The sequence below is a fragment of the Nilaparvata lugens genome, chromosome 1, assembly GCF_014356525.2.
Source record: "Nilaparvata lugens isolate BPH chromosome 1, ASM1435652v1, whole genome shotgun sequence".
Taxonomy (NCBI): Eukaryota; Metazoa; Arthropoda; class Insecta; order Hemiptera; family Delphacidae; genus Nilaparvata; species Nilaparvata lugens.
In genome coordinates, this window is record NC_052504.1 from 89,778,597 (window position 1) to 89,922,775 (window position 144,179).

At 34.2% G+C, this 144,179-nt stretch overlaps 3 protein-coding genes and 1 long non-coding RNA gene across 13 annotated transcripts; all 4 read left to right on the forward strand.

The window, feature by feature from the left end:
• The first annotated feature begins 10,431 nt into the window (after positions 1-10,431).
• LOC111056270 (protein gooseberry-like) lies at positions 10,432-63,474 on the forward strand. Of its 4 annotated transcripts, XM_039419561.1 has the most exons (10): positions 10,432-10,553; positions 18,960-19,263; positions 24,280-24,333; positions 35,286-35,392; positions 48,387-48,583; positions 50,799-50,967; positions 52,788-52,969; positions 59,095-59,260; positions 60,060-60,125; positions 62,559-63,474. In XM_039419561.1, the coding sequence occupies exons 1-10, from the start codon at positions 10,496-10,498 to the stop codon at positions 62,819-62,821; spliced, it is 1,566 nt and encodes a 521-aa protein (XP_039275495.1). In that variant the 5' UTR covers positions 10,432-10,495; the 3' UTR covers positions 62,822-63,474. The 4 variants fall into 4 exon arrangements, with proteins under 4 accessions (XP_039275495.1, XP_039275497.1, XP_039275496.1 ...); XM_039419563.1 differs by lacking the exon at positions 60,060-60,125; XM_039419562.1 differs by lacking the exon at positions 24,280-24,333.
• Positions 63,475-70,479: 7,005 nt separating this feature from the next.
• On the forward strand, positions 70,480-107,701 carry LOC111056271 (protein boule-like). Of its 7 annotated transcripts, none has more exons than XM_022343612.2 (9): positions 70,480-70,882; positions 74,953-75,071; positions 79,934-80,266; positions 81,719-81,778; positions 84,069-84,237; positions 85,592-85,698; positions 96,422-96,712; positions 98,385-98,996; positions 104,643-107,701. In XM_022343612.2, exons 2-9 carry the CDS (start codon positions 75,030-75,032, stop codon positions 104,793-104,795), a joined length of 1,767 nt encoding a protein of 588 aa, XP_022199304.2. In that variant the 5' UTR covers positions 70,480-70,882; positions 74,953-75,029; the 3' UTR covers positions 104,796-107,701. The 7 variants fall into 7 exon arrangements, with proteins under 7 accessions (XP_022199304.2, XP_022199308.2, XP_039275499.1 ...); XM_022343616.2 differs by having other exon boundaries at positions 98,808-98,996; XM_039419566.1 differs by lacking the exon at positions 70,480-70,882 and adding an exon at positions 70,944-71,095 and having other exon boundaries at positions 98,808-98,996.
• Positions 107,702-114,555: 6,854 nt separating this feature from the next.
• Positions 114,556-135,917, forward strand: LOC111060813 (alpha-2-macroglobulin receptor-associated protein). Its single transcript, XM_039445351.1, has 7 exons — positions 114,556-114,850; positions 120,707-120,805; positions 121,817-121,993; positions 124,460-124,567; positions 126,274-126,376; positions 127,108-127,175; positions 134,029-135,917. The coding sequence occupies exons 1-7, from the start codon at positions 114,658-114,660 to the stop codon at positions 134,292-134,294; spliced, it is 1,014 nt and encodes a 337-aa protein (XP_039301285.1). The 5' UTR covers positions 114,556-114,657; the 3' UTR covers positions 134,295-135,917.
• Positions 127,002-128,739, forward strand: LOC120349440. The gene is made up of 2 exons (XR_005570353.1): positions 127,002-127,175; positions 128,446-128,739. It is a non-coding gene; the product is annotated as an uncharacterized LOC120349440 (long non-coding RNA).
• Positions 135,918-144,179: the final 8,262 nt, after the last annotated feature.

A 144,179-nucleotide genomic window follows, 5' to 3' on the forward strand; every position in this document is an offset into this window, starting at 1 on the left:
GCGTAGCTGTGATCGGCTGTAGTAGAATTCACTCTAAACTGTCACCAATCCCTAAGAATAACACTAATATGCCTCTCATTTGAACAATGCTGACAACTTGAAAACAGTATTCATCACAGCAAGGTGTTGACTGTTCAACAAGCAGATTTCATAGAGCGAATTCGACTAACACGCATCACAAAATGACATGAAATCGGGATTAAGACGGGTTGCGGCGTTAAACAGACCATCATCATCAATTCTATCGCAAATAGCGCTCACAAAATTGTGATCGCGGCTTTTTACAAACGACAATGATCGCCGAACTGCGAACAGTAACTCTGGTTCAGAACTTCAGACCAATGAAGATACCGACGGACGATTCCACAGTTAGTGAGCCGACTGGTCAACGTGCGTGCCTAAACTCAAAGTAAAAACAACACAAATCATGGATTAAGTGTTCAAGCTACAGTTGGAATGCTTTGTATGCTTAGTTTGCAGTTATACTTTTAAATCGTCTTGAAAGTTTTATGCTTTATCCTCTAAAATAAGACTGATAAAACACCGGAGAAAAAGTGTGATCGATAAACCAATAGGCATTTTTTCTCTTTTGGCTGCAATCTTGAATCGCATTTGATCGAAATTGTTCGTGTCGGATCCTTATATTGTAAGGACCTTATGTTCCAAATTTCAAGTCATTCCGTTAATTGGGAGATGAGATATCGTGTGCACAGACGCACATACACTCATACACACACACACACACACACACACACACACACACACACACACACACACACACACACACACACACACACAAATACAGACCAATACCCAAAAACCACTTTTTTGGACTCAGGGGACCTTGAAACGTATAGAAATTTAGAAATTGGGGTACCTTAATTTTCTTCGGAAAGCAATACTTTCCTTACCTATGGTAATAGGGCAAGGAAAGTAAAAATCAGACTATAGAATTAATTATCATAAATCAGCTGACGAGTGATTACACACATGTGTGGAGAGTCTATTGCAGTATTTCCATAAGGTCTATAGTTTCAATCTGGTACTTGTGAATAAGAATACTGCGTGAGGTCTACTGTTCACAGAACTAGTATATGATAATTACAAGACTACACTGTCTAGATTACTACAGTACAACCTATTTCGGACTATGTGTAACCTTATCTAAATTTGGGAGGGGAATAGCACAAGGTTACCTTATCTTTCCTCTCCCTATCATTTCGATAATGTACTTATAGTATAAATGAATGAATGCATGCATGAATGAATTCCTTAGGTGCGTACAGATATACGCGCAGCGAACATGATCAATTCACTTTTAATCAGCTGACTATATATGTATTTTTACAGAAACGGTAAGATACAGATATAAAAAGCTTGGTATCAGTTGATTAAAAGTGCAATTCTCATGTTCGCAGCGCGTAAATCTGTACGCACCTATAGAGTTACATGGAACATCTGATAAGTAAATAGGGAATTCGGCCAAGTTTAACTAATGTCGTAGATCGTTGATCTGATTAGAGTTTGCGTTGACTGTTGACAGAAGACTCGTGCGTAGCTGTGATCGGCTGTAGTAGAATTCACTCTAAACTGTCACCAATCCCTAAGAATAACACTAATATGCCTCTCATTTGAACAATGCTGACAACTTGAAAACAGTATTCATCACAGCAAGGTGTTGACTGTTCAACAAGCAGATTTCATAGAGCGAATTCGACTAACACGCATCACAAAATGACATGAAATCGGGATTAAGACGGGTTGCGGCGTTAAACAGACCATCATCATCAATTCTATCGCAAATAGCGCTCACAAAATTGTGATCGCGGCTTTTTACAAACGACAATGATCGCCGAACTGCGAACAGTAACTCTGGTTCAGAACTTCAGACCAATGAAGATACCGACGGACGATTCCACAGTTAGTGAGCCGACTGGTCAACGTGCGTGCCTAAACTCAAAGTAAAAACAACACAAATCATGGATTAAGTGTTCAAGCTACAGTTGGAATGCTTTGTATGCTTAGTTTGCAGTTATACTTTTAAATCGTCTTGAAAGTTTTATGCTTTATCCTCTAAAATAAGACTGATAAAACACCGGAGAAAAAGTGTGATCGATAAACCAATAGGCATTTTTTCTCTTTTGGCTGCAAAGCTACTTCAACTCTCGAAATTAATTGAAGTTATAATATTTTCTTGAAGTGGTAGATAAGACACAATCTTATTCTGATAAATAAGGCTGATAAAATAAGGCTGATAAAATAAGGCTGATAAAACACCGGAGAAAAAGTGTGATCGATAAACCAATAGGCATTTTTTTCTCTTTTGGCTGCAAAGCTACTTCAACTCTCGAAATTAATTGAAGTTATAATATTTTCTTGAAGTGGTAGATAAGACACAATCTTATTCTGATAAATAAGGCTGATAAAATAAGGCTGATAAAACACCGGAGAAAAAGTGTGATCGATAGACCAATAGGCATTTTTTTCTCTTTTGGCTGCAAAGCTACTTCAACTCTCGAAATTTCTGTTTAAATTGTATCTGAGGCCTGATAATGAGAATCAAAAATCAAACTTTGCATAGATGGGGCGGAGCTCCTGAAATTTTTACAGATATGGGACTTGTGGCAGTTGATAGAGCTTATTGATGACTATTTCAGGTAGAACTTTAATCAAAATAGTTTGAGCTGCTTTCGAGGAAATCGCGAAAAACCCTGTTTTTGACAACATTTTCACCATTTTAGCCGCCATCTTGAATCGCATTTGATCGAAATTGTTCGTGTCGGATCCTTATATTGTAAGGACCTTATGTTCGAAATTTCAAGTCATTCCGTTAATTGGGAGATGAGATATCGTGTGCACAGACGCACATACACTCATACACACACACACACACACACACACACACACACACACACACACACACACACACACACACACACACACACCAAATACAGACCAATACCCAAAAACCACTTTTTTGGACTCAGGGGACCTTGAAACGTATAGAAATTTAGAAATTGGGGTACCTTAATTTTCTTCGGAAAGCAATACTTTCCTTACCTATGGTAATAGGGCAAGGAAAGTAAAAATCAGACTATAGAATAATTATCATAAATCAGCTGACGAGTGATTACACACATGTGTGGAGAGTCTATTGCAGTATTTCCATAAGGGTCTATAGTTTCAATCTGGTACTTGTGAATAAGATACTGCGTGAGGTCTACTGTTCACAGAACTAGTATATGATAATTACAAGACTACACTGTCTAGATTACTACAGTACAACCTATTCGGACTATGTGTAACCTTATCTAAATTTGGGAGGGGAATAGCACAAGGTTACCTTATCTTTCCTCTCCCTATCATTTCGATAATGTACTTATAGTATAAATGAATGAATGCATGCATGAATGAATTCTTAAGGTGCGTACAGATATACGCGCAGCGAACATGATCAATTCACTTTTAATCAGCTGACTATATATGTATTTTTACAGAAACGGTAAGATACAGATATAAAAAGCTTGGTATCAGTTGATTAAAAGTGCAATTCTCATGTTCGCAGCGCGTAAATCTGTACGCACCTATAGAGTTACATGGAACATCTGATAAGAAAATAGGGAATACGGCCAAGTTTAACTAATATCGTAGATCGTTGATCTGATTAGAGTTTGCGTTGACTGTTGACAGAAGACTCGTGCGTAGCTGTGATCGGCTGTAGTAGAATTCACTCTAAACTGTCACCAATCCCTAAGAATAACACTAATATGCCTCTCATTTGAACAATGCTGACAACTTGAAAACAGTATTCATCACAGCAAGGTGTTGACTGTTCAACAAGCAGATTTCATAGAGCGAATTCGACTAACACGCATCACAAAATGACATGAAATCGGGATTAAGACGGGTTGCGGCGTTAAACAGACCATCATCATCAATTCTATCGCAAATAGCGCTCACAAAATTGTGATCGCGGCTTTTTACAAACGACAATGATCGCCGAACTGCGAACAGTAACTCTGGTTCAGACCGCAGTGAAGATACCGACGGACGATTCTACTGTTAGTGAGCCGACTGGTCAACGTGCGTAGCTAAACTCAATGGAAAAACAACACAAATCATGGATTAAGTGATCAAGCTACAGTTGGAATGCATTGTTTGCTTAGTTTGCAGTTATACTTTTTCTAAATCGTCTTGAAAGTTTAATGCTTTATCCTCTAAAATAAGGCTGATAAAACACCGGAGAAAAAGTGTGATCGATAAACCAATAGGCATTTTTTTCTCTTTTGGCTGCAAAGCTACTTCAACTCTCGACATTAATTGAAGTTATAATAATTATTTTCTTGAAGTGGTAGATAAGATACAATCTTATTCTGATATTATATTGATCCATAATATCTATGATAGTGGAAAATATTCTAACATACACATTCCCCTTTTGTTCTCATGAAACAAAATTGACTCAAATCAAGATAATAGAGTCAGTATCAAGAAGATAATTATCGTCAAGAAGATAACGTCAGTATCTTAGTTATCACTTTTTAGATTTCTCAGACTCACATTATAAAAACAGAGACAAACAAGACATTATTAAACAGAACAGTGTTGATGATGTCGATAATAATCATATATGTTAAGTCAATAAAATCAATATAAAAACTTTTAGTACCCTTTTATCAAAACATTTTAATAACTTTAAAACATTTTAAGGACTAGTTTTGACCATAGCCCATATTAGTGAAGTGATTTTATGTTATGTAGTTAATAAATGTTATGTAAAATATCATTTATATGTTATGAAAAATTCTATTTATTTTTCAATACATCTATCTGAATCTTTCTTCGCCCTCTCTTCGACAATACCTCAACTTCAAGACATTCATTACTTGAATTTGAAAGAGCATTCAATTCTTATAACAAATCCGAAATCCTAACCATACTTCAAAATATACCAAATCCAAACCACTTTATTGTTCTCTTCAATACTCTTCTCTTTTGTAACACCATAACTTCGATATAATCATAAACTTATATTAGGACTTCTTACTGAGCTTTCCTGAATGTAAACTATAATATTCGAATACAACCATTTTAAATAGGAGGGTGCTACACTCTGAGCCTATTCACAACTAGAGTTTGTAAAGACACTACTGTGAATTATAACTGGCTACTCTGAAAACTTTCAGTGAACTATTGTTCTAGTTTAGCTTTCAAATTCAAAGATCTCTAGCCGCCCCTGTTATGTGAACAGCTATCACTATTGTCTCACTCTGGACAAGCATCGTACTAAATATTCGTTGAAAGGAAAGTAGCCAATTGAAACGGACTGAGCTTTCTTTGGACTGAACAACAATATAGCGGAGGGCACCCTACACTTTTATTTTCTGGAACAACGAACAGCAATCTTGGTGCAGACGCACGTTTTGTTTTTGGAACGGATCCATGGAAAGAATACAGCGGAGGATCGATCTTTTGCACTACAGTTCCCTCCGAACAATTGCTGTCCAACGAAAGAAGCGTGATATTATTGTCTTTGGAAAACGTTTATTATGACGCTGGGCCCATAAACAGACAGAACAGGTCCTTAGTTTTGTGTTTGTATAGACAAAGTGACAGGTGAAGAATGATGGTGCCTCTAACAGGGACTTTTCAAACGTCAGGGGTTGTAAATCTTTGGACATGCTGAGCCTTGTCGGCGCATTGCTGGGGATGACAGGTCAGTCCAGGGGCCAAGGGGCTTGGTAGTCAAGATCCGTCCCTCAGTAGCCATAAAACTATACCTATAGCTGCCTAACTACTATATCCAAACTTCTAAATGTTTTTCTGTACAACTATATAACGTAGTTCTGAACGTTTATCTGTAGTTCTGAATTTCAACTATACCTGTAGATCCAATTTTCAGCTGTACAAGTACATCTGTAGTTCCAATGTTAAGTTGTACAAATATATCTGTAGTTCCATACGTTAAGCTGAACATCTAAATCTTTAGTTCCATATACTGTATATAGCCCTATATCAGTAGCCCACACTCACCCCTGTTTTTCATCCTTTCACCAGTTCTCTTCAGCGTTACCAACTTCCAAATCCACTGGACAATTTAGCAGTTTGTTGCCCTATCGAATTGCCTGCATTCACCGTTTCAACACGGTATCTCTCAATTTGAAACGTATGTGATTTGGACTTCTTCTGCATTCCCCAAATAATGGACCCCTGCTACCAAATTCCCAAAAAGGTCTCACCACCCAAGTCAACAAAATTTACATCAATTTCTTATGGTGAGATCAGTTTTCCCATGTGAACCCCAACCAAATAAACAAGCTCGTAACGGATTGATTACTATCACAAAACAGAGATTTAGCACTCAAGCTGATGAATGTATTTTCTTGAGTCAACTTCCTCGATGTTTCCATGGATGAAATTCGTTTCTGAAAGGATTCATGCTGGTACATTTTCTTTGTATCACAACAATGGAATCAATTTTTTTGGTTTGAAACGTTGAGTGTAGGTTAAGAAGATTACTAGGAATCATCAGATTTGTTAAATAAAGAACTACTTGACCTGTAGTCGAAAATCGAACATGTTGTTGATTGATAATTATATTGATCCTATGATTTGATTAGAATGTATAATCATTGGGAATTGATACAACTAGAGACGTGAAACAAGATCAAGAAATTTTGTTTTGAAAGGACTTGAGAATTACGTCCAAGATAGGTGGCTCCACTGCGTTTTCCTTGCGCGTTCCCCAGTGTTTTCTCACATTTTTCAAGAATTAATTGAGAGAAATGTTAGGATTTGATACAGAAGTTCAGTTGGGATCTAGAAATGTTGTCAAAATTACACCAGAGATATATGCCATTCTCAGAGAGGAAATAAGAAGAAAATGTTCAAATGTAGTACTGTACAGCTTTTCAGCCACGTTCTAGAAATGTTGTATTAGAAGGGCTTCAAAATTTCTCTTCCATTTCTCACTCTTATGAGAAATGATTGTTATAAAAGTTTGATATTTGGTACAGTGGTTCAACTAAAGTGTAGTGAATTGGAAATGACGCCATTGATACTCCCTAAATCGGCGTTTTACAGCTTTTTAGAGAACAAATAAACATCAAATCAGATCTGTTGGATCAGAGGATCCCTTTTCTACAGATGTTCAGTGCATTCTTCCATGTTTCAGAAGTAGATTGAAACTTGGATGGGTGAAATGAATGTTTTGAAAGTTATTTTTCGCCACACTGCACAGAAAGCAGCTGTTTTCCAGTCCCCACGTAGATCTGAAAGCCCTTGTTTGCAGACGACTCTCGTCTGACGTCAGAACAGGTTTCTTTCCGGCCCAGGCCAAAAAAAGTACCCTTTCCAGCCACTAACATGGAACTAAGAAAGGTGATCAAAAAACAGCTGATCAAAAAACTCTTCATTATTTGTGATCATTATTCAAGAATCAAAACATTCATATTAATATCATCTTATTGTCATTTGAAAGAATAAAAAAGTATAAACTCAACCTCCCACATAATTGAACATCATCTTTTATGTTATTTAGACAAATCAGAATAAAAAATAAAAATACTTGGACAATTTCCTGATATTCAGATTACCTCAGATTTGCTAGAGCTATCACCTTCCACTTCTGCTTTCGGAAGTGCTTAGTAAACAACTATTCTCATATAAATATTGTTTATTTTTGTGTGTGGCGAAAAATAGCGTTCGCACCACGGGCAAAAATGTTTTTCAGGCTCTCAATATTTTCTAGTCCTCGGCCTACGGCCTCGGACTTGAAAACCGATTTCGAGCCGGAAAAATCTCATCTTCTGCTCTAGGTGCGAAATATACTATACAAAGAACAAGACTAAAAAGACTGAATACAAGGCATAATTATCATATCTCAATTACTAAACGGGTGAACCACTTTAGGAAAAACGATATTCATATTCAGAATGAACAGACATTTTTCCAACCCTAAACCTTGAAGTTTATATCAAAATTCTCGAGAACTTAAACCTTGAAGTTTATATCAATATTCTCGAGAACTTATGGCTAGGATTCGTTCATATTCGGTAGAGAGGCTGAGGTTTGAAAATTAGTTATAGAAGGAGCTTCAAAAGTTTGCCAGCAATATGACCAAAATCCTTGTTTTCCAGCGTTTTACTGAATGTTCTCAGTCAACTGGTGATTTTAAATCTAACCTGAAAGACTGTATTTGATTATATTTTACGGAGGGAAGCAAGCTCAAATAAATGATGCAGGAGAGCGAAGCGAGTCTGCTATCCTCATCTCTGGATGATTCAGCCGGGGTCCAGGTGGTGAAGCCCCCTGTCTAGACGAATAAGGCGGGTGAAGCGAGCCTGCCTTATAGTGTAGATATATCTATGTATACTTTTGAAATATGGGCATGAATAATACCAAACTTCAGTCTCGAAATACATAAGTTAATCAATTACATGAGTTAAAATAAGAATATTCAATAGAAGCAGAGAGATATCCTGCTGGTTTTCCAAATTGAAGTTATAAATGAAATGTAAACTTGCGCTATTGCATTATAGACGTTTATTAGACACAATAGTGGAAAAAGTCTCACTAATAGGCCTGCTATCAAACGCCCAAGACACACTCTCTATGTAGGAAAAAGTAACTCAGCTACTAACGTTACGTATGACAGACGTATAGATAAAAAATAATAAGACTATCAGAAGAATACCTTCACACAACTAAAGTTCACACAAAAGAGGATGAGAGAAAGGTATGAATTATCTGCGACGTCTTACGGTAGTACGGTAGTAACTTGCTAGACCTATATACATTTTCATATTATGTTATTAAGAAACGGAGTGCAGAAGTGTTATTAATAGTACGGTAGTAACTTGATAGACCTATATACATTTTCATATTATGTTATTAAGAAACGGAGTGCAGAAGTGTTATTAATAGTACGGTAGTAACTTGATAGACCTATATACATTTTCATATTCAGAAGATCAGAATATCAGACTTAATACACTTGAGATGGACCTGTAATTTGAATTGCTAATTTCAAGATAGAGGTTTACTGTATTGAAACACAAAATTGAACATTTTCAATCTGTTCTCTATTTTTACGCTCAGCCAAGTTCCAGTCAATGGATTGTTTGAACTCATCTTTACTCTTATACTGTCAAAAGATAAGAAATAACCTCCGGTAGAAACAAGTAGCTTCAGCCAAGGGATTGTTTTATCCCATCTCTACTTTTATACTGCTACAAGATAGTAAATAATCTTCGGAAGGAACAAGTAACTTCAAAGATGCATACTTATTTTGAGACATCGAAAACTTGAATTAAAAATTGAAGGATATCAGTGTATCCATATTGTTACTTATTATGTTAATTTCTCTCTATCTATTTTGAGAATAATAGAGTACTCCTATACATTACTCTTATCTCCACTTTTTACTGTCATAAGATAAGAGAGTCGGGATATACGAGTACTTTCAGATCTGAACACAAGTGGAGAGTGTGACGTCATAGGGACCATATGATTGTCGGGCAGCCGCTTGATTGGCGGGGAGGGGACGGTTCCAAGAACCAGCCCCATTTGGTGGCTGTGTCGACCAATGGCGTGCGCGGGGGGCGTGGCCGCGGACTCGGTAGCGTGGCTCCAGCGGAGTGGAGAGTGACTTGAGCTCAGTTCAGTTTTGAAAGTCCGCGAGTGAAGTAGTGTGCATGGCGCCCCTGTGCTTGTTTTAGAAGATGACAGTGACCAACTTCGGCATGATGCGCCCTTGCTTCACAGGATATCCATTTCAAGGTTAGTTAAACTGATTGTTAAAGTTCAAATCAGTTATCATCCCTTAGAATGAGAAGTTTGTAAACCCTTCCATCTGTGATGTCTCCAATGTTAATTTGGAGCTCAAAGTATGGCACCACCAACTGTCAAACGTTCCCTACTTGTCTGTGGAATCTGATTTATGTGGAATACTTCGACATAATTCCACCAAAAAAGTACACTCTGACTGAAGAATAGTTTGTTTTTAACCTTTTATAAACTATAATTCGACAATAAAAGTATGACATCACATAGGTCTACTGGCAGAAATCATTCCACATTTCTCTGGAAAACTTGGTCATTTTTACGAAATATATCTTTGATTCCTATGAGAGTGAGCACTAACTTATAGAGCAGTCTGGTACAACAGCTATCAGTCTGGGAACGACATCCACTTACGGTTCTGCCAAGTTGTATGAGTCTGAAGCCTTTCATTTTGAATACCTATATCAATTTTGGCAGTAAACAGTCGGCAAAGACTGCCAAGATCAGGAAGCACCCTTAGGAAGCATTCCATACTTCATAAAAAAACATTCACTTGCAATTCTCGGCCGCGGTGACATTTATGTTTTATCGTGCTGGATTCGAATTATGTAATTCTTAGCTGTCGGGAGTAGACAGTGACTTGAGCTCAGTTCAGTTTTGAAAGTCCGCGAGTGAAGTAGTGTGCATGGCGCCCCTGTGCTTGTTTTAGAAGATGACAGTGACCAACTTCGGCATGATGCGCCCTTGCTTCACAGGATATCCATTTCAAGGTTAGTTAAACTGATTGTTAAAGTTCAAATCAGTTATCATCCCTTAGAATGAGAAGTTTGTAAACCCTTCCATCTGTGATGTCTCCAATGTTAATTTGGAGCTCAAAGTATGGCACCACCAACTGTCAAACGTTCCCTACTTGTCTGTGGAATCTGATTTATGTGGAATACTTCGACATAATTCCACCAAAAAAGTACACTCTGACTGAAGAATAGTTTGTTTTTAACCTTTTATAAACTATAATTTCGACAATAAAAGTATGACATCACATAGGTCTACTGGCAGAAATCATTCCACATTTCTCTGGAAAACTTGGTAATTTTTACGAAATATATCTTTGATTCCTATGAGAGTGAGCACTAACTTATAGAGCAGTCTGGTACAACAGCTATCAGTCTGGGAACGACATCCACTTACGGTTCTGCCAAGTTGTATGAGTCTGAAGCCTTTCATTTTGAATACCTATATCAATTTTGGCAGTAAACAGTCGGCAAAGACTGCCAAGAACAGGAAGCACCCTTAGGAAGCATTCCATACTTCTAAAAAAACATTCACTTGCAATTGTCGGCTGCGGCCCCATTAGGTAGTCACATTTATGTTTTATCGTGCTGGATTCGAATTATGTAATTTTGGGCTGTCGGGAGTAGACAGTGACTGAAGAGATCAGAATCTGAATTGTCAAACAGCCTATATAATAAGTTGATAAGTTTCATCGTAAATCGGCGTATTTATATCAATATAAAACATTTTGTTGTTTAACCACAGTTCCATCTATATAGATCTTTATTCACAAAATTTCTAGTTTCTGGAATACAATTCTTCATGTATCATTTTTCTTCTACATTATTTGTTGGAACAAAACTGTCAAATAATACATCATAAACAGTCAAATACTGGGATTTCTTGAATCTCTTGAGAATCTGTAGATTCCATTCGTAAACTTCCAAAGGAAATTACTCTACAGCTTCAAATCCCCGTCTTTATGACGTTACATTGATCAATAAGTGTTCATCACTAGCTACAGTAAAGGATTATGATTAAACGATATACATCAAACGATAAACATGAAGATACAGTATGTCAGAGGAATTCGTCAAATTTCAGTCAGTCCTACATTTGTTATTTAAAGCATGGCATCATTTCGGGAAGTGAGCTTACAATAATTAGAAAGTGGAATGTCTGTGGAAAACAGAAAATTAACTTCGGATTTTCATTACTTTCTTTATCTTCGCCTTCTTCTATCTCCCTATGGAATGAACTGAGAAGCAAATCTGCTTATCTTGATGAAGAGAAACCTCACCAAAACATTTGTTATAGTATTTGCACATATTCTTATCTCGATTAAATTGATCACATACTCATATCATACTCACTTATAGCTTTCCAGGTCCTTATGAGCTTCTAATCCTCATCTCAAAGTTTCTAGTATCTAATCTTCTATCTCCGTTCATATTAACTGCTATCAAAGTTTTTTAATCACCGAAAAGTTATTCAATAATATTGAAATGGGAATGAGAATGATTATTTTATCGAGTAGAGTTATTATTACCATTAGAAAGCGGAGTCATCAGAGTACTTGATGATTGAAATCATACTCATTTCAAATATTGAAGAACATTAATTAGTCTTTCAGTAGATATCAACGAATCTAATGCAAAAATATCAAATTAATTGAATGTATAAGAGGAAAAAGAATCTACTAGGATCCTAAATGAAATTTGAATTCGGGTGATGAGATGAAGTAGTTGTTATTGATGATACATCAAAAGATGTGATTATTTACAATAAAATGTTTCAATAGCTTTCCGTGACATTCATTAGTACCGGGCGGGTTGCCGATCCTACCCCTGCAATTGTCGCGTAACTCGAAATATGCCAACGCTGCAATCATGAGGTTCAGTCAACCCAAACCTTAATAGTGAGCTTGATGCCACTCGTAACTCGTATCTATGTGATTCCTTATTTAGTATTCATCTAGATTATATTCTGTTTTTATACTCCTATTCATATAAAATTCTAGATAATATTTTAAATTGTGAAGAGACATCAATAAATAGTATGAAGAGCAAGTATGTTTAGATTTGTTGACACTATTATTTATATTCTTCAAATATTTTTATTGTTTCTTCTCATCAATTTCATTTCAGTTTTGCGTATTGTTGAGTGCCTTCCTGTCATTAACAAATTTTTTAAACCTGCAACATTCTGTTTTTTTCAAATTATGTCAATCAATGTTAGCCTCCTATCATTTTTAAGCTAATTGTTTGGGCCACTACACGTTGCGTTCTCACTAAACTCACTAGTTTATTTGAATGCTTGTTGAAGTTTTCTCATGAGTTTATTTCATTAGCTCTAATATCCCATTAGTATAATAAATTAGTGATGAAGGACTAGTTAATTTGAAAAACAGATCAATAGATGCCATATTTGAAACAAGAAGAAAAAGCTAGTGTTCTTAGTTTTTTGATTCGGAAACAGTGGTGTAACGTACACCCCCGCGGCGCGGGGAGGGCCGGGTCCCTAGGGGGCCCGGGCTAGGGCCCGGATAATAAATGTAGGCTAATGTAGGTTTTCTAAAAAAAAATTACCCGGTCTAGGGGGCCCAAGTTAGGGCCCCTTAATGATAATTATATATTGCATACTTTACTTTAAAAAGAAAAATTAGATAATCATGGAAGTAACTTATGATAAAAAAGCAGAATTATTTATTTTATTGTTGAAAATGACTGGTTTTATTCATTGTGTGAGAAGAAAAAATATGCAATAGAACAATGTTATCAGTCTGGTTATAAATTAATATCAAGAGAATACAAGAAGAAAATAATGAATGAGACAAGAAAGGAAAACACATTTATGAGTATTTACTGCTGTATGATGACAATAGATTAACCCTAGAGTGACACACTGGGGTGTTTCACACCCCAGGGATTTTTTTTCTGTTCTGCAGTTGACAATATCAAACAGATGGGAATTTATGCCCAGTCTAAATTAGGTTTGTAGTATTGTCAACTACTCTCCACCACTTCCAGTCAGTAATAGCATTCTACAAGGTCATCAGCTCATCTTTTTCTTCGTTTGGGGTGTTAGACACCAAATAATTTACGTTTAATTTATGTCTTTTACGTAGGACTTTTATCAAACACTTTTATTACAAAGATTTACTTGTATTGTCACTAAGAATTTGGTATGGGATGATGGATCGGATTGGATAAATGCTATGGTTCTCTACAACTTGAGATTCAAAACAATAAAATGAAGAGACGTGAGTTTTTGATGAAGTTGTCATTGGAAATGATCAAGCCATCCGTTCAAACCGGATTAGGAGCTCCAACACTTAGGCGGAACATAGTTCTAAATTAGTATAAATATTGATAAGCAGTGCTTTACTTTTGATTTCTGTATGCACTTGGAACAAAAATGATTAATAAATGATGAAGTATGGTCTAATTACTTCTTTTTTTCATATTTTTCGAAGAAAAATTCAGAATTAAATTGGGGTGTTCAACACCCCAGTGTGTCTACTGTGTTAGCATAAAGTAAGTGTGTCTCTGTAGGGTTAATCAATATGATATTTATCAAATGTATATTATTGGAATTTTCAAGAAAAAGATGTAATCCGTTTTAAATGAGCAACTATTTTTTCTCACTCTCTAGTCCCCTACTCAAGACATCATTCAAACTAAAGATTTCAAACAGATTGATTAATTTCATTCTAAAATCGAATTGGAATATCATTTGTGGTTTGAAACAATAATTGTTCCACTACTCACATTCTTAAAACGATTTAAAGTAATAGTTTTACAGTAACAAGTTTTCTCAAACATTCCATTTATATCCATAAAATTTCATGTCTTTGATTCTTACTTCGTATTTCATATTATCTTCATATCAATTGATTGACAAAATCGAATAGAAATACGAATATGGATCTGGAATAAGCAAAAATTCAAACGTCTCACATTTGAACATTCGAACCTCTAAACAATTTCAATTCTATCAAAGACCTTTTTTTAAAGATGCATAGACTCACATGCAGCGTTAGTGTCGTACTTGGAATTGAAATCCGCCATTGAGGGGGCAACCCATAAGATTATTACATACTAATGCCACCAATGCTTTTGTGATCTATAGTATTACAAATAAATAATATATAATATCTCGCTAAAATACCCCAATGGCGGCCTTCAATTTCAAGTAAGAGCTATCATTGGGAAGGCATAGGCATTGTGGGTCTATATCTCTTTAAGGTCTTTGAATTCTATTTTCAATCTTATGGAGGAGCTCCTTCCAGTTGTCCTTCCCAAGTTATAGAATAGACCTCGTTTGGGATGCACTGCATTGATAGCTCTATTCATCTTTTTCCTATCATTCCCCACTCAAATGATTTGTGGGAGTGTGACCTGTGCCTCCTTGAAAGCTTTTCAGTGCCTCCCAATATTATGTCATCAAGCCTAAGAGCACTCCGCCTATCTCAGATCACATTCCCGGTCTCTAGAAAAATGGTTGATGTGATAGCAGAGTCTAGGCTGCTACAAAAGCCGAGCCGAAGTTAGGAGGTATATTATTCTTTTCGACGATTTGAAGATAATCTTCGTGTGCTGGCTGTCAACAGGATGTTCAACATCTTAATTTATTTCAAGTTACTCCAACATTTGTGTAAAAATTGTAGGATTTCACTGGTGAACAATATTCAACCTTTATTTATTTACTTGACATTATTTCAATTCATGATTAGTTTTTCCACCTCTCCTCCTACTTCTTCTTATACATAGATTAGGCTTATATCAAACGAGCATCGAAAATAATGAATTATTTGCGGAACTTCTCAATGCCCATTTTTCTCAATGAACAACTTAGCCTATTAATGAAATTGAGAGATACTATCAAAATAATTTCTTGTCCATTACATTATTGAAATTACTTTTGTCCATTTTATTCATGAAGTTGAGAAATACTATCAAAACAATAATAAATTATTATCTCGATGAACCTTCTTTACAAATCTTTATTTCAATCCAATGCTGAATGAGCAGAAAATAATCAGTTGATTTAATGCGTTTTGATGCAAATACTCTACAATAGAAATATAAATAAAAATTGAAATCTAAGTACCTTTTCTTAAATTGTTTATTCACAATATGTTTCGGCTATATACTGCTATTCAATGCTATGACCTAGAATGCTGGAATGCTAGAATGCTAGGTCCATCCAATCCTGGACCTAAAATTGCTATGAATGGCAATATACAGCCAAAAAATGTTGTGACTAAATAATTTTAAAAAGGGTACTTGGTTTTCTATTTTTATTTATTTTCAAGCCCTAACGGAAAAAAGACACTCTACAATAGATTTGCGGAAATTTAGTTCAAGTTGTTGCGTGATGTTTCGTATGAATAATGTTTTGTTTACTCAATATTTCAAAAGCATTGAGGAGGTAATAAGACTCCTACCAATTTTTCCTTCAGCAACAACTGAATTTGATTGAATTGATTGTGCTCTGATTAGAGAACTATTCTCGAAGTGAACGGTGGAACTTTTTAGGTAGATATGAAGAGAATGTATAAGATAAATTAACAAGGGATGTGAGTATGTGACAGTCATTCATTTTACTTCAGTGGGCCCTTCCAAAGAATATAGTATGTAACATTCAAATTGTATAGTCTGGACCCTTCTCCTAGATGGAGATTCAAACAAAAAACACATTTTATGGTTATAAATCTGTTTATCATTTCATTTTGAAGGGATCATTGTTTAATAATGGAGAGCTTCAGGTTGTAGAATATTTCATGTTTCAGCTTCAGGTTGTAGAATATTTCATGTTAAATCGTAGCTTTTTAGAATATCAGCCGGCAAAAAGGTTGTAACCCACACTTTTTGGCAAAGTGATGTTTCCATGCAAAAAAGGTTGTAAAAGTAGTCGGTTTTACTTCTACAATATCTTATATTATTGGCTAACCTGATTATCAACAGCAGATTTCGGTTCTCAAATTAAACCTCCAAACTTGATCGTGCATAAAGGTTGTAACGTTTTTTGCTGTCCTTGAAAAATTCACATTCTGTGGAATACAACCTTTTTGCCGACGGCTGTTATTTCAGTAATTCGTACAGATACCAGAGATCGCTCTACTGTAAGGTGATAACTTTCAAGTCCACTTTACTGCATAGAGTTCTTCCGAAAAATTCTAAGCAAATTATTTTTTTATCTATATGTATCTATTTTGTGAGGTATTCTCATTATTACGCCGATGAACTTGAATGGGATAAGCAATTAACACAGATGATTGGGGAAAGAAGGAACTCGGAAATGTGACTTCCAGGTTGCAACGCTTATTAAGGGATATCTTTGCTGTTTATTTAATAGCCTTCTTTTTGCTTGTAATCACTCAAAAACGTTTTCTGAAAATCACAATAGTCACGTCTATGTACACGAACAATGTTTCGCCTTGCATTTCGACTTGCACAAGTTTCAATGAAAGTGTAGTTAAAAAAGAAGGTTAAACTGAAATCACCCTAATTTTGTTGCATGGTTATCAACGAACAATATCGGACACCTCATTCCAGAAAAAACTGCAAGGACTGTACTTCTTGCACATCAGATTTTCATTTTTCATGAGAGAAAAAATTCTGGCAAAGGCAAATTTATTCTAGTGTTATCTAGCTTACGAAAATTTTGAACAAGAATGCTCTATTCTTATTTTAATGATTCGTCTGACACAGACAAATACATTAAGAGATCAAAAGTATTAATTTGGATTAGTTGAGAGAATTTAGAAGATTGTTCCGATAATTTGCTTGGAATTTAAGATAATTAAAATTGAGAATTCATGCTGAAGAATTTGTTTCTATCGAAAACTATGTACTACAATCTAGTCTTGAAACTAATGGGAAAAATTTTGGACCAAAACTAGCGAGCTTTAATAAAGCCACGTTCACTCCAAAGTTATCAACAAAATGTTGTTCACAAATAGTTTTCTTCAAGACAGTTATCAATTTTTTCTGTTGAAAACTAATTCAATGTTCCTGTGCTTTCTATGAAATTGGCAACAAATTGCCGAAATTTGTTGAAATCTCAGTCGACAACTCTGGTGTAAACGTGGCGAGAGATTATCCCTATCTTGACTCTCTTATCTGAATTCTAGAATAAGTAGCCTACACTATTGCTTTAGGTTGTAGTACAGAGATTCCACTCATTTTCTCCACTGCTCTGGCTTTTTGCTGGACAAGCATCATTTGATCAAGCCCTACACCAACTGAAACGACTTCTTACTTTTGAACCTACTCACCAAACCTTCGTTTTCATGCAGATGGATCGCCTTGTTCGCGTGTTGGAGTCGTGTCTCGTTATCCTCTATAATATGACTCTAAATTGATTGTGAAGATCCACCAAGAAGCATTATAAATTTATAATGATCCACCAAAAAACATTCACAATGTTTCCCACCATCGAGTTCCACAATAATTCTCCAAGGTGCATTCACAATGTCCTTAGCACCTTGTTTTGAAAACAACTTTGATGTTACTTTCTTTGGTACAACCACAAAGTTTTATACCACAAGTTCATACTGGCTTTATTATCTGTTGTATAGGAGTTTCTACATTCGTTTGAGAATCGAAGGGTTGAGTTTCTTACAATCAGCCAATGAAGATTCCTGTTTCTGATATCCAGAAAATTCACCTGAAAAAAGTGATTCAATATAGGATGCGACTTACTAAAAACTTGACAATTGAATCATTGATGATGTCTCTTTTCAAATAATCGGTAAATTGGTCTTATTTCAATAACACTAGCCCTAAATAAACTTTTCTCTGCGATTTTCGTGTGTGAATTGCATACCAGAAGAAATTCCAACTAACAATACATTTCAAACATTAATAACAAATTGCTGCTCAATAAATAAATAAATACTAAATGAATAAATAAATAGATTTTATTGTCGTAGACCAATATAGGTAATTGACAAAGTCATGGTAATACATTACGAAATAATAAAGTCAAAGCAATATTTTAAAGTCACAAAGTAGAATTACATCAAGTAGAATCGAAAAACTCCGTCAAACAATAGAAAGGTCTCAAGACCAGCCACTCAAAAAGTAATTTAAAAAAAAAACAATATTTTCACAACATTTGATATCCAATGGCAACTTATTGTACATTCTCAAGCCTATGCTGTCATAGTGTTTCATGCTTATGACAAAGACGTTGATATGGAATATCAATGTGGTCTTTTTTCTTGGTGTCATAAGCATGAATATTCAACGTATTAAGCAAATGTATTCAACGAACAATACTTTTGTCATCAACAACCAGATACATTCAAATAGTTCGATTGTACTCTATGATAATGATAATTGATTGTTCAATCATTGTACTCTATGATAATAATGATTGATTGTTCGATTTTACAGGCCAGGGCCGCGTGAACCAACTAGGCGGCGTGTTCATAAACGGACGCCCGCTGCCCAACCACATCCGGCTGAAGATCGTTGAGATGGCGGCGGCCGGCGTGCGACCGTGTGTCATATCACGTCAGCTGCGTGTGTCGCATGGATGCGTGTCCAAGATCCTCAACCGCTACCAGGAGACGGGCAGCATCCGACCCGGCATCATCGGCGGCAGCAAGCCTCGTGTGGCCACACCCGAGGTCGAGAAACGCATCGAAGAGTACAAGGACGAGAACCCCAGCATCTTCTCCTGGGAGATCAGGGACAAGTGAGTACCGCTACCGCTTAGAATATGGGTTTTCCTGTGTTGGTTTCACTAGAGTAGCCTAGATCAAGTAATAAACAAAATAACAAATTTTCCAAATTAGGAGGAACTTGTACAAGAAATCGAGAATACAACCCATTCAAACCATTTTTGATTGATAATAATCATAATAAAGTTATAGAAATTGGAATATGTCGTTCCCTTGAGCACTCCATTGTGATTCGAGCGGCATAATTTTGAACCTGTAGTTGGATGGTCGAAATATTCGCCGTCGACGTCATGTGAATTGCAGTAATGTGAACAAGGAATAATTGTGTGTCTTTTATTTCAACCAAAGCTGCCAATAAGTAGTTTGATTTCAGTAGGATAAGTGATGATCTAGATACCAGAACTAAGTTCTGGATGTGTAGAAAATGAGTAAAATAAGGGGGCGTCTATTGTTGTTATCAGTAGAGTGCGTGATATAATTATCATTGTGTGTATCTCAGATACACAAATGATAAATCCAGTTATCAACATCTAGTAATCTATGATCTAGTAATCATAATGGGGGGGCTATGATCTAGTGATCAAATAAGGGGGCTTCTATTGTTGTTTTCAGTAGAGTGCGTGATATAATTATCATTGTGTGTATCTCAGATACACAAATGATAAATCTAGTTATCAACATCTAGTAATCTACGATCTAGTAATCACGAGTAATCAACCAGAGCCGCCAAAAGTAGTATGATTTCAGGAAGATTAGCGGTTGACCCGCAAATGCATTAATATATACAGAGTGGGTGAAAAGTCCGAGAATTACTTAATATCTCATACACAAAGGTAATTTGACGGTGGGTGTGATTTGGGATCCTACTCAATTTGAAAATATTACTTTACTATGACTTTAAAAATCTTGTCCGCCATATTGAATGCAACTTTATTTTTTCAAATAGGAAGGTGGTCATGCGATACATGATTTCGATACGAAAATTTAAGAAGAAATAAATGGTGAAAGCCGCATATCGATATCTCAAACCGTTCAGAAGATATTCATATTATTAATCAATACCACTCAGGTATTTCATTTCAGATTTGCATGGTATTGATTAATAATGTTAATATCTCCGAAACGGTTTGAGATATCGATATGCGGTTTGCGCCATTCTTTTTTTCTTGAAATTCCGTATCGAAATCATGTATCGCATGACCACCTTCCTATTTAAAAAAATTAAGTTGCATTCAATATGGCGGATCCAATATGGCGGACCAGATTTTTAAAGTCATAAGAAAGTAGTATTTTCAAATTGAGAAGGATCCCCAATCACACCCACCGTCAAATTACCTTTGTGTATGAGATATTAAGCCGTTCTTGGATTTTTCACCCACTCTGTATACAATATACTAAGTATCATCCCCAATTTCTATCAATACACCAACGTTATAGCGACTAAATCTCACTTAGATATCAACCTCTAGATTATTATAACCAACCTTCACCACTTTAATCAGTAGCAAATAACAACAGTTTCCTCCTTATACATATTCTGAGCACAGTGCTCATATGCTTCTGTTCTTTGACAACTGTTGTAAATTTGATCCTGAGATTTATCTCTTTTCTCTATAGGGCTACTTGTGATATAAATAGAAATAAAAAATATCAGTACACTTTTCGAATTATTTTATCACATGTTTCAACTGATGCCATTTTCAAGTGACTTGAAAATGGCATCAATGTTGAAACATGTTGTGATAAAATCATTCATAGGGTACTGAGATTTTTATTTTTATTTCTATTGATCCTGAGACTATGGCAACAATATTACTGTGAAGATAGACACTTTCCCAGTGTTTGTTTCAGTTTAGTGAGTGATGACTGTGTGTGTTCCATTTTTGCATGATTCAATATTCAATATTTTGTTAAAAAAATCAAAGGAGTTTTTGACGCCCAGTGCAGGATTTTGCGACACTCAGAAATAAGTTTGTGGCTAATTTTTTTCGCGTTGGGATCGTGATTTTGGGGTTTATCTAGTTGAGCGCCTCTAAGACCCCCTACGGCTGTGGTGCAGTACAAGGGTTCCTGTCAATTAGGTCAGTTGATTAATGGAGATGGAAACTTTAAAATTCGAAAATACGAGAATTCTAAAACATACGAAAATAGAACTTTTCTTAAAAATTCGTATATCAATTCTTCACATCCGGCAAATTAAAAATACGGGAGGATAAGGATTCTCTATTCTTCATTTATTCTAACAATAAGTACATGATTGAAATGAGAGGAAAATGAAAAATTAGTTGACTAAATAGTGTTAAATAGAATAGAATAGGATAATGATTGAGAGAATTCTAAAACATACAAAAATAGAACTTTTCTTAAAAATTCTTTAAAATTCGTATATAAATTCTTCATATCCGACAAATTTAAAATACGGGAGGATAAGGATTCTCTATTCTTCGTTTATTCTAACAATAGTTAACAATTAGTTTATGTTCTAACAATTAGTTTTTGGATGAATAAAATCTTTTTCATTTTTTAAATTTCTAAAGCAGTCATGTCTTGGCTAACAATGTAGAAAGAGAACGGCAAAGTACGCACAGGTAAAGGGATTTTGAGAAATGAGGGGAGGAGTATTTGGGATCTGAAAAATATCATTAAAAATCTAGTTAACATTTTTCTTAAGGTTAATGTCACATCTTTTCTTTCACTATACTATTTTGTGAATGGGAGAGAGAGACCTCTCAAATACAAGGCGGAATATTTGAGACCAATAAAATATTATTCAAACGCAAAAACCTCATTTCGAGAATAGAAGTAATATTTCAGTCACAAACAAGAAACCAGGTTGAAGTCAATCCCATCACACATCATTCATCATTTATCAAACATCATTCTGCCTATGCTATCTTCTGATTGCTTGAAAATTCCGAATTCAAAACTAAATTGACCAAAGGATATTGGTCCTGTCAATTGGTTGATGTTGAAGCCTGCTATAATGAAATCTCATACCTCACCCAGTATAATACATAATTTTGTTATTTAGTCTAATGATCTTATACGACAAAAAAAGTGTAACCTTGCTATTTCCAATAATATGTGTTTTTCCAAGTTCTCTTGTGAAATGAGTGATACCCAACTCACTTTTCCACATACTAATGCATTGATATTAGAATTTTATGCTACTGGATGCGTTCTGGGAGCAACGAACACTAGTAAAAAAAGTAAATTCGTATGGCTTTTGTTGGTGGGGAGTCCCTTGCGGGAAGGTCTGAATATATAATTTAAGCCGTCAATGGGCCTTACAACTGTCATACTTCAACCGGGACCGACAGTTTAACGTGCCCATCCGATAACACGGGAGTGATCTGGTTGAAAAACTTTTGGTATTGAGAGGGTTTGAGCCCAGGATCTCTATGCTGCTACGCAGGCACTCTATCCACTAGACCACGGATCACTCCAACGAACACTATTACAGTTCGAAGAAAAGGTCGTCGATAACTTTGATTTCTCGTTTTTAGATTTTACCTGAAGTCGGTTTTTCGTAGTTCCAGTGAGTTGTGAGAGAAAGAGAATCATACAGACATTAAGTTGCGTTCTTTCTAGAACTAGAAAATACGGAAAAGATTGCTCGTTTTCAAATATTCTCCCACTCCACCAATCAACGTTTACAAAGTCAAAAAGCTGAAGGTTTTTGAGCTGACAATAGAGATACTTTCCAAGCCAAATGTGTTCAAGGGCAAATGTCCGTTATCTGTTGAATAGCACAAGTCAGCCTACCGTATTGAAAACTCCAACAAAAACTAAGAGGATGTCGGTAGTATTGAAAAACGCGTTTCATGTTGGGGAAACAATATTTCCTTTGTTTTCCGTCGATACTTTGGGTCTATTCAATGTCTTGTCCCTTTATTGATTTATAGTTTCGTTTGGCATAGACCCATCTTCTCCATGAATAGAAAGGGAAGGAATGTGCAGTCAGTACTCTTGACAGGTAGAGAGAGAGGTATAGAAGTTAGAAGTAGAGAAGTTCGAACTAGTGAAGAAGGGAAGTCAGTCGATTCATTTTGGTGACGATTCCATGTATTTTCGATTTGGAAATCGTTTTTGAACAATCTAATCATGTTACCTGTACGTCAACCTTATAATGACTCTTTTACAACAATGTGAGATGTATGCAACAATTTCTAGTATACTACAGTATTTTTAAAACCACCTCACATCACAAAACCACTTCCCTCTCAATGCATTGGCACACACCAATAGGTAATAGAAGCTCTGATAGGCAGAGGAAAGAAAGGATGGTTGCAGAACATGCTTGAATAACCAGATACATGGTGATGCTGATGACGATAATCAATATTATAAACATGACACTCAATTTTCTGTATCATGATATTATCAAAACTCAATAGGAGCAAATTTGTATGATCAAAACTTGTGAGGAAAGTTTCTACAGCTCTCTATCGAGAAGTTCTGAATGAGAATGAGTTGAAGGAGAATATCATGAAGTTAGTGAAATTCATCAACTCAATCAAGTTTAAACAACAGTTTTATAAAAAAATTGTTCACTGACCAATTGGCTATGTGCAGTGCAAAGCGCCGTTTGCTTTGGAAATCCACTCGTAAAACAATGTGAGTTCAGCCAAAATCTAATTATATTTATTATTTTCAAAATTTTAGACAACAATTCATGATTGTTACTGAAAATCTCAGTTTCAAATTTACGTTTATTCCCTTTTATCTTCATGAAATCCGATATTTCTAATAACTATGGATAACTTAATTTTGTATTTGGGCTGTTCATAGATGACTATCAATGCAATCAATGCATGCTAAGATTTGCTAAGCAACTTTTTGCTAAGATTCTCAATATTTGTAATGTGTTGTCTACTATAGTGATATGTTTGTGGTATTCTTCTTCTATGCATATGACATCATAATAGATAATACACTCTAGTAGATTCTGCCTGTTACTTGTATTTTCTCTTGTAACAGTCCATTTTCCTGATCAATTCATGGATCACCGCTATTTCTCTTTTTTCTAGAAGCGGTTTCTCCGAAATGGATCAGGAAAATGGACTGTCCCTGCCCAACGAGAGGTGAGTTGCTTCATTGATTCAAATATCACAATTATTATCGAAAATATTATATACATATTCTGTCTTCTCTTGATATCTAACAGACTCGTACTATAATAACATTTTATATTATGTTTTTATCATCCATGGGGTACATATTTATAGTATTCTATTTGATTTTGTGTTAAAATTCGAACACTATCAATTTTTCCCACATCAATCTTGTGGTCCAGAGTGATCGATTCGGTCATCAGATCAGTGATCAAAGATAATTGATCAGATAAACTTCTTGTAGCTGAAAATCTTGATGCAGATAGAAATAAAATTATTTAACTTAAAGCTTTGAATTGAATTAGATTAAATTAAAACTTATTTAATAAGAAAGCCTTGCTGCCTACACGCCTTAATGATCGTTGTTTGAAATGGTTGTTTCACTTGTATAATTTGAGATTTATAATTTCAGAATTACCGAATCAAAACCAATATTGTAATTGCCGTTTTAAAACAGTTTGTATTTCATTATTTCTGACCTATTCACATCGATAAATCGTAAATAAGAGAATTAAAACCGACCATCCACTATCCAACTATTAGTCCAACTAGTTGGACTAATATTATTACACCACTCACGCTTCGATTCACGCTTCCATTCACGCTCCGACTTGATCTCCAACTTCATTCTAATCAATGAAAAACAAAGGCCAGTTGGATGTCAGACCTAGTTGATATAGCTCGTTCCAACATTCCAACAACCCAATTCACGGTCTGATGTCGGATCCAACATTGAATGTTGGACCTCAATTTGGACAATAAATCGGATAGTGAATGGCCTGCCAATTACTCCTGCAACCTACTAGGAGTAGAAATGGAGTTTGATCTGATGATATATACTTTGAATTACGATATTTCGTTTCGCATTTTGATTTTATGGAAGCCAATTATTCGATACTACTTGATCCACTCCAAGATTTGCTTCATCTTTCGTTAATTCATTCATGAAATCCCTGAAATTCTGGTAGCATTCATGAAGCCTTCTATTTTGACACTATTTCACTGCTTCTACATAGATCGTTCTCAGAACACTAGTATCCACTAACCTCTATCCACTGCACTTGTCTCTACTTAGCTAAGATAACACGTATCGAGAAGCACTCGTAGAACAGAAGCGAATCGCATTGGCCCTCCTAACGCCAGTTATAATAATGATAGTATAGGATTCCTCATAAGGAGGAGGGAATCCAAGGATGAATGAAAGAATGAATCATACCCACACTCGGCGGTCCGCGTGGCGGCTTCTTCAAAGAGATCAAGATTCGGATGATAGCGGAGGAGGAGGAGTGAGGAGGAGTGAGGAGGAGTGTGAGTTAACATTGTGAATTAAAAAGACTTCTTCCGCTGGTCGTAGTAAACTTTCTACCTACTGTTCTGCGCCCGGCTGGATCCATAACAGCAATAATAACGCCAAATACAAAGGTGTATAGGAGGAACAATTTTAATGGTCAGTTCGTTCTTATTACCTAATAATACTGGGGGTTGGCTCGGTAGCCATAAAAATTAATCAAACGCGTTAGCTATAGCAACCGGACTGTCCTAACCAACAATTACCGGCTGGGGGGAATGAAATCTCTAATTGGATTTAAATTAAATGTTTTGAAGGCAGAATACTTTATCGGCGTGTATTAGCATACATGATAGTCCCGCTTGGTGGCTCCCGCTTCTGGAAGAATTAAATAAATAATGAACTTTGCAAAACGAGCACTTCTAATGAGAAACCAGCATTAGAATTCAACAAGTGCACTGTTGCTATGCACGATCTGTTTCTGTTTTGTTGTACGTAGCGCTAACGAAGTCTCTCAAGTCGGATTCTCTAATGAAAGCGGTAGCAGTTATCAAATTGAATATACTCTATTTCTAAAAATAGCATCAATACTATTTACTGTACGAGAAAATTGAATTAGTGAGAAGTCAGAATTGTTAATTTCATATTTGTATAATTGGTATTCTATCAATCAATTACTTCCGTCAATGAAATTCAATGGGGAAAACTAAACTAGTTATCAGTAGAAATGAGTTTGATGGTTATAATTGATGTGATCAATATTATCTAATTAATTTGGTTGAGAATCGAATTCAAACCACAATCATTCACTCCAATCTCCAAGAATAGAATAAGTAATGGAAATTCATTCAATACGAACTGAAAATAGACCAGAGTAGATGAGTATCGAATTATCTTTACTTTTTCAGTTAGAAAAGTAGAATAGGAAGTCATCTATATTGATCCGGTTTCGAAAATATTATTTTTACTATTTATATATTTACTTCATCTTTCATTTATTCATTCATGATAACCCTGAAATTCTGGTAGCATTCATGAAGCCTTCTATTTTGACACTATTTCACTGCTTCTACATAGATCGTTCTCAGAACAATAGTATCCACTAACAGAGCTCTATCTACTGCACTTGTCTCTACTTAGCTAAGATAACACGTATCGAGAAGCACTCGTAGAACAGAAGCGAATCGCATTGGCCCTCCTAACGCCAGTTATAATAATGATAGTATAGGATTCCTCATAAGGAGGAGGGAATCCAAGGATGAATGAAAGAATGAATCATACCCACACTCGGCGGTCCGCGTGGCGGCTTCTTCAAAGAGATCAAGATTCGGATGATAGCGGAGGAGGAGGAGTGAGGAGGAGAGTGAGTTAACATTGTGAATTAAAAAGACTTCTTCCGCTGGTCGTAGTAAACTTTCTACCTACTGTTCTGCGCCTGGCTGGATCCATAACAGCAATAATAACGCCAAATACAAAGGTGTATAGGAGGAACAATTTTAATGGTCAGTTCGTTCTTATTACCTAATAATACTGGGGGTTGGCTCGGTAGCCATAAAAATTAATCAAACGCGTTAGCTATAGCAACCGGACTGTCCTAACCAACAATTACCGGCTGGGGGGAATGAAATCTCTAATTGGATTTAAATTAAATGTTTTGAAGGCAGAATACTTTATCGGCGTGTATTAGCATACATGATAGTCCCGCTTGGTGGCTCCCGCTCCTGGGAGAATTAAATAAATAATGAACTTTGCAAATCGAGCACTTCTAATGAGAAACCAGCATTAGAATTCAACAAGTGCACTGTTGCTATGCACGAACTGTTTCTGTTTTGTACGTGGCGCTGACGAAATCTCTCAAGTCGGATTCTCTAATGAAAGCGGTAGCAGTAATCAAATTGAATATACTCTGTTTTTAAAAATAGCATCAATACTATTTACTGTACGAGAAAATTGAATTAGTGAGAAGTCAGAATCGTTAATTTCATATGTGTATAATTGCTATTCTATCAATCAATTACTTCCGTCAATGTAATTGAATAGGAGAAACTAAACTAGTTATCAGTAGAAATGAGTTTGATGGTTATAATTGATGTGATTAATATTATCTAATTAATTTGGTTGAAAATCGAATTCACACCACAATCATTCACTCCAATCTCCAAGAATAGAATAAGTAATGGAAATTCATTCAATACGAACTGAAAAAAGACCAGAGTAGATGAGTATCGAATTATCTTTACTTCTCCAGGTAGAAACGTAGTATAGGAAGTCATAATTATATTGATCCTGTTTCGAAAATAGTATTGTCAAAATCAATACAATATAATCAATCACAACCACTATAATACAAAATCAATTTTTTTTTCATTATTATCTTATATTTTATATACAAAAGCGAAATGGCACTCACTTACTCACTGACTCACTCACTCGCAGAACTAAAACTCTACCGGACCAAAAACGTTCAAATTTGGTAGGTATGCTCAGTTGGCCCTTTAGAAGCCACTAAGAACGGATTTGGAAAAATTTCCAAAGATACGCCCAAAATCTGCGTTTTTCCAACATTTTCTCGAGAACAAATGAACAGAAAATGTTCAAATTCAGTACAGAAGCTCAGCTGGGGTGTAATAATGTTGTGTTAGAAGGAATTTGCAATAATGTCAAAGATACGCGCAAAATTAGCGTTTTTCCAGCGTTTTTTTCTCAGATTTATCGTGAACAAATGAACATGAATTGTTCAAATCTGGTACAGAAGATAAGATAGGGTGTAATAATGTTGTTTCAGAAGGAATTTGAAATAACGCCAAAGATACGCCCACAATTAGCAGTTTTTTGCGTTGTAATTCTCATAATATCCTAACGAAGTTTTCCACCCTGCACTAAATAATTGAAATTAATCGGTGATTGAATGAATCGAGCCAGGAAGTACTTTGACTTTCTGATGGAATGAAGCATGCTCGAATGAAAAATGCAGGCGAGCGAAGCGAGTTCGCTGATCTCATTTTTGGACGATCCAGTCGGGGGTCCAGGGGGAGGAGCCCCCTGGCTAGATGGATATGGCGAGCGAAGCGAGCCTGACGTCTAGTTTGTAATATAATTTTCAATACTCTACACATAGAGTTTGTTATAGTGCTACTCCAAGTCTCCAACAGACGAACTGGGAACAAAATCGCCATACCATCACAGACAATAGGCTAACGTCAATTATTAGAACAATCAACACCGCTATCAAATCTGTGCAACTTATCCACAGAATATCATAGGATGAGCAACTTACCAGTACATTCCAACAATACTCACAAACAATTTAAAATCCTGCAAGCAATTCTCTATCAAATTGATCTGCATAAGTTTTCAATTTAGATAAGGTTAGGAAGAAGTCTTGAGGCCTGAGCTCCCAGTGCAGTGGGCAAGATGACCTGTCGGTTCCAGCCGATGGGCTCCCAAAATGATTTACAGCTGACCGACAGCCCAAAAGGGCACTTGACCCTGAACTTGTCCCGGGCACTTGTCACTGAAACCATCAACTAGGCGCTTTCTCTTCTCTTCAGACATTCATTCAGCTCCTCTACAAAGATATTTCTATTATTCTACACATGAATGCCTAAAACTTTCTTTGTCGAAATGTCTATTATCATAGACAAAACAATCTACTTTGTTTAATGAATTGTATTTACTTCATGGTATTAACTTCAGCCAACTTTTATTTGTTGTCAGTTCATATTCAATTCCAAAATGGTTCTGTTGTCCTATACACATAAATGTATACAATTTAGTTGTAATGTGTATTATCTTCAGCCAAGAGCCAACATTTATAAATGTGTTGTCACTTCATTACGTTTCAAATACTGTATTTCTATTATCCTACAAATAAATGCGAAGAACTTTGTCGTCATGTGTGATATCTTCAGTCAATTGTTAAATATTATTATTATTATTATTTAATCATTTAAAATGACACAACTTACAGAAAAAGACCACAGGCTTATAAGCCCAAAACGGTTCCAATTCTAATTTATACAACAGTCCAAATATGTAGCTAGGTTATGTGTCACTTAACATTCATTAATTACACACTCAATTCACAATTCAAAACACACAACAATCATTTGAAATTGAATCAAATCAATCACAATTAATTAGAAAATTCCAAACTTTGAAAAAACTATACAATAATTTTGAGACCGAGAAGACAAAATATTGTCAGTTTGTATTCACTTTTTACCTTCTTCGCTGTTGTCTTTGTAGCAGTCTCCCCTTTTACAAAATCTAGGTGAAAGAGGAGTAGAGAACTGCTACCATTGAAACTATCCCCCCTGTTTTATCTGTCTCTACTTTTCGTGTCGGATTCCTCTATCAATTATCAATTCAGATGAATTGTATTTGGGTTCAATCAAGAAGCTTACTTTGCTCTTTTGTAATTACATGTTAGGAGATGCAAGTTAAGAGATGTAGATTTAAAGGTGCGTACAGACTTGTCAATTATGGCACTCCGTTTTTGATCAGCTAAATATATATGTATTTGTAATGAAACAGTAGGATACAGATTAAATAGGCCTAAACATCACCCAATGAAAATTGAACTGCGCGTGTTCGTGGCGTATAAGTCTGTACGCACCTCTCGAGAAGTTAACCAAGTTGAGAGATGTAGAGAAAATGCCCAAGTGGAGGCACAGAGTTTGAGGATTTGCAATTTTGACGATGAACACCTTAATAATAATTAGTCCTCTTCTACAGAAACAAGAATCTGATACCCATCTTCAAGGTATGTATCCAGGTGCAACAACCCTCTTGAGATAATGTGAGGAATGATAATGCAATGAGGATGAGATGAGTATGAGCAGAGATTAAATTATATTGCTCTTCAGAGATTAATGTATTCTTTTCTCTATGGTATGAAGAATGAGATTGTCTCCAGAAGAGGTGGGCTGTAATACATGTGATTCTTATACTAGTAGCTCTTTGAACAATAGACCTCGCGCTCAGTAAGTTACATTGACCTGTTGTTATGTTTTCTCAAAAATTAATAAATAATTCATCAATTTAAAATGTCTAGAAAAAATCCTAAATAAACATAGAGCTTTCTGTCCTATAGTACCGGAATGTGAGTGTGAGCGCTGTTATCAGGTCTGGCTGCAACTGTCTACAACGTTGATGGAAAGATACATTTTCAAGATGTTCGATGTTTTTGAATGGGTAGTATTATAGTCAACTTTCTAATAACGTTGATGGAAAGATACATTTTCAAGATGTTCGATGTTTTTGAACGGGTAGTATTATAGTCCACTGAACAGCTGATTTATGATGAATAATTCTATAGTCAGATTTTCACTCTAATATTGGCGTATGAAGGAGGCTCCTTTTTCCTTTTATATTATCCTTGAAATGCAAAATTTCCAAAAACTTTGTATATAAGTCGACGCGCAATTAAAAAAGGAACATACCTGTCAAATTTCATCAAAATCTATTATCGCGTTTCGCCGTAAATGCGCAACATATGAACATTAAAAGAAATGCCAAACCGTCGACTTGAATCTTAGACCTCACTTCGCTCGGTCAACAATTTAGAAGCTCTTCAATTTCCCAGTTTCAGTAGTATCAGAGAAATCTTCTATTGGATTGTTTTACTCTATGGAAGTATGTTTCTGGCTGTTCGATTCTCAATTCACATTATGTCACAGCACGCCCGGCCGATTCCCATACACAAAATTTTCCCCACATCAATTTTTTGCACAACACGATCCTTTCTCTATAGCCACTACCGCCGCACAAACGGCGCGGTGTAGGAAGTTTCAATATTTATAAATAGACGACGTTGTGCTGCGGTTGGGACAAATAACAGCGTTTGACAAAAACGGCCGAGAAATAAAGTGATTGACTGATGTAGGGGGTGGGGGGTTATGGAAGAAGTGGGAAGGGGGCGGCAACCGTGACCAATCGGCGCTGACAGCCACCGCCTCAGGCAAGAGTGAGAGAGTATGATGGGAATTATGAGAGGAGAGAGTGAGAGAGAGTTGGGAATAAAAGGAAGAGTGTCGCCCACTAGAGCAGTCGCTTGGAGCGGTGTTTCCTTCCCGCCTCTGATCTATTAGTCAGCCACCGAGTTACTCTCTCGCGGCAATAGCAGCCACAAAAAGGCGACTGTTGTGGCCAACTTTATGGATGAATTAGCCTGAGACAATTCTACTTCTCCTTCTCCTCATCTCGAGTCGGCTTCTCCTCAAGTGGTGACTGAAAAGTTTGAGAAATGAGACCGCTCTCGACTCTCAATTGCAATCTGTCGGCTTGTTGGGTAAAGGCGTTGGCGACGTTACTGTCTAAAATATTAGATGGTTTCATGGTATTGTTCTTCAATATTCAAAACTTGTTGACAATGAAGTGCTTTGGATGAGACGTTTTTCATTGTCTTTGAGTACATAGTTTGAAAAATTAGACGGCTGCCATACTATTGGAGGTATTGGAGATACTATTGCAGGTTGACTTCTTCATTCTAAGTAGTTGAGACAATGCTTTGACCCCAAAAGGCTGCTGCGATCTCAAGCTTTTCCCAGTGACCGAACCATCTATGAAAGTTTCAATAATGACTGAAATTGTCTGAAATATTGAACGCTAGGTGTCTACATAGATATATTACGACATTTATATTATATCTATCATATATATAAAGTTCAATAATGATTGAAATTGTCTGAAATATTGGACGCTAGAGTCTACATAGATAATATTGTGGTTATATTCAATCGCAGATTTCTTTCAATTTTGATGTCAACGAAGTACTTCGAAGGAGAAGTGAAAACCTTCCGGTTTTGCCATTCATGATTCATGTCAAATTGTTGATTGAGGAAGAAGAATTGGGGGACAGTTCAGACTTATTTATTTATTTATTCATTTATTTATTCACAATGCAAATGAAACTAATGTAATAACATTGGAAGATAAAATAATAAGGTAGTCCTTGTGCTATTTTTCTTCCAAATTTATAGGTAACAAAGTCCAAGATAAGGTTAGAATTCCACGTGTACAATTTTTATAAAATTTGAAGTGTTTCCAAGTTTGTTTCATGAGAGAAGAAGATTTTGGTGTCATTCTATGGCTATACAGAAATCAATGATAGGATTGTTCCTGAAAGCTCGTGGAAGCTTGAAGAATAGAGGAGATTAAACGAAAGTCGAAATTGTTGTTGAGATTTGGAGGAGTTATCTATTTATTAATCTAAGGATATACAAACTATTGATAACTCTAATGAAATAGCTTGATTGAATAAATTCAACTCGTGACGCTTTTTCTGTGGGGAAAAAGGCTTTCTTTTTAGAAAGATAAATATAATATTATGTCTCTCGAGGTGGGATAACCATTGGAAAATGGATTCCAAGAACGGGACAAATGAAGATTATGAACGGAGACAGAATGAGATTCTTTATCTCAAATGTGATTCTGTCTTTGAATGGCATTGTGCATTATTTCAAAAGGGAATTTAAGTTATTACTCAACTTCAATGCATTTCATTCCTAATTATCCTCATGAATTGAGCTACTCCTTATTTTTCAACGCCAGTTGTAGTGGTTTTTCAAATGCACTTTGCAATACACATCTAAATCTGCTCAAATTTCAATAATTGATGTATTCCATCATGTAAAACAACTTCGGCAAATACTAATATCAGTAGTATTTTGAGTTTTCAACATGAAACCATCCTGGCAAGCGATCACTCTCAAAATAGTAGTACTTTTAAAGTTGCAAACGTACTTGTCTCAATATGTTCAAATTTCAATAATTTATTGATGTATTCCATCATGCAAACAACATCGGCAAATACTAATATCAGTAGTATTTTGAGTTCTTCAACAAGAAACCATCCTGGCAAGCGATCACTCTCAAAATAGTAGTACTTTTAAAGTTGCAAACGTAGTAAAGTTGCAAAACGAAAATAATCTAGCCGAGTTCTACATGCTCTGTACTCACTCATTGTCTCTGATGTCGGTGCAGTGTGACAGAGAGAGCGATCGAGGCCGGATGGTAGCAGCTGTTTTTGTTCCTCGACCAGCAGGAATTTATTTTACGAGAGAGAGCCGATCCGCCAGACCCGTTCTGGTCCATTAAGTCTCCCCCTCCCCCCACCATCCATGGGGATCACCAGTGGCCAAAGAAGAAGTGTCATGGTAAATGAAAATCATTTTCTTGAGTGTGCCTCCTTCACCACCAGAGCTCAACACCTGAGTGGAAAAGGTTTTGTTTCTCTCTTTCTTTTTCATTCTGCTGCCTCCTTTGATGTGAAATGGACTCGCATGAGACCGATTTGCGCTGCACATGAAAAAATGATCTACTGTCTTCCGACGACCCTGAGATCGCAGACAACCGTCAATTTCCTTTCTTACTCCCTCTCATTGCTACCACCAATAGGCCTACCTTCTAATCTCCATAAAACATTAAATCAGACTCTGTCGTATCTCTTCGTCTGCATCTCTGGCACAATTAGTTGATTGCTAATATCATGTAGCAAATAATTATCTTTCTGTTAGGCCTATTACTCAGTGAACTCATACAATAATCCATAAATCTTCTTTCAGCTACTACCTTCTCTCATAAACAATATTTACACACAAACATTACCTATTAATGAGTACTTCTTAAGCAATAATGAACATTTGGTATAATTATTATTATCAATGCTGAACACATGAACACATTATTACACACTGCATGAACATGATATCAATAATAGAGTAGGCCTAATCGTGTTCTTCGCTCATTGAATGAGTGTAAAATTGCGTACCCTTGTTCTTTGCTTATTGAATGAGAGGAAATGTGCGTATTAATAACCTCTTTAATGTTCTGTGAATCTTAATCATTCTAAATAAAATCCTCCTAATTCTTGTTAGTTGTTCAACTATTCTTTTATCATTAAATGAATAAAGTTTTGATATACGATATCATTCATGCAATATTATTCTTTAATCATTTTAATAATTTCTATTCTGTAATCATTTAATGAGAAATGGTTTGATGTATGGTATCGTTCATGCTATTATTCCTCAATTTTCGCATTGAAAATGTTTTGATATGGTATTGCAAATGACATAAAGTAGCTCGAGATAACATAATTGAGAGCATTGAGCAATGTGTCTGGAAAGTAACTTATTCTGAATTTTCCTCGTTAGAGAGGTTATTGCTTTCCTGGTGGGATAAACCATTGAGAAAGTAAATTAATATTAATTTTATTACTTATTTTGTCTGTGGATAAACCGACATCAGCTGCATTTGAACTGCTATGTGAGTTAGAATAGAAACTATTTTGGTCTGTCTCAAAGTTATATGATTGTAGCCTGAACTATAAAATAAATAAATATAAAATCTTTGATAAGCGACACAACTGAAAATATAACTTTTTTATCTATGTTTTGATATCGTCTCAATCGAAGCCTAATTATTCAACGTTATTTTTTGAATCTCACCTGCGATTCCTCATGATTATTTTCAACATATATTTCTGGATGATGTAACTCCCTTAATTGTTGAATTTTCCTGATTGTTTTCTGTGGATTTGACACCTGGTGAGATCAGACTTTATTGAATTGAACAATATTCAAAACTGTCCATATTCCTTGATTTCTAATCATTTTTTGTATGATTACAGATTGATCAAAGAGGGCCTCTGTGATAGAGGTAGTGCTCCTTCTGTAAGTGCGATCTCACGGCTACTAAGAGGCGAGGAACCAAGTCAGGACAAGAAAATCAGTGATGGTGAGTTAATTAAGAATAATCAATTATTATTCACAATCATTAAATAGTCAATTTATTAATAATCATATTTATTTTCATGAAACCTAATAACGATAAATTAATGTTCTGTACTTCCCGCAGCCTGAAAAATGCATGGAACAAAAGAAAAGTCCTCACAAGAGAGCCACATAAATACCTAATTATTACAAAACTGAGTTTGTTGATAAGCACAAATCAAATCTGATAATCAGTGATGGATTAAGAGCCTTTGGTTAATATGACTAAGAACAGTAATACTATATACTGTAGTATCCTTTTGAAAAGTTTTAATGTAAAATAAATTAAAAAACAACCTGATTCGGATGCTTTCTCCATTTTCAAGTGTGCATGGAGTGAGCATCCGAAACTGGTTGTTTTTCAATTTGTTATTTTATATTGAAAAAGTTTTAAAAAAGAGTACTATGGTTCTATTTTGCAAATAAAAAATAAAGTAGCCACGAATATATACGTTTTTAGACTAAGAAGAGATTCCATGTAAATTGATGAATAAGTTGCATACTGTGATGAATGAAATTGAGAATTGATTTTGAAAGTAAGACTAGACTTTACTACAGCTCTGTGGTGATTCTCAATTTTTTTTAAGTTTGTTAATGAGATCTTCACCGTCTGCACATTTAAATAGTAGCGGAAGGGAGTATTTTTGTTGACAAGCGTTTGAAATCGGTAAAAAGATGAAAGAAAACTTGAACGAGTTTGAGTGACAAGGGCTAAGCAAACATCAGGATGCTGCCGACTACCAAACTACCTTCATTTTGTGCAATGAATGACATTAAACACTTGGACTTGCCGTTGCTCCAGTTTTCGAGTATCTGGATAGAGGATACTATAGACTGACAAGTACAGGTAGTAAAAGTTTGAAGCGTGGGTTTCAAGAATGAAACGTTTGAGTATGAATGGTAAAAATCTGCTTTCTGAAAATATTTCTGTACTGTAAATTGTGTGAAGTGAAGAACTACAAGACTATATAAAACTATAGAGCTAGAACTTCAAAGTCACCCGTTAAGTAACCTTATAAGTAACCTTATCTAAATTTATTCGGGATAGGAATATCATAAAGTCACCTTATTGTATTTCTCCCTATCATTTTGATGATAGTACTTAATGTAAGAATAGAGAATAGTAATAATATTGATATCATATATGAAGCTAACAATAGCTTATACTCTTGATAACAGCCTATAAAGATAATCTTCTGTACTTCCAAAGTGTATTCTTGGCTGATCATATTCTATTTCTCGATTGATTCTCTACCAAGGTACTTTAGAGCTACTGAGGTTGAAATTTTTTTTCAAATGAAGATATCAACAACTTATTGAAAACTTCATCAGTAACTATATGGGAAACACTATCGATCCATTTTAAAAAGTTTTTGCGGCCAGTTGCAAAAAAGTCCAATCTTTTTTAACCGCCGTAAAATTGAGCACGTCATCTAATAAAAGTAATGCTTTTAGAACCAATGATTGAATCTGTAATGCAATGACGTCATCTCACGGTGGTTGAATTGATCTGAGTTGTATGAATCAACCAAAGGTTACCAAAACATAATTCATCCAGTATTTTTGAGAATTTGTAAGGGCACGATAATCTCATTCATCAATAATAACAGAATTAATTATGTTAGAGAAAATAGTACTTTTCAATAGTTTAGTTCAATTTTCGTCATATAACACTACAGAATCAAGCAAAGCTTGGTAGTGTATGACACGTCAAAAGTATTGAGTACAAGTACTCAAAAAAGTAATTATAAAAGAGAAAAAAGAAGAAAATCAGAACATACAAAGGAGTTTAAAATATGCTTGCAGAAAAATGATTACACGCGCCAACAGTTGAAGCTTTCCTCTAAACTGTACGGAGATGCATCGATCAATTCAGCTTTTATTGCATTCTTGAACCTTTTTGAGTTTTCAATACATTTTATTTCAGTAGGAAGAGCGTTATAAGCTAAATCCGCTATAATGTGGCACTTTCTCTAAGCTTGCTGTTCTGTGTTACTGAATACTGAAGATGAACTACCGTATCTGGTTTCTAGTATTGTAACTATGATGGATATGACTCTCTCTCAATATCTTCTGGTTTTTCTTTGCCATAGTTGCATTTCGAGGAAGTACAATGCAGGAACTGTTAGAATTTTGAGTTTTCTGAAAGATTTTTTACAAGATTCATAAGGCTTCAAGTTGTCGACAATTCTGAGGGCTTTTTTTTTTTGCTTTTTAAAGACAGAATTAAGATTATTTTTTCCACTCCCCCAAAACATTATGCTGTATTGAATTATCGACATTACTTGACATCGACGTTATCGACATCTTCAATGATTGAAGATGATATAGGGCCTATATCAAATATTTCACAGTGTAAGCCTATTCCTCACAAATCACTTCTTAAGCTACAGTTTAAGCAAAATCAAGCTACAGTTTTGAAATCTCATAAAAATTCAAAACAAATTGAATTCATATCAAAATGGTAACACCCTCATCTTTCTGTGTAACAAACGACAAAAATTTCCCACGCGTTCGGTGAAATCTAGGTATTGCCAACTGGTCAACAGACACTTTCAGCGATCGGTAATAGGTCGACTGTACGCCTCATTGACAGCAACATCTCAAAAGAAGGAGTCCGAGGTTGACCATAGGTATGGGTGGGGGTAGGGGTCGTTACAGCGGCATCTTTGTGAAAGCGAGAAGTGAGATGAGATTGTTGCGACCTCTGCGTCACTCACATTGGGTGGCCAGACAAGTGACCCTCATCTTTCTAAATTGACCTCTTGCTGACGGTGTCTAGGGAATTTCACCTTCATTGCGCTCTTTCGTTCGCACCTGTGAAATATGGGGATCAGCAGAGATCCAGCAACAAAGTGATAATAACAAAGTATAAGTAATAGGCCTATTCTTTTCCTCCACCTACTGTCTAAAGTACTTACTTTACTCCCTGAAACATAATACTAAAGTGTAACTTTTTCACTCTCGGTAGTAAAAAACAGGAAAACATCCTAGGGAGGAAAAGTGACTCCATTTGAATAACATGGGAAGCATCTCTATTTTAAAAACTTACATTGTAATAGGTAAGAAGGTCTAAGCTCAGAGTAGTCAGTCATTGAGCCAACTAAATTCAATACCTCAACCAGATTTGATCAACATATGAAATATATGTTTGTATGCTAAAATTATTACAAACTTCATATCACTATACTAAAAAAATGTATAAATATTGTTTTATATACCATGCTATTCAAAATACCAGCCAACCAATATTCCTTATTAACTAATCAAATTTGGAACGGGAACTTCATCATAGCTGTAGTTGTGGCGTCCATTGTTGTCACAACTTTTGCCGACAGAAAGCACTGTCGGTGGAGAACTGTGATTACAAGCCAGCTGTTTCTGTTTACTTTTTAGATTATGTTGTAACACATTGTTTGGTCACGTACGTTTTTAAAAAATAATTTTATTTGCAGTTTTTATAAGAATGTAGGTGGAGAAAAACAGGGAAATGTTGCCCTCGGCTTCGCCTCGGGCTTCAAACTTTTCCCTCAGGGAGAAAAACCAGCACTTTCCACTCTAGATATACAAATAACTATCCGTTTGCCTTCAGTTTTCAATTATGAGGATGGAAAGATATCAATCAGAAATTGGTCGTTGAGTCATTTGACCGCATGAAATGTTCATGGTTGGTGAACCGTCTTCAAAAACTTCTTGAAGTAGAGGATTTATTGAGAGGTTACATCGGTATTTATTGCAATTTTGTTCAAGAACAAGCCAGAAGAACGAACTTATGTTTTGCGTGGAACAATCAATAGAAATAGGTTTTATTACATGAGTTCAATTTTCTTCAAGTAGGCTACTGTTTCTTTACTGCAGATTGATTCTCTACGGAACCTGTTTTCTACTCTACTGGGGTAATCCTAACCAAAATTTCATTCTCTAATGACAAATTCTTGATTGTCTCGGAAATCATAAATTCAAATGATGAGAGTAGCCGAGAGACAGATGGGCCAACTTGGGGGGAGAAATTATCAATAGTTTTATGAGTTTGGTAACCATTTGTATTCAAAACTACAGAATCATAAATTTGGAATTTGAGCGACTAATCCAAGATTTGACTTTTCTAGACACTTTGAAGAGTTTTCAATTTTCTCTTGGGGAAAAAGACTAGAACCCATCAAAAAGGAGAATCTGGGAAAAAGGTAGAAACCGTTGAATATACCCCATCCCATCCGAATACCGCGAAAACGCCATCGAAATGTTCTCGCAATACGATTGGTCGTCTGACTTAGCTCAACTTTCTCCCTGTCACGCCTCTAGCCAATCACAAGCGAGCAGTACAAAGTTAATTCGTTCAATAGTTCTCAGTTTCACCGATAGATAGCATTTGCTAGGTGATCTATGATTTCGGATTTCAATAAAACTTCTTTTTCTGTTCATTGTTTGGATTGCATTTGAGCTGAATCTCATTATCCAATGAAACTCCATCCTTAATATGAGTTTCTTGGTTCCAAATTTTCATTTCTAGAAAGTTAGACACAGGCAAATTACATTAATGTTTGAGAGAAATGTTTTACACAATGTTTGAGAACATTGCAACACAGTTGCTGCCAGTTTGAGAAACAGTAAGACAATTGGCGGATTAGCTCATGACCATGGAGCTCATCACTCATAATCATCCGTCTCATTACCTTCGCACAAGCCTAGAGATGTGAACATCATCCTCAGCGAAAAAAATTATATGAAGCTGTTTATCCATATTTCTTGAGTGTTTGGTAGCTTGATCCTTTCAGCTTCTTAATGTGTCAAAATTTTAGGAACAAAACTTGAGTATTTAGTGAACTTAATGACGTACGTGTTGCACTCGTGCTGTATTGAACAAAAAGAGGAGTACTGTATTCAAAACCTGGAAATTCATAATCAACTCACATTTAGAATTGAGCATGAAGCGTAGTTATTGTGTGTAATTTGAAACATTTGACGCAAAAATTCTTGAACTAATTAGATTTAGATATTCAGATTGTAGACTAGTAGTGTTTAGATATTGTAGTAAAATGCCTTTCTCAAAGACTTCCCGATTGACCAAATTCTATGCTAAGTGATTTTTAAGTAGTCTCTAAACTTGACAGACTGACACATAGGAGAGTTGGAGAGTCGAAGTCTTTTTTTCTAAACGCACATGTGACAAAAGCTGCCAACTATTTTTTAAACGGCTTCATGGACAATTTCCAAAATTGTGTCTTGTCGCTCACTAAATAAACTCTGTCACCTGAACGCAAGTGACATCTCTTCATTCTTGACACCTAGACAGACATATTTCAAGATGACCAGACTATGAGCAGGAAGCTAACCTGGGTACAGTAACCCAATTGAAACTATTCGGACAAAGCATTTTATTCGAATTTAATATTTCTTAATTAATAAAGAAATAATTTCACAGTACCCTTTATTAAAACTTTTTATATTAACACTCATATCAAACACAGCAACTAGTTTCGGCTTTCAAGCCATTTTCTTATATGATATTGCTACTTATTGAAATCTATCTATCCTAAATGATTCCTGAACTCCTCAAAACATTCACTAAAATACGAAATAGAAGAGTTTTTTAGCAGCTAAAGGTATCCCAACGAATAGTTGACAAGAAATTTTGCAACAGCCTCAAGAGCTGAAATGCAAAGTGTCAATGTTCCTATCAACATTTGACTGTAAGGGAAATCGATTTCTAAGCATATAAGTCGAGGCTTCCCATTTTTCTCTAGTTTGTTGTCGATGATCTCAACAACTTTATTCTTCTTTAGACTGCTTCTTCATGTTATTGCATCAAATCGTATCGCTGTAATTATCCGAAACCTGTTAATTTTGTTGAAGCGTTCTCTTCAACAGAATGTGGATAAAAAATGTTCGAGTGCTTTCATAATTTTTCAATCATCCATGATATATTTAAAATATGAGTAACAGTTGATCGATTTTTAAATTATTATCAAATGAGAATCCCAATTAAATGTTGTAAATCACCCCGAAGACTTCTGTTACTGCAAATATTGACAACAGGGTAAACAGCTAGATGGTAATTCGATGAGCGCTACTATACAAAAATTATTTGTCAGCCCGGGAAACGAAATCAAACTTATTCAATTTATTTCCATCTGTAGATTGATTTTTTGTTCAACAGTTGCGTCAAGCTGCATCTACTTCATATTCAGTTCAGTTTGCATCCAACTCTACAAATAAAACCTACATACCGTATATAACTGAATACATCTTTTAACCAATGACCTAGAACTTGAGGTGTTTCATCACAAACTATGAAACTTGATCACTATTACAGCTTGACTGTTATAGCGTGCGGTGATTGATCTCCTTCATAGGAGCTTCCAGATCACCAGGGGAGTCGTTAATTGAAGAAGAGTTAATTGATTTACGTTCTTAATCTGAGAACACACACCGGATGTAAAATCGGTGTTCTGAAAAGAAATGAAATAGACCTAGACGGCCAGCTGGCTAGGAGGAACCTCAAGTTATCCCCTTACTGAAAAAACTGAAAGATTTTTCTAGTATATAAACTTATTGTTTCAACAAATAATTGTGATATTGTTTATGATAATATCGGTCATTAATCGATCTTTTAAGAATATCAGTATACTGTATTGGAAAGTGAATCAAAATTAAAAACTTGTAATCCTATTAGGTTGAAAAGTAAATTTTATGAGGGAAGAGACTGTACTGGAGTAGACTCGAATGTCGAACGGTCCATCCTATTCCACCTTTACTAATTACCAACTAATTACATGTTTCACACAACGCCACCCAGACAGTAGTTTTTACCAACACACACACATACTAATACACTCACACACACAAACCCCAAAAACCGATCATCAAAGATAGAATGTCTGCCACCTTTCCTGCTCTCCTCCCTCCCTTCTTCTAGTATGCATTTCCTGTAAATCGGTTTCAATTTGCTCTTTCTCAATGTAATACAATGCATTCTCAACATTGTTGATGGCTCAATATGTACAATATTATTTTCTTCAATATTTGTAATTATTAATACTAATGCGGAACTGAAAATAATTATTTATTTCTTAAGTTTAATTTAATTTTATTATGTCAATTTTTGTAAATGTTACCATAGGCAAGAGCCTAGTAACAGTTGTCAATGAATATCTTATCTTATTTTATCTTATCTCATTCTAAATTTTAATGTGGATAAGAAAACCCCAGTTACTGAAAATCTCTCACACTCTGTGTTAGTGTACTGAACTTACGCGTATTCAGCTTGAAAATGTGGCCTGTGTGGTCACGAAACACTGGTCCTGTACCAAATAAAACTGTAGAATTAGACTATATAAGTATGTTTTTATTTCATTACTCGTACTGGCTCTATGTTAAAAAACAATAAATCTTTGAATTCTCTTATTTTTTTGAATCGTTTTAATCTAGCAATAAATTGTTTTCTTGATGTTTCCATGATGATTTTAGAAGTTGGAGTGATATCTCTTCTTCATCCCAATTATTGTCGGAATACAGATGGAAATTACTGAGATATTGCAATATTATTATTGCAGTTTGGTGTAAGGGTAAGCATTCCTTACCGGCAATTAGGAGGTACTGGGTTCGACTCCCGAGCTGACAAATAATTTTTGAATAGTAGTGCTCATCAAATTTCCATCTAGCTGTTTATCCTGTTGTCAATATTTGCAGTAGCAGAAGTCTTCGGGGTGAATTAAATTAGGATTTTCGTTTAATAATAATAATTATTATTGTCAGAATATTTATTTCTGAGACGAAAAAGATCGGGAGTCCAAACTCCGGCCAATAATTACTCGTAATTCACCAATCAAACCTGACTTTTGAAAATTCAGTTCTAGATGAAATCACTCTGTGTTTCACATGAATATGAATAACAATAACCCTATTTTTGGTTAATATTCTCAAAATACGAGATCGAGTATTCAATTTCAAGACTGAATTTATTATAAGAATGGAGGAATAGTTTTTGTTTGAACCTGTAGTCTCACTCACTATGTTGATACTCCCAAAGTATCTTGTGATGCTTTCAGGAATAAAAACTTCATGAAATTAATTATAATTGAAACTAATTAAAATAATTCAAACTGATCTTATGCTTCAGACTTGAAAGTTCTGCTAGAGGATATTTGGAGTTGAACGAGTTATTCTCTTCCATAACTTTAATCGATTTATAGGCTAGAAGGCTACTACCGTACAATGTGATCAATCTCAATTGCAATTAAATTAACTCATATTCTTGCAGTCTTGTGTACTTTTTAAAGGTGAATTTCCTGGTTTTTATTGTGAAATTAATAGTTTTAATATTTGAGAACACACGGAATGACTGTGAATAACTCCCCGTAAGTTGAAAAAATATTTTTATCCTATTTCAATCAATTAATGAGCTTAAAAACTGGAAACATAATATTATTGAACATGCAAGAGATAGAGGCTCACAGGGAAACGTCATTCCGGGAGGAGAACATTATTGGACTTAATGAGTAATAAAAATTGATTAGAAATGAACAGGGTTGCTGGTAAATGACTCTCTGTACAAGGAAATCATGGAAACATTTTTTCTCTTATTGTATGCATAAGAATAATTCAGAAGCGAAGTCAGTTAAGGGTTTTATAGGTCTTAAAAATCCTATCCTTCTATATATTAATAGCAGTAGCTTGCAGTCTCTTTACTGTGTTGATTTGATATTATCGGTATTTGTATTGCCAGTGAGCTGTTAGAGAAATCTAATCCAACCTATAAACCTTACTAAATCCATTACTTTGTGCAAGTAAAAATCCAATATCAGCTTGATTGAAATTAGAACATTTGCAAACACTTTTTCTTTCATGAAAAAATTCCAGTTGAATGAGCATTATATTAAATTGAAATAGAAAACAGTTATATTATAATAGTGATATAAATGGAAATATTCTTCTTCAAAGATTTATAATATCAATCATTATTAAACGAAAATCCAAATTAAATGCTGTAATTCACCCCGAAGACTTCTGTTTCTGCAAATATTGACAACAGGGTAAACAGCTAGATGGAAATTCGATGAGCCCTACTATTCAAAAAAAATTATAGTAGCGCTCATCGAATTTCCATCTAGCTGTTCACCCTGTTGTCAAAATTTGAAGAAGCAGAAGTCTTCGGGGTGAATTAAAGCATTCAATTTGGATTTTTGGTTAATAATAATTAATCATTCATTAGCATTTGAATAATTGCAATATCTCAGTAATTTCCGTATGTGGATTTATAATATTATTCGTAGCCCATTTGGTTTGAAGAATGCATTTTAAAATATTTCAACATAATAATTACTCGATCGTATACTATATACGTTATCCCCGAATAATTTTAAATCTAGACAGAGTTTTTCAATTCACAATTAACCAAAAAGGAATTGACAATACTTCATCACATAAAGCAATGACAAGCATCCATAAAGCTACATCTATGACATATTCCAATGAGCGACGTCTATTACAATATTGGGTATTTCAAGGTTCAACATTTTATTCAACAAAGAACCTATTTCATTTCAATCACGAAGGAGGTTTCTATAAAATTCAACCATTAAAATTATGATAATTGACCTTCATCTTATACTAAGACTGCATTCAAAAACTCAGTGAAACTTCACCCAAATCTCATCCAAAGTGAGATAGATAAATAAATAGATTCTATTATATCCCAAAATATATTTACATATGAAAGACAGTTTAAAAATGAGTCTCAATACAGTCGCGTGGATTATTGAATCATCAAGGGTTGGATACCAAAGACACCAATATTCAGAAAAACTTTTCAGTGAATTTTCACACACAAGTAAAACATCAACCCCGAGTAGGCGGTTTCGTAAAAAATCGCCAAAATTTGTTCCCCTGTGAAGTGTGCGGTAAAGAACAGTTGGTAGGTGTCAGATAGTGGCAAAGGGATGCTGAAGAGAAGCCGACTTGTGACTTCTGACCCCTGACAGATCGTAAAGCAGCCGACGCGCTTTGAAACGCCGCTCGTCGGCGGTCATAGGGTCCGAAAGCCCCGCCGTTCCACCCCCTGGACCTCCTCTAGGAGCTAACCAAGGATAGTATATACACTATAACCTATATACTATTCTTGGGAGCTCACCAGCTATCAATCTTTCGACTGCAACCTTTGCGGCAGCGGGTCTTATGACATGGTGCAAATCATTCCCGCCCCTTTTTAAAAGCGGTCGCCACCCTCACAAACATCAGTGAGCTAAACATGTTTCTTTGGGCTTGAAGACTTCTAGACATAATATTTATTTGTTGTGTAGTCTGTTTTGTATTTTAATTGGAATAAAAAGTAATTGGTATCCTTTAGCTACGAATCTACCCTTTTTTGAAAGTGGATACAACCATAGAAAACATCAGTAACGAGAACATGTTTCATTGAGCTAAAGAACTTCTAAAAATATTCATTTGTTTTTGGATGACGGTTGACATAGTCTACAATAAATACTATTCAAGTCTATTGTTAATTTCTAAATTTAAACCTGTTACCTCTAAAAAACATCAGTAAGGAAAACATGTTTCATTGAGCTAAAGAACTTCTAAAAATATTCATTTGTTTTTGGTAAACGGTTGACATAGCCTAAAATAAAAACTATCCAAGTCTATTGTTAATTTTTAAATTTAAACCTGTTACCTCTAAATCAATTTCACTGAAAACATCAGTAGAGGAAACATGTTTCATTGAACTTCTAAAAATATTAATTTGTTTCTGGAAGACGTTGACATACAGGTACAATAAAAACATACAGGTACAAATCTATTGTCAATTATCAAATTTCTGTTACCTCTAAATCCACTTCGACAGCAATTTTCTATACAAAATCTAAACTCGTGATGATTCTCAATATATTTAGCATTGTTGGTGTAGGCCTACATGCACATACCGCCGCTTCTATGAGCGTAGTACAATAAGCGATGTTGTACGAAAAACTAATTGGAATAGCCTGAAATCCTAATTTGATCAATATCATCTACTTTCAACCCATGCTCTATGAATATAACTTTGACAGGAACCTCTTGTTTAAGAAATACTTTAAGTCTGTCAATTTTATTGTGAATGTACTGATGGAAAATACTAAAATTTAATTTTTTTTGAGTACTCATTTGCTACTCTGTGTCTAGCATTGCATATTTTAGGTGAGGGTGGAGAACCCATCCAAAAAAATGTATTTTTATGCGCCTAGAGAGTCTTCACTTGAACTAATACCCCTTGATCTTGATCCTATCAACCCTTGCAATTCCTGGCAAGTCGGTGAGAACTGAGAAGCCCCGAAACTCCACGATGGAGTCATCCTCTATAACTGCCTCAGAACGCACCGCAAGACTGTCCTGAACGGTTAAATTTCTGTCTCATGGAAACCAAAGGACGCTGTTTCTTACGCCGGCCGGCTATTCTTGTCAGAGGATGCAAGAAGATTCTTGTCAATCGGAATGCAAACCGATAACAGTTATTCTGTCTCGATAAACAAAGCACAGCAGATGATAATTGTCAGTAACAGACAATCAAAATAATGTGTTAACCTGGAAGCTAGCACAGTGTTTAAAAATTATGAACTATTACGCAAAATACTCACAGTTCACACACTTTATTGGTAAGGACTCATGAAGTAGTATGTTTAGTTACTCGGTAAAAGTTGAATTTAACACCTGTAGAAAATAAATAACTGGTAATTTTAACAGATACGACTGAGTCACTGTCAATGTTGTAGAACCGTTCCATAATGAAATACAAACACACATTTATGTTGTCACATTCTACACAGTTTTATTTGGTACAGGACAATGGTTTCGTGACCACACACGTCAAATGTAATAAAACTGTGAAGAATTTGACAACATATATGTGTGTTTTTATTTCAATGTCAACAGAGCTAACTTACTTCAATATTAAGTGTAGTTCAATTATTCTAGTCAAGGTGGTCAAGTAATGAATCAATATCGGGGGACCAAGCTTCGCTTTATTTTTATTTATTGATAGACAGAACACAATTCTCTAAAATGATCGTGTTTATATTTCAGCTGGTTATACGTCATCTTATGAATTTCGGGGATGCGATATTTTGATTTTTCACATAGGTACTCACTTTTTTAACTATTCACAGCTGTTTCAGCCAAGGATGAATTATTCTTTTAATTTCGTTCAGCGAGTTCTCTCAAGGATGAGACCTAGTGCAATCGAATCTTTATATCATAAACCTAACACGTTCCAAATTTCGTGAAAATCGTTAAAGCCGTTTTTCGAGATCCGTTAAACATAAATAACCAGATATAAAAATAGCCAGATATAAGAATAGCCAGATATAAAAATAACCAGTTATACAAATACAAAAACTTTTCGCTTAATATAATAGGATATCAGCTTTGAAATAGCTGATAATAAAACTTAAAAGATTGATTAAATTCTTATGAAATAAGCTGATATAAGTCATTAATTTTATACTTCTACAACCCCATACTTCATATTTTGTCTATCTTCTGATGAATATAATATAGGTCGTTTAATTCATTTTAGATAAGGCTTAAAGAGTCAGGTGGTTGGGTCATGTGGAAAGAATGATTGCGGGCAGAATCCCTAAAATTGTGATATGAGAAAAACTTCATAATAGGAGACACAGAGAGAGACCCAGGAAAAGATGGCTGGATGAGGTGCTGAGTGATGTTAGGAGTTTGGGAGTGAGGGGATGGAGAGGCATAGTATACGATAGAGATGCGTGGAGGTTGATAGTTGCGGAGGCCAAGGCTCATCATGGGCTGTAGCGCAATACAAGAAGTATTCATTTTGGATTGAATGAAAAGAGTATTCTCGAATGTTAAATGTTTGCCTACACAATATTAATACCTCTATCAGAGGAGTATTGAAATGTATCTTCAAAACCGCTAAACCAGTTGATTCATATCTAAATTTTGTGCTGATTTTTTCCCAGGCAAAACCAGCGAAGGTTCAGACTGCGAGTCAGAGCCAGGAATTCCTCTGAAGAGGAAACAAAGACGAAGTCGAACGACTTTCACGGCGCAACAGCTCGACGAATTGGAGCGGGCCTTCGAGAGGACTCAGTACCCGGACATCTATACTCGCGAGGAGCTTGCGCAAAGGACTAAGCTCACCGAGGCTCGGATTCAGGTAGAATATCATTCAAAAGACTTCATTTTGGTCGAAAAAATTGGTCCTAAAAATTGATATTTGGAGTGCACTAATAGGAAAATTGAATTTTTCATACAGTTACATTTAGGACGGCAGAATGCATTCATTTATTTATCACATTGTGTACAAATACTTAACATGAGGAAAGGCACAACAGGCTCATGCCCAAAACTGTCCCATATACTATACTGTCCAAATAAAAATGTTGGTTATGTCACTTTCACTTTTGAAAATACAATAATTTACACTCTTTAATACTCAGATAAACCGAGCAAATTTTGAATTAAATAGATCGATAATTATATTTTTACGCACAGATATGAGTTTTCTTAATTTATTTTTGATTCAAAAGTACATAATTAAGACAATTTTTAAAAAACCTAGGTTATATTCATGTGAATCCCTCTTTTTTGAATTTAATGTAATGACAATAAGGCAACTTTATTTCAAAAGACTTCTTGAACATATTGTTAAAAACAAAGATACATTTATCAGAACTGACAAACTGTTTTATAACTTAAGACCTGACACATCTTTGAATATATTATCCACGATTCAAATTTGAGCTTTCTAAGAAGACAGATCATGTATATGAGCACTTGATTTATAAATATTTTACCATTTGATTTTAAATTAAAAGTCCGAGATAGAATGATTGATACTTGGATTAAGGAGAGGTTCTTTTTTTTCACTCCGAGCGGAATGGTGGTAGTGTCAATTTGATTTGTCTTTTTTTCTCATTTAATTTTGTTTTTCATTCGTTTTTAAGCGATCTATGTATTTACTCGTTTATTCTTTTTAGTTGATCTACTTTTTCAAGTTTTTGTTTTTATTTATTTATATAAATACTCCCACCAGCGGGCAAGATGTTTTTTCTTTTGCTGGTGGCGCCTAAAAAATTCTACTTTATCTTAGGTTTTCATGATTAGTCAAGTTCTATTCTATGTTATTTCTTAGTTTAAGATATTATGTTTTTGTTAGACTTGTCTATTTCAAATTTTTGTAATGTATGAATCTTTTTGACAAATAAATTTCAAGTTTCAAGTTTCAAGTTTAGCAAGCTAAGCTCACCTTATGTGGTACTCTCAATTCCTGATCTTAGAGTTAACCAAGCAAGGAAAATTAATTAAACGAAAATTACTGTCCAATCCGTACCTATTTGACACATTTTCAGTATCCTATAACACCATTTTTTTTTTTAATTCCTACATTCCAGTCCTCCATTTCAATAGCTGAGATACCACTAGATATTGAAGTGGACATCTATTTTGTTCCTGACTATATACTGAGCTTCATGGATTATCATGGACATGCTTCAAACCTTGAACTTAATGTATACTGTATAAACGCCTGATTGAGAATGAAACTGCAGTAACTATGGAAGACTTTTTTCATGATCCATGATCACTGTAAATAGGACATGTTTGGAATTTGCATAAATCTGTTGTTGAATCATTAACAAACATAGTGTCTTAGCTTTTAGTGTTCCAATGACACCCAATTTTCCTTTTTATTGTATTACAACATTGTATTTCATTTTTACAGCAGAATTATTGTATATTATATAATCTGACATCATGTAGACCTAATGCTATTATCCATCAATTGAAATTTCCACTATATGAGTTAAATTTAAGCAATTACATTTTTATCAATTATAATAGCATATAGGCCCTATATGACAGTATTATAAATTTTTGTTTAGTGTATAGTTTCACATGAAAACATGCATGTAAACCAAATGGGTTAACAAATAATATTGGAATAATAAATGTTGAACATTCTATTCAAATTCATCTATCATCATTTTGTCTACCTGTAAACTGTCTATAAATCTTATTGAGATTTAGAATCAGAAATTTGACTCATTCACTATCATTACTAACATACAAGCTGATATGATTATCATTATCAGCAAAAAATCTATCCAAATTGAAAAGAGCTGAACCTGAGCCCCAGTCTATTGAAATAACACCTCTAAATGGATTAGAAATCATTGTAATACCCTATCTGGAATTGATCTCATTTTTCATTCAATCAAATTGATTAGAGACACCTGTAAGTGTATTAGAAATCATTGAAATACTTCAACTGGACTTTATTGGATTTTCCATTCGAACAATTTGAATATTGAGACACCTCTGAACGGATTAGAAATCATTTAAATAACTGAAACTTCTTTGTTTTTTTAAAGGTTTGGTTCAGTAACCGTAGAGCCAGACTGAGGAAGCAGCTACAATCAAGCCCAAGCAGCAGCTATGGCTCAGTGGGTTTGTCTATGAGCTACCAGTCCAGTTCAGGAGCTACTCCCTACATGCTGCCTCAGCCCATTCCAGAACCTTCATTCCCTGCAACTCCACAAGGTAACAGTACTACAATAATATTTGACACATCAATGGAATAGATTGAAAAATATTCAACCATTTACATATTATGTTGTCATATTGCAGGTATTTATAATAGTACTACAAGCATATTTGACACATGAATGGAATTGATTGAATATTCAGACATTGACATGTTATGTTGTATAATAATTATAATTAATATTATAATTATAATTAATCATATTTCTGGTATTGTAATACTACAAACATTTGACACATGAATGGAATAGATTGAATATTCAATCATTTACATAAATTATGTTGTCATATTGTAGCATTTCAGTTATTTATAGTATTTCCATCCATCATCTTCAATAAATGAATTAGTATGACATTCAGTTTGCTTGAAGGAAGTCATAAATTGTACTAAAATGGACCTTTGGAAAAGCTTCATTGCACATTAATTTGAAATACTATTACATCAATTAGTAAGGTACCGATTGTACAGCAAACGCAGATATGGGGAGTAATGATAAGATTTTGAAAAATCATAATATCAATATCATCATAGGTCCCACCAGGCCTGAATATATAACTTGAGCCGTCAATGGTCCTCACGACTGTTCATACTTCATCATACTGTATTTACTTATTGATATTTTATCGATAGAGTGCAATGTGAAAATCATAGGTATTATTGTTTGATGATAAATACTATAATAAGACGTCTGTGAGATGTGTGTGTTGTGTTATTTTTGAAATGAGGAATAATTGAAATATGAAAGGTACATTCATAAATATGCTAATGCAATGCTAACACAAACTTCTATTTATTGCAACTTCATTTTATTGCAAACTTCTAGTGGAGAAACACTCAATTCAACAATAAATATCAATAATTTGAAAAAAATTATGTACTTCTGTGTCCATATGAACTTCAATTTCTATAATCCTTTATGTGAATGAATAATAAGTTACATACCGTACCTAGGATAAACTAGCCCACGTTGGGACACAAAAATTCAAACAGCTATAACTTGCACAAAAATAAAAAAAAACATTATTCAAATTCACGTGGGATTGTCCCAACGTGGGCTAGTTCACCCTACTACATCTCTTCTATTTCAATAATAATTCAAATTTAAAATTTAATGATTTTGATAAGAGTAGTACTTAATCATTACTTTTCAGTTTTCAAATTATTAAAATTCCACATTCTTGGGGCACACAGGAAAATCCAGTAATAACCAAAAGCCCGTCCTCAAATTCTTTTCTTCAGTAGAACTACTACATCTCTTCTATTTCAAAAATAATTCAAATTAAAAAATGTAATGATTTTGATAAGAATAGTACCTAATCATTACTTTTTAGTTTTTAAATTAATAAAATTCCACAATCTTGGGGCACACAGGAAAATCCAGTGATAACCAAAAGCCCATCCTCATTCTTTTCTTAAGTAAAATTTGAATATCAAATTTCCAATAAATCATACTGGATTTTAGATAATTCAGCAGCACTTCACATTCTTCTTCAGTTTTTAAAAATGAATATTGGATTGTCATTTTGTACTGAGAATTTTGAACAAATCAGCAGCACTTGAAGTTTTTGCCCCAACTTTTAAAATTAAAATAATGAACTCTTATTGAATTATAGCTAATTTAGGACAATTTAGCAGCACATTTATCACTCATGAAATATGATGATAATTTATGATAATTATTATGATGATAATAATTAATTTTCAACTCTATTATCAATCACTGTTTGATAACTTACTCTTCCTAGATCACAATAAGCCAATCATAAGAATGCAGCACCTATACAGTTTGATATGAATAATGTTTGTGTGATTTCAGAGCACCCAGGCTCGCTGTACTCGCCGCATCACCAGCAGATGTCGTCGGCTTCGATGGTGACTGAGCCACATGACAGCCGGGGTGGTCACACAGGTCACGGCAGCCCTGGTGCATTCAGCTATGCCAGTGTGTCCACGCCCAGTCACTACACGACACCCACGTCGCTGCTCGCCACTTCTCAGGTAAGATCCGAGGGAGATTACTATAGACACTAAACAAGTAAATTTGTAGTCCTATATCAATCAATGTAACAACTAATATCTATGACAACTTGTATTACCTAATGTAAAAGTAAATTTGTATGGCTTTTGTTGGTGGGGAGTCCCTTGCGGAAAGTTCCACCTCGCCTGAATATATCATTCAAGCCGCCAATGGGCCTTACGACTGTCATCATAGGCACCTCTAATACAAGGCCCCGGCCTACGATATTGCAACGTCGCAGCGTAGGCCTAGAATCTAATGAATGATTGGTGAAAAAGATCAGCTGGTATTTTTAAAATCATGCATTAGATTCTAGCCCGTCGCAGTGTAGGCCTAGAATCTAATACATGATTGGTGAAAAAGATCAGCTGGTATTTTTTTAAAATATTTTTCACCAATCATGTATTAAATTCTAGGCCTACACTGCGACGTTGCCGGGGCCTTGTAATAAAGGTGGCTATGCTGTCATACATCAGCCGGGACCGACAATTAATGCCGCATCTACATGTTGGTACAGTCGCTGGCCCAGTAAGCTACTGGCCCAGCCTGGTAGCCCAACGTAGGCAAATGAAGGCCAGTGAAGGCCAGCGTTGGCAAACCACCCATCCACACACTGGCACTGGTCGACATTGGCCTTCATTGGGACAACATGTAGATGCGGCATTAGATTAGGTACTATCTACTATGTACTACTATAGGCTACCTATCTACTATCTACTACCTACTACTATCTACTATCTACTACCATAGAGAAACAATAGCATAAGTAGATATCCCATGGTATAGGGCGTTTATGTCGCAACTTTTTCTGTTATCTCAAGCTGATAGTCCACGTAGTTCTTTCCTGTGAAGCTTTATGACGCTGGTAGTCTCACATATTGTGCCGTTCATACACTCTTACTCGGTCAAAACAGTAATAATCGACAGTAATCGGCTTGAGATAACAGTAAAAGTTGCGACATAAACGCCCTATACCATGGGATATCTACTCACGCTATTGTTTCTCTATGCTACTACCTACTATCTAGTAATGTTGAGATCCGATTGGTTTAGGTGTGGTTATTGGAACCGTACTACATGTTACTTTCAGACAATGCTCACTGTCATCACAAAAATTATACAGTACTCAAACAAGAACACTTTCATTGCAATGTTACAAAAATTCGAAGAAACAAAAACTTCTGAAACAAATGAGTTTACAGAAATGTAACTCACCCTGCTTAATAATTTTCATGAATTGTTTCAACAATTCTTACAAACAACAAGTTAATTTTTTTAAACAATATCACCAGAATGTTATTTAATAATTATATTGAAAAATTCAGTTTGCTGAGAATCAACAATATTTTTTATGGTGAAAGGTACTGAGTAGGTATGCTACAAAAAGACAAGGAAAATAGTAGCGGAAATGGTGCGTAGGTACTGAGAAAATAAACTAGGTGACAAACATTGCATGTGATTTTTTGATTTTTTTTTTATAAACAATTGATAGACATTATTTGAAAAAAAAACATTCGTAATACGAAAACACAACAACTTGACAAACAATTCCATTTTATAAATGACTTCATTTTTGCTGGAGTCTTTTCAAATTCAATCTTCATTAATTTACACAAAGGATGTGCAAAAAGAAGAATACAGTAGAAAATGAGAAAATTAATTACTTGGCTCCATTTATTGCAATCATGTGTTGAGATAGGTAGGTAGGTACCTAGGTATATGGCAGTTCCTTTGACATGATTAGAAATATCGTTTTGTCAAAGTCTTCAAATCACACTCAGCAAACTTGCATTTTACCAAAATTTGGATTCCGGTTGCCCCAAAGTTCAAGATTCAGATTTTTAGTAATTCTGATCATAATAAATATTTTACTTTTTTCAAATTTTGAGAAAAATTTAAGTACGGCACCGTAGTGATGAAGCTTCTTTGAAGTTCTAGTCTTGTCTTTTAGTGGTAGTTTGGATGAAACTTTGAAACTCGATCACATTCTCTTTTATCCTAGTTTGTTGAATGCTGGCTTTCAAGAATTGAAAAATAGTATGAATAATATGTTGAAGTTTTGATAAAGAGTGTTTACTAACAAATACCAATTTATGTGATTTCATATAATCATCAAACTTATATCCACTCCCTTTTAGAAGGTTTTCAAAATCACTTTTTCTCTGTATTAAAATATTTTGAAGTGGGAATAGCAACTCAAAAAGTCCTCGATAAATTATTATATAATCATCAAAGTTATATCCAGTCCCGTTTAGAACGTTTTCAAAATCACTTTTTCTCTGTATTAAAATACTTTAAAGTGGGAATAACAACTCAAAAAATCCTCGATTACTGTGGCAGTATTGCACATAAATTTAGTGAGGAGCAGTGGCATGGATGCGATTGGTCATGGCTTCAGCTGCATCGTCTACTTCCCCTTCCGGGCCATCAACAATTTCGATACGCCTTTTCAGAATCCAAACGGAAGAGAAAAAAATCACATTTGGTTGCCAGAGACTGATTTTTTTGTATTCCCACATTAGCATGGAACACACACCTAGTGCCACATACTCTTGTATGCAGATATCTTAATTGATTTAGTCAATATTCATGATGAAAATCAATTACAGGAATATATTTATCTCGTTGTTCGTCAACAATTTTTATACCTCATCATTAGTACTATTACATACTGTATTATTGTTGAATGAAATATATATTCTATTAGTATTAGTACTATTACATACCGTAGTACTGTATTATTGTTGAATAAAATAGATATTCTATTAGTATTAGTAGGCCTACTATTACATACACTGTATTATTGTTGAATAGAATAGATATTCTATTCTATTATATTCTATTCTAGCGTTCTATAGAGCTTTTGATAATGAGTGATTGGCTCCATTCTTGATAAAATCACAAAAAACTTTGAAATTATGTAGATGGAAGTAAGAGTACGTGGCTCAATGAATCACCACCACCACCACCTATGTCGTGTATCATGTTCATGTATCCTATTTTTTATAATGTATTATGTTGTGTATATTTGACTCTTGTAATGTATCTGAAGACCTCAGATATGGCTGCAATAAAGTTTCTATTCTATTATGTTGGCATAATATATAATATGTATTTTTTGGCCATATGAATAAATCATCAATTCATCACATTGGTAGCGTGTGAGGGAGTTTATTATGCTATATAGTACTATTATAACTACTATACCTCAGTACTTATTAGCCTTTGGTACTAGTAGCCATTATAAAAAACTAAGAAATGTGTACCTAGTTCTACTCTTATTATCATGAAAAAACCTAACAATATAAAAATTCATGGATGGGACGTGAGTGGCTCAGACAGCATTCATCATCTACAGTCACGCTCTCACAAGTTGATCCCTGGACTGATTTACCACTTCCACAACATCGAAAAACTAACGTGTTTAGCAATAACATTTGAGCAGCCAGTTGACATGTATCCAGCTATTTGACTCAACCAGCCTAAAAGCCGTAATTTTTACTTTCCTTGCCCTACTACCATAGGTAAGGAAAGTATTGCTTTCCAAAAAAAATTAAGGTACCCCAATTTCAAGTTTTCTATACGTTTCAAGGTCCCCTGAGTCCAAAAACATGATTTTTGGGTATTGGTCTGTGTGTGTGTGTGTATGTGTGTGTGTGTGTGTATGTGTGTGTGTGTGTATGTCTGTGAACACGATAACTCCATTCCTAATTAACCGATCGACTTGAAATTTTAAACTTAAGGTCCCTATACCATGAGGACCCGACAATAAGAAATTCAATAAAATTCAATTCAAGATGGCGGAAAAAATGGCGGATAATTACTAAAAAACCATGTTTTTCACGTTTTTCTCAAAAATGGCTCTAACGATTTTCTTCAAATTTATATCATGGATAGCTATTTTAAGCATATTTATAAGCCCTATCAACTAGCATAAGTCTCATTTCTGGGAAAATTTCAGGAGCTCCGTAATATTCTTGAGAAAAATGGCGGAAAATGACTAAAAAACCATGAATAATATATTGAAGTTTTGATAAAGAGTGTTTACTAACAAATACCAATTTATGTGATTTCATATAATCATCAAACTTATATCCACTCCCGTTTAGAAGGTTTTCAAAATCACTTTTTCTCTGTATTAAAATACTTTAAAGTGGGAATAACAACTAAAAAATCCTCGATTACTGTGGCAGTATTGCACATAAATTTAGTGAGGAGCAGTGGCATGGATGCGATTGGTCATGGCTTCAGCTGCACTGTCTACTTCCCCTTCCGGGCCATCAACAATTTCGATACGCCTTTTCAGAATCCAAACGGAAGAGAAAAAAATCACATTTGGTTGCCAGAGACTGATTTTTTTGTATTCCCACATTAGCATGGAACACACACCTAGTGCCACATACTCTTGTATGCAGATATCTCAATTCATCGGTTTAGCCATTATTCATGATGAAAATCAATTACAGGAATATATTTATCTCGTTGTTCGTCAACAATTTTTATACCTCATCATTAGTACTATTACATACTGTATTATTGTTGAATGAAATATATATTCTATTAGTATTAGTACTATTTCATACTGTATTATTGTTGAATAAAATAGATATTCTATTAGTATTAGTACTATTACATACTGTATTATTGTTGGATAGAATAGATATTCTATTTTAGCGTTCTATAGAGCTTTTGATAATGTGTGATTGGCTCCATTCTTGATAAAATCACAAAAAAACTTTGAAATTATGTAGATGGAAGTAAGAGTACGTGGCTCAATGAATCACCACCACCACCTATGTCGTGTATCATGTTCATGTATCCTATCTTGTATAATGTATTATGTTGTATATATTTGACTCTTGTAATGTATCTGAAGACCTCAGATATGGCTGCAATAAAGTTTCTATTCTATTCTGTTGGCATATATAATATATATTTTTTGGCTATATGAATAAATAATCAATTCATCACATTTGTAGCGTGTGAGGGAGTTTATTATGCTATATACCGTAGTACTATTATAACTACTATACCTCAGTACTTATCAGCCTTTGGTACTAGTAGCCTTTATAAAAAACTAAGAAATGTGTAGTTCTACTCGTATTATCATGAAAAAACATAACAATATAAAAATTCATGGATGGGACGTGAGTGGCTCAGACAGCCTTCATCATCTACAGTCACGCTCTCACAAATTGATCCCTGGACTGATTTACCACTTCCACAACATCGAAAAACTAACGTGTTTAGGAATAAAATTTGAACAGCCAGTTGACATGTATCCAGCTATTTGACTCAATCAGCCTAAAAGCCGTAATTTTAGAATGTCATTGGAGAAATGTCAGCACGCCTGTCTCCTGTATTCTTAATTATTAAGAATAATTCTTAATTATTACAATAGAGTTATTTGAATACAATTATTACAATACAGTTAATAATATTTAATAATTCTTAATTTATTATTAAAATATTATTAGAATACAGGAGTCAGGCATGCACAGTTAGGTTACTTCAACTCCACCCGCCCCCACACCGAAAAACTAGAGATCAACTTATTATACCACATCTGTAGGCAGCTTGTTAAGCTCATGTTCTAGTTCTACAGTTAAGAAATAGTAAGAGATGAAAGATTCGTTCTTATGGAGGCAGAAATATCTAAAATGCTGATTTTATGGATGGGTTGCATGAATGGGTCAGCTGGCCACCAGCACCTAGGCGTCTTGTGAAGTTCATGTTCTAGTTCTATAAAAAAAGTCTGATTTATAAAATGTCTAAATTTATAATGATTTATAATGTCTGATTTATGAAAATAGCTTAAAGAATGAATGATTGGTTCTCATGGAGACATAAAATATCGAAAATGCTGATTTTGCAGACAGGAAGCATGATTGTGTCAGCCAGCCTACTCCACCACCTAGGCATCTTGTGGAGAGTAAAGTTCATGTTTTAGTATGTTCAAGCTCATGTTTTTCATTATAAAATTGTAAGAACGATTGATTTTTATGAAACTTGTGGAGTTCATGTTTAGTTCTATATTATGAAATATTTAGAAATGAATGAAATGGTTTTTATCAAGGCAGAAATATCTAAATTGCTGATTTTGCAGATGGGGAGCATGAGCGGGTCAGCAAGCCACCATCACCTTGGTAGCGTGTCTCCCACCCAGCTGTGTCCGTCGGGTGCTTATCCAATCAGTCCGGGAAGCGGAATGCTCGCCTCTCATCAGCTGCCTCCCACCCCGACCAGTCTCGCTCTCATGGGCCCACCCTCCGGTAAGAAAATTTGCTTTTCGTCGATCTAGAAATCAATAATAACTAATGATAAACTAAATCAATAATAAATCGATGATTCAGAATAATCAGAGCCACTACCACCTAAATTTTGTAAATCTAGGTGGTGGTGTCAGAACCCACAAATCAAAATAATATTAAATCCATTTTCTATTCTGAAAAACTCTTAATATAAAACTCAAGAGTTTTTAATCCTTAAAATTCAATTCCATCAATTATTTCTACTTAAATTTGAAATTGAAGAAAATGAAATTATGGCAAGTGTCTTGTAAACTCCCATAACCATATAAGATTCACGAACATCACTCATTACTATGTTAAGCTTTTAATTTTTTTCTAACCACAAGAAGAGGTCAATATCGTTTTCAATGAATTCCGTAGAATACCATATCATATACTGTTTATTCTATCAGATACCAGAACATCATTACATCATTGAGTATAATATGCTATGCACAATGCACAATGTACAATTATAATTTTGAAATAAAATAAAACTCTTCAAGTAGGTACCCTTTTGTATATTCTATCAATTCACAACATCCTTCTACCTTATAGCCACTTTCAATTACAAATAGGAGATTCTACCAGAAAAAGGCTAGTCGAAGCATATTGTGAATTAATGTAACATACAAAAGGGAACTTGAGGATTTTTGTTCTCATTTCAATAATTTCATTTCATTTCATTTCAAAAAGTAAATGCTAAATAAGATCTTGTTTTTGAGCTTCAAGCGAGATTCAATCAGTCCTCTTACTGTAATAGTAAACCATATTATTGCAGGTAGTGAAACAAAATCCCAATTATCGATTGAATCAGCCGAACCTGAAGTACAGGCACCAATAATCGGTGAGTTCTGTATTCAAAAGATAGAAGGGTCCTTCTGATATCTGATTGGAAATCAGATCGGTTTTGGAATATCTTTGACTTGACCTTTCGCTAAAGCTTCCAGCACTGATCTTTCTACAAGATGAACAGGCACTCTGCATGACAGCTTCTGATGCACAAGCAACATCACTTATATTAATTCTACTCAGAATTACAAATTATTAAATTTTGGTTAAACGTGAATGTAAAATAGGCTAGAGCATAGATATCCTAATCAAGGCTAAACATCTATGCCATTTTGAGAAACTCAAACTGATTTGTACATACTCTGATGCTTACTACACTGATTTCTATGAGAGGTCACAACAATTTTTTTCCTCTTTCTGAATTACTTCCAATCCATTGTCAGCACAAGCTTGCATGTTTCAAAACTACACTCAAATCTTCTGCTTTCTTGAACACTCCTCGCTTTCACCTGGTGGACATAAACTAGAATAATTATAATACATTTGAGTTATTATTGTATATCAAACACATAATTATCTCCTCTCTTTGGGTGATGTCACATCAAGCCGGACACGAACGGACATAGGCTTAATGACCACTCTCCGACAGAGTTAGAAGACTTTTGAATTGGAGTAGGTGAGACCATGTTACACCAGTCGCATCCCCACATTTTCTATATGCGCAGTGCATTTTTTGTACAATTATAGCCTTACAAAAATATATTGTGTGTGGCTACATACTAGTGTGATATCACCCTTAAAATATCATGCTCATAATACTATTGGTATTGAAACAGTCATCAAAGATAGGTACCATTGTAAAGCTCATTGCTATTGGAACAGTCATCAAATTTTAGATAGGCCTAGATACTATTGCAAGTAAATAAACAGGGATGATTCGTACTCCAATTTAATTAAACTTCAACTAACCGTTGAAATTTAATTATTTCACCTTTCTATGATACAAGAATCGTATGGACAATGAATGGGCAATTTCCAATCATGTATTTAATATTTTATTACATTATTCTTGTTTCCCATGGAATATGAGCGAGTTTTGATTACAACCCTAGCAGCTCTCTCACATCCCAAATACCATTTTTCATATCTGTCCAATCTTCTCCATCAGATTTCTGTCCATCATATCAGAATATACCTGATTGGCCCATAATTGATTAATTACCGTAATTCATTTATTTATTTTTCAGTAGACAATAGATAGGTAAAAACAACAGGCTTTCGCCCAAAACTGCGTCAAACCTTAATTTGGAATACACAGTCTAGAGGTTATGTAAATGATAACTTAATTCACACACTATTATGAGTCCAAATGTATGTACTACAATAATTTTGAATTTATTAGATTAATTAATTTTGAAATACAAATGCAAAAAAAGTCTCCCTTCACAATCACAAAAAATATAAAAAATAATTCGGGTGCTTACTTATTTTCCTCCGATCTGGTGGTATTTTTGTTCCCTTATATACTATTTTTACTTTCCTTGCCCTATTACCATAGGTAAGGAAAGTATTGCTTTCCGAAAAAAATTAAGGTACCCCAATTTCTAAATTTCTATACGTTTCAAGGTCCCCTGAGTCCAAAAAACTGGTTTTTGGGCATTGGTCTGTATGTGTGTGTGTGTGTGTGTGTGTATGAGTGTATGTGCGTCTGTGTACACGATATCTCATCTCCCAATTAACGGAATGACTTGAAATTTGGAACTTAAGGTCCTTACGATATGAGTATCCGACACAAACAATTTCGATCAAATGCAATTCAAGATGGCGGCTAAAATGGCGAAAATGTTGTCAAAAATAGGGTTTTTTACGATTTTCTCAAAAACGGCTCCAACGATATTTTGATCATCAAATTCATACCTAAAATAGTCATCGATAAGCTCTATCAACTGCCACAAGTCCCATATCTGTAAAAATTTCAGGAGCTCCGCGCCATCAATGCAGATAGATTCCCAATTTAGATACAATTTAAACAAAAAAAATCAAGTGGAGTAGATTGATCATGAAAATCTCTACAATTAATGTTCAGTAACATTTTCACCTAAAATTGAAAATAAGCTTTAAATTCGAGAAATTGTGATTATTCAATTGCAAATTATTGTTGATTCTATTAAATCATTCACTATGAAGAGATAGCAGACCTCATGTGTGTCTCCAGCGTTATTGCCCTGTCACCAGCTGGCTCAAATCTATGAATAGTAGACTTGAGATGCGCGGGAACACTAGCGTCAGGTGATCAATTTTCATAACGGCAAGGAAAGTTGTGTGAGTGCGCCACACCAGATTTTTTTGTTTCCTAGTATTGTATATTTTTTCATACTCATTATTTTTCATTACTTATTTTATTTTAACTATGTTTCCTACTACTGTATGTTATTTTTTATACTCATTATATACGGTACTTATTTTGATTTGATGTTTCATTTTGCAGGCAACAGCAGCAGCTCAGGCCAGGAGGCGATGACTCCGTCTCACGACATGGTGTCACTGAACAGTCCGAACAGTGGCTCGAACACATGGGCCACTCTGCCTATGACCTCCTCTCACTCGCACCACCATCACCAGCTGCAGCGGGCGAGTCCTCCACCCATGCTCGGCAATCCTCTCAGTCCATCCTCGGGCTACAACACGGGCTTCGTCACCGCGCCCCAATCCCGCGGACATCCGCAACATTTCTACAGTTGGCCCTACTGACATAGCACCGTCGTTGCGGCCTGAGGGCGTAGACACACTGGTGATTTAGTTGCTACAACTCGGGTTTCGTTGCGGCTTAAGGGTGTGGACACATCGGTGATTTAGTTGCTGCATGAGCGTTACAGAGTAAGAACGTGGCGCACCAGTGATTTAGGTGCTTCAACTCGGGATTCGTCACCGCGCTCCAATCCCGGGCACATCCGCTAAATGTCTACAGTTGGCCCTACTGACATAGCACTGTTGCGGCTTAAGGGCGTAGACACACTGTTGATTCAGTTGCTTCAACGCGGCTTTCGTCACCGCGCCCCAATCCCGGGCACATCCGCAAAATTTCTACAGTTGGCTTTACTGACATAGCACCGTTGCGGCTCAAGAGCGTGGGCACACCAGTGATTTAATTGCCGCAGAAAATTTGGTGAGGAAGGGTGGGGCACATAAATATGAAACTTATTTAGAGCAAAAAAATTGGTGTAGAATGAAAAACAAGCATTTCCTATGTACCTGTCATACTGGCAACTGAGATTGTTTTATTTTGTACGGTGAATGAAGTAAGACATAAATTAACTAAACATAAATAACTAAGACATGTTCATGTCGAGTTAATAGACATGTTTATGTCTTAATGTCTAAACTATTAGACATACATAACTGAACATAAGTAATTGAACTACCACGATTCTACCCCTAGTTGGCATGACAGTAACAAATCTGGACAATATTTCTGACCGTAGCACAATAATAGAGTTAATCTCCTCCAAAACAAAATTTCTATAACATGAAATTTGAAATATGTCTACTGGGACAAAACCTAATGTCTACCTTACTGGATGAATAAAAAAATTCACCTACGATGAAATTTAGGCTGTATATAATGAATTGCTATGCCAATCTGTTCTGAACATTCAAGTATAACTGAATGGAAGAATTTTAATTACAGGTAATGTTTGAAAACCACTGTTGCTGTCTAGTATATTACCAGGGTGTCGATTCTTAGAAGATTTTACTAAATGATTTCAACCGTTGCTCAACAACTTAGTTGCTCTGATGTGCCCACACCCTGGAAATTATCCAAGTCATTCAGTATATTAGTGCGTTCACAATGCAGCACCGTAATAAGGTGGCCTCAAAATTGAATTTATGCCTATCAATGAGATAGTTCAAGTGATTATTTATCAATGGTGTGAACCCGGCCTAGGGCTGTAAGAGACTGTAGCCTATGTTTCAAGTGATAGTCTACAGAATAAATATCTTAAACAAAATTCAACAATAATGGTGAACAACAAAAAATAGTGAATAACGAGCTTAGGACTGTCAAGTAATTTTCCACATCAAGCTCCTCAAGTCTTAGGCTGGGCGTACACCGGTTAGTCAAGACAAGACTATAGTCACGTTTAGTCACAATCCTTTACATAGTTGCCTATGAAGACATGTCTTATTGCAATGACTAATCAGTGTGAGTAGCGTCGTAAGGAACAATGTGAAGTATTGTGACTAAACGTGTCTGATCATGTCATGTATTGTCTTGACTAACTGGTGTGTGCCTAGCCTTACATCAAAATTGGATAGTGGTGAACAGCTAACGATATTTTTCATATTGGTTAAGAGAGCTAACAACTGCTCTTATTGAATCGAATGCACGTACAAACTCCTTCATCAATAATTGATGAAGATAGTGTGTAGAGAGCATAATATTATCTACATAGTTTGTGAATATCATTAATTTATCAAAATTAATTTCGACTCGGATAGTTCACAACTTGAATAAACTTATAGTGAACTTTGTAAAAATATTTAATTTATTTGTTGTTTACCAGGATTGCTATGTAAAATATATTTTTAGACTACCTAAATCTGTTAAAATGTAAGTGCAAGTAGATATTGTAAAAATTGTCCATTTTCTAATTTCGATTCACGAGTTTTGATAATAAATAGGACTTGTACCGGTATATAGATTGTAATTATTGTGTGTAACTTGATTGAATTGTAAAAAGTGGAATTAACGTGTCGAGTTATTTTTGTGTGATTTTTATTAGGGAACAAGATAGTGTATAACATGTGAAATCATGGGTTATGATATTTCTGTATTTGTTCTGGTTTTGAATTCGTTCTATAATTTTTTTATATAATCTTATGCTCTATGATTGATGATCATCATGGCCTGGAATAAAGAAATAGATAATCTTGTGGATCAAGTATTTCTTAGCCAATAATTCACTCTCCTGCTTTACTGATTGTGCATTATCACAACATCAAGTGGCCAAGCATGAACTTGGAAAAAGCTTTCCAGGCACTCACATGAATATCCTAGTTGTTATCATGTGCCTTTTTGATAATAAGAATTATAAATTTATCAACTATGTAAAACTATATTTTTATTGTTTGAAATGTCCATTATCTTGGCAGCTCGCAAGATTAATATATTATAACTATCAAGCAATAATTCGACAAAACTCCAGCAAATATGGGGAAATTTGTAATATAAGTTGTTCTATTAGTCTGGTAGACTTGATAAAGTGGTTTAGTGCCTATTATCATTATTTGTTTTCATGAGATCTCAACCAATGAGTTAAGAATAATATTGTATGTTTGAATGTATGAATAATAAATAAATGTATAAATAAATATTTATCAGCAAGCGAAATCAAGAGTTTAATCCCGTTAGAGAATTTCTTAGCAAATTATTGACTTAGAATTTTGTTCATTTACCTTTCTTGAAATTGGTTATTCTACTATTGCAATACTGTTCTATTTAGAGTTATCAATTTGGAATAATATACTACAATGAAATACATTTATTAATGAAGAATTATTGTATTCAGCACCTTCTTATGTTGACACAAATGACACTTTCTCTCAACTCCTTATCTAGAGTTTACAAATTTGGTTTAAACCTACCCCTTGAAAATTATTGTTATTAGTTTCAAAATTAGTTTCAGTTAATTATTTTCACGACAATAATAATAATAATTGCCTGACGATGGTGTGATCACCGAAACTAGTAGTTACATTACAATTTGTATTCTTGTTTTTTAATATTTTATTCATTTTAAAGTTTCGGATGGACACGTTAAGCCGTCGGTCCCGGCTGCCTAAAAAGCAGTCGCTAGGTTATGTCAGAGGCCCTGAAATTGATCAGTTACGACCTGAAAACTCTGACACCAGACCTGAGCCAGCCAGGTCACACGATATTATTATTATTTTAAAGGGTACTATACTCTATTTTATAAATACAAGAAAGTAGCCCTGAATTCATACATTTTAATATAATAATAATCATGCATGTTATTACAAACAGCAATATTATTCCAAACACCTATTGGTATTGTGTAGGTACTATTTTACGGTACCTATTAATTTGGTTCATGGTAACCTGTTGCTTCAATATTGGATTTTTTTAATAAATGAAAAGTTCAATATGTATTTGTACATTATACTCTACATAAAGCACATTCATAAATTTATGTTTTGAATGTGTCTCATTCTTTGCTCTAATCATTCACTGAGGCTATCAAAAGTATAAGTACTGTCCAACTATCCAGACTTTTCAAAATGAGTTCTGTTTAGCAAACCGTAGTTATAAAAGCACGCTATGTTCCTAATGTACAGAGGCAGTACATGAGTGGGTAGATAGTCTACGTCCTATGTGAAAATTATGATAATGAGTATAAGAGAAATTGAATTTTCTAATTTGAAGTGGACTTCCAGTGAAAAGGAAGAGTAATATTTGTGTTTGATAATCATAATACTTTATTGAATTAGTACTAAGGCATTGTAAATAAATATTGTTGTGAATAAATAGCATTTGAATAAAATCAGTCTTGTGTTTTTATGTGTAATAGGACTATATCGTCAGTTGAATGTTCATAGTAGAGGGGATGATAATGGAAAATTTGATTTTCTCTCATTAACTTTACCTAAATCCGAAAGAATCCTTTTCATGATAGAATGATTTTTGTGGCTTTCCTTCTATAGTCTATGCAAACCTTAGACCCAATTCACAGTGAAGTGAAGATACGGTGGCGTGGCGCTGATGTGGTGTTTCGCCCAATTCAAACTGAAGTTATTTAAGCATTATAATGTATGCAAGGGCTATAATATATAGCCCTTCTGACATTCTCCCCATAGGACTTCTGAGTTTTTATGAAACAGGGGCCTGTTTCATAAAAATTTAGAAGTCTTGTAATACAGGAGCAGCTGATTTTATCGGCTATATTGAGCATGTAATTGGAATTGAATTCTCCTGTATTACAGGACTTGTAAGTTTTTATGAAACAGGCCCCAGGGGCCTGGGTTGGAGAACTAGCTCATATGAACTGTTGTATGACTTTGAAATTCGCAACTTGTAATTGTAAAGGGTTGGTGAAAATTATGGAAACAGCTTGATATTTCTTTCACAATAATAATTTGGCACTATAGCTTTCAATGGGGATCCTATTCGAATTGAAAAAACTGCTCTCCTATCGCTTCAAAATTTTTGTCTGCTAACTTTGATCCGTCTTATGAATCAAACTTAATTTTTTCAAATGGTCATGTGATAGATGATTTCGATGCAAGGTTTGAATGAGAACATCAATGGCGGAAACCAAGGTATCTAGAATACAGTATTCTAGGTACATTGGCGGAAACCACACATCGATATCTCAAACCGTTTCTCAGATAATCGCATAATAGTAGTTATAGTGGCAGTAGGCCTACCCTATTTATTAACATTGGTGTTATTGCTATCCTTGTCTATCATTCGTCAAAGCAGATAGCTGCATCCTTTTCTAGCTCTGCAATGTAGCCAGATCGTTTTCTAACAATGTAAAAATATGATCAATTAACAAAATGTTAATTATTCCTGACGAATAATAATTATAAAATTGATCATTTTGAACAATAATGAACAGTTAATATATAACATATGATATCTATAGAAGGTAGTGACAAAAGGTGGAGAACCGACAACGCTGTCTCCTATCTTATTTCATTATATGATAATTATATAATTGATAATTTTGAACAAGAATGAACAGTTAATATATAACATATGATATCTATAGAAGGTAGTGACAAAAGGTAAAGAATCGACAACGCTGTCTCCTATCCAGTGGCGTAACGTTTCCAAACCGGGCCCCCCGCAAAAAAAATGCCGGGCCCCTCTTCTAAAATCGTACCACCTTTCTCCAGCCCCCTTCTCCCTTAATCCCAAGCATTAAACTGTAATGTGAACGTACATCTTTTATGAGTGAATTACATAGCTTAGTTGAAAAAAAAACTTGCTCTCGATTGAATTCTACAATTCAAGTCAAGAATTATGTTTCATTTGTATGCTACAAATATAGAATCCAACCTTTAGAGCTAGAACTAGAGTTAGTAAGTAGTATCTAGTCTTAAGATTCATGAATTATTAAAATAATGAAAATAATAATTTATAAAAACCTTTGATTTGATGTCTCCTACAAGCCTCCAAGTTCTGCAATCACTGTTTTCTGGGTACAGTAGCACCTTGGTTCTTCCTCCCACATGTCTATTTTCACCCATGTTTGTATTCTGATTTCTTGTTCGCGCACTTAACGAAGTTTAAGTTTTGGGTTTTAGTAAGAAGTTTGAAATTTTCAAGGTTTTAAATTAGAGTTCGATTAATAATATTATTTATTTTTTTGATTTGAAAAAAATGTATAAATTTTAATGATTTGTGAACAAACAACATTCCTAATTTTTCAATAAGCTCACTACCAGCACACAATTATTGAAGCTCTGTCAATGGAACAGAGTAGATTTACGTTATTACGAGTAGATTTGAGCAATGATTGTTTTTCTTTTTTGCTTTATTCATTATTTTCTACTTGCATTCTCTTGATATTGATTTATAACCAGACTGATAACATTGTTCTATTGCATATTTCTTCTTACACAATGAATGAAACCTGTAATTTTCCACAATAAAACTTCTGCTTTTTTACCATGATTATTTAATTTCTCTTTTTAAAGTATGCAATATATAATTATCATTTCGGGCCCTAACCCGGGCCCCCTAGACCGGGTAATTTTATTTTTTTCAGAAAACCTATATTAGCCTACATATTATCCGGCCCCCTAGGGACCCGGGCCCCCCGCGCCACGGGGGCAGCGGGGGTGTACGTTACGCCACTGCTCTATCTTTTTTCAATGCAAATTTTACCCCCTACTTTGAAGCTGCTATAACAATGAAAGAAAAACTTGGAATAGTGAAATAATACATCATTACAAAGAGAATTCAATGCTCGACAAACCTACGAAAAGCATCAGTTTTTATGATGCATTTTTGGTGAGGTATGAGCCCTGAAAGAGCAAAACATTGGATAAAAACCAGTTATTTCAACAATTACACACCTTCAAGAGCGAATATCTCGGGAACTGTTGGGAATATCACAAAATTACACTGAACAAAAAGTGTAGAGAATTTATCAAGCTTCATTTTTGGATTGTTTGTTATGTCGGTTGAACATATTGTTCTCAAGATATGATCGTGGAAGCAAAACGCTGAAAAATGCAACTTTTAAACTACTCTATTCATCCCCTTAGCAGATGTGTTAGGAATGGAGACTTTTGATATGTTCTCCTCCCAACTAGTCTCAACAAAGCTGCAAAGTCAAACATGTTGCTTAAAACATTCACTCCAAATTCCTTTGTCTATTGGTCCATTGTTGCAAAAATAGATATTTCACACTCAACACTAAAGCTGCTGCAGAAGGTGTAGGGGAATTCGTTAAAGGGTGAAATTATACATCAAATTGAAGAGAATTTAATGCTCTATAAGCTCATAATCAACATGGATTTTTCCCATCGATTTTTAAAAAGTTATAAGAGCAAAAATAGAAAAAAATTGATGGCAAACGTGTTTTTTGAAAAATGTCACACCTTCAAGAGCGGATATCTCGAAAGCTAGAGGAGATATAGGAAACGTTTTAAAATGAATATTGTAGGAAATTATGTAAGCTTCATTTTATTATATGACAGTCAAGTCCTTAGGTTACATAGTTTTTTAGTTTTATGCGAAAAACAAAAATGGTACCTTTAAACCACCCCCACCCCTTATCACAGTGGGTAGGGGTGGGAACTTTTGATATGTTTACCTCCTTACTACCATAAACACAACTGCGGGGTCAAAAATTGTCTTCCCAACTTTTCCCTCTATACCCTTTTTCAAGCATTCATTGCCTGGACTATTGATCCTATTCTCAAAATAATTTGTTTCAAGAACAAATTTGATTTGTAAACTTGTAGATTTGACCTGATTGAATAAGCAATCAAAAATATATGATTCAAAACACTAATCTTGAGAAACACTCTTCGAGCAAATTATAGATTGTCTACTCTCAATTCAAGCAATTCAAATTTCATATCTCAATGCATTCAGACAAAATACACTGACAAGTGGTTTCTATTATATCATGGATTGAAAAAAAAATTAATAATTTTTTTCATTTGACAAAGTGATAATTCTTATTTATGATTATGTAATTAATTGAAGTGAACTACTTTTTTACCCATTTCGCCATTCGATACCGTTTCGATACTCCAACTTGCGTATCGATACCAGTAAGTATCGAAACATTCGATACCGATACCGATACCACCGGTATCGAAAGCAAAGTATCGATACCAGTAAGTATCGAAAGTATCGGAACGTCCCTACTTCCTAGACCTAGCCTGGGATGGTGGCGTTGGGATCTATTTTTTGGCGTCTTTGCTTAGCTTGTCAATAGTTTGGATAAAATAGATTGATTAGTTGTAAAAAATAAAAATAACTATTTTTTTACATTTTATTAAGATTTTTTATGAAGTTTTTATAGTTTGTGAAGTGTTTTTTACTGTGTAAGAATTTTTGTTTATGGAATATTACTCCGCAGTCAATTTACCGCCATTCGACTCTTCGTTCAGCCATGTTTGCTGGTTTCTAGTCGAGCTTTGAGGTGATTCACCATCGCCAGTTGAGATGTTTGGACATTTTATGTTAGCACACCAACTCCAGTTCTTCTAGACTGCAACTTGAATTGCTTCAATTCTGTTCAATTAGCTGATTATTCATATTTGATGGTAAGTGCAATCCTATTTCTATAATATATTTTTAGGCTACTTCAAAAATTTCCCTAGGATACTTGGTTGGTTGGTCACAGCTGAGTTGTATAGATTGGTTGGCAGCTAAGAATGCCAGTAGTTTGTTTATACTGGAATATTGTTGGAAATTCTCAAAATACTATTATTTGTGTATAATGTATCTGAAAGTTTGAAGAATTGTATTTATTCAGGGTAAGACGGCCATTAATATCTTTTAAAACTGATTGTCAGTACCTATTGGAAGACGGTTAAAGTTGTTTGGTCAAAAGTTAATCCTTTGCTATTATTGCTTTCAAAACATTAATTTTTCTAATAGTTTAATAAGTTACGTTGACTCTCAATATGAAAATTGCTTTATTGAATTTTTATACAATATTACAATTCAGTCTATGTCCCATGTGCCTTTCAAAAGGTCTGAATTGAATGAAATTTAGTTCACTTTTGATTCCTTAAATTTGTCAATAGAAATAAGTTGATTTAATTTTCTAATTGTCTCTAATTAATCTAGAAACTGTTTTTGAACCCAAAATAAATTTCATTAGTATTTTAATCGAGCTAAATCGCGCCTTTTTTCATTGAGTTAGGTTAGCTACCTTATACTACACTAGTGCACTATTTGGTTGGATATAAAATGAAGTCACTGTATCCTGTAAGTTACCTCTCTTGAAATGTTATGTTTCAATAAAATGGAAGAAAAGCTAAAAAAACCAAATCATCAGTTTGATTATAATATGATTATAGTCAATTCCAATTTTGACTTTATCTTGTGATTGGGTAAAAATCTTTACAGCTTTACCTAAACTAACCTTATGCACCATATAGAAATTATAATATAAAATATTAGTGAAAAAGACAATTTTAAAGTTCATGAACACAGTTGATTTGCAAATAAGTCAACTTTTTAAGATTTTAAGGAAGTGAATTCTTGAAACGTCTATCAATTTGTCTTTGTTTGAATACGATCTTAGTGCTTCCCAATCCTTTTAGATAATCATCATATTACAATGTCTTAATGATGTGACTTGTAATTTCAAACATAGTCTGGTGTTGAAAATTTTGTTTTAAACGTTTTTTTCTTTAATTTGTTCATTGGAATTACTTGTAGGCTACTTGTATTACAGTATGACTTATTTTTATACTATTTCTGAGACACTTCTTATAATCAATTTGAAGCTTATCCAAGTTTTCAAATAAATCTTGGCTAAATTCTAGCCGGTGAGCCCCCCCTAGTTTTAAATGAAGATATTGACTTAATTTTTTTTAATGAAAGAGAAGAAAAAATAAAAAGCGCGCTAGCCTATTTTGATACAATTTAATTCAATTTTAATATTAAAAATAGCTGTTTCGAAACTAACCTTATTTTGAAGAAATGATTCACTTTCTCTTGAATACTGTATTAATATTTCTAGATCTAGGGAAGAGTGGGGGAATAAGAGACATTTTTTCTTTTTTAATTTTATGTATGTGTTTAAAATTCTGAATAAATTCACAAAGTAAAAATTTATCATATAATAATTTCAAAGGATTCAAAAAATATTTTGACATAAAAATCTATACTTCAAGTGGACCCTTGCAAAAACTTCACTTACCCAAAGTCATGTTTTAGCCAACATTTTTATTTTTCTTTGCTTAACTTTACTAGGTAGGCTACTTAGTTTGCTCCCAATCTCTTCATCAAACCTTTTCATAGACTAATAGAGCCTCTTGATCTAATTTTTTGTTTTTCTTTCAGCTATTTCTATTTTCGTGAAAAAGGCAATATCTATTTCTATTATCGTTTCTTATTACCCCAATTGATTAAAATGTCGGGGTAATAAGAAACATAACTGTTAAATGTGTAAAAAATGTATTTAGGTTAATCAGTTTTTGTCTTTGGTTTGCTATTTTTTTGTGCATTACATCATGTTCAATGTTATGCCTCTTATTACCCATTAAGTTTTCAAGAATAATTAGTTTCTAAGTGCAATTTTTAAGCACAATTTTCAAGTATAATTTTCAACTATAATCAAATATTATCAAGTATTCGAAATGTTAATCATGATTTTTTGGGTTTCACTTACAAATTAAAAGGTTGTAAAAAACTTTCGGCCTTCAAGTTTTTGAACCTAATTTTTGAATACTCGTAACTTTGAAATGAATTGAGGGTAAAACCTGAAATTTGGTGGGGCATTAAGATACACCAAGGAGATGTCCCTAAAGCTGGGTTTACACCAAAGTTATTAACAAAATGTTAATAACTTAATCCTTATAGTTTCTATTAGATTGAACGGATCTTGACAAACACATATGTTCATCATGTGTATGATAAGTTATGTTCAATCTAATAGAATCTATGAGGATTAAGTTATTAACATTTTGTTAATAACTTTGTTGTAAACGCAGCTTAACAGTCTCATTTAATTTTTAATGCTATTACTTAGTGAAATGACTTCACTGTTCCTTGTTACCCCAAGTGGGGCAATAAGATACACTTGAATGGGGTTATAAAAAACCAATTTTTATCTCTCTATATTTTTTAGTTAGAGACATGACAATTTTTTCTAAAGGCTGTTCGGAAGCCTACACTTTTTATAATTTAAATTGGATAATCTTTTTCAAATCATAAACGGTTTTGACTATATTATTAGAACTTCTCTTAAAAATTCAAAAAATGTATCTTTCCAAACTAAAACATTTTATTCCTCATATCGTTCATAATAATAATAACATTTTTTGTAAATTCGATAACTGCTTTATTTTGGCATTAATCGACAAAAAAACGCATATTACAAAGCCAATAATATTCTGAATGTATTAAAAAAAACTCCAATGGAAAATTAGAAACTGTCTATGATCTGGAAAGAAAACGGAGTTTAGCACTTCAACAACCCATAACTGGCATATTAGACCACTTAAAAATTTCAGTTGCCACTTTTTCTCACTCTCATAATGATCGTAACAATTATATTGAAAAATATTATCAAATTTGAATAAAAATAAAAAGGTGTACCGAAAAGCCTTAAACAGCTATTGGTTGTATAAATATGACAAAAAATCAACATCATTAATATGTGTATGCTGTGAAATTTTCATATGTGTCTTATTCCCCCATTCGCCCCTACTCTTCCAATTTTTAAAAGCGCAGCTAATCATTTCATTTGTCTTCACCAGTCGTCCAAGACGACAAGAATAATCAGAACTCTTGTTTTTTATTTAGTTTCTCTCTTTTGTTTCCTGTATGTATGTTCCTCCACAATCTTACTCAAATTGTAATAGGTTCTAGCCTTTTAATGTTTTTTTTTGGCTTTAGTTTTCAGCTCTGTAGGTTCTTGAGGTGTGGTCCTATAGCCCTATACGTTTATAGATTTACAGCAAGGAAAATTGGGGTTAAAAGTGATAGGCTATGAATATAGGCGTATTGGTCGTCGGGCTGATGATAGTGTGGTGTGGAGATCGTTAGTGTGGTGTGATAGATGGTGTGGAGATTATTAAAAATTTGCTATTTCTAATCAAATGCTTGAATTTTTACTTCTGTAAAAATAGCATATAAGCTGGTATAAACCAGCAGTTTCATGATTCTTGATTTTTAGGGCCGGTTTCCGAGCTCTGGATTTAGCTAAGTTCTAGACTTTAAGCAGAGAGTCAGAAAATTGGCTTTCCAAAACGGGGCGTAGTCGCAGCTTTTATAACACTGGTCGCAGTTTTTATTTTCTTATTTCTATAATTGGAAACGTTTTTCCTTGACGAAATTAAACATTCCTAAATAATTCAAAATAGCTGAAACTACACTATTTTCTCGTTATTTTATTTTGTGTTCAATTTTCTAGTTTTTCAAAATTTAATTCAAACGTGACTATGACAATGACTGCGAGTAGGCCCCGTTTCGGAAAGCCAATTTTCTGACTCCAGCTGTTTGAAGTCTAGAACTTAGCCAAATCCCAAGCTTGGAAACCGGCCCGTAGTGTCCTGAAACCTGATTATAGTTGAAGTTCTCTATTGTTTTTCACTGTAAAACATTTTTAAATCTTATTTTTTTTTAGAGTGTGTCAAATTTTTAATTTTTGTTTCAGACAATCCGTTGGCTCATCTGTGCTGAAGGGCACTAATTATATCTTTATTTAATAAATAAGATCGTAGCAACTACACCATGTCTTCATACATGCCACCGAAACAGCAGCGCAACAACAAGGTAAGATGAATGGTTTTCTGCTGGATTTAATAAAGAATTATTAATAGTTTTATTCCATCTTTCATTTATAAATTCAAACACTCTTGCTAGTTTCTTATTAGTACTATACCTTATATGCTTTTTGATCAATAAAGAGTAAACCTAAACAATTCATACTTTCATGTTTGAGAAATATTGATGTATCTTTTAGAGCTAACTATTTTTCTTTCACTTCCACTTTAAATTTTGTACACAAGACCTTTCCTGTTATTATTCTATCAAAATAGCCTACTATTACTATTATAAAATTGAAATTAAGAAACATTTTCAGGAAATTGATGAGAAAAGAAAATTATTCCATCAGAAATTCCTTTCTAATGACTGATTTAGAAGTAATTTTTTATCTCAATTTCCCATTTGAATGTTCCCTGATACAACCTTTATAACGGCCCAAATATCAAGAATATAAACTCATTTTAATCCTCTATTGTACACTTTTAAATCATTGCAAAACTTCTAAAAACATCTAAACTAGCTGTTTTAATAAAAAATTACCTATTAATCAAGCTTGATTTGCTTGTGCTGTTTAAAGTCAGATTGCTTTCACATCGCAGGAAAATGAAAATGCATATTTTGTTATTAGATACTTTTCAAATTGTGCGTTGGGTGGAGCTCCTGAACTGTACATTGCTAAAAATGTGCTGCATTGATTGATTGTACATTCTGCTTTTTTTACAAAATATATGTTCCAATATCAGTCATTAATCTCAAACATACTTGAACGCTTGTTCACAATGTATTGGTTGGTATGATCCTTTGCATTAATTGTTTATTTTGCACTTTGAGCACAGAATGTTGAAATTGACGAATCTTCACTTGAATTATCAATAGTAAATAATAAATATTAGCAATATGATTTGAACTATCAATAGTTTCTCTCTATTTAAATTTTTTTCTCCAAGTTCATGTACAGTATTTCAAACTCAACGAGATTGATTGTTATTGCAATACTAGAACGTAATTTATGTATTGACAACGACATAATACACTTGTCAGTTTCATCATACTATGTAACACTCAGTTATTAGTAATGAACAAAATAGACTATAATATATATTCAATTTAATTATGACACAGTTAGACATAATATAGCCGAATATATATTGCTCAAAATATTGTTTCTCAAACGTAAACTATATGATTTATTACATTATTTATATCATCCTGTCTTCTCACTGAATCACTATAATTATATTTTATTATTTTTATGCAACTATAATATTGTAAACTTGCACCGCATTTTTAGATTGTAATTCCTACACATTTTTATTATTTAGCAAAGGGGATTTCCCCTTTTTTATGTTGAGTAAAGTACCACCTTGTCGGATGCGTATTGAACGATGAATAATTTATTTATTATGATTGCATTCCTATCCACCCACAGGATCAACATATTCAATCATACTACAAAATATTTGACAATCAATACTAATTTTTGTTGTTAAGTTTTATACATATTTTGAAACGTACAAAACTCCCATACCTATTGAACTCTACATTAAACTGTTGCAGCTATTTGGTTCTCCTCAGTTTTAGTTCTAGAAAATCATTTCAATCTCATCAAACTGCGTCTACTAATTTTAGTAGAAGTAAGAATTTTATCTAGTGCATGCATTGAAATGCGTGACGTTTATTACAAACCATTTATTTAAAAATGAAGATAATACCTTGATAAAAGATTTGGGGAATTCCTGTACTACATCTCTAATTAGGATGAATGTTTACAGTTACTTGAAATCCTCCTGTTTTTGAAAACAAACTTTATGATTAACTGAATTTTTGAGTAAAACAATTTTAAAATTATTTATTCATTATTATGATGTAATCCACATATCAGATTTAAAAAGATTTTATAAAGTTTGAAACATTTGACGAACAATCTTTCAACATTACTGTTTCAACATTACTGTTTCAACATTACTACCTTAATCGTTAAAGCATTTATTTATAATTTCTTCATGGAACATCAATAGAAAATCTCAAATTCAACTAGGCTAATCCTTTTTGTGTTGTAAGATAGATTGTCTGTTTCTTTATAGTCTTTGGTCGTCAGAAAATTTTAGTATCTTCGAACCATGACTTTCTATCAAGATTGAATCAGTAGAATATTTGAATACATATTGCATTACACTGATTTGAGAAAATTATAGAAGGATGTGTGCTGTGAGTGTCGAGAAAATTATCGATTCCCCGATAAACTCGAGTGGAATGCTATGAGAAAGGCAAATACAGTTTGTTTGTTTAATGAAATCGACAGGATGATTCATGTCCGGTTGTCCATGTCTTTTGTTGGTGGGCGATTGACTTCTATTCACAGAGCTGCTCGTGCATTCCACAGATAAGGAAATTCCATAATGAAGCATTTATTGCTCTTGCTGCTCATTTTTATATCTGTCTGTGTTTATTTTCGTATTCGTATTGCAGATTGATCAGTTGAGTAACCAATTATTGCGTCTATCGTTATCTCAACTCTCATTAGTTTTGAGTTAGATTTACTTAGGCTATATTGGGCAGTTGAGCTTATATTATTTGAATGAATGTCTCATACTTATTTTTATAACTATGAATATTTAATATTATGTCCCAAAATGATAGTCTAAGCTAGAAACTTTAGTAAATTTTATTTAGAACTTCTATTTCCAATGAAATTCAATAATTCTTCCTAGTTCTATAAAAAGGTTCAATTTTCAAACTTTGAGAATGGTGATTCTACAATATAAATTATATTTTATATTAATTTTACAATATCAATCATTGAAAAATTGTTTCTCCTATGATATAATGTGTATCCAAAATAATATTTCAAAGTAAGAAATATTAATCTCATTTAATTCCTACTATAATCTTACAAGCAAACCTCCAGTAATCCTAGTTAATTCTTGAAATAAATTTTTGGTTCATATTTGCTAACATGATCGAAAAACCGGATTCATTTATTTTAGTCACTAAATCTTATTCATTCTCATTTTGACTTGTATTTAGAAAGATGAAATTTGTTACTATCACTGTTATAACACTTGGAAAAGGGGTTCTTTCTTTTCATCTGTTCACTCGGTATTGTTTCGTTCTAATGTATTGCATGTGAATGTTAGTTTAATTTGCATGCTATTATATCATTCAATAATAAATCCTCGATTTACCTTCTTGCTAATCCTTCTCTTTTTAGGAATTTGAGAGATGAAGGCTGTGTAGTCATCACTGCTATAGAATAACCACATTTATCACACTTATTACTTGCACTTGAATATTGAAATTATTAATGCTTTTCAGTACAACTTGCAATGGAGATCTACACTACAAATAATGAGGAAACCTCATGGTTTTGTAACTTGGAATAATTTTTGAAGTCCTTTAGTATTGTGCAATTGATTGATTAGGTCTTTAAGTCTTTTGTTAGCCGATTAGGCAATTGATTAAGTCCTTTAATATTGATTAGGTCTCGAATTTGTTCTTAGATAAAATTGATAAAACATTTTTTAATTCATTTTTATTTTTAAATTAGCCAAAATAATAATAGTATGGTGGATATCCGGGACATCCTTTAGATTAAATTCATCTGATAGTTTGTCCATTTAAAACTTTGATGCTTTTATAACAGTCTTGTGTCAGTCATTACTTTCAATAATTGTTTCAAAAGTCGGTATATTTAACTTCACTGTAATGAAACTGAAATAATCGCTCTTAAATAATCCTACATCTGTCTGTAATTTCTTTCAATAATTTTCTCAAAATTCGGTAGATTCAACTTCACTGTAATAGTCACATATGAAACCTTGTGAATTTTGTAGAATTTCTACACTGACTGAACTTGAGTGGTGAGACTTGACATTTTAAAATGTTTGATCGTACTCGAGTTATTCTTGACAATTAAGTGAAATCGAAAGTTTCTATTTTCTCTTGATAGAGTTCAATTTTTAGAAGACCATGAAGTGATTTGGTATCAAATACGGGCTTCCAGCCGCTGTAAATGTATCTTATACTAAAGCTCGAGATTGTAGTCATGAATAAAATATTATAGGCACTTTTAAAAATTTTATTTTCAGTTCCCAATTAGTTTCCGGAAGGCGAAGTTGCAGCTTATTTTTATTACTTGAGAATACCAGCGTTCAAATATTCTGAAACTATTAATAAATATGGATACTATCCACTTGAAAATTCTAGAATAGCATTAGCATATTCAATAATTTTGTTATTTTATAAATACGGTACATTAGTCAGGGTGGCCACCTTCCGGGAAAACCGGGAGAACCTTGAATTCCTCATGATTTTACTAACCGGGAAAAATACCGTGAATTCCTCATGAATTTTTCCAATTATGAATTTTTCATGAATTTCAATCAATTTAGTAAAGAAGTGTACTGTGTAAAGTAACAATAAACTCAAATAAAAAATACTTAATGGCTAGCAATAATAATTAGCAATGTTTTTGAACTACCTAACATAAAACATCGAAAAACACCGATATTCTTGTCATGTCAAAAATTTTCAATATATTATTTGGAAATTTAAATATTGTATTTGCAATTCTTCATGGAAGATCAAACTGTAGATTTCCATAATAAATTGTTTACGAATGTATCTTGTTTCTCAAATACCGCGGATATTCTACCTGGAAAATTTGATATTTTACTCTGGAAAACCGGGAATTGCTCATGATTTTTTATTTTGAAATGGGTGGCCACCCTGTTAGTTGAATCCATCTTCGCCACAGAATAATAAAGTAGTGATTAGTTTGCTCCATTCATTCTTAGTAGAGTAAAAATATAAAAAATATTTAATAAGTTGTAGGTATGTGATAAGATGATAACGTGATTGTTTTTCAGTGTGTTAAGAGCATCAGTGAGCCTTCCAGTAATGGTTCTTCACCCCCCGCCTCAGTCAATTTAACTAATGGAAATAACATGAGTCAAGTTGTCAACAATAATAATCTGAATAATAATAACAATAATGCGCCGAAGTATGGTACATTAGTTCCGAATCGAGTATTTGTTGGTGGCATATCGTCCACCACGACTGAAACAGAATTGTGCCAACTATTTTCCAAGTATGGAAACGTTAAAGCCACCAAAATCATAGCTGATCGTGCGGGGGTGTCGAAAGGCTATGGTTTTGTTACTTTTGAAACTGATGAAGAAGCCAAGCGTCTGCAATCAGATGTGAGTATTAGTTCGGTCTTTGAGTCTTAGCCCTTTTTGTTATTAATGAATTAATAATTAACAACCACTTGAAAACAGAATCAATAGTACTTTAATTCAAAAAGAATCAATGAGCTGAACAAGTTGAAAGTTAGATTTACTGTAAAATTTACTCCTGGAATTTAAATTTTAATCCGGATAGTTTGCGCCTTCTTTACAATAGTTTGCGCCTTCTTTACAATCACTTCATTTTCTCTAAACTATTTCAACCATTTAGATTCGAAGGCTGAATACCTTTGATGATTTTATTATGGCAATTGTATTGAAAAAGTAGGATTAATTAGTTATATTTGGGTGAATACCTTTGTGGATTTTATTATGGCAATTGTATTGAAAAAGTAGGATGAATTAGTTATATTTGGCCCAAGTTCTGTAACTGATAATAGGGTATTAAAAAAATGTTAAATCAAAATTATTTTATACTTGGCCAATCTTTGGCCGAAAAGAATTGAATGCAGTTTTCAGCCTTAAGCCAATTTCGGAGTCCTGTTTTTTTCAGAATTGCTGTTTTCAATAGATAGTCATTCTGTGACGTAATTATTATTAATAGAAAATATACTCATATACGTCTAGAATATTTGTAGCTAGATAGCATACTACTTATTGTATTTTTTCTGTTATATTGGGATTTGAAACTAATTCTCAGGAAAGTTTCTTTATCACCTTGCTGTCTGGACTATCATCAGATTAATAGATAGCTACTAAGTAGAAAAAATATAATCTATCTTGGCCTATCAAAAATTATTCAGATGGAGAAATTCTCCTATGATGAACCATGAAACAGATAATTTAGTCTTATCTCTTTGTTTTTTGTGTAGTAAGTTATTGGCTTTTCTGTATCATGTCAACGATGTTTTAACATAATCTACTCCTTTGGGTCTCTCAACTTGTAAAATCGATTTAGACCTCAATTTTGGTTGATTAGAGGACAAGTAGTTAATTGTCAGAGCACAAATCCCAATCCTTTGATAAATTATTGTTGTTTGTAGTTGAAATAGGAATATGTGTCTTCAATGTTTCCATCTTGTCTAGTCACTTGAAATATTGATATTATTTATAATATAATATCATGTTTTATTGATGAGCTTCAAATTTGAGTCAATTGTGGCTTATCTGTTGATATTCATGGATATTCGATTTCTGTATTGTAACAAATATCTTTGCCAAAGTCCAATGTTCAAGATTTTGATTATTTTAGACGTTGCAATATTTCAATATACAGCTTTCCTCAACTCTGCAAAATGAATTATGTTCAATTTAAAGCTCTTATAGCATTCATAACAATGTTCTAATGTTTTTATTATTGAGTCATTCGAGATATCCTATGGTTTTGAAAGTTGGAAACAATGATGACACTAATAAGCTGCAATAGGTCTCCCACTCATCTCCTTTATAAAATTATTTCATTTTCAGGCTGATAATATTATGCTTAAAGAAAGAAGATTGAACATTGCTCCCGCAATTATAAAACAGGTATTATTGAAGTTTCCTATTTTTTACAGCAGATCTATATGACAATGTTCTGTTGTTTTTGATAGTCATTTAAATCTTTTACTCTTTTGCTTTTCTTGCATCTGGCGTGCAACTTAACTTAACTAGTGAAAAATTCATTTAAATCTCTTTAGTGTAAGAATAAACTTAGATTAGCTTTTGAGTCTTTGATTAGAGTATGAATGTGCTCAGTTCTCATCAAATGAGACTCACTTGTGTATTTTAAAACTTATTAGATCTGCATTTTGTGGTTTTAAAAAGTTTTCATTGATTAAATATTTAATTATTGTAGATGTAAGTCTTGATTTAATGTTTTCATAATTTGTAAAATCTTGATTTTGATTAATATATGTATTAATACATTTATTTGTGTATTTTTATGACGTCAAGCATCTCTATACATCTACGGTTGTCTCAGGTCTAATTTTCTAGTTGTGTTGAAAACATGATCATGAAATTAATATATTTCAATATATTATAATTATTATTCAATCATCTAGGATTATCATATAGGCTATCAGATGAGGATTGTGTGTGAAGTTTATTGATATTAAGTTCATTGTTTTTTTGTGCATGCATTTCTAAATGTTTTGATATTATTTTTGCATGGACTTATGTGTTATCAATGGACTTTTTTGCATTCGAATTGATCTGAGTAGAAATTTCTCGCTATTGAAATTTCCTATTTTGAAATCGCTAATGTGGGATTTGTATTATTTGAAACCTGTATTGATTTTCCGCTTGCTTTAATCCCTTTATTTTAATCGTTCTTTTGTTTGTGACAGTTTTTTGTTAGTTTTGAAGTTTTGCTTGTATCATGTCTGCACGATTGCATGTAAAATCACACAATTCTTTCACTTTTAATACAATAATTATCCAACACTATTCAGCTCTTACCTTTTTCAAACCATCATCATACATTATCATTCATAACCAGTATTAATTTTGAAGGGTATTATTAAATAAGAGACTTAGTTATGAACGAGTAGGACGAGTAGATAGAAAGAAGATCACAAAAAAGATTTTATCCATTTTAATAGAAGAGTCAAGACAGAGAAATAAAGAACAGGCAAGTTATCGATTAGGAATATAGACTAGTATCTTGTGGAAGTAACAAATAATGTTCTCTGGTTGGTAATAATTGATTGCAGTGAATAAAAGCTAATGTGAGAATTCAAAATAATAGTTTGTTTTTCACCTAAATTGATATTTTTCATCTGTATTCCTGGATATGAATATAATTTGTATAGGCCTAAAATATTTTTGAGTTGTCTCTTAACTAGGGTATTCACGATCTTCAGACATGCAACTAAGAGTCATTTTCTCAGAAATAGTTGAATTAAAATACGTACATTGATTGAACAGGTTCATTAGTTCGACCAACTTTTGAGAAAGCGACCCCAAGTCGAGCTATTTGCTAACTTGAATAAACTGCTATATTTTTTTTGTAATTTACAACTGTGGCAAAAAGCAGGAGCTAGCGGATAGCTCGGCTCAATCCAACATCTTGAATACCTCTATTATAGTCCGGGTTCTAAGACACTTAAATCTAATGGACTATCAAATCTTGTTCATTAGATTAAAAAATAGTCTTAGAAACCGGGCTTGATTTTTATTGTTTTTAATTAATAATCTCAGATAGTTCACATGAATATAATTCACCACTTAACATAAATTTGCATCATACTCTTTAATAATCTAAAGGGTGACTAACAGGGACCGAACTACTTCCAAAATAAAATCAATAACTTACTATAAAAAACACTATTTTCTTTATTATTTCAATGTATATTTATATTATCAAGAAGGATTTGAACTTGTATATCCAGATTTTTCAGAAGACCCTTGCATACAAAAACTGAATAGCAACTATTCGATTTCATATTCCATTAATAGCCTTGTTCCAAAAGGAGAATTACTTCTCTATTTTTCGCGTATTTCTTTGCATCCAGATCGAAAAGAGCACAACTCATTCTATTTTTATCCCATTAGTAACGTTCTTTCATTGTTTTCATGTAAGTAATAATATTCAAATATCACCAAGTACAGTATTCAAATATTACCAAGTAAAACTATGTTGTTTTTCCAATGGAGAATTCATTTTAGGTTTGATTTTTTTTATGGAGAAATCACAAGGTTTGAAAGTGTAGTTTCTGTTGGTCACTTTTTATGAACAGAGTACATCTACATTTCCAATAATTGTTGGATAAATGTTATCAACGAAATAAATGTTTCGATGGCTATTTATAAAACTGATGCAACTTTTTTGCAGGCGTTCCCACAAAGAGTTTTTGAGGCAACTGCGTCGCCGCCCCCCATGCCGACGCAGATTTATATGTCCAATAATGGTATCCCATATCATTTCAAAAATGGGACAGCATTTTTCCAGGCTCCCCAAATGCAGGCAGCACCCATGCCAGTCGCACCCGAAATGTACCCAGGTAAACACAATTCATTCTTTGAAATGTGACGAGAAAAATTATTCATTACCAAGATGAATTATGATGTTTTCCAGTAACGAACTCTAGCATATAATCTATTCTTTATTTAAAGCATATTGAGGTGAAACAAATTCATAAACATAGAGTTTGATAAATTACTCTTCTTCACTCGTGCGTGACAGATATTGTTGTGGACGAAGTTTGGGAGATATCCTCTTTCACTTAATCCACAAAATGTTGAAGTCTGTAGGAAAGACTACAGATATAGTAAAATGACAATGTCACTTTTCACAGATTATACGTTTTTTGGTTGAAATTGAGACCTATTTTTTTGAACATGTAACATCAAAATTTGGGTTGGAATAGTTTTGGGCCAAGCCTGTTGTTCCTACCCAATCATATTATTGATATGATTTATGATCATATTATTTATATGATTTGTGATTGTATCCACAAATAAATAAGTGCCTCTCTTTCATTCAAGTCACTATTTATTTTTTGGGCTAGAATTTGTATAAAAAATCGGGGGAGGAAGAGTTGTGGGCTGTGCATTTTGGTCCTCTCCCAGTCATTCTATTGAATGATTCTTCATTAGAATCATAAAAATCATTCTACGAGTTTGTGTTTCTTGAATAGTTCCAAATTTTCTCGAATAACTCAATATTATTCGTTAAACGTGGTAATTGAGTGGAATATTTCTAATTAATTTATCAATTTAAGCCATTCAAATTCAAAATTTTTAGTTTTAATGTTTATTTTGGACCAAAATTTTATAAAAATTGTACACGTGAAATTCTAACCTTATCTGGGACTTAGTCACCTATAAATTTGGAAGAAAAATAGCACAAGGACTACCTTATTATTTTATCTTTCAATGTTATTACATTAGTGTCATTTGCATTGTAAATAAATAAATGTATAGTACTGTAATTTAATCAATTAATCTCGTAGATACAAAGATTACAGGAAAGCACAAAACAGTTTTCAATAGCAATTGAAAGTACTCGAACTCATGTAGTAGCGTATTTCAATTGCATCGGTCTCAAAGATGAACAATTTTAATAGAAATTGTAGTTAATCAACTGCTGGAATATTATTACTGTATAATAATTATTTCAAATATCCAATGAAAGTAACTTATTTTATACAGACTAAGATATATCTTGTTTATCTCGATTTCAGTTTGTAACTAATTTTGCAGGATGTGTATATAGCTAAACTGATTTAAACCATTTTTGGAGACAATCTGTTCGATTGTACTCAACTTCCAGTTTAAAAAAATGTATTTTATTTTTTCAAAAATGCATTTGTTCATTTCTTTTGATACACATTAAAATGTTATTTATATTTTCAGGCGCAGCTTACATGCCTGCACAAGCGCCTCAGGCCTATGCACCCTTAATGTATCCAAACCAGCCGGTATACATTAATCAGTATCCCCACCATTACCAGCCTTTGCCGGTCAGTACAAACCAATACATCTTTTCTTAAATACTTTTTTACAGCTGTGGTATCAAATCTAATCCAGACATCAACTTGAATTTTGAAAAACCTCCCCTGAATTTCGGATAGGGGATGAAATCATGCAAAGCTGTCTTCTTAACAGAAATTATTAAATTTGAAATTAGAAATTAAAAACAGTAAAATTATTTGTAGTTATGAACTGATTACTTGTTAGCGCCAAAAAACATTGGTGTCCAAAATTTGCAGGTTTCATTCGATTTCTGGGAAAATTTAATTGGATCAAAAATGAAAAAAAATTGCTATTCGTCAAGAGTTGGAATTGTAATTTGAGAGTTGGAAGTAAGATGCAGGATTATTGTGTACACTTTTCAGCCATTCCTAGACTCAAAATAGTCACAGTTTGTTTACTTGTCACATAAACGTCAGCTTCCCAATCAATAATTCCAATAAAAAACTGTAATAAGTGTGGGTTTTTTCATATTCTGGTGGGCATCTGGAATATAAAATACTGTCAAGCTGAAGTCTGCATTTTTTCATCTATATTGAGAGTGTGTCGCAAGATAATAACTAATGATGAATCACAACGCCAGCTTTCATCAGCTTTCCTGGCTGGATTCAACTCTTTCCCTGCCATTGTATCATGGAGTTATCAAAGTTAACTCCTGTGAAGATATTGATATTAAAAAAGTCGTTCTTCATGTTTTATCTCACTCAGTCTTTGAAACTACATCCTCTTTAAATTAGCTTTTGAATACATTTATAGTTTTCTATTTGAAATACCAATGATATTAGATGCAATATCATGACTATCGTTGATTTTAGATTGATGAGTTGATTCCTGTGTATTCAAAAATTATGAAATACCAATATCATTAGATATCATATTACCAATATCATATCATTAGATATCATATTACCAATATCAAATACCATTTGAAATACCAATGATATTAGATGCAATATCATGACTATCGTTGATTTTAGATTGATGAGTTGATTCCTGTGTATTCAAAAATTGTGAAAGCTACTCTTTTCTTTGAGCCTTCAGGTGTGTTATTGGAAAATTACATTCACTGTCAAATTTTTGTAATGTTATTGTACTTGTTATTCAAGTGAAAATGCTGTCTTACTTCTGAGACTTATCCTAGTTTATCTTCGAATTTAAAGAATATTCACTAAGTGATGATTGATTGTTTTTGATGTGCTAGGTGTTTTATTTGATAGCACAAGACTGAGCTGAAAAGAGTTGGATAAAAAGTTGATAGAAGATATCTATAATTCATTCCTGTTAGGTGTATATTGATTTATTCCCAACAATCTTGGTTATACTTACCTTTGCAGATTCACTATGTTAAATGTACAATAAACACAAAATATTTTTTTACAGAACTTGTAGAAAATATAATTTCGAAGAGAAAGGTGTAGACTTAAGCTGCGTTTACACCAAAGTTATTAACAAAATGTTGATAACTTAATCCTTATAGATTCTATTCGATTGAACGGAACTTGACATACACATATGTTCATCATGTGTATGATAAGTTATGCTCAATCTGATAGAATTGAGTTATTAACATTTTGTTAATAACTTTGGTGTAAACGCAGCTTAAGTCTATAATGGACAAATGCAACCTTTAAAAAATAATCCTTGAATGCAATACGCATGAAAAATAGAGTACTCCACTTTTATTTAATAAAGAGAGAACTCTCTATTTTTCATGCATTTCGTATTTAATTAAGGTTTTTTATAAGGCTGCGTTTGTCTATTATAGACCTATTTTACATCTTTCTCTTGAAAATTCAATTTTCTACAAGTTCTGTAAGAAATATTTTGTGTGTATTGTACATTTAACATAGTAAATCTGCTACAAACCTTAAAGGAACTTGTTTTTCGGGACCAAGTTTCGCGTATTTCGTCGCATATCTTGAAAATCACTGTAGTTAAAGGTCTGGAAACGGTTTTATTCAAATTCTCAGTTAATTTTACATAAAGTGCGCTAAATTGTACATCTTGTCAGCCAACAAATACCCGTAGGGCTACATTTCAGCAGGGGCCCAGAAATTCAGGCGAAATCCTCCACCCTGTATAACTTGATAACTAAGCATTTTCGGACCTATGTTAATAAGAACTTTTTTCTTCTTTTGATGTGAGGAATCACGCCCTGACTTATGGGCACCTTTTTTCAGAACACTCTGTATAATAGACTATGTGAACACGAACCACAAAGTGCATTTTCATGATACTGAATAGGAGGTTCCTGGCATGGGCACATGCCTTTGAGAAAATAAGATATTACAAGCTCTTGAGTGCTCTTGTGATCGTAATAATATTTATCACAATATTTCTCATCAATATCTCACAATATTTATGATATTGTATTACATTTTTCTGCCCGGTTTCACCAAGTTCGGTAAAGACATAATCATGGTCAAGCGAGGTACACTTTACAAGTGTGCACTGGATAGTAACTCGCCATAGAATCATATGTCGTGCACTAGTTGTAAAGTGTACCTGATTTTATCATGTTTAAATGTCTTGACGGAGTTTGGTGAAACCGGATATTGGAGTATTATTTTGATGGAGCGTCTTGAATTTAATAGAATGCTCTTCACATAGGCACAAGTTTTTGAAGGGAAGGATAATTCACTGATGAGAAAGATTAGAACGGAAAGAAACTTACTGTTTATTTGATTTCATAATAATTCATGAATCTCACTTACATTGAGTGCACTTTTGAAGTTGATGTACTTGGGTTAATAGGAGGCTTCTCTTAGGCTTGTGAGAGAGAAGCGAAATATTCTCTTGGGCTTGTGAGAGAGAAGCGAAATGTTCTCTTGGGCTTGTGAGAGAGAAGCGAAATGTCCACCTCTCCCTTGATATACGGAAAGTGTGATGACCATTATTCTATTGTATATGAAAGATTATATACGATCGAATTAAAAAGTGTTTTTATATGTAATTTATGTGAACTTGAGTTGAACGAAGTGCATTTTTGTGATTTATGACGTTGGATATAAACAAGTGCATTGTTATAGTTGAATTGTGATAGGCTGAGACTAGTAGTGGAGTTGAGGTAGTTGAGTATACATGTGTGTGTGTATGTGTGTGCAGTGCGGCGGAGGATACCCAGTGGGGGGCCCCACCCCCGCCACACCGGTCGAGTCTCCGTCGCAATACCAACCCGCCTATTTGCTATTGGACACTATTCCCATCCCCTACTAACAATCAACTCATTTCTAGTTATCGTCCGGCTCGGTTTTACTTTCGACAGTTTCTCTCCAAAGGTTTGCACCGATGACATTCCTACGGCTTGACTCAATAATCGCTTAGTCTTGTCGTGCTCATCTCCGAATCTCCTCTTGCCGTTTGCACGACCGCCAATCACTGATCGCATACAAATCTGATTGATAGATGTTCAGCCACCAATCTGATTGATGGGAGTACATCACAATAATTCGTTTTTTGTTCACTGATCACATACAAATCTGATTGATAGATGTTTAGCCACCAATCTGAATTGATAGGAGTACATTACAATAATTCGTTTTTTGTTCACTGATCACATACAAATCTGATTGATAGATGCTCAGCCACCAATCTCAATTTGATTGGAGTTCATAACTTCGTAGTTCATTAAGTACTCATTTTGACAATTTCTTATGATACTGAAACAAATGAGATGTTGAGCCATTCAAGTTTCGCGGCATCTAGTTTTCGTTGCAGACTGATACACAGTCAACTACACCGTTGCAACTAATTAGGGATTAGTGAGAATGGGTCAGGCTGAGATTAGTTGAAGGTTAGGGGTTAGATTCTTACTTTCAATTGCCAATATTATGGTATTAACCAGAATTATTAGAATTACATAATGGTATTAATCAGAATTATTTCAGAATTAGAAATATAATATTGTATCCACTGGTATTTCTAAAAGCAACAGGAATTTGACGAACTGAATGAAAGCCTGAAGTACTGAAGTGGCCTACATGGGCTGATTCTAGATAAACCGAGATCTTGATAAAGTGAAATACACCCAATTTGATTTATGTCAATATTGTGACTAGATACAAATCTATTAGTATCTGTGTACAGTCTACTGTCAGGATTTGGCTTAGATCAGCTATGTGCATAGGCAAATTCAAGACACAAGTGTTTCAATCAGAATTTCATCTTTGATCACTCCTGAGGGCTTGGCAGGACCCTCAATTGTTTGTATTGTGAATGAAAATTTTGATTTTTTTTATCAGAGACAAATCTGTTTATCTGTGCCAACAACACATAGACCCGGTTTTAAAAAAGCCTGTTGAATTTTAATCATGAATTAAATTCCACGAGAGCAAATTAGAAAAGTTAACAGACTTTTGTGAAGCCGGGTGTCAGAGTTGATTCTTTTCCACTTCTGATCAGATTTTATCCTAGAACAAATTGTGATGGGCGTCTGTGAAACCGTCAACCACATTTTGATATTTTATCATTTCTCATTGTCTTCTATTCAATTATCAATCAGAATTTTAATGTAGATCATTTCTGATTGGCATCTGTGCAACCGGCCGTTTGTGTTTCTTAATTTGTGAAACTCAGGCATGTGCTAATCCGTCAGATTGATGTTCTTTTGCTTGGTTTAGTTGTTTCCCCTAGCGAGCCTCACCGTTTTCCTGCAGTCACATATTTACTTTCAGAATGATTGCATATTGACATTTTACTACTGGACTTGTGTTTTGAAGATGCATGGCGTATTCATTCTACTTTCACTTCAAGTTTTAAACCATGAACCTTAATAATAATTTTCAACAAACAAAACATAACTCTATACCACTTATCTCTTTTGGAAAGACTGACATATTTTTTCCAATTCAAATTGATAATTTGATTAGTTCATTCCTCTTGTCATAAAATCGAAAAAAATAGAAACTGACAGGTCATCTATCTCAATCAACTTTTAAATTAGCAGCATTTTTCGCTTTCATCAGGAATTGATTCTTCTAGAGCTCAAAGTCTTATCTAATCACCACTAGATGAAACTTTTGTTGAAGATGATTGGTTCATTTTTTAAGTTTTTCTCATTGATTTAACAAACTCTTAATCGTGATTTGAAACCACGAGTTTAATTTAGAATATCCCAATGTTTACTCCTCGCTTAGCAAACAAAATTTTTCTCTATGCGTGAACGATAAGCAAATTCCCAATGTGTATTGAAGTCAGAATTATAAAATCAACCAAGAAATAAGTCTGTCATAATACATAGTTGACAACAATTTTCACCTATACTTTGTGCTCTTATTTTGTTGAAAGGCAAGTGGCTTGAATATTATCATCAGCTTGCAACATTTTCCAATTCTTTCATTATATAGGAAATGTACAGTTTTTTATCTCACTTTCGCAGTTATTCATGTGGTATTGCTGCATGAACTTGACTTCAATTTGTTTCATTCATTTGTCCTATACGTGTTCTTGGTTTTACATAATCGTTTTATTTGTTTTCATGCTCGGTTTTCATTTATATCTTAAGTTTTTATATGTTTTCCGTGATTTGTCACTAATGAACTTCATTATTTGAAAATTGTCTGCTGTTTGTCGTTTTATTTATGCGATGTGTATTTGATAACAAAGTTTTCTGTTGAACTAATTTTTCTGTTTTTTCGATGTGTTTGCTTCAATTTTATGATATGAGTGTTATACGAAGAGATTATATTTTTCCAACACATTTTAAGTTAGTTGATGAGAGCCTTGAAAAATGTATTTATATTACTAGAGTAAATTTACTTATATTACTACATTAAAATCTATCATTTGATATTCTTCAGTCAAATAGAGCATCACATGAAAATACAGTACTAGCAAGAGTTATTTTCGATTAACATTTCAAACCTAAAAAAAATACTTATCTCTGATAGACATTCTTTTTCATTAGTCTCTAATCACAGAATGCCTACTCATTCATTTTGCGTATGCTCTTGCTTCTGACATTTTAGTGATTATAGTTTAGTGTTTTCAATATCGCAGTTTTTAAACTCAAGCTATGATCTTTTTATCTCATTCTTTGTTAATCATCCAATTTTTCAAGTTTTGCATGATAATTCTTTTTAAGAACAGTATATCCAGCTTCACAACTATTGTATTTCACTTCTTAATTGCATTGACATTGAAGTTGGTCAAGTTGGCTTTAGAAGTCTAGATCATTTTAATGAATTGATGCATATTGCAAGTAAAACAATGTTTTAGTGAGATCTATCAGCCTAGTAATGTGGACTGATTGAGATTCTTCATTCATGAATCAACTTATTCTTGACACTAATTTTGTATTTACTTGAACTTCAAACTACATTTTTTCCACACAACAATATTACTAGACTCTTAGTAGATAATTTTTTTTAAAGAATTTATACCCAGAAGTATAATATATATTCACGGTAATTTCTCTGATTATCTCAAATGTATTACTGATGAGTGTCAGATAAGTTAGTAACTATTCTTATGTAATTCCAATGAGTATAATAATATAATTATCGTTGCAAAGGCGCCACGAATATTTTCAAATATTTATATTAAAATCTCATTTAGAGATTTTTGTTGAGACAGGACGTAGAATTTTGCTTGTTGCTTATGAAGCCGGCTCAATAGTAGTTCCGGCATTACAGTGAACTTTTGGGATGTTCTTCCTCCCTCAATCATTCCAATGAATTGTGTATAGTTGTATGTATTCATGTATGTGTTCAATTTTGGCTGAAGTGAGGTCTTCTGACTGAACGAATAGTCCAAAAAATGACAAAAAAATGCCAAATAGGGGAAATAATTCATGTATAAGCCAAAATTGGTAGTTGTAGGGGAAGGCTTCTTAAACAACATACTAGAAGTACTGACCGGTGGTGGTGGTGCTAAGGGGGGAGGGGGCTCTAAAGGTGCATTTTTTCGGTTTTTTGTAAATAACTCAAAAACTATGCCCTCCAAAAAAGGTTGTCATTAGAAAAATTAAACTACGTAAGATTCTCTACAGAATGTTCTATGAACTTTTTTTATAGGATTAATAATAGTGGAGATATAAAGTGGAGAAAATAGGGGAAAATATTCATTGTTCAAAATTACCATGGTTTACTGTTACAAATTCTACGTATGCTACTACAAATGATAATAATACTATGTGGAGTTTTTAATACCAATTTGTGCGAGTAATCCTAGTGAAGGTATGGAGGGCTTAGTCAAGATCATGTGGCTGTGGAAGGGGGGTGAGCAGACGGCTGGAACGTGGTGGCGTGCTAACTCCCCACCCCCCATCACCACCGCCGCGCAGTCACGCCAGTACCTCCCGCCTCTCACCAGTCAGGCGAGAAAAATAAAATAAAAAACTAAATAACATGAAAATAAATAAAAAACATTACAGCAAAAACTGTATGGTTGTGTTTGATGGTTACACTGATGTCAACAGCACAAAACGAGCGGAGCAGAAGCGAAGAGGCTCACAAAAACCTCGGTCGAAACTTTCATGAAAATACGACCATCTCAGTCCAACAGGAGCATTTTCTAGCTAATGAAAGGAACAATTAAGACTGATCGACATGTTAATCGAGAAAATGATGGAAACAAATGTTGCCACCGGAGATGCTGATACCACCATTGTGAGGTGTGGGTTGGATAAAGCTGTTCTACATACAACTGTGATAGTTGGGGAGGATTTTGACTTGATTGTACTCCTCATTGGATTGGCACCACCATCTACAAACATTCTTTATGAAGCCAAGACGTCAAAAAAAAACAGAAACGAAACTGTTTTCAGTAAAAAAACTCCAACAGCTTTCATTCGCCAAGACGATCCTCCTTCTTCACAGTTTCTCCGGATGTGATACAACCTTGGCAATACACGCAAAGAGCAAAGTGGGAATTGTAAAGATCTTCAAAGCGAAACCTGACCTCACTCAAGACATCTCTACTGTCTTTCTTAGATCCCTCAACATCGCCAGAGAAAATTGAACAGGCTGGCGAGTAGTTTTTTGCTGCATACCATGCTCCTGCACAGCAAGAAAATTTGAACAAACATCGCTACTCGGCATTTTCGAAAGCACCAGTAAAGCCTAAATCAGACATTTGTAATATATGCATTGTAAAAATCACTTTTTACTATTATCTGTTGAAATAAAGTTGGGACTCTGCTCAAGGATAGTAACATAGGCAAAACTTTTGCGCCTTTACTGTTAGTTACTTTAAAATCGTGTAGTCGTTGTTTAACAAAAATTTAAAATTTTCTGTCAAAATCCCAAAAACTCTAATAACTTTGTGAAAAGGATAGTTTCTAATTTTCGGTGGCTCTTGGGAGTTAATCTACTTAGTTACCTGTAAATATACTCGACAGGAGTGTTGCCTTGCAGCTCCTCTGGTTGGGGGGAGAGTGGCCATGTCTGATTTAGGCTTTACTGGTGCTTTCAAAAATGCCGAGTAGCGAAGTTTGTTCAAATTTTCTTGCTGTGCAGTTGGCAGCACGCCACCACGTTCCAGCCATCTGCTCCCCCCCTTCCACAGCCACATGATCTTGACTTTAAGCCCTCCATACCTTCACTAGGATTACTCGCACAAATTGGTATTAAAAACTCCACATAGTATTATTATTTGTAGTAGTATACGTAGAATTTGTAACAGTAAACCATGGTAATTTTGAACAATGAATATTTTCCCCTATTTTCTCCACTTTATATCTCCACTATTATTAATCCTATAAAAAAAGTTCATAGGACATTTTTTGTAGAGAATTTTAGGTAGTTTAATTTTACTAATGACAACCTTTTTCCTGGAGGCCATAATTGACCGAGCGAAGTGAGGTCTAAGATTCAAGTCTACGGTTTGGCATTTCTCTTAATGTTTTTATGTTGCGCATTTACGGCGAAACGCAGTAATAGATTTCCATGAAATTTGACAGGTATGTTCCTTTTTAAATTGCGCGTCGACGTATATACAAGTTTTTTGGAAATTTTTCATTTCAAGGATAATATAAAAGGAAAAAGGAGTCTCCTTCATACGCCAATATTACCGTAAAAATCAGACTATAGAATTATTCATCATAAATCAGCTGTCTAGTGGACTATAATACTACCCGTTCAAAAACATCGAACATCTTGAAAATGTATCTTTCCATTAACGTTAGTAGACAGTCGACTATAATACTACCCGTTCAAAATATCGAACATCTTGAAAATGTTATCTTTCCATCAACGTTGTGACGACACGTCACGGTACGATATAGGACAGAAAGCTCTATGTTTATTTAGGATTTTTTCTAGACATTTAATTGATAAATTATTTATTAATTTTTGAGAAAACATAACAACAGGTCAATGTAACTCACTGAGCGCGAGGTCTACTGTTCACAGAACTACTAGTAGTTTTTGAGTTATTTACAAAAAACCGAAAAATGCACCTTTAGAGCCCCCTTCCCCCCTTAGCACCACCCCCACCGGTCAGTACTTTTAGTATGTTGTTTAAGAAGACTTCCCTTTCAACTCTACCAATTTTGGCTTATACATGAGTTATTCCCCTTTTTATGTTTTCGTTGCCTGGACTAGAATAGATGATCTTAGGGTGGCCACTAACGACATTGATGACACACACACCTTCAAGAGTGTTTAACATATTATGTGAACACACATATTCGTCAAACATGTTGTGTCATTAGAGAAGGCTTCAAATTTTTTGTACAAAAATTTGAAGAAAATTTTTTGAAGTTAAGTTTTTGTATATTTGATTTTTTGTTGTTTTTTTCTTTGCTGCTCTATTCGAGGTTAAATTATTCTTGCAGGATTATCATTTGTAATTTTCCAGTGGTTTATTTATTCTTATTGGTTGTTTATTCATGTTAGAAGCTGCTGTTGTCAAACAGCTATTTTTCGTTCACACATGCTCGCCACCCTTGTCCTGTCGTTAGTGGCCGACCTTAGTCACGAGAGAAAGCTTGAAATTGCAGCGGCCTAAAGGCGGAATCCCAACAGTATCAGACTCAGTGACCAGTACTGTGAAAATACAACTAACATTATTTCTATAATCCGTACAAATTTACTTCAGACTTGGAGGAATATGCAGCGCAGAGAAATGGAGGGAGATCAGCTAATTACAGTGATTAATAAAGTCATAGGTAGAAGCGCAGTTGCCCATTTGTCAGTCGTCTGACTGCTTTCAGGCAGGAAACTTCGCATGTGTAGCATGAACAGTCACGAGAATGGTCGCTTCAGAACAGCAACATCGCGCCTCTGTATCCCTACCGCTGTATGCTTTCTCTGCTGCGCATGTTCATCCCAAGTAAGAAGTAATTCTGCACAGAGTATAGTGGGACTATTGCCACTCAGCCCGGCAGAGCGAGTATGAATATTTCTATTGGAACTTATGAGAATAATATTCTCTCTGTATCACTGAATATGTGGCTATGTTCTAATAGGGATAAGGACTATCTTTTCTCGTTACTGAATTATTTATAGTAAACAAAATTTCATTTTTGCCAAAATTGGATATATTCATCTGAAGATACAGTTATACACAATTCATTGAAATATTAAAATTTGAATCAATTTATTCCTATAAAGCATATTTAGAAAATAATAGTGTGACAATATAATGAATGACTTCTAATTTTTACTCTGAATATAATCTGAGATGAATTCATCCATATCATTAAATAATATTGGGTACCTGTTCAATGCCGGTCATTTTCGCAGCAATAATATTTGACGACTTGTTTTGCAGATGCAGAATCCCATCATGTATTCGCAACAAATTGCTTCTTTAAACAACGGCACGGAATCCCAATCGCCGATATCCATGTCTCCACATGGCACCCCTCAATATTTTGTGCCGCCCCCGGCAGCCGGCGAGTACTACATGCCTCCAGTCCCCGCCGGCCAATATCCTCCCTATGGCCCCCCTCCTGTCATGGTGGCCACAATTCCCGAGCAGCCAGCGCTGCAATACTGCACTGATGCCCCCACCCCCGCCCCCGCCGCCGTCGATCAACCGTCCACCTATGCTCCCGCTGAGGTAAGCCACACTAGAAATCTTTCAAATATCCCAAGTCCATCCTGTTGTGGTAAACCTGCTCTAGTAGATGGGCTTACTATAGTTGAGAAGGTCTATTTCCGAAAAATTAGATCTGTAGTAAATTTGATATTGTATTTTAAATATTATTGTATGAACATTTTATGAATTTGATTGCTTGTTTGTGTTTTAATGGGAATAAAATCGATTTATTATTATATAAGCAAACTAATAGATGCTGAGAAATTTCCTTTAATCTGTCTTTGCAGACAAACTGTAACATTACAATGCTACACACATCGAAATGTAGCATTGGTTTGATATATAAATTTGTTTCAAGTGAAGATTGTTTTGAAGTGATTTGTTTCAACTTAAATATCTAAATAAATTGATAATCTAAGTTTAGAAGTGATAGGTCTGATAGTCGATTGCCTAAATAAATTGATAAATCGAAGCTTAAAATTTGTTTTCGTCTTGTTTTTATTATCAATTGTTTACAAGTTTGTGTTTCTTGAATGGTTCCAAATTTTCTTAAATAACTCAATATTATTCGTTACAAGTGGCAATTGAGTGGAATATTTCTAATTAATTTATTAACTCAAGCCATCCAAATTCAAAATTTATAGTTTTAATGTTTATTTTGGACTAAAATTTTATAAAAATTGTACACGTGAAATTCTAACCTTATCTTGGACTTTGTCACTTATAAATTTGGAAGAAAAATAGCACAAGGACTACCTTATTATTTCATCTTTCAATGTTATTACATTAGTGTCATTTGCATTGTAAATAAATACATAAAATACATAAATACATATCAGGCCTGGAAGTGTAGCTTTACAGTAGTAAATTAAGCAGTTTCATATAGATTGAGAATTTCATAAAGAGCTTAGATTTGATTGTTGAATGTAGAATCTAATAATGCTGAGATATTATTTTATATTTTGATAATCTATATATTGATTTGTACATTATCCCGCTCCATGCTTTCTGTTCTGATAACTGTAGATCAGTTTAGTCGTGTACGTCTAATTTTATCTGGCTTAAACTATTATAGTATTTTATTCCCTTTGTATTGAATTTTTTTCTCAATTAACATCCAGTGCTGTAAATGTTGAATTTTGTTTTGAGCTTTTTTGTGCGTCAAGATATTCAACTTGCCATGAAGTCCTAAATTTTTATTTTGCACTAGGCTTAATTTTCCCTTTGTATTGATTTTTTTTCTCAATTAACATCCAGTGCTGTAAATGTTGAATTTTGTTTCGAGCTTTTTTGTGCGTCAAGATATTCAACTTGCCATGAAGTCCTAAATTTTTATTTTGCACTAGGTTTAATTCTGTATTTGTAGGTACAGTATTAGCTTTCAATGGAATTTAGTAATTGTACAGAATCCATTTATACAGCTTTCCTCAATATATAATTGAATTGTACTTTTGTTCTTATGCACTTGGTAGTTTGTAGATCAATGATGGACTAATTTCAATTGTTTTATTCGTTCGTTCGTTTCCGTATCTAGGTCAGACTGAAAATGAGTTTTTACTAATGAACAAGAATTTGTTTATTCAAAACTTACAGTGCTCATCTTTACAGAAAGCATAGGCGTGGATCCCTGTCCTTGATTGCCTCTCAGTATGTACGCAGTCTCTTCAAGTGTTTTATTTTGTCATTTTGTCAGGTGTCACCTGAGCAAATTGTGGAGGAAGACGCTGCTCCTCAGGAGCACCAAGAGCAGCAGGCCACCGACGCGCCCGCCGAAACACCTGTGGTTTCGTTAAGAAACCTTGAAAAGGTTGAAGATGGTGGGCCTACGAACCACCGTAGCGGCTATCGTAACACTAATCGAAGGGGGGGCTATAGAGGTGGCGGTCCACGCCATCAACTTGCAAATACGGTACCAAAGTACCCTTTTGCAAACAATAATAGTCCTATGACATGTAATAAAAATAATATTAACGAAACTCCGAGGGGTGGGTTTAGGGGAGGTCGAGGTGCATACCACCGGTTTAGTCAGAACGGTGGGAGGCGGGCCAACACCCGCTCCCAGACTCCGTCGCCCAGTAATACATACCCTAATCAAGTGAGTTCGCCCAATCCGCAGGTACAACAGCAGCAGCACCAGCACCAGCAGCCACAACAGCAATATAGAAGCATGCAGCAGCTGCATGTGCAGCCCTATATGCAGGTGCAGCCGATGCAGGTACAGGCGCAGAGCGGGGCAAATGCCCCTCAGCCGCGTCGCTACCAAAATGGTGGCCGACGTAGCCACACTAACAACAGCAACAACGCGGTGAGTAGAATTGACCAAAGCTGTACCGCTCATATCAATCACAGTATTATTAGTTTCTTTGTAGTAAGAGGGCCATTTTTTCTATCTCCGATGGGCTATAAATAAAATACGAATGCATATAAAACAATTTTTCATCGAATGTTACTCACACTTATGATTAATTTTCAACATAATTGCCGTGTAGGTTGAGGCATTTTTCATACTAGTGAACCAGCCTACCAAAAACATCTTAAGATGTTGCCGCCAAATGAGTTTGAGTAGGCTGTGACGTTGTTTTGGAGCTCCAAAAGCTCTTGAATTCAAGTCATGTATTAAGTCTATGGAAATGTTTCTAATAGCCAAGTCAGGTGTGTGTGGTAGGTAATCAAAACTATCCCATTTTATGTGGGATAACTCAGACATGATGTTTAATAATATGATCACACAACGTTTAGAAAGGTACTAGAAGCTAAAGTCCAAAACAGTTTGAATTCCAAGTCATACATCAGACCCAATGTAGCTAGGTTATGTGTCGTATTGCACTCGAATTTGTATGAAAAATAATATTGCAAATATTCGCTGGCCAGGATAGCCGAGTCGACTAAGGCGTTGCTGCACCCTTCACTCTGCTAGTGCTTGCTACCTGGTCGCAGGTTCGAATCCCATCAAATAGGCATGGACGTTTGATCATTTCGTAAATCACCCTCGCTTTTTCCATTACCCACGCACTAGCAAAAAAGCTCATGTGGACATCATCCTCAATAAATAAATGAAATAAAATAAAAAATGAATATATTTACAATCCAAAACACTATTTTGTAATAATAATCGTTATATTTTCTTGAAATGTGTAATGGTGGGATATGCTACTATAAGTTTGGTGGGTGTAATTGACAATCAAGTGGAGGACAGTATTACTAAACAATTTATTAAAAACTATATCGTCACGTTGAACAATATTATGATTTTTATTATAAACTATCAAGATTACTAGTTTTAAAATGTTAATGAGATTGGTATGAATTTATAAACAATAATAAGTGCTACTCGCTTGGCTAATCTGTGGTCGCTCAGGTTTAGAAAAACATATTATGAAATTAATTTTTGGCACTGAAAACTGAAAAACTGTAGAATAAAACTATTATCTAGAACTTTTCCTTATTTTCCTTTGGCCTGCACCTCAGGGTCCGGCCATAAAGAAATCACTCTCGACGTTAATTTAAAAATATTTATAAAATAGAAGTATAGTACCCTTAAAAAATTAATAAAATATTAAAAAACAAGAATACAAATTGTAATGTAACTAGTTTCGGTGATCACACCATCAAGTCAGGTTGTAAAAAACATTTATTAATTTTTTAAGGGTACTATAATTCTATTTTATAAGTACAAGAAAGTAGCCCTGAATTCATACAATTTAAAAATATTTATAAAAAACTTTTATAAGATGATTGATCAAAACACTAACTTTCCCTACAAGGACCCAAATCCCGAAAATACAACTATGTGGGATTAAACTGCCCGGACTGGGAAAGCCTATAATTGAATTCTCAAGACAATATCCCTTCAGGTGAGCAATGCTTCGATACAAGCACCTGTAGCTCACAGAAACGATTGTAAGAGTATGGGCCTCGAATAGTAGATTCAATAGTTATTTGTATATCTAGAGTGAAAAGTACGACTTTTTCTCCCTGTGGGAAAAAGTTTGAAGCCCGAGGCGAAGCCGAGGGCAGCAATTTTCCTGAGGGAGAAAAAGTATTTTTCGCTCGTGATGTACACAACATTTTTCCTCCATCTACATTTTTTTATAGAAACTGCAAATAAAATCATTCTAATAACTTACGTATTGGTGACAATGATTCCTAACAACATAACCTAAAATCTAAAACCTAAAAACCGGTCGTCTGATTGGCACTGCCGATTGCGCTATCTATCGGCAAAAGTTGTAACAATTATATCAGCTGAGCAGCTACCAAAAATGGCTGACTCCAGATCACGCGGTTCAGATTTGAATTGCAGATCAAAAAAAAAAGTTGGCTGGTATTTTGAATAGAATAAAATATTTTAAAAATTGTATAAATTTTTATCGTCTACTAATATTAAGAATATAATAATTATCATACAAACATATATTTCATGAGTTAATCAAATTTCTGGTTGTGGTATTGAATTCAGTTGACTCAATGACAGACACCTCTATTATGCTTTCTCATCTGAGCTTAGACCTTCTAACCTTACAATGTAAGTTTCAAAATAGAGATGCTCCCCATATTATTTAAATGGAGTCACTTTTACTCCCTAGGGAGTTTTTCTGTTTTTTTTCTACCGAGAGCGAAAAAGTGACACTTTAGTATTAGGTTTCAGGGAGTAAATTAAGTACTTTAGACAGTAGGTGGAGGAAATAGTTATTTGTATATCTAGAGTGAAAAGTACGACTTTTTCTCCCTGAGGGAAAAGTTTGAAGCCCGAGGCGAAGCCGAGGGCAACAATTTTCCTGAGGGAGGAAAAGTATTTTTCACTCGTGATGTACACAACATTTTTCCTCCATCTACATTTTCTTATAGAAACTGCAAATAAAATCATTTTAATAACTTACGTATTGGTGACAATGTTTCCTAACAACATAACCTAAAATCTAAAACCTAAACAGCGGCCGTCTGATTGGCACTGCCGATTGCGCTATCTAGCAAAAGTTGTCACAATTATATCAGCTGGGTGTCTACCAAAAATGGCTGACTCCAGATCGCGCCGTTCAGATTTGAATTGCAGATCAAAAATATTTGTTGGCTGGTATTTTGAATAGAATAAGATATTTTAAAAATTGTATAAATTTTTATCGTCTACTAATATTAAGAAGTAATATCATACAAACGTATATTTCATGAGTTGATCAAATTTCTGGTTGTGGTATTGAATTCAGTTGACAGACACCTCTTTATGCTTTCTCATCTGAGCTTAGACCTTCTAACCTATTATAATGTAAGTTTTTAAAATAGAGATGCTTCCCATGTTATTTAAATGGAGTCACTTTTACTCCCTAGGGAGTTTTTCTGTTTTTTACTACCGAGAGCGAAAAAGTGACACTTTAGTATTATGTTTCAGGGAGTAAAGTAAGTACTTCAGCCAGTAGGTGGAGGAAAAATCTATTTATGTGATACAATCCAGACAGACCTTGACTCGCAGACCAAAAGCCAACTCACTCTTGTTTGTCTAGCATGGAGCTAAGATCATAATATTGCGCTTTTGCGCTATTACGCAAAAGTTGTATGAGTGCGCCACACCAGATTTTTTAATATATTATTTGGGTACATAAGAGAAGTCCAGAACCAATTTATTCATGCAAAATTTCCTTGTGCTAGATATAGGGTGGCCCAAAAATCTCGTATTTTCGGCTCAGTTTTCAGCTATTTCTGCTAAATCTCGTAATCGGATAGAAAAATTTGCTCTCGCCTTTTTCCTAGAATGTGAAATTCTGAATAAAATGAGATCCTTCGGAACTCTCTATCTCCAATGAGTACTGAGTTATGATTTTTCAAAAATGAGTGAAATTTGAAGAGAAAATCCATTTTTGATAAATTTTAGATTTTGATCAACAATATCTTCCGATTGTTACCATTTAGATGTATAACTCAAAATCCCTCTGGGCGTATTTTTGTGCTCTACAATCTGAGATCAGGTAGAGCGCTCTATCTCATATAGATTTCCAGGTACACCTAACAACAATGCTCCTTGTATTGTGAAAAACACCTGATTTTCAGCTTCAACCATCATCACCAACTACATAGTCTACACATTGATATTTCGCACAATGACATAAGTTCATAAGATTATGTTCTATGAGGATCACCCGTTAGATGCACTTCATTTCAGTATTTCCTAGTGGAGAGGCGCGCTTAAGGACACCTCAAGGATCAAAATTTCAAGCACTTATAACTTCTGACACAATGCTCAGATTTCATCGTACTACATTTCATTATTCTCGGTCGTCAAGGCGGTCCAAAATCATGCATCATAAGTCAAATTCGGTCAAAAAGTGGACTATTTATTGTTGAGTTTACTAAAGCCCATATTCCAATACACAAAAAATGGCCAATTTCTATATTCAAATATATCCGAATTTGACTTATGATGCATGATTTTGGACCGCCTTGACGAGCCGAGAAGAATGAAATGTAGTCAATCGTTATAATGTTATGCCAATCGGCATAATGTTATTCCCTAAATTATCCTCGTTAATGAGGCTTATAGATCAATCAGCAAGGAAAGTTGTGTGAGTGTACCACACCAGATTTTTTGAAATTGATAAAATAATGGATTGAAATACAATAGTAATGTATTAATATTATTTGCATCTTTAATAGGTACTACAAAGTGACCCAGAATAATGGGAACTTTTTAAAACGTCATAAAACAAAAGTGAGAAGGGCTAAAATGATTTTATCCAAACTAATGTAAAGTTCAAGACTTGCCATTTAATAACATCATCTTTTGACAATTACTTCATTAAGATGGCTTCCTCCTGGCTTCAAATCTGTGTGGACGATTCCTCATTGATGGCTGCAACATCTCATCTGGGATATTGTGGATTTAATTTTAATTCTCTGTTCTAATTTTTAATCAATTTAAAATTATTGATGAAATTGTGAGCGAAATACACACTGCACGGCATTCAATGGCAACTGTGCGAGTGAGTATTGTTTGGTAATCGTGTAATCTCTCGATTAGGTTGCGTTTCCTGGCCCCATGGATCTGTCCACCTGCGATTTTCTGTTTGTGGAGCTATCTCAAATCAAACGTTTTCACAACTTGACCAATAACTTTGGTTGAATTATAAAAGACAATTCAGAATGAAATTAACAATATCCCAGTTGAAATGTTGCAGCAATCGTTCAGGAATCTCAACAGAGATTTAAAGAGTGTATTCATGCAGGAAGAAGCATCTTTATGAAGTAATTGTCAAAAGGTGATAGATGTTATTAATAATCCTAAAATGGCAAGTCTTAAACTTTACATTTGTTTGGATAAAATCATTTTTGTCTTTCCCACTTTTGTTTTATGGCATTTTTAGTTCCCGTTATTCTGGGTCATCCAGTATAATTCTATTTTTATTCTATCTACTTCTTTCTTACCTATTCCATCTACTCTCTATTGTATTGTATTATGAAGTTAATATTCATGGTATACTTTCATGATAAGTTTCATTCCACATGGATGCAAATAACAACTTTTCTTTCCTCCAGTATTGCTAATGTGATCTAGTATAATGTTCATAGCTCAATATATACTATATTATTTTCTTTGATATTTGTAATTGATTAATACCAATGCAGAACTGTTAAATAATTATTTATCTCTTAAGTTTGATTTAATTTTATTGTATTTTTTTTAATGTTACCATCGGCAACAGCCTTGTAACAATTATCAATAAATATATCTATCTATCTATTTGGTACTATAATAGTACATTAATATAGTATTTTAATCTATTATTTTTCATCAATTTCAAAAAAGGTACTATAGTTCCATTTGTATAAATCATTATATTATTGGAAAAGCATTGAGTAATGATTAGGCTACCTTATGAATGAGATATTGTAACTGTTATTTCTGAAGAATAGGAGTTTTGTAGAAGCAGTGATCTAATAATGGTTGTTACGTCTGTTACAGCATCATACGCATGCGCGCAAAAGGGAAAGTGTGTTGTTGGACAATGGAGCTGCCGGGGACGGGTGCAACCAGCACGCCCCCCCTTCCACCCTGCCGCCCACCAAAGATGAGCAGGAACTTTGCTTGTCTCTGAAGAATTTAAATGTGCAATAATGTTTCACAAATTACTCAAAGTACCGTTACCAAAGTACTTAAAAACTAGTTGTTGTAAGAAAACAATAAATAATCTTACGGTTTCTACATAAATTTCTTGGTGGCTGTTGTTGAAGTGGCGAAAATAAGTGTATTGATCCATTGTTGAATGCAATGTCCTGAAAGAGTCGCAACCACTCGTAAATTGGATGAAATTACAAGAAACTAGTATTTTTTAAATCTAGTTCAGAGGAATTTGTTGCTCTTTATTAATAATTCATGTTTATGTCGATTAAGGTACATTTATTTTGGAAATTTGGTCAAGTATATCTTCCCTACAATTCAATGAGTTTTTCCAAACTCATTTTATATATATATTTCTTTTTTGTGGCTCTGATTATGGTAATTTTATTTACTGTAACTTTTGATTAGGACTCACATACAAAAAATGTGGTCAACAGAGATGAAGTGAGGATAAGAAGAAAAAATGTGCTTTAAAAAGTGTTTAATTCAAACTTGCAAAGCAATATTAATTTTGAACACTTTGACTACCGACTATCCTTAATAACATTTGCTGCAGATAGGCTAATTTTCATTTCAAGTTACATAACTTGAGGTTGTGCAAAGGCGAAAAAACTTTCCACTGGTGATATTTTTCAAAGTTTTCGATTTTTATACTATCAAGCTATCAAAATGAAAAAGTTTTCTCAGGAAAACATTTTTTTTCCGAGTGCCTAAAGTTGATTTTTTGGGACAGACCATTTCAAATTTGATTAGAGATAAATCCATCAAATTTTGAGGATGAATTCTTCATGGTATTGTTACAATGAAGAATTTATCCTTAGAGTTTCATGAATTTATCTCTTAACGAATTTGAAATGATCAGTCCCACAAATTAAAACTTTATATGCTCATATTGCATCAAAAAGTAATGATCGGAAAAATGTTTTCCTGTGAGAATTTTTTCATATCTTGATAGTATACGAATCTAAAACCTTAGAAATATCACCAGTAGAAAGTTTTTTCTAGCCGAAGGCTGTGCACCTTAATTGGATACATCTTTCTAGCTTTTGGGTCATTAAAAATGTTATATACGCCGAAACTGGTTTCTTGTTGAATCCATTAACAAGTGGTTATGACAAGCAAGACTTGATTCAACAAGGATATCTTTATCACTATTGAAAGTGGTAAATTTATCATCACTACAAAATGTGTTCGTGCTGAAGTTAGTTGTTTAAAAGTTGCTGAAGTTGTTATAAGTCTGATTACATTTTTTGAATAGTATACAGTAGCTTCCAAATCACACTCGTTACAATAGCACATGGGCTGCTTTTTGTTAATAAGTAAGAATAAATTTATCACTCATAAATCTTAGCTGGGCAAGACTTGGTTTCCTAGCAACCAAGTACTGTACTTGATCGTTTCTAGACAACAATGTCTAGGTTTCATCCTGAAAATTGAAAGAATTTAGTCCTTAATATCAATATTGTCAACGCCAAATTCAGTAAATTGAATTCGTTGGCTTGTTTCAAAAAATTAGTTCTCATCAATAAATCATTCATTAACATATTGATCATTTTTAAACGACTGAATCTTGAAAGCTAGGCTAGATGTGGCCTAAATATATAAGTGAATTGTTATTTTTTAACAGGAATTGCTCAAGTATACAGTTGTTAATTCATTTCCTTGTTAGTCTAGTTTCTGTAAGTAGTATCTGGTAAATTAGACGAAATTTAGATTATCCAAGTTAGAAATTTGTTTAAATATATATCTACTGTTAGAGTTTGTATATACGATATACATTCGTCAATGTATTTGTGTAAATTGTTTTTCATGTTGAACTCACATGTAACTGAAGTAGACATCTTATTTTCCCACTCTTATTACAACAATGCATTTTTTTACATTTGTACTCCATGTTTCAATATTTTGTTGATTTGAAAACATTTCATTTTTCGATCTGGGAAATGTATAGTCATTCTCTAGTTGATCTCTCATTCATTAATAATCTATTATTTATAAAAAAAAACCAAAGGTAACTTAGCCAGTATTATGTAGTTTAATTAAGTAGTAATTTCAGTTTTTCATTTCGTAAAAATTATAGTTCCTAAATTTATTGTATTTTCCCCCACATGATTATTCTTTCTGGATCTTTATTTAATTTTTATTCACTCTTCAGTTTGAATAATGAGATGTTGAACTCAGGTACAAATACCTAGTCATGTATAAAATATTTGTAGCTGTGAGAATGTTAGATTGCGGAAATAGTTTGTTAATATGTATTGTTGAAATTGATAAAAATGTGAATAATTATTAGTTGTAAAGTAATTGTGGGAGGATTTATAATCTCATCATAAATACCACTTCAGTATTCACTGAAATTTGTTCGTTAATTCGATTTTTGTTAAGATGATGCTTGTAATGATCCGAATTCATTTCTTTTCTCCAAATCACATTCATTTCTGTTACCATACCGGTGGTAATAAAGCGATGCCATACTGAACGTGAAAAAACTTGATGGCGTTAGTTGTCACTGAGTTTATTTTAGATTTTTGACCCAGAAACATATTTCTCAAAATGAAACCTTCATAATATTATATGATGTCCAACTTGATTTTTTTTAAATTTATATTACAGTTTGAAAGTCCATAATAAGAACCTTTAGAAGTTAAATTTTTTGAGATTAGCAGTAAACAGTCAAATTTAAACTAAACAAATTTGATTATAATTTTTATTTTGAAATCTTCTTTCATGGGTTAGCCATTACTGCCTGCTCCGAACCTCTGTGCCTCTAAAAACCATTTCTTCCTAGAATGTCCTTGATCACTTCTTCTCTTATATTGAAATATTATCAGTAAAAGCTTGATCAAATCCTAAATAATTATGTTTGATTTAATTTGTTTTGGCAATAAAAAATGTATTTTTTACTTGATTTGATTTATTTGTTCCTTTTTAATCTTACATTTTGGTTTGTAGTTATTGCTATAGTTTTTACTTCGATAAATTCAAATTTCACTGCTTTTTCAACGTGAATGTTGTAACATGCTTGGTTAGCGTACTTGGAGTAGTGAAGTTCAAGCGTAATGTAGGCTTGCGTCAATGCTTTGGAAAGGATTTCGACACATTCTTAATAGGTCCATCATTTTAATTTGGAAGTAGCCTATCTATAGTAGTCTGATTATGTCTGACATCCAAAATACTAGTAGTTCTGTGAACAGTAGACCTCACGCAGTATTCTCATCCACAAGTACCTGATTGAAACTATAGACCTTATGGAAATACAGCAATAGACTGGCTTCCAGCCACTTGTCAGCTGATTTATGATGAATAATTCTATAGTCTGATTTTCACTCAAATATTGGCTAATAAAGGAGGCTCCTTCTTCCTTTTATATTATCCTTGAAATGCAAAATTTCCAAAAACCTTATATATACGTCAACGCGCAATTAAAAAAGGAACATACCTGTCAAATTTCTTGAAAATCTATTACCGCGTTTCGCCGTAAATGCGCAACATAGAAACATTCAAACATTAAGAGAAATGCCAAACCGTCGACTTGATTCTTAGACCTCACTTCGCTCGGTCAATATACCTATATTTCATGTTCAATTGATAGTACCTTTCTAGTATTTTTGAAGATACCATATATGTAACGGTCAATTTCAAGCGTAAAATTGATTTAATTTGACCTTTGAAAATGTAATAAATTTGGTCAAAACATGTCATGTCATGGAAAAGCAAAAAGGATACTAGCTCATTCAAGAGGAAAACCATCGAATAAGCCTATTAAAATCAGAAAAAATCCGATCATAACATTTTCGTAGAAAGCACCTAAACGTAGAGGTCAGACCGGTGTGTGTGAGGGGTATGGTATATAACAATTTTGAAAATATACCTTCCAATTTAGTGCGATTTTACGCAATTTCAACTTGAAAACTATCATTCCATTCAAACTTTTTATGTTTTTAGTAGGCTACTTATTACTTCAATAATTTTCCATTGAAAATTGTGTTGGCCTGTGTTTTTTGACTAAATAACAAATGGAATGAAATTTAATAGAATTTATTATTCATTAAATTGTTTCAAGAAAAATAATAATGCAGTCACAGAATAGGTACAGAATGGAAACTTGTAATCAAACGCCTATCTAACCAATGCTTTTTACGTGACGCAAATACTAGACACATCACGTGACCTTAGGAAGTTCCAATCCTGGTCTTCTGATTGGCTCGTAGCAGTGAACGAGATCAATTATTGATCCGGATCATTAGTATGTATACTGTGATGTAGAAGCCCTAAATAAGCCTATTCATGATAGCATGCTATAATATGGCAGTAAAACAACCATATTCACCATTGGATCATAATATACGATCATTATTTCTAAATCTATTCTATAAACTTCTCTCGTATCATCACAAAGCAATGAATAAAATGTCATATAATTAGTGATTTTGGCAATATTTTAATCGCAGTTAAAGCTGCGTTTACAGCAAAGTTATTAACAAAATGTTTATTTTTCCGTCCTTAAAGATTCTATTAGATTTCGATTAGGTTTCCCACACACAAGTCCAAAACTCATGTGGGACTATTTCCTTTGTTGTTGTGTCGGTGCAAGTTATATTTCGTACAGGCTAATAGGCTAGTTTGTTTTGGGCCATCGGTTGGTGGCTGTGTCGTGGTTGTTTGTTATTGAATAATATACAGTATAGTGGGCATGTTTGCGATGCAGTCGTCGACCGATGGCTCGGAATTTTGAATAACAGAATTGCAAGTTTTGTTAATTTTTTTCAAGACTTGAAAACTTTTTATGGCTTAGCAATAATATCCAGGTCAATAATGCAATACATCTTTGTGAATTGATATTTATTCCTTTATACTAAAAGCATATATGTATGTATTCTTGTGCACTGTATATGGCAATAAAGAATTATTGAATTGAAAAAAAAGATTTAACATAACTTCTCATCATACAAATGATGTGCATATGTGTTTGTCAAGCTCCATTTAATCTAATAGAATCTATAAGGAGGGAAAAATAAACATTTTGTTAATAACTTTGCTGTAAACGCAGCTTACGAGTGTCAAACTAGTGCAAAATGTTTCTTGATTTTTTTTATTTGCTACCACCTTTCATGCATCACTAGCGGTGACATCTGTAATTAATTTTTATCCTGTAGACCTATTTCAGCTTTTCGTTATTTTGTGTTCATAACCATACCAGTGTTATAAGGACGGAAAAATGAACATTTTGTTAATGTATTTGGTGTAAACGCTGCTTTAACTGCGAATAAAATATTGCCAAAATCACTAATTATATGAAATTTTATTTATTGCTTTGTGATGATACGAGAGAAGTTTATAGAATAGATTCTGAAATTATTATCAAAACATTCCTGATAATATCAACATATTGCCATTTGAAAACAAAATCCTAAACCAGAACCTTTTAGGTTGTGTTCTTATATAGTGAGGTCCACGTTATAATGACAGTATTTGATCAACTTTGGTTTTGCTATCCTTGTCTATCATTTGACAAAGCCGGTGGTACTATCCTTTTCTAGGTCCACAACGATGACAATTATATTTTTGACAATGTAGAAATATAATTAATTAATGCAGAGAATCGGCATCGCTGTTCTTCTATCTTCATCCACTGCCAATATAAGGTGGACCACACTATAGTTTTGTAGACAGGACAAATTTAAATCCAGCCGATCTGAGATCCTCCCTTCATCAGTAGGCCTACTTCAGAAGTTCAGAGAAATGGCCCCAATTTTCATTTCTACTCATTTTGCATTCATTTATTTTTTCCAAAATAATAAAACTGCACATATAGGCTACTGTAAAACAAACCATTGATTTGTCACAAACCGTATCTATATTTACCCAATATTGAAGACCATGATGGCTGTCAGCATTTATACAAAATCCTTCACTTTCACAGTCTTTCAATGTACAAGTCTTATAATATAGATTCTATTCTTTAATCTTGAACAATTCCATACTAATCATGTATAAACTACTGTTTTCGTATGTTTTTCCAAATACTTTTGCTATTTGTTGTAATTTAATAATTTACCGTATCGTTTTATCAATATGTACACACGCACAAGGTTAACGCTGATTTGCGATCATTCGCGTTTATTTATGGTTTATAATTATATCATTATTTTATTATTGATTGGAAATGTTCCAATAAGATACAGTATTAAGGCTTATCATTGGATGGAAAAAATACGTATTGGCCTACTATTTGAATTGAAAACGTAGCCTATGCCAATTATTTTTCATAGTAGCCACTCATCAGTTACAGGATATGGATTTGATGACTTGAAAAAATATTGCTACCCGCTAAAAATGATGGTAATGAATATTCTTATGAATATCTCATACTGATGCAGATGCTGTATATAATCGGATGATCTGCAATCAAGACTAAAATAAATCATTCATGTAGGCTACCCGTATGTCAGGTTATTTTGTATTATAAACTTGAAGTGGTATGATCAAAAGGAACAAATACCTCACTACCTTATTCTGTACCGTACTACTGTTACTGTACACTGCAGACAATAATATTATACTTAAACACTACTCGAACATCATACTTTAACATTTTCTCTTTCTTTGTGGTAAAATAATTTCTACATTTTCTCCATCATGTGATATCCTTTATTTTTATAGCCTTCATCAGTATTCATGAAGTATCACTTGAATCCAAGTGATGCTCCTTGGGTGTGCTCATATTTTGCTTTATTTTTCATAATCTCCAATCAATTGTATTGATAGCTCTGATTAATTATGTTTTCCTATTAGTATTATTTTTATGATGTTGTCCTTTAAGCAGCCTTCGAGCTGAGATCAATCACAGCGGAAAGAACAATTCCCTTTTTGTGATTTGCCCAGTCATGTCGCAAAATTGTATTCGCCTTAAAAAATACACTTAGCCTACCTGCTCACATTTTGCAGAGTGAATTCCTCTCAAGGCAATATTTGGAAGACACCAATAAATTATGCTACTGTAGTTTAACACAACATTAATGGCTGTTCATCAGCAGAACTGATAAGTTTAGGCTACTCATCAATGTATGCCTACAATCATAGAGAAAATATAGCATAAGCTCAAGTTATAGCATACCGGTAGCTAAAGCTATCTTGTCTCTATGCTACCAGCCTACATACCTTACTCAGTGTAGGCCCATGTAGGTAGGTTCAATATTATGAAGCAATAAAAGTAATAAAAATGTAATTACTAGCTGTACGGTACTATGGTACTCATATAAAAAAATTCATGATAGATAAATTGTACTATAGGCCTAACATGATGCAATGGACACCTATTGTCTGTTGAGTATTATTTCAATTAATTGTACAGAATTGCTTTATACGCGGAACATGGTCGATGATTCTATCAAATTTCACCAGGAGCCCTGCTTTCCAAAGAGAATTCCTTTGTTTCTCATGGTAGTATTCACATATTTGCAGTCTGCCAATGTGAAAACTCTCATAAAAACGAACTCCATTCTCTCTGTTCAGCAGTTAATGATTGGAAAGCATGGCTTAATGAGAGTAAAACCTTGTCAATAAATGCATTTAGAAAACGAATTGGATATTATATTCCTCACATATAAATAGACTGGTTTTGTCGTTTTATATTGTTGTTATTGTTATATTATTGGGTAAAATGAGCAATGAATATTAACTGTTAATCGTTTGGAGTACTGATATTGTATAATAGTGATGTATAAATTTTTGAATTCTACATTGTTTGAGAATCGATATATATTGAGCGTATTGTCCTGTTAATCTGATAATGTTGACTAGTTTTGGCCGAAGTGATATATGTAAAATAATCTATTATGTAGGTGTGTAAGATCGATATGATAAACATTTTTATGAATATATTACAGACTTGATTCTCATAATAACCTATATCAGTCACTTGGATGTACAGTATTAAATAATTATAATGTGAAAATACCTTCAAAATAATGTGAAATAAACTAGATAGATCCCAATTATTAATTTTACAATATTTCAATGTGCATATGAAAAATAATGTGTACATAAGTAACTGTGCAAATAGAGTTTTTGATGAATGTTAAAAAAAATGAATGGATGTATAGTTATTCTGTGCTAGAGTGTGAATGGAATTAATTATTGATAATGATAGTATTATTGTATTGATGATTTCGTGTTTAGGACGAAGCTAAAATCTATAAGTGATTAACATTTTTTGTTATTCCTCATTTTAACAGCCTTATTCAAATAATATAGTATAAGAAGTATGGAATGACGATATGTGATGAGTGTCTGGTATAGATTATATGCAACTTAGTAAAACTAAGTAAAATGCATCTGTACAATAAAAATATTTTCAAAAATTATTTGCTAATAGTCTAACTATTATAGTTGTTCAATCCTCTTAAAATCGATTGAACAATAATGTACAATTTTTTTAAGAATTTGATTGGAATGAAAAGCAATAATAATTACCTACCTAATTAATATCCTATGTGATGCTTTTGATTTGATGTTTCTCAGAATCTCTTGGAATTTGATTACAAAAGTGATGTTATTTAATGTTTATCAACAATTTATTGATTCTCATCAATTCTTATAAATGATGAATTTATAAGTTACCGGTACGGTAACAAAAAACAAATTTTATTTCTCTACAAGCATTTATTTGGTAGTTCTTCGCTCACTTTACATTGAAAAGTAAACGTTTGTTTCATTAAAATGCATCTCTAGTAAGCTAATCAATAGATATGGTAATAATAGGTTTATTGAAATAATAGTATTGCCCTGTTGCGTCATAGCGCGGTGGAAAATAGACCCAAAATAAAAACTTTTGTTGAATCGGTTTTATGGATGAAAGAGTTTCAATAATGAATCTAATTTATTGTCTATCAGTTTTTATATTGATTTTGAAAAAAATCAATTTTTGGGCTCTTGATGTGATTGCATTTATTCATTGGAATGTAGAATTATGTTATTATTTGATCGAGATACTGCTGTGTACCTAATCAAGTAAATGAGAGAATACAATGAAGCGTTTTATTATTCTTCAACCTGTCACCACATCTACTAAAACCTCCATAGGTACCTAACTAATAATGAATGAAGAATATACCTACATTATAAACCTTCTACCTTCCATTTCCAAAGCAAATAATGTAATGATACTTTTCCCAATAACTCAATTTAGCCTATAGCCTAAATAATTCACTTTTGCCTCCAAATCAATGGCATTAGATAGGTAGGCCTACATCAACGTTAGTAGGCTAGACTAAAATTACACCAACATTAGTTGGGCCTACATTAAAGCTATCAACACTCGTTTCAAAAATTATTCAATAAGTTATTCCTTATTGAATATAGGATGGAACTCAATATTCTCATTCAAAATAAGACATTGCAAAAGAAAATAATATTTTAATGTTACTAGAATCTCAAGATATTCTTCTCTGTAATTCATCTTCTTCGAATTGAGTACGGTACGGTATTTGGGCTTAGCCGCAAAGCCGTCAGTCGAAGCATTGTAATAATTTCGAGGTTTAGGCCATAGAATAAACAATCTTATCCGTATCAAACAAAATAAACAATCTGTATCAGTTTTCTCTGGTGTAGACCTATTATAATAAAAAATGTTTTCTCAAAAGTTAGAAGTGATGATCTATATTATAATTTAAATAATTGGCGCGTATTTGTTTTTTGTGAATAGTAGGTACAAATTTTCTCAACATGAGCGCTGCCTGTTCTGCTGATTTTACGGTTTTAGGTTATGTTTATTAACTTGGAATTTTGTGTTGTATGAGATCATCAGACTATTTTAGTTTTATATCTTTTCCTGGTAGTTTTAACAATTTTAGCAAAAATGGATTGTATCTATTTTCTAATTTCATTTCTATTGATTGTGTCGTATTCAGAGGGTGAAAACAAATATTCTAAAGAGGCAAATGTGCAAAACAAGAGAATACTTTTTGAGCCTGCCGGGGATATTAGAACTTTGGAAAAACCATTCAGAATAGCAAAATTGAACCTGCTATGGAAAAAAGCTCAAATGGTTTGTATAATTTAATATTTCTATAGAAAAATCCATGGTGGTTTTAAATTTTATTCACTCATTACCTTACTCATGTTCATGCTGACAAAAGATGTTTTGATTGTAAAGGTTAGAAATAATCTTCATTTGTCCCATCTAATAATATTAGATGGGACAAATAGCTACCTCTGATTTGCATGGTAGAGAGAGGATCCTAGACTCCTAGAGGTACATTTTTCTATTACTCTGACTCATAAATCAGGATGAATCTTATAGCTTAGGGCTTGAGTTGGTAATTTTAATATTATTTTAGGTAATGATTGTTGGCTTTTTGTCACAGAACTTTGACTTGAGCATGAGCCTACAATAAACATTCTAGGGGAATCAAATCACACATTTTATTGGCCAGTTAACATCGCGAAATAATCATGTCACAAAATCGCACATCTATAATGTTGATTGCTTTGTGCGCTGTCTAGCAGTTAGATTGCGCCATCTTGTTAAAATCACAGATCATCCACAACCTTATTGTCCAATTTAGGCTACATTAAGTGAAAAATCAGTCAAGCTTTTAGCCAGCCAAGGTGCTTTGCACCCTTCAGTCTGACGCACAAGCTAAAACCTCATTTTTGTGGGCAACACCCGCAAAAATATTAATTGGCTACATTTGCCAAGTTGAATTCAGAGAGGCTGAATTCTTGTGCGCGGCTATTGTGCTTTTTCTCTTGGAAAAAGAATAGAATAGAATAGAATAGAATTGTTTATTGATCAACAAATATAACATAATATATATGGATCGTGTCAAGTTAAAAACTACAAATAAAAACGGCCCCAAAACAGACCCTTGAGGGACGCCTGTTTTCACGGCTTTTGGGCTAGATAGTTTATTATTTACTTTTACCACCTGTTGTCTATTGCTCAAGAAGCTTTGAATCAGAGTCAGCTCGCTACCTTCAATACCATAGTATCTCAACTTTTCAAACAATATTGAATGTGACATGGAGTCAAACGCACGACTCAGGTCCAGTAGATCACCAGCAACCATACATTGGCTTTCAAAGCTCTCAAGAATGTAGTTGACAACCTTTTCAATCGCCATAGTTGTTGAATGATTTGGTCTAAATCCAAATTGATTGGGGTTGAGCAAATTATTTTCTACAAAGTACTCATACAGCTGTTTCAGTAGACATGCCTCAATGATTTTACCTACGATCGAGACTATTGCTATTGGTCTGTAGCTTTCTGGCAGTTCCTTTTCACCTTTTTTATAGATTGGATTTATTATCGACATTTTCAAGCATTCAGGAAAAGCTCCAAGTATCATAATCAAATTAATTACACATGTCAGTGGACGGAGAATCGAATCGATAATGTTCTTCACCGTATAATTTGAAAGACCAAAGGTATCCTCACTTCTTGAGGAACTGAGATTTCCCACTATGGACTTCACCGTTTCAATGTCAACCTCTTTCCATGCAAATCTTGGTGCAGCCACATTTTTTAAATTGATGAGATTACATTTTTCCAGCATATCTTCCATTGTAACTGATGTAGAGATAGACATATCCTGAGCATGAACTCCTGCACTAAGAAAAAAATCATTCAGTTTCTCAGGAGGAATGTTGATTGTAGTTGATGACTTATTCTTGTGTTTAGATTCATTGTTGATGATTTTCCATGCTGTTTTACATTTATTGTTAGATTCTGTCAACAGCTTGTCGTTGAGTGACAACTTTGCCCTAGCAATCGCTTCAGTGTAAAGTTTTTTGAAATCTTTGAATCTCTCTTTGTCTTCATTGGCACCTCGGATCTTCCAAATTTTATACAAGACTAACAGGTGGTTCTTCATGGTCTTGAGTTCAGGAGTGTACCAACTATTAACATGCATGTTTGAGTCCTTGGCTCTATTTTTGTGGGTTTTCATAGGGCAAAACGTCGTCAGGTATTGAGACAGTATATTCATAAATTTTTGTACTACCTCGTTCACGTCCCATACATAGAATATCTGTGACCAGTCCAGACTTGAAAGGAATTGACTTAGGTTGTATAACCTACTAGGAGACACTACTCTTATTAAACAACAGTTGTTTTCGTCATCCTGTCGGTTAGGCCCTTTGAGAAGAAAATTGTCTTGACGAATATGAACCAAAACTCCGGCATGATCTGATACAAGGTCTTGCTTATAGATTTCACAATCATATGAATTAGTATCAATGTTAGAAAAAATATTATCTATACAAGCATGACCTCTTGTTGGATGAGAGTGCATGCTATACAAATCAAACGATCTTAGAACATTTATAAATTGCTTTACGTCTGTCTTCTCATAGTCAGATATGTTAATGTTCATGTTGAAATCACCAGCTAAGACAACATACGAATATGGTTTAGAAGTAATATATATTAGTAGCTCCTCCAGCTTGACAAGGAAATCCTTAACATTGGAGTCTGGTGCTCTATACAGACATAGGATAATACAATTCACTGGCAATAATCTAATGGCAGACAATTCAAAGAGGCTGTCTGATGTGAAATCTGATACGTCCATTCTCTTGAATCTCAATGAGTCTCTAATCAAAATAGATGAGCCACCATGCGTTTTTGTATTCCTACAATATGAGTCGGCCAATGTAAAACCAGTGGGCACATAAAATGATACTTCATCTTCATGTAGCCAATGCTCGTTTATGCAGAGGATGTCAATTTGTCTACTTTCAGCTATCAGCTCTATCTGGTTTACTTTGTTCCGCATTGAACAGATATTAATAAGAAAAAGATTCATGGTAGAGCTGTTTCTCAATTCTTTATTCTGAACCAGTAAAATCCACTCTGAGTCATTCTTGTCTGTTGTCAACGAAGTGTTATCGTCAAAATCAAGCTCTATGTTCAATTGATTGTCGTTTATTGATAACTGATACTTGCCGCCATCCATAACAAGTGAGGCCTCATCATTTAGAACAGTTTCAGTTGCTTGTCTAAAAGAGGCAGCTTTCAGCGAAGCCTTGTCGTTTATTTCAAGTTTAAAGGTATTGAATCTTCCACTTCATTGATTGCCTGCATGGATGCTCCACTTATAAAATCAGATATGTAGCGCTTTCCCAGCGAGTTGAGGTGTAGCCCGTGTCGTGTATGGAAACGCCGACCTATGTTACTAATATCTAAAAGCCTAACATTTTTGAATTGTCGACAAATTCTAGCTATCTCTAAGTTTGTTCTCTCTATTTGATGATGAATGTTAGAAGAAATTGGAAGATCATATCTACGAGGCACATTCATGAGTATGATATTCACATGCGACAGGTCATATAAACATTTTTTAAAGAACTTAGAAATTTTTTTGCACCAAATTTTTCCATATCATTTCCTCCTCCCATCAGGACGACCAAGTCGCGATCTGACATATTTTTGCTCTCATGCTCACAGCTTGAAGCAACATCTTCGAATTTAGCACCTGGTTTTATCATTCCTGTCACCTTACAGTCTACTCTTTTTGCCGTGAGATTCACTATATTTTTACCATGACTGTCCGCAAATATTGTTATTTTCTCGAAATTTATTTGACTTGAGCTGTTTCTAATTGCTACTGGGGGTGACGTAGTTTTGTGAGACAAGAAACTTGAATTTTTGAAGTCTCTAACCCGGTTTTTCACAAGACGATGAACTTTGGCCTGATCCGGACGTGAGTTTGACACATTGAATAAACTTCTTCTATTTTGCGAGATACTAATCATATGGAGCTGCGCCTCGTCCGCTTCTTCACACTCAGTCAACACCTCACATCCCTTCCTAGAAGTCGCAAAAGAACTGGAGAGACTCCCAGGAGCTGGAGTAGCTCCTCCTCTGTTGTTTCCAATGCTCGACGAATCATTCATGAGATTATCACTTGATTTAATGTACAACTCGTCATACCTAGCTCTCCATTTGTCAGTCTCTATCCTCTCTAAAACTTTCTCATTCCTGAGCAACAAGTTGTCAGCCTCAAGAGCTTCTATTGAAGTAGACATCAGTAGAATTTTTTCTGTAAAAGTTTTATTATCCTCTTTGAGTTTGTTAATAGTTTCCTTCAAATCCTGTATAATTTCATAGGGGACAGCCTCCATTTGCTGCTCAGCCTCCGATGGAGCCTCCTCTCCTGATAAACAATTTACAGGTTCATTTGTGTCAGCAATCCTGCTCTCTGTCTCAGTCTGGACGCCAGTCTCCGCGGTAGATTTATCGGCAAGATTCAATAACTTAATATCGTTCTCGATTGACCTATTAACTGCCGCCTCCCATTCTGTTCTTAGCTTCTTAAGTTCGTCTCTAAGAGCGGCGTTTTCACAATCCTGGTTACCATCGTCTGTATGTACGACCAGTGAAGAAGACAACTCGTTGACATTGGATTTCTCCTGTTCAAGAACTTGCACCGGTGTGGAACAAAACCCTGTATTATTTCCTTCAGGCTCATATATTGAGCTTTCTGTTAATGATGGCGTAGGTGATTGATTGATCGTTTCTTTTAAACAAGAGCTTTGCTCATCATTCTCATCCTCCACATTAAAGGATGTCTGATGAGTAACTGAGGGATGATTATGTTTTGCTAATACTTTGCTAGTGATTTTATCGATGCTAGCATTAGTTTTTAGGGAAGCATTACAATTTTTGAACAAACATCTCCATGAGACCTGCAGCCCTGTGGCCATTTCCCTACCTTTTCTATAAGAGAAGCCATCGTAAAGAAGTTTTGGATTACCCTTAGAGGTTTGCGTTATTTTCAAGCTGGACATCCTAGAATTCACCAATTTACAATTTTAAGTTTATGGAAACAAAAGATCTTATTCAAAATAAAAGAACGCCATTGTAATACATAAGATATGACAAATGTTAAGAATCACAAATACAGCTCAAAAGAAAGAAAGAGATCTGTCCGGAAAAGAAAGATAAAAGCTGAAAAAACCAACATGTGTGATGTTATGAGATTTAGGATAGATGAAAGACAATTAAAAGTAATCGTTTAAAGTTCAATATAGTTCAGATTCAGGTAACAAGTGCGAAGAATCCAAGTCTGTATTTAGAGCGATAAGCGTAGCACATGGAATCAACAGGTAGATAAGTAGTTGTCTAACTGGTAGTCTATCCCACAATCACTGCTCATAGAAATCTCTGGCTGGTAATCACATCGGTTGTAGATGAAATACAAGTGCATTGATTTTGTTATTAATTAATTCGCCAAATGAGAATAATATTTGTATTATGAATGTTCAGAAGTTATTATTGTAATTCAAGTTTACAAAAGAGTAAGATTTACTCCAATAAATATAGAAGAAAATTGGATTTTTATATTTTTGGAGAGGACGCAGCGATTAGAGGAGAACGGGGAGGAGGGGAAACGAAGATCGCCGAGAGAGCGAGCACGGCGAGGTGAAAGGAAGCTCCTGATAAGAGGTTTAAAAGGTATATCCTACTGGGTGTGGAGATAATAAATTGATATAAGATAGGGAGACGAATGAATTGAGAAGAAATGAAATCGTAGTTATTTATCACTCTAACTGATTATAATTGTTTATGAGCTCGGCTGACTATATCAGTGGAGTTTACAGATGTTGAAAGTTCAGAGCTGTTATCAGTAGAAACAGAAACAGCAGGCTCTTTTCCCGCGCAGAGGATTGTTGAAAATAGAATTCTTGTTATTGGATAGTATGAATTGAGGTTATGATTAGCAAAATTAATTAGCGAATCACTTTAAGATTCAAGAGTGAGCAGGAGAGAAAATTAATACCTTTCCAAATTAACCACACTCTCGCACCACACTAGCACTTAACTCGGAACACAGCAGGTAAGAAATAATTATTTATTACAAGAGAAAATTGAGAGTAACTTCACCACAAACCATCACCGGCAGACCAGTCCTGCCAACCAGAATTGACTTGGAAAAAAATTGCATCCGAAGGAAAGGATAAGGAGGGTCTTCAAGAAGCTGATTTGCGAAAGAAACTGACTGGTAATGATAAATGAATGCTAATGAAATTATTTTGATATTTTTATTAGTGAAAATGTTCTTTACTACATAATTTGGAATTCTATTTCGGTGTTCAGTTACTGTTGGGTTATTATTTTTTCCTACAGTTACCTTAAAAAGTGACCATTCCTGCACTGATTACAGAATGCAAAGAATCACGTTTCCGCTCTAGTGCGCAAAGTATATTACTTTGCGTACTCTTAATACTTTGCGTATTATCTTGCAGCCATCCCAATCAGCTGTTGACATTGTTGGCGTGTATTTTGAATGCATTTTTGTTCTATCTATATTTTTTTCTGATTTCAAATAAATTTAAATGAGAACTCATTAAATTATACATTTTGAATATTATTAATTATTCATTATTTCAAATAATATTTTTTTCATTCATAAATTGATTGGTTGAAAAATCATTTAGAAATAAAGATTTACTCAGAATTATTCAAATTTTCAAATTAATTGGATTAATTTAATTTTAAATTTGAATAAATTATCGATTATTAATTTTCAATTGGATTATCAAGTTTAAAATAAATTAAAGTTGTTATTAATAACAAAATTATAAAGACAAACATTTGATGGATTTCAGCTATCAATTTACCAATTAATCAACCACTTCTCATATTCATTGGTAACTGTAGGAAAAATTTAATGTGAAATGCGTGCGCAAAGTTCCTCTGCTGCACTCAAGAAACCATTCCGCCCTCCCTTACGGCTCGTGCGTAAACGTTTCTTTCGGTGCAGCAAACTGTCACTTTGAGCACTAGTTGCACAAATAACTATTATATTCGACTGAGTAACTTGAATAAATATAATTCATCATTTAGATTACTTTCTGGCTAATCTAGTGTGTGTAGTCTACTTGTAAAATCACTATCATTAAAGCTTAGTTAATCAATGAATTACTCGATTCAGGTCTTGAAAGTAATGGATTACTCCTTCTGTACACACCTTTTTCTCATTCTCAAATATTAATTACCATCTATTTTTCAGGTATAATGAGCACATACAATCTTCTAGAACATTTCAAAGATGTGAATGATCCCAATCAGTATAAACACCATAAGCCTCTTACTGGCGGAAAGTCAGATACACATCTGAACAAGAGTATGTTCAAGGACAAGAAACTGAATAAGCTGTGGGAAAAAGCTGAGGTGGCAGGGTTCACAGGTAGATCAACCCAATGTATTTGATAGAATTATTGTAATATATAAACTGTTTTTCAATTGATTCAAAACTAAAAATGCTTTTGATTGTTTTCAGATAGAGAGACTAGTAGATCAACAATTTTCAATTAGGAAGACATTCTTGAAAAGTATTTTAAAGTTACAAAAAAGTAAATTCATATATCCTGTATCCTCCTATCAATATATTATCATGAATAGACGCTCACTTCGTGAATAGAAAAAGATGGCTTTGTGGTATTTCACTATCCAGTAATTGGGCTACTGCTGAATTATCACGCTACCTCCGTAAACAAAGACGTAGTGCATTCGTGTGACGTCAGCAGAGGTAGGTCTCCTACACCAATAAAAATTCGTTGATTTCAGCTGATCTATTCTATCAGTGTGTGATTCTATTGGTGTGGGTGCCTACACCAATAAAAATACTTGCTGATATAGATCAGCTGAAATCAACGAATATTTATTGGTGTAGGAGACCTTCCTCTGCTGACGTCACACGAATGCACTACGGCTTTGTTTACGGAGGTAGTGATTACCAGCATAATTATTGATTTTGAATTCTGGAACAGAAATTGGAAAAGCTCACGTGTTGGTGGCCAGCTGTTTTCTCACTCGGTATATTATTGGTGTAACACCAGTGTCCCGCTGGTCTTCAGCTTGCTTGACTCACGGACACCATTGGTGTCTCATTGGTGTCCCGCTGGTCTTCCAGCTTGCTTTACTCACGGACACCATTGGTGTTTCAGGCTTGTGTGGACAATGTAATGCGGGCCTATCACTCTCAACTCATGAAGAGCGTGTTGTGACCTTTGGAATCGAAACTTTATTTTTCGCCTGTCTTGAAATTACTCGATAAAGTAAATGAATCATGTCATGTTTTGAATTTGCGAATAACAACAATATTTTGGAATCAATACCAAATTGGAATTTATCTCTCAATAGTCCACCATTAATTGTCTGTCTCTCTTGGTTAAGTTAACGCATTGAAATCCTTCGAAACCACAAAAGATGTTTCTCTTGCCTTGGGTCACACATGAAAACTATGTTGTACTTTCAATGGCATGTGAAAAAATTCCAAATCTGACAAACATAATTCGTTGTTGTGTAATATTTCAAATTCTAAATTTCTTGAATGTCCGAAAAACCCAAGTCTCTGCCTATATACTTTAGACAGGATGGCGATCCTGGGCTGAGAAGGCTTGCAATACACTCCTGTGGTGGTCTGCGGTCGGCCGCCTGCGGCTGTGACGAGGTTGAGCGTGTGGAGCAGTATTGTGCTACTTGGGAATAACAATTGATCACAAAATGAGTTGGTCCCCACACATTGTCAATGTTAAACGGAAATTGAGAAAAGTATTGTATACCTTCTCACAGCTTGCATGGTTGCTGGCTGCGGATCAGTGCAGGAGTGTGTATTTTGCGTATGTTCAGTCGCTGCTTCAATATGGTGTAGTGGCGTGGGGCGGTGCCTCTGCTGCTGTACTTGAGCCTCTGGCTGTCACACAAAGAGCGCCTTTAAAAATTCTTCTAAAGAAACCAGTCAGATATTCGTCAGACCAGCTCTTTTCCGATTTCCAGGTCCTGGATATCCGCCAGCTTTACTTGAAATCCATCCTCACATTTATAAAAACAAATAAAACTAATATCTTTACAAACTTACAACATGATTATCAAACCAGACACCGAATAAATTACGGATATAACTTTCCCAGATCAACCTTAACGTCACTGAACAGTAACCCCTTTCTACTTGCCCATTTGATTTATCGAAACCTCCCACAAACAATCATAGATGCAGAAGAACTTGGTGCTGCCGCCTACAAAAAGAGAGTAGGTTTTTGGCTCCGCTCAATCGGCCGGGTGGCCGCCGCGGCGCTGCTGGAATCGCCATATAGGTGACACAAAGCAATTGGGCACATATTCATCCACAAACCTCACTAGATTGTGATTTTTGTGTTTCAATCCCTTCATGCCTCACCCTGAGTTTCTTTTATTTATTATAATTATTATTTATATTCTGCTTTTATATTCTACATTCTATTTAATGTTGTTAAATCGTTAGTTCAGATAGCTCACCAGAAGATGAAGTTTTCTGAGTCGGGTACTTGTGCTGTGTGAATCGTCGTTGATACAGTTTGTATTTATATATTCATACAGGATTTAACATATTTTTTTATAGGCTAAACTTGAATTAATATAAGTTATTGATTGTAGTTTTTACACTATTGTTACCTGTATAGATTAGGTACTCTTTCCCCGCGCACGGATCAGCAGTCCATGCCAGGTAATAATTATTCCATGACTATTCTATTTTATTCTGTACAGTGTTTTATATTGGAATAAAGAAATAGAGTTGAATTGAATTCTAATGGTCGTGACAATGACCTATGTTGTCATAGTTCTTTTGTGGAAATTATTGTTGATTTCAAAGTATTCTATTCTAATTTTGCAGCTGAGGAACTATTTGCCTTGAAGGAGGAATTCACTCATCATCAGGATAAACTGGATCAATACTATTCTCTCCTCATTGACATAGATAGCAAAGACGATGATCATCTAAGTATGTACATTTTTATACTTTTACTTTTTTGGCTGAAATTGAGTTTCCATAGAATTTTCTTGCAAATTACAAAGATAACTCAAGTAATAATTAACATAGTGGGCCTTGAACATTTGCTTATACTTCTAAAATATTGAGCATTTGCTTCATTTTCTATGAATAAACGTGAGCAAAACCTTTTGCTCATGCTTATCGAAAAAATAGTTTGAGCATTTGCTCAAAAGTAAAAGCTTATGCTCAAAATTGTATGAATAAACTAGAGCATTTGCTCAACTTTTGAAGCAAATGCTCCAAAAAAGGTGAGTCTAGTCTAGAGCAGCTTATCACCTTTTGCTCATAGTAAAATGGCTCAATTAATTTGTGTGAGTAATAGGAAACAATACCAATACAATCACAACCAATAGTTGAGAACTATAAAACTTTTTAGATTCAACCATGATATATATCACCATTATTCCTACAAAAGAATAAATACAAAAGATATATAAATCTTTATCTGATATAAAGATAGCCATCACAAAATAGGAAATAGGCATTTAAGAAGATGAGAGTGTAGACGATTATAAGAAGGCTTTTGATATCATAAAAATATGCTGAAGATTATTATAGAGATGACATTCTTTCACGCTATTATTTCAAAATTCTAAACTCAACTAACCTAAAACTATTCAGAAATAGAGAACAGAGCAGACGACGCAAACACAAGCAGTGCACACTACTTGCATATTTAGCGCTTCCATGAGCTATAAAAACAAAGTAAGGCTACAAAAGCGAATCAGCTGATGAAAAATCTTTAAAACTATTCATAAATAGAGAACAGAGCAGACGACGCAAACACAAGCAGTGCACACTACTTGCATATTTAGCGCTTCCATGAGCTATAAAAACAAAGTAAGGCTACAAAAGCGAATCAGCTGATGAAAAATCTTTAAAATACGTGAGCATTTGCTCCAGAGTTCAGGAGTATAAGGTAAAGCTAATTCATATAAAAATGAGCAAATGCTTTTGCTTCTACCTTTTGCTCATGAGCAAAACCTTATGCTCCATGCTCTTGCTCATGAGCATTTGCTCTGGTTTTATTCATATGGGTCAATAAGTCTAGATTGACCGTGAGCAGATTGCTTTTGAAATTCAGTCTTGAAACAACGTGACTTTTATCAGAGTCTCACAATTTTTCCAAGGATTTCTTATTAAAAACGATGGGGAATGCATAGGCCCGGCCCATTCAATGAATTATTTAAATAAAACCTTTATTGACTCACTAGGTCTATATTACCACACATAGTAGGCTATATAACTTTGATACAATATATCACCACAAACTATCATATTACTCAATCAAAAAAGCCTTAAAATGATTGAAGAAAATAAAAATACTTTTTCTCCACCTGAAGTGGCAACAATTCAACTTGGGCTTAAGTTCGTCAAGTTGAATGAACGAGTGACATGATTAATGATTTAATGATACATGTAGATAGATTGATATCATTATTGATTATAATTTGTCCACTTTACGGAAATCAAGTTCTAATAATCACTAGGTATCTTGATGTTTCTCCTTTTAGAGAATCTTGATTTCCTAAAACTCAATTTTCAATATTCTCTTAACATATTATTTAACATGTTGAATGAAATAAACTTTAAAAGTCAGGTTATTAATATTGAAAGGCATCTATATTCTCATTAATGCAAATTTTATTTTCCAGATTCAGTTGATGAGAAAATAGAACATTTTAATCAAATAGAATATGGTGAAGAATTAAACAGGAATACCAAGAAGGATTTCGAAGCTAAAGTCAATGCTTTGAAGTAAGTTGAACGCATGCTAGTTTAATCCACTAAATCATTTCTTTAGCAAACTCGCAGAAGTTGAGAATATGTTATTAAATAATTTTCCTAAATAATTTATTTTGTCATGAAATAATGCCATAATTCAAGTACGTACGCTAAAAACATTCCAATAATCCGACATTCAAGATTTCGAATGAAACATTTAAAAACAACATCCAATTCATAGTTGAACTATTACTAATTCCTTTTATTTGTCACAATTCCTCCTCTTTGCCTATTAATAATCATCATGATCGAGCCTAAATATAAAGTGCAAAGCTTTTAGCAATAAAAGAAAATATAGTATCCCCTTGTTGAATACTTTACCAAAGTGTACTAACACTATGGCTAGGAAACTGGCATATCCATAATATTATTATTAAACGAAAATCCAAATTAAATGCTGTAATTTACCCCGAAGACTTCTGCTACTGCAAATATTGACAACAGGTTAATCAGCTAGATGGAAATTCGATGAGCGCTACTATTCAAAAATTATTTGTCAGCCCGGGAATCGAACCCAGTACCCCCTAATTGCCGGTCAGGAATGCTTACCCTTACACCAAACTGACAATCTCTGGATAGCAGCGCTCATTTTATAAGAATAATTTTATTTGCTATGCAGGTCCTCTGCATTTCATAAAGATTGATTTTAATTTAAATTTAATAGCTCAAGTACTGAAACTTTATGATTTTTGTTTTACAGGCAGCTTGGACTTCTTCCAGTCCTATCTGAAACAAAACTATGGCCACATCGAGATGGCTGGTTTAGCAGCAGGTAAGGCGCTTTCATGCAATCCTCTTATAATATAATTTCTATCACATACCGTAATAACGATTAGTGATAGTAGTCACATTGGTATAAATAATTTTACCATATTCTGCTGCTATTTTTTGTAGATACTGTGATAATTTATGCCAAGCTAAAAACTTGGAGCTTTTACATTAGAGTTGTCATTAAAAGTTTTCAACAAATTATGGCAATATGTTAAAATTACAGCAAAATTGCTTCCTCAACTTGTAAAAATCCCTCTATCTAACATGATTTTTGTTTTCCATACATTCTAAACACTGAGAAAGTTGCCAACAAAATTTTCCTTCATTACAAGTCCATGCAGACTATGCTTTCTTAGCGAAAATTTTGACAGCTCTTGTTGCTCTACATTGTTTGAGAACAGCAAATTTTTAAAGATAATCAACAACTTTTTTATAGAAGAATCTGTGAAAACTTTGGTGTATAATATGCAGCTTTAAACCCATTGCATTTTGAAAACTTAAACCAAGCTACTCCACAATTGAAAGAAGTCTGTCTTTTCGTCAATACTAAAGAAGATACAGAGAAAAACATAGAAGACTTACAGTATAGAGAAATCTCTAAAACTGTGAGACGAATAAAATGTTTAGGAAAATTTGTAACCTTTAATTTTTCCTAGGATAGTCAGTATTTGATTAACATTGGTGTTGCTATCCTTTTGCCAGATTTTTTACAATGTTGAAATATGATCAATAATTGTTAATTATTAACAAAATTTTCAATCTAATTATGCAAGTGTATTATTTATTGAAAAGTAAATTCACTTGATGAGTACAATAAATTGATTGTTCTAAAGAAGAATGAACAGTTACATAAGATATACTGGTATCAGCTATAAAAGGCAGAGAATCGGCAACGTTGTTCTTCTATATTACTCTACTGCCAATATAACGTGACCTCACTATAGACGCGTTTCTTCTATGTTATATGTGATTATAACATAATTTGAGCTACTCTTCCGGTGTAATTTAATCAAGCTTCTGTAAGATTTTGTAGCCAAGCTTGAAGTTTCCTTCAAAAGACAACTTCAAAAAAGTGGCAATGATACAGCCTGTTTGAGAGTGATTTATAACATATTGAAAATTAAGAACTACAATGTATTTTGCAAGCACCACTGTATATAGACTGCACTACTTGTAATTATAACATAATGCTTAGTAGACCTACCTTATGGAAGTCAATCATGTTCACTACTTAATGGTGTTTTAATATCATTGTTTTCTTTATGTTACAGAAGTCACCACAGAGGGTCATGTGTGGACTACTGATGCAACAAAAGTGAAATTTATTTGGGATTAAAAGTTAACAGACCGTTGTGCAACCCGGTGATAATCTTGTATTAAAGGAAGTTCTTATGTAGCAAGCACAAGTTATGAAGTTGGTAAAGGCTATTATTATTAATTACATCAGATGACTTTTGTTGCTGCAAGGGTGTCGACCATGTTCATCTACTGAAGCTGCAATGACATCCACTATCTCATAGAATGTTCTATGAGCAGTACTTTGAGAAAAATTATATCTGTCATCAGCAGCTAAGAATGTCTCTGGTTTGCTCAACATCCAAACTGTAAAAAGTATTTTCTCCTCAAGAGGTATTTTTATATTTGCAGGCTGATTAATTCTCCTTCCTATAACTTCTAAGAGCACCTAAAAATGTTGATGTAAATCTTTGTAAAATTGGAATTTAATAAAAAAAAACAAACAATCCACCAATTTTCGATTTGAAATACACCATGTTTGGTTTTTCGTATGGCCTATATCTTACAGTACCTCTATTATACGCTCATATGGCCCGCCGCAAAGTAGACCCACGCTAATCCACGAAAAGCAACCCACGCTGTGGGATGTTTTGTAAACCATTGCTATAGAATTATTCATAATCAATCAGCTGACAAGTGGATTATTCATTGCATGTATTACACAGATGTCTGGAGAAGCTTAGCAATGGTTTACAAAACATCCCACGGCGTGGGTTGCTTTTCATGGATTAGCGTGGGTCTACGTTGTGGCGGGCCTATAGTTGGGTCTAGTCAACTATGACCATCCTATAACTGAAGACGTGATCGATCTATCCAGGAATGCCTGGTCATTGGAAATAAATGATAATAATTTGAAATAGTCTACAGCACTGATTCCATCATAAAAAATGATATAGTCAATTTCGAATAAAATAACAAACCAGTTACTTGAGATGAGTAACAACTTGAGAGAAATGGTGCAACAACAGAAACTAGTCTCTCAAAATGTTTTTATAAAAATTTGGTTTAGAAAATGTAATGTTGGCTCTATTTCTAAACTCATTTTGGTTCTTTTAAAATGTCGAAAGTAAATAAGTTTTTCTTTCATTTTTATACAATTTAAAAGCAGCCAAAATATATTTCTAGGGAGAATGGTATTATTTTCATTCAATGAAGACTAGTCCAGTGGTCTCTTGATGACGCCAAAAAATATGGTCCCATAATATATAATGATTATTAAACAAGAATCCAAAATCTACACCGCGACCCACTTGGTATGTTCTCAGTAGGTGACCTGAATAGAATAATGCTACATTAACCATGTTTACAAAATTTCAGTGGAAAGATTCTGATGATAATAGTATGGAATCTTTTATCTGCATGGTTTGCTAAGACATTCTAAAATGGCTTTTAAACTCACTCATATTATAAAGTGATATTATAATTTCAAAATAACCCAAGTTGTGAGGTCTCGTATTATTACATTCCTGTTGGAATAATTCATTGAAAACCCTTAAAGGATTTCCCAATTCCTCCACAACAACCGCAGCAACTGGCCCTACAATGTTTGGTGCATCATAATAATTATTATTATTGTTATTCTGTTCCTTATCCAATTCTCCTAGAATAAACTCATTTATTACAGCATGAGCCATGTTTGTTTTGCAAAACAACTTACTTTTAGTGTCACACCAGTGTATGTGTGTGTGTTTTATTCAAATATTCGCGCCATCCGAATATTCAAAAGTACGCGCCAAACAGCATCGACCGGTCGATGTCTGGTTGTCGTTCCATGGGATCACTAGTCTGCCCCGGGTCAGCCGCCATTTTGTTCGGCTCTGGGTCACTCGAGTCACTGACTCAAAAGTATCCCTGAAGATAACCAATAATAATAATAATAATGGTTTTTGTTCATAGCACAGACATGCCACCAGGGCATGTCCATAAGGGAACACGTTAAGATAATAATAAAAACAAGTCCTTAGATGAACAATCAAAATGTTACAGAAAGTAAAAAAGAAACTCAAAAAATACAACCAAGCAGCAGGCAAATGCGCTATTGCAAGAAGTAGCTACTTACAGTTGCCGTGTCACATTCAAAAAATTCCCTTAAGGAGTAAAAGGGATTTTCATGCAGGAACGTCTTCAGTCTCCTCTTCAAGACCACCTTAGGCAAACCTCTGGTGGAAATGGGCAGCTTGTTGAGGATCCTCACCGACTGGTAGGCCAAGCTGTTTTGAGTCCTCCCCAATCTACAGTAAGGGAGGTTCAGCCTGTGCCTGTTCCTGGTGTCATGCCAATGAAAGTCACCTCTGGTAGGCAAGGCAACAAGTCCCCGAAAAGCTGCAATGGCAGACCTGAAAATGTAGAGGTTGAAGACTGTCATTATGCACTCCCTTACAAACAGTGGCTTGCAATTTGCCAGATAATCAGCCCCACATAAAATTCGTATAGATTTCTTCTGCACCAGCAATATCCTTTTTACCTCGGTGGCACCACCCCACAGTGTAATACCATAAGCCATCACGCTATGGAAGAAGGCAAAGTAGCACATTCGATGATGGGCCCCCGGGATGCAACCTCTCAGACTCCTCAGCAGGAACAGCACTCTATTGAGCCTGCAACAGACACCCTGAATGTGATCTCCCCAAGCAAGCTTACGATCCATTGTAAAGCCCAAGAGCTTCACCGAGGGGAAGTTGTACTGATCACCATACCGGAGGCTGAACACAATGGACTGAGTCTTCTCGCTGTTAAGCAAAAATCTATTTGCTCGGAACCAGTCAGCCACGGTCACCTCTGAAGCCTGCATCAGTTCATGCAGGTCAGCCAAGTCCCCATTGATGTCCAATAATGAGGTATCATCAGCATAGCATACCACTGTCCTGTGTCTGGAGAGAGCGACATCGTTTATCATGATCAGGAACAATAAGGGCCCCAGCACAGAGCCCTGGGGCACCCCACAGGTCACCAATCTCACCCGTGACCTCACACCATTTGCAGACTGCTGACGACCCTCCAGGTAGGAGCGGAGAAGCACCAGAGGACTGCCAACTATGCCATAAGCAGAGAGCTTAGACATTAAGATGTCATGTTCTAGGGTATTGTAATATTACATCTTTTTTCTCACATTGGAATCGAATCTTCAATTCGAGATCTATGGAACTTTATAGTAAATATCAGAGTCATCAATAGACGGACAAACTTTTCGACGGAGAATTTTTTATCGTAAATGATTGTTGCATTGTTCCATGGTGTCACCGAGGCTGAGAAACAGAATAAATAGTTTATTTAAATAGAGAATATATATATGAAAGTTTAAAATAACAGTTTCAAAATAAAGTTTTATTGAGAACAGATGTAGGGTGTGAATTCTAAACTTGTAATTTATAATTTTTTTTTTGGTGACGTGTCTGTAAAATCGACACCGAACAAGGCTTTGGCTTTGTGACTTGTAACTTAAGCCTTGTACACACGTCCGTACAGATTCGCGCGAACAATCGTATGTACATATGCCTCAACATTCACTGTACGTCCTTGTGGACGCGATCCACGTATGCCTCAGCATTCAAAAAGCTAACTGATTTGCAGACGACACGAAGACATGGTAGATGTAGATTTTCCACAACATGACAACAATGGCGTCATTCCATCATTGAAGATAGTTATCACAAATTGCAGCAGTATCATTTTATTTCAATGACTTATATAATAAAATCAAAAATAAAACTTGACAAACGATGTTGGTGGGTTGAACAATTGTAGGTTGAAGTAAGGAAATAAATTGCCACATGACATAATATTGACAATTAAATCTTTCTTAGGTTGTCAAAACATTATGTTAATATACTGAATCCAATTCAACTAGTTATCTAAACAAAAAATGATATCATCATGAGGGAAGCAATAACTCCACAAGAACGATTGGCTCTAACTTTGAGATTCTTGGCATTAGGCGATTCATTTGTTGGTTTCCAATATCTATTCAGAATCTCAAAAAAAGAAAAATTCTACTATAATTCCAGAAGTTTTGATGACCTAATCAAAGCACTTAACACTGTCTCACAAAATTGACAGTCTTCTTTAAGGAAATTAGCCATAAATTGAATCAAATACTAAATTGCTGCCCATTTTAAACTAACTATGCTCATACACATGACAAAACAAGATTCTCCAAAAGATTAGCTTCAAGATTTACCTTCAAGGGAATACCAGTTCAAAGTTTGAATAAATCTCTCTATAGATAGCCTAGCTATCTAAAACGTATTATATCATATTGAAGATTACAATTTTAATTAACAACTCTGATTGATAACATGAAACAAACACAAGATGATTTGATAGCCACAGTAAAATAATATTTGAGCTATACTTTCTTGTAGGAACCCTGTAGAGAAGCTTTTTTCACTTAAATTATGCAGTTCTAAATTTGTTAATCATGATACGAATTATATACTCCATGCATGTTCCTATTTAAATATTTGACAATCCACATATCCTACAAAATTACAAAAATCCTACAATTTACAATTAGTTATTGGATCACAATTTGATTTGTCATTCATTAACCTAATTCATTGGAATTAGGTTATGACGCCTTCAATGTTTACGTTTTGCCTCACCCGTATGGCAAAATCGCGTCCACACGTACATTCAATGCTCGCCCGAGGCGCCTTTGAGCACGCCAAAATACCGACAGGGTTCCGGTTCGCCCACATGCCTCAGCGAACAGTGTCCACACGTGCGAATGCAAACCCATACACGTATGCTCACCCGAGGCAAACGTACGTGTGTACACCGTTTTAGGCTTTTCCTGTTCTTGCTTCTCTGAAACTAATGGCTGGCTATGTTTGTGTTGTAAATTTTTGCTCTGAATCATTTTCGTTCATGTGAATTTATTAATGTTTTAAATTGAGTTTTAAACAATTTATAGTGTTCTATTTTGTCCATAAAATTTGTTTTGTGTGTATACAAGCCAATAGCCACTGTTTTTCAACTGTAAACTGGATAAGTACTTTAGTTTGTAATAGGCTACCTAATTTTAGATGCTTAGACTTGTAAGTTATTGTTCTTTGTATTTGTATAATTTTATCCATGAAGATTATAAGTTCATTTGCTCTGTAAACTGGATTTCTCATTCATAGGCGATAGATCCATTCATAATTTATCAAGAATCTATTACATTGGAGCCAACAACTATCCTTAGGTTAATAGGTGTTAAATGCTATTCCAAACGATTTAAGGAAAAATTGGTAGCACGGCAAATGTTACCCCTGTGGTGGGACCGAATTACAAAATAAATATGTCCCAAATGGTACGCCCTGGTGTGGGACTCAAACTACAAAATATATCTCTGGTTATAAAAAATTATTGGTAGGATAGATATCTTGATAGGTTATGAATGGTTTGTTGCTGAGTGGGAAATCGGTTCAAGAGAGATCAAGTCCTAATGAATATATTATCTGTGCAGACTAGCAAAATGGCATATAATATGAAAAATATTAAAAAAGATGATGACTTAATAGCTGCCTTAACACAACTGTTTGATAAGCAAGAGGCTAAGTTAGACCAACATTGAGGAAAAATGAAACGTCTGTTATGTTTAAATGTATTCACCTTATTTAAATGGGTGTTTCAGGTTGAGCTGCTTCACTACGAAAAGCGTATACTGAAACTTCGTCACCTGCAGGCCGAAGCAGCTCTGAGTGATCACAAGAAGGCGGCCGGCGACAAAGTCCACTTGACTGACTTTGTCGATGAGTCGGTTCGAAAGCAAGCCAAGAAAGTCGACAGGCTACACTTCGAAATCAAGACCAAAATTATGGGAAGACACGCTGAGTTGTAACCGTCTTTTCATTAGAATAACTGGTAGCTACTTCTCCCATTTCTATTCATTGAGAATACTCACTTTTTGTAACGGTTTTTATATTTGTATAAGTTTACTTGGGAAAATCATGAAAAGACACTCCAAATTGTAACCGTCTATCCATTAGAATAACTGGTAGCTACTTCTGTCGTTTCTATTTATCTAGAATACTCACTTCTTGTAACTCTTTTTATATGAGTTTCCTTGGGAAAATCATGGGACGACACTCCAAATTGTAACCGTCTATCCATTAGAATAACTGGTAGCTACTTCTCACATTTCTATTCATTGAGAATACTCACTTTTTGTAACGGTTTTTATATTTATATAAGTTTACTTGGGAAAAAAATGGGAAGACACTCCAAATTGTAAACGTCTATCCATTAGAATAACTGGTAGCTACTTCTTTCGTTTCTATTCATCTAGAATACTCACTTTTTGTGACTCTTTTTATATTTATATAAGTTTCCTTGGAAAAATCATGAAAAGACACTCCAAATTGTAACCGTCTATCCATTAGAATAACTGGTAGCCACTTCTCCCATTTCTATTTATTGAGAATACTCACTTTTTAACCTCTTTCTATATTTGTATAAGTTTCCTTGTTATGTTACTTCTCAACTATCCTATCAATGTAGTAAAAATCTTGCAAACTAAAAATACTCATGCATGTAGGTTCTATATATCTTTCTATATGGGTTTATAAAATATATTCTCTTAGGTATTCTAGACTGTTTTCACGGTGGTATTTAGTGTCAATTTGTAATTTAGTGTCAATGGTGCCAAGATTGCATTGATTATATTTTATTCTGTTTATCAATTCCACATTATTATTAGAAAAATCTTCTTTAAAGTAATTGCGATATTAATTAAAGCGTACACGATGATTAAAAGTCATCTTGGACTCTTCAATTGAGAAATATCGATATTGATTAAAACATACAAGATGATTAAAAGTAATCTTGGACTTTTCTATCAAGAAACATTCTCAATCATGTTGTATTATTGTCTTTCCTTAGGTTTAGTACACACTAAGGTCCGCCGCAAAGTAGACCCACGCTAATCCACAAAAAGCCGTGGGATGTTTTGTAAATCATTGCTAAAGAATTATTAATAATCAATCAGCTGACAAGTGGATTATTCATTGCATGTATTACAGAGATGTCTGGAGAAGCCTAGCAATGGTTTACAAAACATCCCACGGCGTGGGTTTCTTTTCGTGGATTAGCGTGGGTCTACTTTGCGGCGGGCCTCAGAGTCTTTTATTGATTTTTTATCTCTTCCTATTTTGATAATGATTTTGAGTAGTCTCACCTTGATAATTCCGGATACAATCCAAGTTTTCTATTCATATGACTAGCATTAATCTATAAAGTCATTGTTTGAATTTATGTGCCCAAAAATAATGTAAGTTGTCAATGTGACTAATTTTAACAAAAGGTAGCTAGAAGGTTTTAAAGTTTATTTGAAATATTATGAACAAATATTTTATTTATTAGGGTATCAAACTATGAAAATCGTGCAATTTTCTATAACATTTGTAAAGTGCTAATATATTTGATTGATTTGATATTTTTTCATTAAAACATTATTTGAGAAATACATCTTTCATAATTTATCCTGGTAGCTACTATTATCATGCCATAATAATATTAAGTTCTGAAGGTTTCTTCTGGAGTCGACTTTTCCTGTGTATGGGTCTTGAATATTGTAGTAATGTAATTGCATTTTTATTATAGAAAGCCTGATTCTAATTATAGATGAATGGATAATTTCTAACTAAGGGAAGTTTGATGGCTTGGTAAACAATCTGTGGTTCCAACCAAGATTTCACGTGTTCAAATATTATTCTGTCTCAAGAAAATGATTGATCCATATCTGGACTGGAGACTAGTCATAAAAATGAATTCGTAAAACAAGTAGCATGTTCAATCAAGATGGAATATAATAAGAGGCTGCTTTCTGGATTAATTTGCGGTTTTCATGTTTCTCTTGTCGTCATTCCTGGCCTTTTATTCTTGTTCATCCCTTTCATTATCTACTCACACATAAAGTGCACATGTGGGTGTCATCATCAGCTAACGTAACTACTGAGTCATGGAAGGACTCATCTTTATCATCTTTAGAGATTATGGCGTGATTGCACAAAAACCGGTTGAATTTTAACAGTGATTGATTTCACGAGAACCAATCAGAGAAGGCTTTTTTTGAAAAGACGGCTTCTGTGATTGGAATCAATCACGATTAAAATTTAACCGGCTTTTGTGCAACCGGCACTAAGAAATCATAATAATTATCGTTACTCTAGGTGTCTAGGAAAATAAGTACTCCATAGTGAGGTGAACGTTATAATGGTAGTATTTGATTAACATTGGTGTTGCTATCCTTGTCTATCATTGAACAAAGCAGATGGCGATATCCTTTTCAAGCTCTGCAACGTTGCCAGATGTTTTTAACAATTTAGAAATATAATTAGTTAACAAAATATTTTATCTCGATCATGAACAATTATTATTTAATCATTAAAAAAAAAATATTTTCTTGACGAATAAAATATAATTGATTCCAACTCTTTAAATTGAACGTTTCTTTACTCAATATTTAATCATCACTAACTGAACAACAAAAACAAGATAACAAACTTTTCTTTCAAGGTTTGCCAGGCAACGAAAGTAAATGATACGGTAGCCTTGAAGGGGATTATTTGAAACTAGCATTAACAGTTGATGTTACATCAGATCTACTTTTATCAACTTTGATGTATAGAAGGCAGAGAATCGGCAACGCTGTTCTCCTATCTTTCTACGTAACAATAGATTCTCAGATATCCAGTTAATAAACTCTGTGCCGGTTGAATTTTAACCGTGATCAATTTCACGAGAACCAATCAGAGAAGGCCTTATTTTATAAGACGGCTTTTCTGATTGGTTCTCTTGGAATTTATCACGGTTGAAATTTAACCGGCTTTTGTGCAACCGGCACTCTGTGTTTTAGGTTCGTATGACATCAGGAAACAAGGCTGGGGACCTGAAATACTGATAGTGTACATTATGTAAAAGCAAGAATTTACTCATACTAGCCGTCAGGCTCGCTTCGCTCGCCATATCCGTCTTGCCAGGGGGCTCTGCCCCCTGGACCCCGACTGGATCGTCCAAAAATGAGATCAGCGGGCTCGCTTCGCTCGCCTGCATTTTTCATTTGAGCATGCTTCATTCCATCAGAAAGTCAAAGTACTGAGAAAACGCAGAAAAGCTGAGAAAAACGTTGGAAAAAGCTGATTTTGGGCGTATCTTTGATGAAATATTAGAGTCACCTCATCACAAAATTGTTAGACCCTAGCTAAACCTCTGTACCAAATTTGAACATTTTATGTTCATTTACTCCCGATAAATCTGAGAAAAAGAAAAAACGCTGGAAAAACGCTAATTTTGGGCGTATCTTTGACGTTATTGCAAATTCCTTCCAACACAACATTATTACACCCTAGCTGAGTTTCTCTACTACATTTGAACATTTTCTGTTCATTTGTTATCGATAAAGCTGAGAAAACGCTGGAAAACGCAGATTTTGGGCGTATCTTTGGAAATTTTCCCAAATCCGTTCTTAGTGCGCCTCTAAAGGGTCAACTGAACATACCTACCAAATTTGAAGGTTTTTGGTCCGGTTGATTTTTAGTTCTGCGAGTGAGTCAGTCTGTCAGTCAATCAGTGAGTGAGTGCCATTTCGCTTTTATGTATATAGATTCAATCTATTGTTGTGTGATACCTTCCTCTCCACCACACACGCACCTTACAAGCTGGATAAACGATCATATTCACTGCAAAAAATTCACGACGTCGTCCTTGAAGGAATATCTATCAATCATTTCGTCAAAGCAGACCATTAATTTGTAGCCTAATCGCATGATACTTTTCCTTTTCCTCCGCCTTCTATAGTTGTGTCATCTTCTTTTCAAAGGAGGAAGAACCAGCATATTAGCCTAATCGCGTGACACGTTTCCTTTTCCACCGTCTTCTATAGTAGTGTCACCTTGTTTTTCAAAGGACTAGCTTATTCGTCGCTGACGCATTTTGTAAGGCGGTGGGAAATTAGTGATGAGCAGTTCAGTAAAGTTGCTTAACACAGCGTTTGCTTGCAAGTAGCAGCGGGTCAAAGGTACACAGTGGGGCGGTGTTGGTGTTGGTGTTGGTGTTAGTGTTCTTGCCGGCAAGAAGATCGTATCGACACTGATAGCTATGATTAATGGGCAAAGACGGTAGAGGGCACAATGTGCGGAGTCACTTGGTTACTACTAAGGTAAATTAGAATGGGTACTATTATAGATATTAACTTTTTGGTTAGGACTACTCTTATTTATCTTGAAATCTAAGTGGCCTTTGTCACCTGGTCATATGGGACATATATATTAATAATTCATTTATCTCATATTGATCAGGATTTTACAGTTTTTAAATTTAAAGTTCAATGAACAGTTTTTTGTCTTTGAACAATCTTTTGTCATCGACAGAAAGATTGTTAATTTAATTTGTTGTCAATATTAACGTTAGCTTCTCTCTGTTTTTAATAACAAACGTGCGCTTGTTGATAGATAGAAATAATATGTACTTGAGATGGCTTTCATGTTTGGCATTGACTGAGTTTATATTAATACCCAAAATTTAGCTTTTGGGGCAGAGTTCGTTCGTTAGGACTGTGAGTAAAGTCCGGTTGTTCTGGTGAAAAGGATAGATTTTGCTGCTCTTGTTTTATAATACAGTTTTCCTGTCGCAGTTCGGGCAGTTTAAAGAGAATTGCATTATTGAATAAGACGGGATCTGAACCCATTTCACTAGATCAGTTATTTTGATTTTTAACTATTAACGTCACGTTTCAACCAATGAATGCCAAAGGGGGAAGCTATCTTCAAAAGGTAGGTGTTATCCTTTTTGAGTTTTCTTTTTTAATTTTTCATAATCACAAAGATTGTATCTGGAGCAGCAAGCGAGTAGCTTCCCCATTAATTTCATTTTAATATTGTTTTCTTATAATAAAGTAATATTGATTGTTTAAATGTAAATATAATATGATAAAGATTCATTAAATTATATAGTAGATTGTTCACCTTTTGTTTTATTTTTATAACCACCAAAACATATTACATATAGTCTCTTTCCCCCATTACATATTTGGTAGAGGTCCTCCTTGCTAGTTTACATATATTTAGTGGAAGTGTCACACCGTTTCCTTACATAATTGGTGAAGGCCCGTCCTTACATAATTGGTGAAGGCCCGTCCTTACATAATTGTTGAAGGCGCGTCCTCACATAATTGGTGGAGGTCACATCTTCCTTACAACGTTTTTAAAAACTTTTATTCACTACATATTTCAACATATTAGTGCCATTTACAAGTAAGGGTACTTGGATTTTTAATTTCAAGACATGTACTATTATAGGTACATTGGCTACAACTGCGGTAGAGAGTTATCTGGTTGGTGGGAGAGGATTGGTTTTTGCAAGCTGCGATTTCGATATGAAAATAATTTAATTAAATAAAAGCACACATATTGTCTACTAGAATGACAAGTCGAATTTTTGAAAATAATTTATTCAAGGATAAAATTGAATTGAAAACTGACTTGAATTGAAGGAAATAAGGGCTGGAGTTCCACAAGGTAGTGTTCTTGGACCAGTTCTTTATGTGATGTACACAAGCGATCTTCCTGAATTGGATGCAGTGATAATTGCTACTTTTGCTGATTATACTGCCATACTGGCAGAAGGGAAAACAGTACACGAAGCAGCCACAAAACTACAGAATGTTAGCAACAAATTCAGTGGCTGGACCAAAAAATGGAGAATTCGATTGAATGAGATGAAGTCCATTGATATCAACTTCACAAACAAAAATATCATTGATCCGATTCGAATAAATCTAAATGTGAATGTATTACCACACAGCAAAATACCTTGGAATGACTCTTGACGCCAAGTTGAAATGGAAAGAGCATATCAAGATGAAAAGGAGCGAGCTGGGACTCGAATACAGTAAAACCTATTGGCTGTTGGGCCGACAATCACATCTCTCATTGGACAACAAAATATTGATCCACAAACAAATCCTAAAACCTGTTTGGACGTATGGAACTCAGCTATGGGGCTGCTCTAGAACATCTAACATCAATCAGATTCAAACATTTCAAAACAGAGTGCTGCGGAACATGGTGAATGCGCCCTGGTACATAAGGAACAGCGATTCGCACCGAGATTTGCACATCCCCTATGTGACCAGTGAAATAAGACGATTGGCAGCCCATCATGAGTCACGTATCATCAACACGACAACACCGAAGTCATCCAATTACTAGACAGCACTGAACTCACAAGGAGGTTGAAGAGAACAAAGCCCTTCAAGTTGGTGTAGTGCTAGTGAAGTGAAAGAAGTATAAATTATATAAATGTGTAGCGAAAGAATTCAAAGTAGAGAAATAATTATAGATTAGAACTGTAGGCTTCACTGGAAGACTTAAGCAATACAAATTAATATGTTGGGATAAAAAATAAGAGAACAAATGAATGGTTAGTCCTAGTGACGAGTTTTAATAGGAACAATAAAAAAATCAAGGATAAGATAGAATTGCACATTGGAATTAGGCTCTATTGTGTTCAATTTGTGCAATTGGAAAAAATAATTGAAATTTTTAAATTGAAGTCACGATTCTTCAATAACTATCATTAATTCAATATGAATGATTTTTTTCGTTATAAAATTAAATAAGATTCATTATTTCATGTATTCATTAATTTATCTATTGAACTACTTGTAATTTAATTAGTTGACTTCTCAAAAAATCTAACGCAAAGCAATGCACACAGCAACAGACAGAAAGACAAAAAATCAACATCTATTTTGCGACCTGAGCAGACAGACGAGCGTCTGTGTACGTTGTAACATTCCATAAATGGAGAGATATTTTTCTACGTCTATGCATACATCCGTCTGTTGCTGTGTGTGTTGGCCACGACAGGTTGTTTGAGGTTGTAAAATTCCACTCTATTTTGATCAGGTGGATTGAAACGTTTTTTCCCTCATAAAAAGAGATTGACTAGAAAAACCAAGACTCAAAATACAGTAAATTTGTCAGGATGTGCGCACACACTGGGAAAGTATAGAACAGTATGCAATGAAAATGAGCAACATTACAGATTCAGTATGTAGCCTACACACATTACAATAATCTGTTGCTCCCACTCCGCTCCTAATGAACACTCAAAAAATTGTACCACAATTTCGGCGTGGGAAACAATAATAATTAAACGGCGTGTATGAAGGAGTCATTATAGCTTGGTTGTTGTTTGAGGGGGTCGGCTTACAAACCACGTGTTTTAGATATGATTGGTGGTGGTGGGGGGGGGGGAGAGGACGTTGATTTGAAGGGGGTTCGCCATTAGTGAGAAGGGTGTCCGGGATTCATGGATGTTGGTGTTCTCATCAGGCATGCACTGAGCCAGGGCCAGGGCTGCATACTTAGCATGCGGGACTCAAACTGACGCTCGACTCAACTTAAACTTCGCCCGGTTGACGCTACACCCCCGTCTTTCCCTCCCCCCCCCCACCAACACTAATTACACAGCTCTCACCGTAGTTCGTTCACTCACTACAACCCACCCTTCACCCTCCTATCATTTCAATTAGTGTTAGCCGCCGCGCGCGTTTTGTGGTGTACTAGACTAATGAAAAACTCACCCCTCCTCCCCCATCTGCTCCCCCCCCACGGGGTGAAACCTAACCAACAACACACAATTCGCGAGCAAATAAGACTCTGCTCAGTGTACAGCATCTTGAAGTGCTCCTGCTGCACCCCCAGACGTAATAATTTTCTTTCCATTAAACAAAAATAGGTAGGCGCACAACCCTGATGTGAATCCCGTAAATTGTTTGGAAACCGTCGACGTATTTAGGACGCTGTGTGTGTAAACGCCAGATCTTGCGCTTCATTATCGAGGCGGTAAATTCGGGGAAATTATATATTCTGGGTGGTTCTGTGTGAACTAACAAACTGTGGGGAGTTGTTTGTCAAGTCTTTGATGCGACCAGGTAAATTTTGTGATCACTGATTCAGATGACTGTTATTCAAATAGCAAAGATTGAATAGAAAACAAAAGATAATGTGCCTGAGCACCTTGCGTTTCTTTGGCATAACGGAAAAATATCATAGTCATAATTCAAATCAAATCAAGTTTTATTCAATGGTATCACTTACACGGCAAATTCCGTTACACAAATGATATTACAGATCATTGAATACAATACTGTTTGCTTAAGAAAAATCTTGTCTGCAAACAGGAGTGAAATACATTCAGAACTCAACTAAAAATGCTTAAACTCTAATGAAATTTTTTAATAATAATTAATTATTATTTATGTTAATTGTAGAGCTGAGGATTTCTATATTCTCGGCTCACAAATGTGTAAGGTTTATTATGCTATTACTAAAGTGTTGAATATCCTCAGAGTTTACAAGCTAAGATTGTTTCAAATGTTTTTTTTTTTACTAGGAAATATCAAGATAAATAGTAATGTGAAGAGAGTGGGTATAATTATTTCTTGTCAGTTCTTCTCTTTCTATTGGAGACTAGAATCGAACTTTCAACACATTAATAAGAAACAATTTATTACATAAAGCCATCGAATAAACAATCTAGTATAGAAGTTTTCTCTGATAAAGCCCATTGTTTCTTTCAAACCACTTCATTGTATTATTATATAGAATCACTAGTATCCTTTTATTTTATAACACTTTTCCATTACTTTATGATTATGTATGAAATTGAAGCATTATTTATATGAAATACGTGTACGAATGCCATCTTCCTTTGTAATACTGTATGTCATAAACTATTTATGATGAGTAAATATAACATATTGGACATTTCTAAGGTCTGATTGCAATATTCAAAAATAATTTATTGATCAACCAGTTGAAAAAATTTTCGGTATCAGTTTCATCCATCATAAACTGGCCTATGTAATGAATTAAATATTAGACCTGTCTTTCATGACATGGAAAGCCTTATTAATTATAAAAGTACATTATTTGGTTATCTTCTGTGTTGTATAGTGAAGGTCATTTGCAGCAGTTATCCATATCAAGAGGAGTTACCAAATTAATGTTGTTTTAAAGGTGCGTACAGATATACGCGCCGCGAACATGAGCAATTCACTTTTAATCAACTGATGCCAAGCTTTTTATATCTGTATCTTACCGTTTCTGTAAAAATACAGATATAATCAGCTGATTAAAAGTGAATTGCTCATGTTCGCGGCGCGTATATCTGTACGCACCTTATGAGTCTTTTCATACACAAGCAGTAGCTTGAATTCAAATCTTGTTATTCAACAAAATAATAGAATTCTCTGTCTTTTGGTAATCACAAATTTTTCATGCATTTGATTGTTAGAATTCGTTGTTGAGTATAATATTTGGAATAGTTACCTACTATTACATAATTCGTTGAAAATAAATAAATGATAGAAACTACATGTAGCATAATAATATTTTTATTATAATATATTACACTATGTTAAATTTTTAGATAAAAGGATAATATTATCACTTTTTGTGTAGTTGAGAAGTTGATATTGTGGTATTTACTCATATTGAATGAAAAAGACTGAGAAATTGTCAAAAACAACTGATTTAATTAGAAAGACCGATTTCGGCTATTACACCATTGTCAATCTCTGATAAACAATTTTATCTGATAAACTCTGTTTATCAGAGATTGACAATGGTATAATAACCGAAACCGGTCTTTCTAATTATCAATAAATCAGTGGTTTTTTGACAATTTCTCAGTCTTTTTCATTCAAGGATAATATTAT

What these genes read in the sequence shown, in the direction of transcription:
- LOC111056270 (XM_039419561.1), top strand. Translation starts at nt 10,496, where the DNA reads ATGACAGTGACCAACTTCGGCATGATGCGCCCTTGCTTCACAGGATAT. An exon ending in CACAGGATATCCATTTCAAG is followed by an intron (nt 10,554 to 18,959) that starts GTTAGTTAAACT and finishes TCGATTTTACAG; the next exon opens with GCCAGGGCCGCGTGAACCAA. An exon ending in AGTACAGGCACCAATAATCG is followed by an intron (nt 60,126 to 62,558) that starts GTGAGTTCTGTA and finishes TTCATTTTGCAG; the next exon opens with GCAACAGCAGCAGCTCAGGC.
- LOC111056271 (XM_022343612.2), top strand. Translation starts at nt 75,030, where the DNA reads ATGTCTTCATACATGCCACCGAAACAGCAGCGCAACAACAAG. An exon ending in CCAAGCGTCTGCAATCAGAT is followed by an intron (nt 80,267 to 81,718) that starts GTGAGTATTAGT and finishes TTTCATTTTCAG; the next exon opens with GCTGATAATATTATGCTTAA. An exon ending in CGCACCCGAAATGTACCCAG is followed by an intron (nt 84,238 to 85,591) that starts GTAAACACAATT and finishes TTATATTTTCAG; the next exon opens with GCGCAGCTTACATGCCTGCA.
- LOC111060813 (XM_039445351.1), top strand. Translation starts at nt 114,658, where the DNA reads ATGGATTGTATCTATTTTCTAATTTCATTTCTATTGATTGTGTCGTAT. An exon ending in TTTGCGAAAGAAACTGACTG is followed by an intron (nt 120,806 to 121,816) that starts GTAATGATAAAT and finishes TCTATTTTTCAG; the next exon opens with GTATAATGAGCACATACAAT. An exon ending in TGAGGTGGCAGGGTTCACAG is followed by an intron (nt 121,994 to 124,459) that starts GTAGATCAACCC and finishes CTAATTTTGCAG; the next exon opens with CTGAGGAACTATTTGCCTTG.